A 139,625-nucleotide genomic window follows, 5' to 3' on the forward strand; every position below is an offset into this window, starting at 1 on the left:
AGAGGTCCGTGTGGGTTGGCACAGTGAACAGGGGCTTGGCTTCACCTTCTGGGCATCTGAGGCTAGCAGAGCTACAGGTGGTTGCTAAAGGATGCTTGGGAGGTTGTCAAGCGTTTGCAAAGAACCTGTCTGCTTTTCACTTGGTGCTGTGTATGCTTGCTTAATGGCAGCGTATACCAAGACACGTCATGCTATAAATTTAAAAAAAAAAAAAAGTTACACTAAGGATCTACCATCCTGTACCACAGCCTTCCACACATCAGAAAGTTGTTTTCAGGGTCTTGGGAGTCTCCACACTTAATTTAGACACCTAAAGAGAAGAAAGGAAGGTTCTTTCTTAGTGGCTGGACACATACTGTTAGCAGTTTGCAAAGCAGCTGAAATTTAGGTGGCAAATTGGTACTTTGCCCCAGAGCTCGACCTTGCAGCAGCTGCTTTCCTGGGTGTGCCTGTGTTTATTTGGATAGGAAGAAGAGCCCAAACCATCTGTCCCTGTGTGTTCCTGCAGCACTTAGTGCTGAGAGATGAAATGTGGTTGTAATGCCAAGAAAAATAATGTTCCAGGCTTCCTAACACATGATATATGAGGAAATCATGGCAAGAGCCCAGCAAGTGTCGCAGAGTAATGTGAGCTGCCTGGATCCCATCTGACCACACACATCTCCAGAGTGAATTTATATCTGGAAGCATTCAATGCAGCTGTCTTACCAGTATGTTGCAATACTTATTTAATTTACAGGTTGCTCCCACTGCAATATCCCAGTGGAGTTTAGATGAGGATTGCTGGTAGCACCTGATAATGGGTTTGCCCAGAGAGCAGCACGTGTCCTGCACAGGGATTGTGTTCCCCAGGGATGGGAGCAAGCCACTGTCACTGCTGGATCTGCCAGCCCTGGTGTGCTTGGCAGAGAGCAAGAAGGTGACAGCACCAGGCTGATGTGAGTTATTGAAAGGCCAGGGCTGCTGCTGTTTAGCTGTAGCAATGAAAGAAATCCAAGATCTTTTTAACAAAAATGAATCCTTACCCTGCTGCACCCAGCAGAGCCCCTTAATGAACTCTTGATAAATTCGTTATCTGAAGGTCTGAATCAGGCAGCCCAAGGTCAGCTTATCATCTTTGCAATTACCATTTTGGCAGAAAGTAGAGAAGGATTAAAAAATGAAGTAACCTCTCTGCATCTAGTATTTAACTGTCTTTATCGGTCTGGGTTGCACATCCCATGTGACCAGGTCTTTTCTTTACTCTCAAGTGTCTTAATATCTAGCAGAGGAAAGGTAACTGGCAGAAGAGACACCCTCAGAAATGGCATTCGGGAAAGATCTGGCACCAGGACCGCGTTGTCCCAGCAGCCTCAGCCTGAGTGTCCAGTTCCAAAGCAGTGCTGCCACTGAAGATGTGGGATGCAGGTTATGGGATGAGGGATGTGGGGTGCAGGACGGTGTGGGAAGCTGTAAAGGCCTTGGCTCTGTGCAAGCACTGCTCTGCTAAAACATCATTGTTTTATCAGCATTATTCTCATCCTAAATCCAACACACAGCACCATAGCAGCTACTAGGAGGAAAATTAACTCTAGCCCAGCTGAAACCAGGACACCATGCCAAGAAGCCATGGGCACAAGGCAGGGAGAAGGGTAGCAATGCTGCAGAATAACTTTCCTATTGCTCTTCAGATATAGAGAAGCAGATTTTTAGCAAGTCCTAAAAGTCCCGAGTGACTGAACAAGGCGAAGGCAGGAGCAGCCCAGCCACGAACATGTATGTCAGCTGAGAATGCAGCAGAGCAGCCTTTCCGCTACCCCCAGCCCATGCCCAAAAGACAGGCAGACCATAGCTGTCCTGCTGCGGCCCTACATCACACAGCACATCCATTGCTCTCTTTGGGCATTCAGATTCTGCTGCAAAAATGGTGACCTGCTCTTAAAAGCTCTGAAAATGGGGATTTCCAGGCAACCTACGTCAGTGCTCAAGAAACTTCACAGATTGCTTTGTCATATGTAATCTGTGTGTACACAAGTGCAATTTAGCAGAGGACATTTATTTATGTGAGGACCGTTGTGACAAGGTCCTGTGATCTGATCCCCATTTACCTACTCCCATTCAGCGGCTGCACTCTGAGTTCAGCCTCGTGCTCTTGCTAATCTGATGTTCTTGCTTTCATTTTTCACTTTTGCATGCCGAGGTTCACCCACATGATGGTATTTTTTTAAAATCTTATCATGAAACAAAACTGAATCCAATAAAGAGATGTATGTTGTTTGCTTCTGGTGACCAGCTATTTTGATTAAAAAAATCTCATATTACACGTGAGAATATGAAGGCAAGGTATATCTTGGAGTAAATGTAGTTGCCTTTATGCTTGAATATGGTTGAAGGGCAGTGTCTTTTTTCATCTAGTAAACGGAGATGGAAGGGAAAATTTTAGAGAAATATTATATAAGTATCCAAGTTTGGTGTCTGTGTTGATTACAACAGCTGGATATTATTGATTCATGTTACCTTTATAGTCCTCCATGTCTTCAAAATACCTTTTTGGGGAGGCTGCAGCCCCATCAGTCGTTTCCCTTCATAATTTTGTGCAGTACCTATGTCTGCTCTTCTGCTTTGTGTGTCCTTACAGAGCCACATCCTGATAATTTGATCAGTTTTTCCAACTTATCAAGGTGATTCTGAATCCTAATACCACATCTGTTTTCTGAACTACTGGGAGAAATCTTGTTTTAGTCACTTTGGCAGTTTTTGCAATGGAGGTGGTTTATTCTGTGGGGCCCATGGGAGGAGATTGTGGGGCGGCTGGTGTGACCGACCTGGTGAGCATCAGCAATACAAACCAAAGCAGTGGCTGGTACAGGAATTACTGGTTTATTAATGCAAAAATTACAGCATATTCTGCAGTTTGAGCAGAAGTTTGTGGCCCAAACTATAGTCAGTGCATTGAGTGTAATCAGGCATTGAGCAGGAAAAGAGAGGTGAGGTCTGCCCCAAGCTGACCTGCAGGCACTGGGGAGGTGCGGGCACCGAGGTGACCATGGGGACGCATTCAGCTGCTGGCAGCAGTGCAGGAACGAGGAATCCTCATCCCCAAAGCCTGCTGTGCACCTTTTGTCCCAAGGAAGCATTGTTTCCTTCTCCACTCGGTCCCTCCTGCTGCCTCTCGGGCCATTTCCCAGCATCAGTGGATTTTCTTTAAGTGCAGGTGAATGCCGTTCTTGGAGCGAAGGATGATCTGAGGTATCTTCAAGGGGGGATTGGCTGGGTCGGGGGACAGCTCAAAGCGGAGCAGGGTCAGGGCCAGGGCCACTTTCAACTCGTTCATGGCAAACTGCTGCCCGATGCAGTTCCTGGGATAAAGCAGCTCAGCTCAGCCTCCAGACACAGCAAGCACCCAGGGGATGTGAGCAGGGGGGACGGGGGAGAGGGTCCCCTGGCACAGGCTCCATTGGGCTGAGCCGTCCCCAGGGATACACGTTTCCTCTCCCCACTTCTCTTCCAAAGTCCAGTACTTTACCTGATTCCAGCAGCAAAAGGCAGAAAGGCGTGAGAGTGCCTGCCAGACGTGTTCTCCGGAGAAAACCGCAAAGGGTCGAACACCTGGATATGGAGTATTGACAGCAAGAAAAGAAGCGGTTATGTAAGGAGGAAAGGTACTGACTGGTATCCTCAGAAAGGCTACACCCCATAATTTCTGAACAACCCCATTGGAGAGGGGATGTATTTCAAGACGGACTGACACTCATCCACCAGACCCCCACGGTTTCCATGGAGCTGTGCAATGGTGTTGCCAAGACAAATCAGACACAGCAATGATTACAGCTGAATTCACCACCTATAAGCTGAGCAAAACCATCTTTTTGTCTGTTAATGCAAGAAGCTTTGTCTTGCTGGTGGTGCAGCACCCTGTGAAGAGGTGCTAATGCTGCCGTGCGACGACCACCAGCGCCTGAAACACCCGAAACACGGCAGCTGCTTCTCAGCATCCCAAAGATGCTGAGAAAAGATGTGCAGCAGCAAGAGGGCCCCACTGTCCTAACACACAGAGCAGGAGTTCAAAGAGGTGCAGCATAGGGTGGGAAAGTTATTAGAAAGGCACTCCAAGACTTACCAAAGGATCTTTCCATACCATGGGGTTTCGGTGAATGGCATAAATGCTAATCGCGACGATGCAGCCTGTAAAGCAGTCCAGGAGGAGAAAAACGGCTCAGAGGCAAAGGCCAAATGATTTTACTGCTGTGTTGTCAAGCGGACATGGGACACACAAACCTTCTGGCAGGGTGCGTCCATCATGGAAGGTGATGGGTTTGTTGAGCTGCCGGGACACGCCAGGGACTGGCGGGTAAAGGCGAAGGCTCTCCTTGATGCACATGGTGCTGTAAGTCATCTTCCCCAGGTCCTCCCTGCAGAGACAGGGAAATTAGAGCTGCTCGCTCCCTCCCACTGCCCCCTTGAAATGGATGGGGTGCACAGAGGGAGCCACAGCATCCAGCCATGGGATGCTGCAAGCTGGGAACTCCACCACCTCTGAACACCTTTATCCTTTCAGCAAGGTTAAGCACAATGTGACAGTGGGAAATGAAAAGCCATGACTACAACGTGCATTCAGCAACATGAAAAATCGGTCCTTTAACATTCCAGCTTTCAGGACATGAAGACAATGCTTGCTTAGGAATGACCATAATGGGGAAAAAGTCACCAGAGGGGGAAATGGTCAGCCTTACCACTGAAGCGTCTCCCGGTCGCCCAGGATGCCCTGGATCTCCTCCCTGCAGCGCGCCTGGTGCTCGGGGTGCAGTGCCAGGCAGTACAAGAGCCAGGAGATCCCGCTGGCCGTCGTGTCGTGCCCCTCGAACATGAACGTGTCCACCTCAGCGCGCAGGTCCTCATCGGACAGGCTAGCTCCATTCTCGTCCTAGCAGCCCAGAGAGAGCTTCAGTGGCCCCAAGTGACACATTGATGAGTGATGATGGCTTGGGATATGTATGCCCAAATAAATCTCTGTTTAGACTGAATCAGGGCCCCTTTTCATTTGTAAATCCCTTTGTCCCCTTTATATTAAGACTGTGAAATCCCTCTCGGTGTTGAGCTCCCCAGCAGGCACTGCCAACATCTCAGTGGCTGAGCGCCGGGTCACCTCAGCCCCTCCTCAGCTGGGCAGGACCAGGTATGGTGTTTTTGACTGATCTAATGGCTCGTGTGGCCCTGAGTACCTCTGGAGGTTTGTGGCACCCCCACAGGGGCTGGATTTTGCACTTTATGGCCTTGCCTGCTGCTGAGTGTTCTCCTTGGCCAAGATGAGCCATGCACCTGTCAGCACCCACCTTGGCACAGAGCAGAATGTCCAGGAAGTCCAAATGCCTCTTCTTCTGGATCTTCTCGAATTCCTGTTCATCTTTAAGGGACTCCTTCCGCTCATGGATCACCTTGTCTGAGCAAGGAAGAGTGTAAGGTTCAACAGGGACAGGAGATGCTGAGCCTGGAAATCACCTCCTGAATGCAAAGCTCGCCTGAGGGGATGTCTCCTACCAGTTCATGATGCATTTGGCACATGTATTTCTGCATCCCTGACAGTTTTATTTTTTTTTTAAGGAGCATGATAACAAGTGACATACGCCTTGCCATCAACCACAGTAGCAGATCCTTTTCTGCACAATTCTTTGCCCACGACAGACCCCCTGGTCTGTCCTACCCACCCCTCCCGCACTGAAATCATGGCTGGCCTGGAGAGGAAAATAATTCCTGCCAGCAGTGTTGCCCGCAGTGCTCATCCCTCCATCTCGCCAGTCTCTGGTCATGTAACAGGAGCGTTCCCAGAGGAGAATCCCTCTGAGCCCTCTGTTAACCCAGTTTAATAACCCAGGAGCTGTCAGACCCCTTGCTTCATGCCCAACACGAGCCATTGCTGCAAGCTGCTGCTCTCTGTGGATGCTCGCAGGATTGCTACACGGACAAGGAGGTAACTCACCCAGGCTCTCATAGGAGTACCTAATTCTCAGCTCTGGATGGGTTTCTTTGGGCCAGAGGCTGCAGCAGTGCCAGCTGATGTGGCAGATGCAGAGCCTGGATCATACCTGCTCCCTGGAAAGTTCTTCCAGCCACCACGAAAGCTTTGGGAGCTGATAAAGACAGGGCATACCTGTGTGGTCGTGAGCGAGCTGGCAGACCTTCCTGAACCGGAACCCGTGGGGGCTGAGCCAGTAAATGAAGTCGTTGTGGTAGGGGAAGATGCGGAGCCGCTGGTGCACCATCTGGCACAGGTCGTAGACAGCCTGGATGTAGGTGTTTTTCCTGGGGAGAGGGGAAGAGAATTACACCACTGCATGAGCTGGGACAGGCAATAACACCAGCCTGACGCCCTCGCCATCCACAGCCCACCTGGGGTTCCTGAGCAGTGACTAACCAAGCATTTAAGGCATAATGGCATCAGAAAGACTTCTTTAAGCCTAGAAGGCTGCTGCACTTCTACTTAGCAAGTGCTTGCCCAAGTGACTTGAGTCTGAGTGGTCAAAGTGGATCTGGGAGCATCACAGCAAGCTATTTGCCTGCTTCCCTTCTGAGCTGCTTTCTGCCAGGCCTTGTGGCAGCCAGCACTGACCTGTTGGTCTGGCAGTTGCTGTTATAGCTGAAGGCACATTTCATGATGCTGTCAAGAGTCATCAAGCTGACGTGCTCAAAGAGCTCCACTGGTTTCCCATCAGTGGCCAGCTTTTCCCATTTATCCTAGGGGGTAAAGGAGACAAGAATGAGAAGACAAGGGGCAGTCCTGCAAGGTCTGCACTCAGCTTCCCATTAGGCGAGTGCTTGGCCTTAGGTATGTCCCAGAGAAATGGAAAAGAGAAAAACTGCTGTCAGAATCCCAGCAAGAGGAAGCCAGCACCTGGCCTGATTTGTCTCAACAGCTACCCACGAAACTGGTGGACCCAAAAGCTGAGAAAAGGAGGAGAGAGGAGCACCCGAGCTCTCAGCATGAAACCAGGCTGGGAAATACGGCTTGGACATACAGCTTTATGTCTTTGGTAAAGATTGCCACCTTGTGGCATGGCCTGACACGGCACTTTGCACTGTCTGCAAGTGCGAAAACTGCACCAACTGCACCAATGTGCATTGCAAAAGCCTTCGTGGCTCTGCAGCCCCTGAGCCCTGGCTGCTCCCTGGGCTGGCAGGAGGGAGAACAGCAGGGAGCTGCAGGGAGCTGCTGGGGGAGAGCTGGGCAAAGCCCTTGAGCTGCTCTGGGGAGGCTGGGTGGAGGGGGACAAGAAGGAGCACCCGGAGCTGCACCAGATCCTGCCTGCCCAGGGGCAGCTGTGCACAAAGCCTCCAACCCCTCACCTCTAACTCACCCTGGTTTCTATCATGCCCAGCACTGAGGGGTGAAAGGACACTGCATCTCCGTGCATTGGGCAAGCCAGGGGCTGCAGTCCGGCTGAGGGTAGGATGACAAATGACAGCCTTTAACCTCAGGTCACGGTGTAGCTATGCCCCAACCATTATATTTTAGGGATTTGTTGTGAAATTTTATTTACTTTGGTTTTTCATTTACAAAAGTGCCTTCGACATCATCCCTACCAGCATCACGTTGGTAGACTCTGCCATCAGGGCTACGTAAGGCTTCAGCACGTCGTAATGAAACCCCGGCGTCAGGAGCTTTCGATGCTGGTGCCATTTTGGCCCGTGTAAGATCAGCAACCCTTTCCCTGGGGAAACACAGGCAGCGCATGTTTCCGTAGGCACAAGCAGAACGATTTCACCTGTCTATGGACACAGCCCAGATAAACATGCTAAAAAGTAATAATTTCAGAAAGCTTTTTGCCATAACTGCATCAAGGAACAAGTGCAATGCTGCTTGTTTATAATGTGTTCTTGGCTAACTTCAGGGTCATTCCTGGAAGGCAAAGTCCTGGGAATACTTACCAATCCACGGGATGAGGTGTTTATAGCTGATGTTATCCTTGGGATCTGTAAAAAAAAATAAAATAAAAATAAAATAAAATAAAATAAAATAAAATAAAATATAAAATAAAAGAGAAAGAAAAGAGAAAGAAAAGAAAGAAAGAGAAAATAAAATGGTAAACATTTCACCAGCATCAATCTACCAGTTCACACCTGAAGACTGGCCCTAGGGTATTACTTCGGGTTGGGTGTGAGACAGAAGTGGTGGCAGCCTTGCAGCACCGATCGCTATTCCACGCCAAAATAACACTGTTGGGCCCAGTTGTGAAAAACTGTATAAAAGCAGATGCTCGGAGTGGAATAAACAAGAATATTGGTCGTCCAAAGTCGAATGGATACGCTGTAGGATAAATGATTAACCCTCCCAGACAGCACTGTCTAGCACCTCTCCCTCTGGATGCACCAAACCAACAGCTCTGCACGGTGACCGTGGGTCTGAGCCAACACCAAAGCTCCGAGTTGTCCTCTCCTTGCCGTGATCAGGCACCAAGAAGATGACTTTTCAAGGAGCACTTGAGGAAGTAAGATTTGTTGGCATGTTTCAGGTGGTTTTGAGGGCCCCTGGTCCCTTCCAGCCCTTGGTGGGCCATGCGGCTGTGTGCCTGGACCATGCAGGACAGGGCACACAGAAGCCAAATATCTCCGTGCCTTTGGATGATTTCTGCAAGGCAACTTATTTGTGAAACCCTGCCTTGCTGTGAATTGTCATCATGGCAGGGGACAGCTGCAGTCCATGACTGCTCCCCACAAGGGGATGCATCGTCTCTTACCTCCTCTGGCAAACAGGGCCTTGGCATAGTCGGGGTCGGTGACAACCAGGAATGCCGAGAAGCTCCCAAACCAGAGAGGGTGGGCATACAGGTACTTCTGTGACCACACCTCTACTTTGTCCAGCGCCTCTTCCTCTTTGAGAAACTACAGTTGTGGAAAAGTGAAAAGAGAAAGAATGCTCAGATTCGGTGAAAAAAAATAAAATCTCCTAAGCGACTGTCTTAAAAAGCTCGTGGTTTCCCTGCACCACGAAACCATCACCAGCAAGGGGTGGTTCTCCCTCCAGGCTTCCCTAGCATGAGAAGCAGTCATGCTTGTTACTTTTGAACATCATATAAAGTAATTCTTCCTTATCAATTAATCCTAGCCATGGGCAGGTGTGTGCTGCCTATCTGTGCATGCGTGTTCGGTTCTCTTTTTTCACAGCCACTCCAAAGAACTCACATTTACCCCAGAAAAGACTCTGAGGAGCAACACGTGAACACCATCACCAATAGCAGTGGCACTGGATGGTTCATTCTTTCAAAGTGATCATTGTTTTATTGCTTTTACAGCTGGTCATGTTGTATATTAAACAGGCAATAACCAATGACCTGGTTAGATGGCTTGGTGGAAATGTCTGGAGTCGCAGGCAGGGAAGAAAAGATCGCAGAAGCAAAAACATGCCCAAGTTTCTTTAAACAAAAGCTGCTCTGACAATCTTGCCAGTCCACCCACAGACCTAGTCTGGCTGTGACACTACGCAGAGGGAAGGGTTTTGGTGAGCTAGGGCTGAACCAGCAGCTGCTGCGCTGACCAAGTTGAAAGTCTAATTACACTTGCCGTGCAATGAATTTGATATGGTGTAGCAATTAGCCACAATGTCACGTTATTTACTGAGTCGAGGGAATGTTTGCTCGATTACTTTAGTGCTGACTTATCTTGGCTTGGCTTTTCGTGCGTCGAGTGTTTCTCAGGCTGTGGTGGTTGGTGCTCAGTTAGCCACCCACCCAGCCTCACCCTCGGGAGACACAGCGGGTGTCTGCTCCATGGGGCCAGCCCCAGCTTAGGATTTAGGATTTACTAAAGAGAATCATACATTTCTCCAGTTTTAGGGGGCCAGTTTTCCTCCTAAAGGCAGCAGTCCTCCCCAGCACCCACCTGCCAGCCTATACCTTAGGAAACGTCAGCAGAAAGGGGACTTGGCAAGGTGCCTTCAGACACCTGAGCAAGTGACAGTCCCTTGGACACAGCTGCTTGGGTTTCCTCCTGTCGTGCAATCAGAGAAAGCATAAACATGCTGGCAGTAACTGGGACAGCAGTTAGCCTCGCTGTGCTCAGCTTTCCAAGGGTGGCAGAAGTCCTAACACCACAAGTCTTTGCACCTAGCCTTCTGTCCGGAGCATCGGCACCCAGTTTGATCCACGCTACTGAGACAAATCCTTGCGCTGGCAGAGAGCAGAGCGAGTTCTGTGAAAGGAGAGATTGCCCCCAAGGTGAACCACCTCTGCCTGCCGTGCAGAGGGGGTTAAAGTCCTGCATGTTGCAGAGGAACATCAACCATCAGCTCCTGCTTCCTAACCAGGGCTCCAGATATGAGGCATGCATTTAGTGCCTCAAAAAAACACACAACAACACTTCTATTTCTTCCTCCCTTGGGTGCTTTAAAAGACAAGTATAACCCCTGCTTGGTTCTAAGGAAGAAAGGTAATAGCCCGATCTCACGCCGAAATGCAAGACTTGGAATGGATCCAACCTTAAAAGCATCTGGGAAGAGGCGCCTAAAGGCATTTTTAATGACCACACACTGATAGCGAATGGAGCACAGGAAACGCAGGAGCTGAAATCTGACCACTGTGCTGCACTAACACAGCTTAGTCAAAAATAGGCTTGCTCTCCTCCATCGGGTGCTAAAACAGGCGAGATGCACACAGAAGGCTGCCGAGGGACTGACATCCTTCCTGGACCGTGGGCAGCTCCCCTGAGGTTCCCAAAAATTGTGACTGGAAGTGCAGCCAGGGCCTGGCACTCTGGGTTTTCACCAGGTCATGCCACTTCAGTGAGACAGAAGGGCTCTGCGCCACCTCTCCTGACACTAATTTCCACCAAGTGACTTGGACAAGCAGAGCCTAACACCTGAAAATGCTTTAAAACAACCAGTGATGTATTCCCAGGAGAACTACCTGAGGCACCACAAATATATTTGAGATACTGACCTGAACCAAAGCTGGCACTTCATTACTTTAAATCGATGGAATAGGAAATCTCGGTGTTCTCCCTGAATGCAGCTGCCAGACATCCTGTTAGCTCCTCCTCTAGGTGCACATGGATTTTGTACTCAGCATATGCCTAGGGCATTTACAGCTTCCTCGCTGGCTCAGTGAACTGTTGGTTTTTAGTGAATTTAGCAGCACTTAACCAGTAAAACTACCAGTAATTCTTCCTCAACAAAGCAGAAGCTTGTCAAAGGTAAAAGGTTACTTTAGTCCAAGGTAAAGTTGACCTGTGAACAACCTAGCAATGACGGGAGAGAGTGATCGGCACCAGGGAGTCAAGTCCCATCTCAGTATAAATTGGCACAGCTGAGAAACTGGTGAACACACTTCATTAACTGCAGTTTTAAAGTCTAATTGGCAGCACAACAAAACCCCGAACTGGCCTGTCTTCACATTCACATTGCCAAAAGCCGAACTGTCCTGTTCAGCACAGCAAAACTGGGGCTCTGTGGCGCGGACATGGTCTGTCGGAGGTCCTGCCTCCAGCTTAACTTCTCCACCCCTATTTTTGGGGTGTCAGTTATTTTTGGGGTGCCATAGGTTTGGTCAGGGTGGGGAATCAGCAGAAGCCAGGAGAGGTCAGGGTGATTTTCGAAATGCAGAATCGAAGAACGGGCCGGGGTGGAGGGGACCTTAAAGACCACCAGTTTCCAGCCCCCTGCCACGGGCAGGGATGCCACCCACCAGATCCATTTCCCCAAATCCCCATCCAGCCTGGCCCTGAAGACTTCCAGCGGGAATTAAAAAGCTCTTCCACCTCCTCGTGAATTAAAAACCTTTTCACACGAGGCAGCCCCCCTGCACCTGGCGGAGCTGCCGGGGAGCCGCACCACGCTCGCACGCTGATCCGTGCCAGCAAGCACGCATCTTGGGATTAGTCACGCAAGCCACAGGCGCTTATAACGGGACTTTTTGTGCCCACGGGCGTGTTCAGCCGTGGCTTTAACTCTTCCTTAGGAAGACACCTCGCATTACTGCCTCCTTCCCCCCCAGCCAGCCGCCGCCTGCATCCCCCCGCGTTTTGCAGGCACCGCAGCGTGCGGCTCTCCCCGGCGCCTCTCCCCACGCGTGTCCCCCCGTCCCCACGCGGGGTCACCTCCCTGCTGCCCCCCATTCCTCCCCTGTCACCCCTATTCCCCCCGGGAGACCGTCTCCCACCCGCATTTCCCCCCCCCCACACACACGCACCTCGTGGACGTGGCCGAGCAGCCAGTGCGTGGGGTGCCCGGGGAAGGCGGCCAGAGCCCGGAGCAGCTCCCTCCGCCGGTGGTAGAGCTGGATGGCCTTCAGCAGCACGCAGCTCAAGCAGAAAACCCCGGCCAAGTGCAGCACCCGGGCCACATCCACGCCCAGCCAGGTCGCCTTCATCACCCTCCGCCCCAAAAGCCGAGCTAGCCGCGGCTCCGGGCGGCTACCGGCGTCCTTGTCCCCACCGGCAGCCAATGCAGGGCGGGGAGGCAGGGCCGGGAGATCGAGTGGAGGCCAAATCACGGCACAGCTTGTTGGGAACGGAGCTGCCAGCCCCGGGAGATGCCGCCCGCCCCGGGAGATGCCGCCCGCCCCGAGTCTTCTCCCTCCCCCCGGTACCGGCGGCGAGCCCCGCGCTGGGCTGCGGGGCAGCGGGGCTGCGGGGGGCCCGCAGGTGCTGGGGGGCATAAAATAAAGGGATGCGGGGTTAATTGTCCAAGAGCAATCGGTTTTGTGCCAGGGGAATGCAGGGTGTGTGTCTGGGAAAAATTGGGGTTGGGGGGATTCAGGGTTTCGCTCCGCAGAGATGCTCTTAAGTGCTGTGTGAGCAGAGCACTTCACACTGTGAAGGTACAGCTTAAAGCTGGCTGGGACAAAATCTGAAGATGTGGCCACCACGGTGAGCTAGGAGTCCGGCCATGGGACTGGTACTGGGCATAAAACAGCCCCCAAAAGCCCCAAGCTGAGGGATGTGTGAGGCTGGGTGGCCGGGTGTCCCCCACAGCGAGGGGCTCAGGGACTGGTGTAGCCAGGTTGTGGGGACAGAAAGTGTGTCCCTTCATGGGAACAACCCCATGGCATCGGGTGCTGGCTGGAGGATGCACAGGAGGTGTTTGGGGAGCCCCAGGCTCTCCTGTGCCATGCACCACACAGTGTTGGGCATGGCAAAGACCATAGAGCTGCTCCTGAGGGCTTGTAGGGGCAGGCTCAAGGAAGCCAGCACACACTGAGGGGACATGAGGTCCTTCCTTGCTCTGCCCCAGGGCCCTCAGACATCTCGCTGCCTCCCTGCTGTGCGCGGATGAGGCTTAGGTTGGAAATGAGGAGACATTTCTCCTCACAAAGAGCAGTCAGGCACTGGGACGGGTTGCCCTTAGAAATGGTGGAGTCACCATCCCTGGGGGTGTTCAAGGAAAGGTTGGACATGGTGCTTAGGGACATGGTTTGGTGGGTGACTGGTGGTAGGGGATGGCTGGGCCAGGTGATCTTGGAGGGCTTTTCCAACCCTAATGGTTCTGTGGCAGGTGTCACTGTCGGACTGTGGCTGCAGATGGGTTTAATGCTTTGAAACTGGGGCTGAGGCCAGGTGCGGGCTGCAGAAGGAGCCATGGCAATGCCACGTGGTTTGTGCCCTTCGATTAAACCTCTTTTAATCATCTCCTCAACCGTGCCCTTGTCCTAAACCACTTTTATCCATCTCAGTTGTTTCTCAGACCCGCTCCTGCAGAGGGCAGCGGTTTTGCTTTCACCAGGCTGAACACTTCAGAGGGACCACAAGCCTCACTTACAGGGGAGATTACACACGTAGGGGAGGCTACACATACAGGGGAATCCCTCACTTATAGGAACACCCCACTTGTAGGGTAAAGAAGAGCCCCCCCTATCGCAGCACCGCCATCCCGTCAGAGGCGGGTCTCGAACCCGCGTCCCTCCCTCCCTCCCTCAGCGGGCTCCCCTGCGAGCGGCGGGCGGGGCGGCCCGGCGCCGCCCAATGGGAGCGCGTCTTGCTGGCGGGTGGGGGGCGCGGCGGGGCGGCAGAGCGAGCAGCCATGGCGCGGGCGGGGCGGGCGGCGGCGGCGCGGCGGGGCAGCCCCGGCGCCACCAGTACCACCAGTACCACCAGTAACATCGCCCCCAGCCGCCCCCAGCAGCTCCTGTAGCCGTCGGCGGAGCTGGCGAGCCGGGGCTCGGCGGCGGCAGGCGGCGGCGGCGGCGGGGGGGGGGCTCAGCAGGCGGTGTCCGCCCCGCCGCCCAAGAGGATGAAGAAGCGCAAGGAGCTGAACGCGCTGCTGGGGCTGGCCGCCGACGGGCGCCGCAAGAAGGCCGCCAAGAAGGGCTCCGGGCACCGGCTGCTGCGCACCGAGCCCCCCGCCTCCGACTCGGAGTCGAGCTCCCCCGAGGAGGAGGAGGAGGAGCTGGGGGGGGCGCGGGGCCGCTTCGCCAAGTGAGGGTTTGGGGTGTTGGGGGGTGTGGGGGCTCCCCTCGGCCTGCCCGAGTGGGATTGGGGTGTGTGGTGTGAGGGGTGGCAGTGGGGAGGGTGTTTTGGCTAGGGAAAGTGTCTGAAGTTGAATGTGAAGTTGGGGGTGCTACCTGTCTGCCGCTGCACCCTCGCTTAGAAAACCTCCCCCTGAACACTTGTTAAGCAAAGCCTGCATGCTCTTCCCTTCCTCTAACAGAGCATTTAAAGTAAAACTTTTCCACGTACTCTTGAATGCTCACTGTCTGCTTCATTTCTCTTACCCAGGGGAGACTATCTGCGATGCTGCAAGCTCTGTTACCCGTTATGTGCTTTTGTCATTCTTGCTGCCTGCGTGGTGGCTTGTGTTGGCTTGGTCTGGATGCAGGTAGCTCTCAAGGAGGATCTGGATGTGATAAAGGAGAAATTTCGAACTAGTAAGTATACCTTCCTATGCTATTTCACATTTGGCTTTGGGCACTGGGAAGAGCTTTAGTTGCCTACCTGCTTATTCAGAGTGGGAAGGCACTAAGACAAACCCTCTGTGACTTTGAAGAGTCCTCTGAACCAAAAATAACGAGGCTGAGCGAATCTAAGGCAGGCATTATGTATTCCTGCCTGTTCGCTACCTCCTGAGGAGCAGGAATGCTGGATTCAGTGAGACTTTGCTTGTACACACGTATGAAATTCCTGACTTTGGGCTTCGGAGAGCTCCCTTCCAAAGCCACTGTTTAAAAAGAAATACAAAGTTCTGAAAAGCCCTGTGAAAGTAGTCTGGGGTATTTTGATGCTTCTCTCCAAATAAAATTAATGGAAAGTGATGTTCTTGTCCTGAGCTTGTTAAAAGCCTCTAATGCTGGCAGTTGTGCTACTGCAATTGAAATGTTTTTTTAGGTATTATGTTTTTTCTTGTGTGTCTTTGGAATGTTTATCTGGCTTCCCTTGACTGAGTTTTGTTCAACTTTTTTGTCTTGTTGCCTGTGATGTTGGGGTTGTATCATGTTGAATACTTTGAAATACAGAGTTAGCGTGAAGCATTTTGCTGGGAGGTCTCAGGTTTCCTCTGTCCACGTAAGACTTTAGTCCTAAAACTGCTTCTGTAGTGCAGAGATAGGACAAATAATAGGACTCACGTGTAACATGCACTTGGGTCTCTATACCTTACCTCTGGATACAAGGTACATCTTGGTGCCTTATTTTAGTGGTGTTTAATATCCTATATATTGAAAAAGGCAAGGATAAGCTGAGGAGCTGTGTGATGATAGTGAAGCCTGAACTTCCTGTGGTCTGTGGATGCTTCAGGAGGGTTCAGTAGGTACGGTTTGCCTGAAGAGCATCATTATTGACTGCAGATTTTGACCTGTGGCTTTGGTCTTAATTTTGTATATAATATATATATATTATTATTTTTTTTTTTTTTGCTTAGGACATGAAAAAGACATTAAAAACAAGGCCAGAGAGTTCTTGAAATTGACTTGAAAAGTGGGAGGGTTCTAGGGCAGGAGATAAGCAGAGGGCTTGATCAGCTAATGGGGGAAGGAGATACTGAGGAAGTGTTTGCTGTTCTTTGAGGAGCTCTGTGCTGTTGGTGTCCTGGGCTTCCTGTTAGGGTGTGTAAGGTTGCTGCCAGGTGGGGAGTAGCTGCTAACCAGCTGTCTGCCAAGGTGAAATCTTCTGGCAGGCTAAAAGAAAGGCACTGCTTGTCAGGTGAACTTTTTATATTAACTGACACCGAACCCCTAAAACTAGGCTGAACTGGGGGACCCAGTTACAGGCACTGCAGTGCCTGTTTTTGTCACGTTCAGGGCAAGCCAACCACTGCTCTTCATGGACTGATCTAATTTAAGCAATAGAATCTGCTGGCACTGAGAAGCCGTGTGTGATGACACTTGTTGGCTTTGGTGCAGTTAAGTTTCATCATTCCTGTCCTGCAGACTTCTTTGTTAAGAGGTGTTTGCTTTGAGCACGCTGTCTGACGACCACAGATGTATCTGTTGTCTCCTTACTAGCTGTGAGAGAAAACCAGTGCGTCTGGTCCTCTGCGCGGTGATAAAATAGCCCCCTACTTCCTTGTTACTGCAACAGCAGGCCTAGGAGCTGGATGAGAGTCATGTTATGAGACACAGCTTTAAAAACAGTATCGACAACAACCAAAAATAGACAGCAAGAGTAACCTGGTCCCAAAAGGTAAATTCCGCTTTGGTGAAACAGGTGGGTGAACGGAGGAACAAATGTACACGAATCAGTCCTTTGGCTGCTCTGGAAAAAGTCTTCTTCCTCTGAGGGTTCATTGTTTTTTGTCTTTTTTTTCCCTGTAAGAGCAGATTCCCACGGCAGCACTTGTTCTGCCGTCCTTTGAACACACTGAGTATTGTATGAGAGCATTTTCAAAAATAAGACTTATTTGCATCTCTAGTGCGTTTGGGGTGGGGAGAAGTCATTGTAGTGTTGTTAGTAAGGGTGCTAAGAATGCATGCAGTATTTAACCCTCTAGCACTGTAGAAAACTCTTAAGTGGAGTCTTGCTGCACACCATGAGAGTGGCAAAACAGGGAGTAATCTGGCTGCAAGAGCCTCTGAAACCTGAGAAGGAGACATCAGGTTGAGTGCAAGCATGAAGGTATGCAAATGCGTGATCAGCTCTGAGCCTGTTTTGGCTGTGATGTGCCTTTTAGGATCTTATTCAACCAGAAGTGTTATTTGGGTCGTGAGTGATCGGTACAGATTACTGCATACCTATAAGGGACTTTCGAACTTGTTTTAAGTGAAGTGGCTTTTAGAAAACATGTGGGTTTCCAGTTCTGTCTGTTTAGTCAACTCCTGCATGGGCCAAAAGCACTTCTGAAGGGCAGCTCCTCTGGCCCTGTATGACCCACAGGGGAATTTATTGTCGGAGCTGCCAGATGCACACCGTATAGGTAGTGCTGCTCTCAGTAGTTATTCTGGGGTCTGAGAGATGGCAGCTTGTTGGGGAGCGCTGTGTCGCAGAGTGGAGGTGCAGGCTTTGGAGAGCTCTGTCATCTCCATCTCAAAACCTTTGCTCACTTGTTTCTCATACCTAGGGATTTAGGGTTGCTTAATAGTACTTGCAGCTAAACAGCTTAGTCACTGCAGACCTGGAAGAGCTGCATTTCTCAGGCTCACAAGAACTGGTGAGAGCCATGTTTTCCCCCTTCTGTAGTACCAAGTGCAGTAAGAACTGACTTTATTTCCAAGGCACTTGTTTATTGAGTTGTTTACCAACAGATGTTTTGCATTTTTTAAGTTGTCTTTCTGTCACATGGAAGAGCTGTAATCATGTTAATCTCTTTGGAATTCACTTCATCGTCAGCAACCCCTTTGTAGGCTTGAAAAGGGCATGGAGGTTTGTTTCACATGCCTGCTCTGCCCTGGTACTTCTGGCAGTTCTTGTTTACGTTTCTGTTACTATCTTGTGTCCCCCATGTGAAAGTAACGCAAAGTAACTGCACTAAAAAAAAGACCTGCTGAGGCGTGCTAGAGTGACAGTGCTGTTGCAAAGTGTTAAATTTAGTACGGTCTTTCTGGATTCTGTCTGCAGACGTTTGCACTCCTAAAACAAAAATGAGCTGTTCCAAACAAATGCTTAAATCCGAAGTGGCAGTAAGCTCCTGCAGAAACTGTTACTGCTGCCTTTGACTGTTGCAGACGTTGTTGCTTGCAATTTGTTTCTTGCTTATTCAACATTGTTTACCTGGACTTCTGTTGATTAAATTTATTTTTTTCCTTTGTTTAGTGGAATCTAATCAAAAGACGTCATTCCAAGAAATTCCTAAACTCAATGAAGATTTGGTGCAGAAGCAAAAGCAGCTAGAACAAATTGAGACTGGAGAGCTGGGGCTAAGTAAAATTTGGATAAATATCACGGAGATCAATAAACAGGTGAGAAGAATCACTTTATCTCTAAACCTGCTAGCAGAAAAAAAGCTTGGGTGTTTATGTAACTAAGAGCAGTGGTGAGCTGTTCTCCAAGGACTTCTGTGACCAGATGCCAAACTTTTATTTTTCAAGTTGAAATAACGTATTCTTCTTAAACAAAAGAAGGTAGAACATCCAGTTGGACTGGAGACTTGTTGCAAAAAGGAAGAATTATGCAACTGGTGGGAAGGCTTGAGGAGGAATTTCAGGAAACCTAAGAACTGTACAGTTCTTATTTTCTTGCCAAATAACCGTGATGTTTACAAAGAGAGATTTGACACTTCAAATTTAAGGAGAGTATCTGCAAACATTTCATGTGCATAGAGTGAAGTTAGCCTGAATCAGTGCTAGTTTCGTGCTGCTACAAAGGAAGTACTGATGTCTCGTGAATGTAAAATCTGCTAATACACACTTGGAACCTGAGCTGGTGTAAATCTTAGCCCTGTTTACTGTGATAGAACTAAGCCACTTAACAGAAGGCTGTTTCCTCAGCTGATGTATTAGCTCATGCTTCAAACAAAGCATCCAGCAAGGCTCTTACTGAAATTGTTGCCTTGGAGGGTAAAAGTTTGTAGCTGCTCACAGTTAGTGGTATCCAGAGGTGCGTGTGGGGTGGCCCTCTCTGATGCTGGGGCTTTGGGTTAAGTTTTAAAGACACTTGAGGTGCCTGCTTGGATTCGTTTATTTGCAGTCCTGTGCAGTGGTTGAGTGCTTATGGGGGGCTGTCCTGTTTTCAGTTAGCACAGAATTAATTTTCTTCCTAGTAGCTGGTGGAATGCTGTGTTTTGGCTTAGAATGGGAAGAGTGCTGATAACACCCCGATGCTTTAATTGTTGCAGAGCAGTGCTTATACTAAGCCAAGGACATCTCAGCCTTTGCTCTGTCCTGCCAACGGGCAGGCTGGGGGGTGCAGTAAGAGCTGGGAGGGGACAGACCCAGGACAGGTGACCCAAACTAGCCAAAGGGGTATTCCATACCATCTGACGTCATGCTAAACAATATATAGGGGTGGCTAGCCGGGGGGAGGGGGCCGGACTGCTCGGGGTTAGGCTGGGCATCGGTCAGCGGGTGGTGAGCAATTGCATTGTGCATCACTTGTTTGTACATACTATTATTACTTTCGTATTATCCCCATTGTATCATCATTATTATTATTGTTATTATTATTTTTGTTATTTTTTTTTTTTTTTTTTTTCTTTTCCTGTCTTATTAAACTGTCTTTATCTCAACTCACGGGCTTCACTTTCCATTTCTCTCCCCCGTCCCAGAGAGGGAGGGGGGAGGGTGAGCGAACGGCTGCGTGGTGTTTAGCTGCCGGTCGGGTTAAACCACGACAGGGGCATTTAAATACATTTGAAAACTTGACTCGCTTTCTTTAGCATCTGACAATATATGTTATCCACAGATGTTTGGGTGCCTCGTTGGACTTTTGAAAGGCAATTATTATCTGCACCTGGATGTTAAAGCCACCCGGGACATGGTTCCTGCTGGCCCTCAAGTTTCTTCAGGGTCTGGTTCCAGTCTCAGCCAGAACTCAGTTATTGTTTTTTCCGTGAATTGTTGGGATACACTGTTGGGAATTATTTCAGCCAACATTCACAGCTGTGGAGCTAGAGACTCTCTAGGCCAGCTGGTCAAGGTTGGCCTATTATAAAACTAGGGTCTTGCCCCTTTTCTCATCTTGCAAGACAACTTTAATTTTTAACTAGAAGAAAGTGTGTTTTATCTGTTCTTTCTCACTGTCAAGTATGAGAAAAATGATTCTTCGTTTGTTTCAACTACTTTTGGCTACAAACTGATGTTGAAGTGCTATTCATAATTAATGACCAGCTTGTAGGTGTTTGTAATTTGACAGCGTTTTGTGTGGGATGAAAAATTAACTTGAAGACTTGTAAAATCACTTGTAATCTGGGTAAGAGAATTGACAGAAACCACTTCTGCAGCAGAAGGTTTGAGTGATACGTGCAAATTCTTTGCCCAGCGCTCATTTAGAGAAGTTGCATGGCTTTACTGGGTTTTGCTGGGCAGGTTTATGATTGCTAAATGCAGAAGTAGGTGTCTGCTTCCTCTACGTGAAGGTTTCTTGTGCAAGATAAAAATAAAAAAAACTTTCTTGGGCAACAACCTGTCCCTAAGGGGCTGAGTATAAAATGGGCAGGCGGTACCATACGTTTTTCATTCAGTTCAAAATATTTTGCTTCTGTTGCAAGAGGCAGGAGACTTTTAATATAGCCTAAGCAGGACCTCTATCCTAGAGACCAGGGTGTTTTGTGTGTGTGTATGTACATATCTTTTTCTTGTGTCTTATGTTTTGGTATTACAACTTAAGCCATTAGTATTGGGAAAGGTCAGAATCAGGATTATGTTGGCTGATTGCAAATATTCCTCTTTGTTTTTAGATTTCCCTATTGACCTCAACAGTAAATCATCTCAAAACCAACATAAAGTCCGCTTCTGATCTGATTTATCTTCCAGTCACAGTAGAGAAACTTCAGAAGGCAAGTACTGTACATGTGGCTATCGCTGAATACGTTGTGCACTGCTGTGCTGCAGCAGGGCTGTTGGGGACAGCAGTAACAATGGGAGCTACAAGAATTGCTTGTGTGAAATAGTGGCTTCTCTGTTGTTTTTAAATTGTGGTTCACGTAGTTGATAGACTATGGTCCTAAGGTGATGTATGGCAGATTTTTTTTAATTTTTTTTAAATAAGGATTTGGTTCTCCCTTTTTGGAGATGTGTGTTTCTGGCTGTATTATGTGCTCACTTCTTTACCTTGGAGGTTGCTTTCCTTCAGGTTGCTAATCTTTCTAATCTTGTTTAAGACGCTTGCAAAAAGTCTGTCTGCAGCTTTACGATGGTGGTTGCAAGTAGGAAGGGAGTTTGACTTTTTTTTTTTTTTAATAAGAAATAGAAATTCATTGCTTTCTAGAAACAGTCCTGCTAATGAGCAATACAGTGCTACATCTGTCTCTGCGTTTGGTCTTGAGGCAGGCAGAAGGGAGCAGTGTGCCTGGAACAGTGGCGTGGGAGCTTTCTTGGTGTTCAGCAGTTCAGTACTTGCACAGTAAAACATACATTGTACTGAGATTTTTTTTGACAATTCCTTGAAAGGCGTGCCCAAATGGGTGACACAGGCTTACTTATGAAGTGACCTCTGTTAATACAGTGTCTTACTGTGTGCCTTAGCTGAGCCCTCTTTTCCAAAGAACTGGCTTGTTCGTTTTGGTAAAAAGAAAGGTTTGTTGAAACTTTCCCAGGTCTTCCGTGGCAGTTCTGTTATTTAGAAATAAGTATTTATATCGGGCTAACAGCTAATGTCAGTCCAGTTCTCGTTGTAGCTTTTATGGGTTTCCACTTCTCCTTATGTCCTATCCCTACAAAGTTCATGCATAATCAGCAAGCTGGTCATATGCAAAATAATTAGTGTGGTTTGGCTGCTCAGTTCTGCTAGGAGTTCTTTTTCCAGGGGGAATATAAAGCTGTTCCTAATCTGCTGGTAGGAGCACGCTGGATTTTCACGGCGTTATGTCAGAAGTCGTAAAGAAGTGTTTAGAGTGTAGAACCCACACCTAATTATGTAATAACCTTGGTGTGATCTTGCTGCCTTCACTGCAGTACTGTCAGGACAAACTGTTAGGGCCGGCAGGTCTCGGCTTGCAGCGAGCTGCTGAACAGCAGAGCTTCTTGTTGAAATAACCCCACGTTTGGTCACACTCCGTGGAAAATCAAAGACCTTGCATACGGTGCTGGGAACCGTCGGGGTTCATTTCAGTCTCTGCTGCTGAGTTGAGGTAAGGTGCTAGATCTGGCATCTGTTTTCTCTTCTCTCTTGGTGCCATCTTGCTTGCATGTACATTTCAGAAGGTTGATGTTATAAAAACCAAGCTGGAATCCTTCTAGAAAGTATGTTTTGAGCTTAGAAAACTATTCTGCGGTTTAAATACAACAATTTTAATGTTTTTTTTTTCCAGTGTCATGTTAATGAAGAGCAATGGTTTTCAAAACTCAGGTTTCTTTTAGACCTCTGGCTGTGTGCATGCTGCAGCACCTTCTGTCAGACAGGAGAACTTCAGTGGGTATAGGCGGGTGGCCTGGCTTTTGATAGGTCTAGAGAAAATGTCTTGCTCAACTGCCTGTTGCAATCCACTGTATTTGGAATCACCTGCCTTTTATCTTTTTTTTTTGAAGAAAGGGCTGCTATTGGAATTAAATTTATCTTTTTTAAGCCCTCTTTCATCAAATCATCCTGCAAACAGGGAGCTGCCTGCTGGTGTTAGTCCTGAAGGGTTGCTGAGGGAGTTGCTCTTGTGCAGAGGCTTGTGTTCAGACTGATGAAAGGTGCTAAGAGTGTTCTGAGGTCCTCCAGGGCAGGGAGATTGTTCAGACTTGAAAAAGAAAGAGGTGGAGGAAGGTTTGTGTGGATATCATTTGGATACACTCTGGGTAGCCACAGGGTCACACATGTGCCATAAGAACTTGTGAATGAAATGGGCTCATAGGGAAAGGGGATTTTAGATGGGTTTTATTTGTTTTGATCATTGAAGAAAGTATTCAAAATGGAACGAGAAGCACATGGGAGAGCTCTGTCCTATTAAATCTGTGTTCGTGTCTTACCTGAGACTTTGACTCCCGTAGCAGCAATGCCACCAGCTAGTAAAACACCAGTGCAGAAGCAGAGGTGGCTGTCACAGCACACTGGCTGTACCTGTTGAATTCATGGGGGCTTTCCTGATGCTTCAGAGCTGTTCTTTCATTTTAAAAAAAGCAATATTTGGAAATGTAGTCAGCAGCTTCTGGCAGACCAGTTTTGCAGCGCATGACGTGTCTGACAGGTAGGCCTGAAAGTCAATTAAGGCAGGGTAAACAGATGATGTCAGCATCCTTGTGTTTAATACAAATACTCCATGCAGAGAGGAAGACAGATTTCTTCATCTCAGGACTTTTTTAATGCCAGAACCTTTGCATTGTTCTGGGAGTAATAAGCCTGTAATTTTGGCCTTCTAGCTTAAGTCGTGGTATAGGGTGTGTGTGCATTTTACTGGCCTTGAGATGCCCTGGGTATGGTTTGCTGTTTTGCCTGCGAAGGAAGTTCTGCATCCTCCAAACTTGACTGCCTGTTTTTGTGGCAGCCTGCCTGCTATTTCATTAACAAACATTGTGTTTAGCAAATGGAAACGTTGGAACAATGCAGCTGAGGAAGGCTGAGATTTTTGTCTGCTCCTTTCTTCCAGACTGTGGCCAACATAGGTAGCACTCTTACCAGTGTTTCTCATGATGTTGAAAACATACAGACAGCTATTGAAGAGTACAAGAAATCCATAGAAATACTCCAGAATGATGTGGTAAGAAAATGCACTGATTTAACTCTGTGTAAAGATTACCTGCTTAATATAAAACACGCCTAAGAACTCCAAGTTCTTGTTCTACATCTTTGAAATGCTTTCTAGGTCTCGGTAGGTGCAGGTTGATACATTAATATACTGATCTTGTTATCCTGCGTAGCATCTCCTATATGGTCCCAAGTGTGTGTTTTCCTAGAGCCAGAATAGTTGCTTCCTACCTGTATTTTCTGTCCTGCAGATTTTTACTTGCTGCTACACACATGTGGAGCCTTGGGAATCTTTCCTGCTGTGTGATACAGAGTACTGCTCATGGTGTAACTCTCTGCACCATGTCTTAAGAATGGTATGGTGAAAGTGTTGAGACAGTTTGCTGGTTGAATTAAGGATGTGTGTGAGAATGAAATTACTGACCATCTTCACCAGAAACTGTTTGCTGTATTTATACTGACCTCTCTTGCTTGGGGTTAATCTAGTGGAAAGAGTCAACAAATATTTTTCCAGTTAGAATACAATACAGCATTGCTTTGAATAAGGTTTTTTTCCTCTAAATATTCTTATTAGACACCTTTTGAAACTTAATCTAGATAGTGGGTACTACAGAAACTTTATAGGTGTAGCCTGTGTAGAAGTGGTGAAATATGTATCATAATACTATGTTAAAGGAGAATACGTAATGTGTTTAATAACAAACAAACAAAAACCCCAAACCTATACTAGGATCCTCGGTATTTAAAAGAGAAAACTGTATTAGTCTGGTTAAGATACTGCTTGCATGAGTGACACTAATTATAAAAAAAAAAAAAACAAAACAAAACAAAAAACCAAACATCATTACCTACATTCTGCCAGTTCTTAAAAGCTTTGTGTTTTCTGTGAGCTTGTGGTAACATAATTTTCTGCTTTTTTTTTCCTTAGAAGGAATTGAAACAGATAACTTCATTTCCTTCCACTGCTCTGCCAAGGACTGAGAGAAATCAGACAGAAAATTGCAAACAGGTACTTTTCTCCCTTGCATTTTGAATATTGATACAAGTGGTACTTTTTTGTGTGTTTTACAATATCTTAGTGAAAAAAGTATGGTTTTATGAAGGCAAAATACAGATGGCATAATTCAAAACCAAGTATAAGATAACTTTACTGTAGTTTGTTCCTGTGCATGTGCAAACAGGAAAGTGTTCTAGCCTGAGAGTACCTTTTTTCTTTTTCTTTTGGTGTGTTTTAACTGGGTGAGGAGTAGAATGTCTGAAACGGAATATCAAACAAGTTACCGTGTACTTTGCTCATGTAAATTTAAATGATTTAAAGGCTTTTTATTGAATGGATTTTATGGCAGGTACTTGCCAATCTGAGCAAATCTGGGAGTGGCGTGTGTTGAGTCACCCTCAATGTAATGAAGTGTGGAAAGTGGGGATTAAAAAAAGAAAAAGGTGATTAGTTAAAATGGCCTCTAATGGAATTACTGCATTTATTTGTATTTAATATAATTATTATATTCCTCAAAACTGAATCTTATGTATAAATACCTGCTTCCTAGAGTGACCCTCTGGCTACCTAGAGTATATCCAAAAATAATTGGTGTAGTTACCAGGCTTGCTCTGGAAAACTGGATGAATAGGCTTTGTGTGTTTGCTGGCACAGCTGAATTGATTACATGAGCAACAAAGAGGTTAGCCCTGAGGAAAATCTCAGCTTCAAACTTTGAAAGCTGGAACAACTTTCTGGAAGCTTCCAGTTGAATGTTTTCAGCCTTTCTGTGGAGAGCCAGCCTGAAGTCTTCCCAGTTAAACTGGGTCAGTCACCGTGTTGTTAATAGCAGGAGTGCTGCAGAAGCGAAGTAAACTGACATGTTCTGGCTTTTTTATATTTCAGGAAAGCCAGCCACTCCATGCAGCTTTGGAGGAGCTAAATAATTCTGTAGTGGCGTACCAGAAGTTGAATGACATCAAGCTTCTAAATGTGGATTCAGCCATTGGTAACCTCAGCCGGAGGGTTACGCTGTTGGAAAACTCTCCCTTTGCTGTGAACAAACTGGACAAAAGAGACAACTTGTCTACCAGTGCGGTAAGTGCAACCATGGGTGTCTGTTAATTTCAGTTCTCTCTACATAGTGCATTTATAAATTTTTAAGGCCCAACTGAAGAAGTGAGAGTAATACTTGAGAGGCTTAGGATTTCATTTAAAAAAAAAAAAAAAAAGGAGTTTGATTATCTGATCATAAATATGTAACTTAATGACCACTTCGAAGAAACTCCTATCTTCTTTCCTTCATAATCTGCAGGAGAATGTCCTAAACATTCTGATGTTTAAGACTTAGAATCCCACCCATCCCATTAAGTAACTCAAACCTTTTTAACTATGTTAGGGCAAGCCTCTCCAATGCATAGAGCATCTGTCAAGACCACCAGGTAGTTAGGTGGGCTTCTGGATTGTTCAGCAGTACTTAAATGTGCTCAAAAAAGCATTTAAATATGTTCACAAATCTTTCCAGTCCTTTCTGAAGGCTGTGCCGAGTCCAGACTCTAAGAACATGTTTTGTATACTTAACAGCAAGAAACACGCTGACATTGCTGTGGTAAACTATATAATTCACTGTCTCGATATTTATTCTAGCTTGTACTTGTCCTGTTTTCATCCTGCTTTGTGCCTGGCATATTTGAAGGAAAGAAACTTTATTATAGAAAATTAATATTAATTAAGTAGTGCATATACTCAGCTCCCCTTCATTTTCACTCTAGGGAAATGATACAACTACCTCTCTAAAAGTGGAAAATGAAGATCAACTAGATAATGAAACACATTCAAATAAAGAACTGAAGGTAAAGTAAGGAAACGCAAACTATACTGGGTTAGTAGACCCTGTCATTGTTTTAAAATCATGTTTTAAATGAGACTTGAGAAAAGATCTGCAAGTAGGCTTATCTGATCCAGTTTCTTCTAAAAGTACAGTGTGGAAGGACAGTTTACACACCCCATTTTGGGGGTAGGAAGTGAATTAGGATGGAAGAAAAGTTGTGATAGTTTAAAGTTTTGTTGTTCTGACTATGGGATAACACAGCAGAACTGCTGTAATATCCTTTCGTGCAGCTGAAGTCTCTGGAAGTTCAGACCATGGTCCAGTGCAGTGAGGGATTTTTGGCAGCTGGCTCAGTTTGAGTTCCCATGGTCATGCCCTCAGGAAAGTTGTCCCAGCTATTCTGGGTTCACACTCTAAGTGGTGTTGTGACATTTTTCCATGTGTAAAAACTTGGGCTATGTTTATCCTCAATAAACATAGTGCATCATAGGGGAAATCATGAAAAGGTGAGAGGAGGGAATTCAAGAAGATAGTGCAGAGCTGCCCAGGCCTGCACAGTCCCTGTTTGTCTTCTAATTTCAGAGCTGCAGCCTCAGGAGCTAACAGCCAAAATTTGACTTAGAGGAACTTTGTACTAGTGAAGTTCACATACTGATGAAAGTCTTCTCTCAATAATGATCAAATAACTGACTGTGAGCAAGTTTAACAGACCTAACTGAATGGCCAAGTTGTGGGTTAGGGATGATGGATAGTGTTGAAGTTACTTTCCATGTTCTGGCAAGAAGGCAGATGAGTGAACTGACTACGCTGTCGTATCAGGCTTGGATTGCTGTGAACTCAACCTGTAATCAAGAATTTTATCATAAGAGATCCAAACTAAAAAACGTGATGGTTGACAGTGATATAGTAATTCCTACCCAACAGTAGTCAGTGCTGCAAACAAACATTTGAAACAACAATGTAATTCAATTAATGTATAAACGTTCATCCCAAGTACATTTGTTGACTTTCCATATTATCATTTGTGAGTATCTTACTCATTTGTATAAGAAATATAGAAATGTCACATTCTTTTGAAATTGGTGTCTGCAAAATACTTGCCTATGTTTTGGGTTGAGTTCCTGATTCTATTTCTCTTTATAGAACATGTAAATTTACTCCTTAAATCTTTCCATAGCTTTTTTTTTTTTTTTAATGATAGTGCTTTTCCAGGCTGATCAAGTTTTTAAATGATTAAGTCAATAAGTCATTCAAAAGTACTTGGATATTTTAAGTGAATTCTTGTTCTGATCTCCTGTCTATTGAAGGGGGTGCTTTTTAAGAAAATTATTTTCAACATGTGCAGGAACCAGGAACCAGAGATTCTCAGGTATTAAAACTAAGAGAGAAGCTTCAGATGATCAGTGCTCTCACAAACAAGCCAGAAAATGACCGTCCCAATGAGGCATCAAAAAATGGTAAGAATGTTGTACAAGAGTAATCCATAAAGGTTAAGGTTCCCTGTGTAATTAAAATAGTAAGTAATGAAGGTGAATAAGTTTCACAGCTTTCTAAAGATTTTTTGGTGAAGATGAGTTCAGTCGGGCAGAAAATAGCTCTAAGACGTAGAAAATGACACGTGAATACAAAAGTTTCCTTAGCAACTTTCCAACAATTGCTATTAGGGAAGTAGACAATGATACATCCCCAGAGAGGGGAGGAGATGGTAAAAGCAGCTCAGGTGGGCTGGTGCAGATTGAATTACAGAAGTTTCTTCATCGCTTTCAGAACAGGAATTAGAAAGCATTTGCCAGCCAGTCATTCTGTGTTTGAGGTTTACAAATACACATCCACAAGTACAGCGTGAAAGGTTAAGGCTGTATAACTGTTTAAAAATAAGCCTTCATTCCTTCTGTTCTTCTTTTGGTAAAAGTGGATAACACTACTATATCCTGAAATAATTTTGCACTATTCTTAGCCCATATTCTTAGCATCTGTGATGTAAAAAAAATCTTTGAATTGGTTCTACTGGATTTTTCCTGTTTTGTTTCTGCTGACTAAATCTGTGGAATTAGTAAGACTAACAGAAATTGTTTTGCAACAGTTGAAAGTAGTTTGAGTACTACGGCAAAGCCCACAGACCTTTCAAGGCTGGCTTCAAGGTCAGCTGATGACAACACAGAGAAGAACGGACAGCTGAGACATCTGTCCTTGCCAGGAATTTCCAGCATAGAAGGTGTGTCCTCTCTAGGCTGACCTTTTCTTTTTGTAAATATTTCATATGAATGTTCAGGAGACATTAGGTGTAGCTGGATTTATGTTAGTGTCTGGACAATCTGGGAGAAATTTGGTCAAGTTGAAAAGGTTGAAAACCACAAAGAGAAGATAATAGCATATTAAAAAAAAAATGGGGATTTAAGCAGGAGTGTGCATTAAGGTCAGTGATGTGTTCTGAGTGCCAAAGTACTGTGCCAAGTGCCCAACAGATTGGGAGAGCAGTCAAGGGCAGAGCTAGGGTGCTGAAGGAAAACGAAGTAGGTGTGAATGCGTATGTTGTTTTCTTTTCTTTTTCCTCTTCGATTCTTTTTTTTTTTTCCTTTAAGAGAATGCTGCCTGGTGGAATGAATGGCTTCTGGATCTCGCTGTTCAATCTCTTCAGCCACTGAAAGGGCATTGCTTTGCTTCAGGAAATGAATAGACACTTTTCCCTTTATATGATCTGTGCTGTTGGTATAGCAACAGTCATTCAGAGCTTGCTTTTGTGGGAGATAACTGCATCTCTGTGCAGTGGGTAATGGTAGAATGGGCTATTAGCTGAGGCTAGAAATAGGGATTTTTTTAAAAAGACTTACTGTAATTTAATTCAGAAATGTTGATGTTCATGCTTTTTTACTTCTGAACGGTTACTGACAGCTTATGACAATACAGAAGGCAAGCTGTGTATTTGGGGATGCTTTACTTAATTACTAGGTAGTAAAGCATAATGTAGTAAAACTGGACGAGTAACTTACACAGTATTTCCCTGTACTTCAAAGAATTACTTCTAAATCATTCTCTTTGCAGATCTTCAGAAATTGTTTGAAAAAGCACCTGAAGATGCTGACGGGAAACTGTCGTTCGAAGATCTTCAAAAGCTGCTTGGCTCTACAGCCCAAGAGTCAGAGATCTTTAAGAAATTTGACACAGATGGAGATGAGAAATACTCATTACAAGAACTGAGATTAGCTTTAGGTATATAGGAGAGAGAGAGATATATATATTTAGAAATGTGATATTGATGGACGCTACTGTAGCTAAAGGAAACTACGGGATATGAAAAAAACTGTCTGCACTTTCCCAGTGTTTTACTGATCTTTGGAGCGAAATTACTGTACACATTGCCACCTATTTTTTTTTTTTTTTTTTGCTTTCATTGAAAACAAATTACAAGTTTAGATGTCGACAGGACATAATATTGGGACTGTTAAAATCCAGAAAATTCCCACACTTGTTTAGAAGCATTTGTTGGTCATTCTTTCCGAGGGAGTTCTTGATTTTTAATTTAAAATACAAAAATAAAACTATGGTTTTATATTTCACTGAAATTTGCCTTAAATTAGAGAGTTGCACTTTATGTAAAGCAGAAAGAAATCTGTCTTGGAAAGATGGGCTTTCTCTCCTTGTAAATATTTGGAATAGAGTAAATTATGCATATTTAAGGGGAGGTTTGTGTCAGGGGCTGCGTTGGTAGTAAACTTTATAATGAGAGATTTGACTAAAAGGGGTGGTTGAGAACTTCAATTAAAATTCTAGTTTTGACTAAGTGTATCCATGAATGAGTTTGGACTCACGCAGAGGAAGGAAGGAGTGGTAACCTATGCCCATCTGTAGCAGGACTTATTTTCAGAGGGAAGAGTTGAATGTGTTTTTATATCATGAGCCTACAGGAGCAATTGCCTACCAAGTGCTTGGGTTTTCACTTCAGCATTCTTTTTAGCTTTGCTGTATTGCGTCCAGATTACACTTTGTGAGATGAGCCATCTTTTTTTTTGTTTTTTGTTTTTTTAAAAAAGCTACTGAATAACAGATACCTAAGAGGTAAAAATCTACAATGCAGCCTGCTGAGTAGCACCTGAATAGTTCATACTCCTGCACACTGTGCAGGGTGCAGTCAGAGGAGTGTTGAGTCTCGATGAGTGGTCACCAGAGATCTTGTGAATGAGGTTGCCTGTGCTGTGGCTTCTTTCACCTGCTGTTGGTGGGGTCACTGATGAAGAGCCCTGAGTGAGGCTCCTTGTCAGTAGGATTGTGAGTAGGTGGGAGTGGCCTGGAGGAGAACTTGTGGGTTGTTTTCTGTCTAATGTGCTTGTGATTGCTTCTTGGTACTTAACTTTTGTCTCTGTCAAAAAAGGATGCACGAGGCAGGAAAGGATTGTGTAATCACATCAATGCTCTCTACTGATGAGTGCTTTTTAAATGAGGTTTCACTAGATTAGAGGAATTTAAGGGTGTGTTTATACTAGTGGATCTAAACACTATAGTGGATCTAAACACTAAGTGTGTTTAAAACCTTCCTGAATGTAGAAAAAAAATAAAATAAATGCAGAAGGGATTCTTTTGCAGGCCAGGTCAGGGCCAAATCAGATGATTTTGCTGACAGTATCACTGATCTTGTTGGGAGTGTTTTTGCATGATTAGTGAATTGAAATTACCCACCTCACAGAAATATCAGTTTATGTGGAAGTCAGTTGATAACTGTTGAATTTTGTGCAACTTTGGATTGGATGTTTATAGTTTTATTAATAATTGTATTCTGGAAGTATGTATCAGTGAAGGAATGCGCAAAATGAAACCCTTTCATTCAGTGTTTAGGCTTCTTTCACTGTTGCTCTTCTGTCCTATTTGGGTAATGCAGATGTGACCTGCTAAGGAGATGCTTTTGATGTGACATTTTAAAACACAGTATTTAAAAACAGATTAAAACCAACCAACCTTGGCTTTAAGAGGACAAGAAGCTAATACCTGCTTCTTGCAGCTTCCCATACTCTTTTATACACTTATATATAATTCCTTAACCAAATAATAAAAGGAGCAATAAAATGTAACCATTCTGGTATTTTATTTGTACATAGTGTATCATAGCCATATGCCAGAGTTTGCAAAATATTTTTGGAAGTTTGATTTGTATGAAAACTACCTTAAAATATAAGGGATTATTGCACTGCCATGTGGATCTACCAGTGTTTTGTTTTGATACAGTCTGCTTTACTTTTGGAAGGCTTTTCAGCAGCAATAGTGAAATTTGTCAGCTGAGCTTGCCTTGAGAATAGCGTGTGCTGCTCCAGACACTGGTGTCTTGTGTCAGTGGCCAGGGAACTGAGTCGCAATTGATGAGCGATTGGTGTTCAGGCACAGCTGTTCAGTGGTGCTGCTTAACTTGCATGTCAAGAGCATGGTCAGTTGCTAATTGCTGTAGTCACTGCAGTGTGGGATGGACTTGTGCTTTGAGTTTAATGAACCATCATCATCTGGGAGTGCAGCAGTAGCTTTTGCTCGACCTTGCCTAGCCGGCAGCTCTTCGTTACAGCCTCAGAGCGTGGTGCCGTGATTCCTTCAGGTTTTCTGCCATGCCTTTGGTCTCTATCCCGCATGCTTCTCGCTGCAGGGTTCTCTGCTCTCATGTGTTTGTGCTGCAGAGGGCACAGAAGTCAGGGACAAAGAATATACCTGCCTGGATCCGTGCTGGCAGCGAGGAGCAGGTGGGATGTTTGTGGCTTTGTGTTGTGGTCCTAGGAGCCCCCAAACCTTTGCCCTGCAGCAAGTGCTGGAGGGACAAGGGCTGAAATCATGAGGTGATGTGATGGCAGTGGGCATGGTAGGAATAATTTAGGACTCTGGGGGGTGAGCAGGAGACGTGACCCTGTGTTGTATGGTCTTGAGAGGCTCGGGGTGCTGTGACAGGCATGTCCCCGTCCCTGGCACAGGGCTGCTGGGGGACAGGCTGCTCCCAGGTGAGACGCTCTGTGACACTCGTTCTCATTTCCAGCTTGTATTCCTTCTATATTTTCGGCGACTCCTGTGTCGGGACCACTTTGTACCTTCCCTTTGCCCAGTTTCCCTGCTGTCCTGTACCCCTGTCGGAACCATGTAGCGGCTTCACCGCTCCGCGCGCGAGCTGACTGGAACCCCACACCCGTTCCCGTGTGCCGCGGCTTTCCGATTTACCTCAATAAAAGCTCATTTTTTTCGTTTGTATTTTTTTTTTTTTTTTTTTTTAACCTGCGTGTCTCCTCTCCCGGCTTCGGCGGCGCTGCCCCTCAGCGGAACGCAGCGGCGCGGCATGGTGGGGCGGGCGGAGCCGTGTGGCGGGCGGGCCCGGGCAGCCATGGCGGGGCCGCTGCTGCAGGCCTGGGGGCTGGGAATGGTGTTGGGACGGGGGGCGACCCTGAGGAGCCGAGCTGCCCTCCGGCCCCTCGGGCTGCTGGCTCCCCCGAGCCGGGCCGTGGTGGGGACGGGGCCCCGGGATGGCCCCGGGGAGGCGGCGTTGGAGGAGAACCCCTTCTACGGGAAGTATCGCCACAAGATCCAGGAGCTGCGCAGGTGGCTGGGATGGGGGAGAAAAGGGGGAAAAAAGTGGGGCTCGGAGGGTTTGGGGTTGGGTTTGGGGGAGGTGGGGGGAGTCTGTGTCCGTGGTCTGAGGTGGGAGACACGAGGGAGGTCGTGGCTGTGGGAGGGTGCAGGGGGACACTGTCCTTAAGGGGCTCAGTGCCCTAAAAGCCAGATGAACTTAGAGCCTGCCATCCCCTTGCTATCTTTTTTGTGGGGCCGCACCATCCCTACATGTCTGGAGGTTGCTGTCTGTCTGCCTTGGGGCACCTTCGTGCCTGTAGGGCTAGGCTGAAAGTCCTTTAGTTTACCCTTGTGCCCCTCTAACCAAACAAAACCTCAGGCCAAATGCTGCCTTGAGATTCCTTTACGTCGTTGCCTCCAAATAAATGAGAGGGTCCTACCCCAACGTGATCAATTTGCTAAGAGATAATTTCGCTAACACAGCAGCAGAAGAAACTAAAACAGGTTAAGTGTATGGTCAGCACCACAGGAAACGCTTTAACGCCATTTGGCCTTTTAATCACTTGGCACCGTTAATAGTCTCTTCTCTGATTCAGGGCCAGCCCAGATGTGTTTGAATCCCGTATGGAAAAAAGAAATGAAGTGAAAAAGCAGCCAGTGGGACACTCCAAGCAAGCCGAGTTTGTCAGATGTATGGCAGAAAAGGCAAGGCCAATTTTTCTTTGTAATTTGCATGCAGTGAAGCTGTAATTCTGTCATTTACGTAATATCAGCATAGAGCTACAACCGTACAGCATTCTTGCTGCTAAGGAGCCCCAGAATTTTACTCTCTAGTGGCTAAGAACATAATTCTCTATTCCAACATGTTATTTAGCTATTTTCCTAGGCAGTAGGCTCTGAGCTTGAGGGCTTAGTTAAATATTTAATTCATTCCAGATTAGTTTGGCCAGATGGAGTGACATCAGCTTGCATTTATCATTCTGTAGTGAATTTAAAAAACAAAAGTTCAACAATACCAGATCCTAATTAAATAATATTTTCCTTTAACTAATCCTTTCTGACCTTGTAATTCATAATTTGCATGAAGTTACTGCTTACCTTTCTTTATCAATAACTTACTACAGTGCATTTTATTATAGTAATGTTTAAGTATCTTAAATTTGAGCTTATACTTGGAAGATTTTGTCAGCAGGCATGATATGCGTGCCAGGAAAGGCAAATAAATGTTACTAAAGCATCAGCTACAAAAATTAAAGAAGGATGTTTTCTTCTAGGCAGAAGGCTTGGGCATGAAGATGTCAAAGGGAGGATTCACACGGGATAAGGTGAGGGAGATGAACCAAAGCGTTAGAGGATGTGCCAGCAAATAAAGGATGGATGTTAATTTGTAGTGTTACCATCAGTACTTTGCCCAAGAGCTTTTTGAGGTACAAGTAATGTTTCTTATGCTGCACTTCATAATAAGATTTTCATTTACTATTGGGATTATGTTGAAGTCTTAAACCTCTTTGCTCTCTGGGTTTTTATTATCCAGTCCTTTCTCTCAGATATCCTGGAAGTTCCTGCTAGTTAGAGAATCTGAAAGCCTGCAGTAATACATCAAAATGGTTAAGCTGTCTCTGCAATGTTTAAATATATTTCCAGCATTCAGCCAGTAGAGGGACAAGAGGAAGGTTTTATTTTCTTCAACGTTCCTGTATTTTAGCTATCTTTGTAAAGCTGCCAACAGAACGTGTGTCTGGAGCAAAGTCTGTTCTGTGTCCTGACAGCATCTTTTATATTCTGCTTCAATGTATGAAACCACTTTTCATTGTGTCACTACTTAACTATTTACTAGTTTCTATGGCAATTAAGAGAACTAAGATGCATTGTAAATTGAATTAAGTTCCTCTAGCTTGATTTTGTTTTATGTAGTTGCATCCATCCATTCATTCTGGATTCTCACTTGAATCAGAGAACTGTTAACCGTGCCAGATTCCTTATGCTCTCTCTTGCAGACACTTGATTCGATTCTTAACGTGGAGATGGTGAAAGACAAATCAGCAGAGGAAATAAAACAGGTGATGGATTTAAATAGACTGAACTTTGTTCTACATCTGTGGTTAATAGTAATTTACGTGGGAGAATGGGAATTTTACTTGAAAATAAGACTGAAAGTAAAATGTGGCTGTGGCTGTATGTTTATTAAAAAAAAAAAAAAAAGTACATTCACATGTATATCAATAGTAGAAGGTATTTTTCTATGTATAGGGAAGTCCACCTAGAATGTACCCCCATGATAATAGTTTACATTTGGACTTGATCACTCAAAATCTCTCTGCTGTATCTTACCACTGCCATTTAATGTGTAGCTGTTTAACTGGCATCAGCAAGATCCTGCCAGGTTTGAAGACAGGTAGAGGGAAATCCTGGCAGTAGCTCATGTGGATTTTGCTGTGACTATTTTGCAGGAATTAAAGCTTTTGCCATCTTCTATCTTTGTTTGTATTATCTGTCGTTCAGGAGGCTTTGTACCCATACTAAAGATGGTTAGGGTTAGAAGGAGGCAGATGTGTTTGTTTCAAGGACAATGTGAATCAAGTTATTCTCCCTAATATCTTTTTGTTTTGTACTGCATTCCCTTTTATCTGGTTATAGGTAATTTCTATTCCATATTTCTGATGTTGCTTGAGTTGGGTCTGGTAGGTTTTTCCTAATCAAATTGTATGCCAAGAAACTTTATGTAGGCATGCTCATTAACGGGCAGCAACATATACAAAGGAGCCTTCTGGCAGGACTTAAAGCAGACACCTTGATGCTTTCCTGATAGCTTGAAAACATTATAGAAGCGATTTTGTTCTGCAGGGAATGACGTGGGACCAGTTGTAGCTGGGAGTGGATTCAATAATTTATTTCTTTTGAGTTTCCCCATTTCATTGTTTAAACATTTTACTGATAATTCTCATTAGTCACGTAGGACTAGTCGATTTATTAAGGACTTCATATGAGCTTTTATGCAGGTATTGCCATCAAGCTGTGTTTGAAAGATTGTCTGCTGTTGAAAATGCTTTCCTTGTTCTTTATTCAAAACAAAACCAAAAATCCTCCAGACATTGCTGGCGTGACTGTTGTAAAGAATATAAGAAACAATTCTTGTAGCTAGTAAATCTTGAGCTGCCTCTTGAGTGCGCTGCTTTTTTCTGTTATCTAATGGAAATCTGTCATTTGGTACAAGTACTCTGCAATGTTAGAAGTGTATTGCATTAGCAGGAGAGTCAGTTGGGCTTAACTGAAAAATGATCCCTCGAAGTGCGTACAAAGATTGTTTGCAAATGGAATTCTTTTTTAAGCATTTAATGTTACTGGTGGATGCTTGATTTTTAATGGTAGATTTCCTTTGTTTCCTGCAGATTTGGAATCAGTACTTTTCTGCAAAAGATACAGTTTATGCAGTTATTCCTGTAAGTAGTTCCTCTGTAGTTACACTCTCTGAACATCAGCGTGCAAAGCTTCCTTTTCTGCTGCGGTTTAACCCTGCAGGCAGCTCAGCACCACACAGCCCCCTCCCAGTGGGATGGGGGAGAGAATCAGGAAAAGAAAATAAAAGTAAAAGCTTATGGGTTGAGATAAAGGCCATTTAATAGGACAGAAAAGGAAGCAAAACCATAATGATATGTGCAAAGAAAGTGATGCACGATGCAATTGCTTACCACGCGATGCCCAGCCAGTCCCCAAGCAGCAGTTGTCCCCTCCCCAGCCAACCCTCCCCGTTTTTATTGTTCTGCATGGCATGCACACTATGGGACATCCCTCTGGCCAGCCTGTCCTGGCTGTGTCCCCTCCCAGCTCCTTGGGCACCCCCAGTCCCTCACTGGCAGGGCCATGTGAGAAGCTGAGAAGGCCTTGGCTCTGTGCAAGCACTGCTCTGCAACGACTGAAACATCAGTGTGGTATCAGCATTGTTCTCATCCTCAATCCAACACACAGCACCGTAGCAGCTACTAGGAGGAAATCTAACTCTAGCCCAGACAAAACCAGGACAATTTCTAGTTGTGATTGTGGTAACAATCATTGAATGAAGTAACCATTGAAGGAAAATGAGAGTTCAAGAAAAAACTGTCTTTCCAGGATGAGTGATCTTAGTGCCTGGAATAATGGCTTTTGTTTCCAAAAGTGTTTAACCTTTTCTCTGCGATCAGTTGGTCTCAAAGCTAGTGCTTCTTTCTGTACACCTGTTCTGAATTTCCAGACATATTTTATTTAAAGTATCCAAGCTGAAGTTGGTGGGAGGCTGTTCCGAACATACAAAGTGCTGTATGGTCTGTAAATCACATTCTGGGGTTTGAAATCAAGCGGCTTTGTGTTTCAGTGTGCCCATGCAAAGCAGCATTCAGCACTCACACATGGATGTTCTGAAAACAATTTCAATCTTACGTTTACTGTAGTGGAGGGACAAAGCAGGGACTTGAGTTAAGGTGGTGTAGGCCTTTCATTAGTGGGGCTGGCAGTGTTCTGTTGGTGTGCTGTTTTAGGAAAGCTTTGGAAGCTTTTTAAAGCTTTAATGCAGACCAGATTCTAGGCACACTGGGAGGTAGTTTGTGGTGTTATTGAGGGGGAAAAAAGCTGGCTTCTGCCAGAAGTTTTCTCTTGGCTGCAAGAAAGGCTTTGCATAATTCTCAAACGCTCGAAAGCATACATGAAGGAATTTTGTGTTGGTAAATGACGTATGCTTTATTTCCTGAACACCACAGAGTAGGTATTAATATATGGTGCTGGCAAGAAAAGACCAGGCAAGAGATTTAGGGGAACATGGAGAGGACATGTGAATGCGATTGCCAGCTTCCATCAGGGATGACTAAATATATTTGTGGTTTTCGTGTAAAACTGTTCAATAAGCGTGTTATTTATATATCCCATTGCATTTTAATACTGAAGAACAGATGACTGTGATGTAAAATCCATAATTTGGGGCCAAGGATGTGTCATCTCATTCAGCTGTTGATGCCAAATGATGCAGTAGAACTATTACTAAAAGAGGTTTTAATGTAAGCCTAAATTGTGGGACTCCGACGTCCAACAAGTAAAGCTTTGGATCCAAGGAGTTTCCTTCTGCCTCTTGGAGAAAGCATTGTTAAAATAGGACACCCATGACATTTAGGTAGCTGAGAACTAATATAATCTTCTGTGCCTTCATTGTTACCTGTTCCCTCGGTGAGACCTTCTGTAAGTAGAAGTTGTGCCCTGTAAAGGTTAATGAGACAGTTCTGAACAATTGTGCATCCACATTCGTGTTGTGAAACTTGAACTTCTTTCTCCTTTCCCAAAGGCAGAGAAGTTTGATTTGATGTGGAAGAGAGCCCAGAAATGTCCTTCGGTACGTATGGCAGAGGATCGTGGTGCCTTGATGTATAGCTGCAATACATTTCTCCTGTCTGAAGCCTAATTCATAAACTTTTGACCCTCCTGTGTTCAGATGTATTGTATCAGCTCAATTAGTAAAATCCAGGTGTTGGAATATTTGTCTTAGTGTTCAGATACAAGCAATGGCTGTTGGGGTATATCAAACAGATTGATCTAGAGATCAGGTATCTAGATATAAGAGGTGTGGGGTTCGGAAAGGTGAGCACAGAAATCTCCTAGGGAATGATTTAGCTACGTGCTTTCCATTAATTGATGTCTTGTGGTTAAATCTCTTCCGTGCAGTGTTGTGAAGAGCCAGACCTTTTAGGCCAGCTTCAGTAATGTTCCTGTATATTTTTCATTGTTGCTTAAAGCATCCTTGTTTTAACCTGGAGGAACTGTTGTGACCTATAAGCTATGTGTCACTGTTGTATTATGCGGAGAAAGTGAGTTCTCGTCTTAACAGTCGAAGTGCATAAAAATACTGAGGATCCCTAAGGCTGAGGTTCACAGTTTCTCATGGGGCTTGGGTGGATTTGTGGTAAACTTCAATTGGAAAATTGAATTTCAATTAGAAAATGTGTGAATGAGCATGCTGTTGCTTTGAAGAAGTTAAACTGCAAAAGACAAGAACAGCTAACAAGATAAAGAATACGTTTCTGCTGGTTTGTTCCACGTGCTGCTGGATTAGTATTGTTTTCTGTTGAAAGTAGCGTGCTTTTAGAGTAATTTGTGCACTGAAGCATGGACAGTGAAAATCGCACGTTGCTAAGTCAAATGAAATCCTTCACTGCTTTATAAAATCAGAAGGTAGCTAGACTTCACGGAGTTGAGTGCTTTTTTTTACATCTAAATGGGAAACTTCACCAGATTGACTTGATCCTGGGTATTCCATTTGCCACGCTCAAATATGTCTGACTTCCTCAGCTACTTGGAGCTTGGGAAGTTGTTTGTAGCTTTAAGTGCATTTCTGTAAAGCCCACTGGCTCTACAGTCAGGTATTCTGCTTGTTTTTCTGCTCCTGTGTTGTCCTCCTTCCTGGTGTGGGAAGATGGTATGTGAGCAAGTCCTGTACAGGACTGCAAACTGTGAATGTTCCTCATCTTACATTTGACCATTTCTGTTGTTAATTTATTTTAGAAGTGAGCTACCAGGTCAGAGTCTGAATATTCTCTACAGTCCTTTCATTTTTTTCATAAAATACTGATAAAAAAAAATACGTCTCAACATGGAGGATTTCATAATGAAATAGTACTGATAAGGTAATGCTGTTTTATTGCCTGCTCTGAAAATTAATGACCTCTGCTCATCCACCAAGCAGCAGCGCAGGCTTTTCTGTATTGGTCTGAGGTTAAATTTGAGCCTTGGGGCAGTGGTTATCAGACTGGAGTCACTCTCCTGGGTCATGAAGTCTGGTTCCTGCTGTCCTATCATTCTTAGTAAAGCAGAGAGACCCTTTTTTCTGTTGTGCTCCTCGCTAAGGAGTTTATGCTGGAGGCCAGTATGACATGGGTGTTCTTGTTCATTTTATTTTATGAAAAGGAGAATTATTTATCACTTCTCTGCAGTTCCTGTACGCTTTGCCAAGAAAAGAAGGCTATGAGTTCTTTGTGGGGCAGTGGTCAGGAACAGAATTGCACTTTACTTCTCTAATAAATGTCCAGGTAAGTAATTATCATAAAAAGTTGAAAAATGGATTACGATCCAAAAATGCAGAGTGTCAGAATATTACAATATACAATTGCTAAATAATTTAATGAATAGGTTTTCTAGCTTAACTTGAAAATAATTCTCAGTGAAAAACTGCCCTAAATTATCGGAATTCAGTAAGTTTATGAGTACTAAATGTCTCTTTAAAGAATAAGGTAAAGTCAAGCAGTCTCAAAATACAATAGCCAAAAGTGTTAGAGCTGTTTGCACAAACTACTTAGAGTACCAGTTGATGGTATGAAATGAAATCTCTTTCTAGAAGTTGTAGGTTATTTTAATGGTAAAATGGCTTCTAGTTAAGAACTCCAACCTGAGCTTGCAAATCACTTGTTTTCTGTAAATACCAGGAATAATGAACTATTAATTAGAACTGACTCTTAAGCACTGAAAAATAATTGTCTCCACAGCAGCTAATACTCAAAAGTTTTATAATTAAGCCTCAAAATCTGCAATAAAGCTGAAGTTCTTTATGGGATACGAACAGATTTGTTTACTTCCTTCAGACCCAAGGTGAATCTGCTCCGAGCCAGCTGGTCCTGTACCATTATCCTGAGTTGCAGAAGGAAAAAGGAATAGTACTAATGACAGCAGAAATGGACTCCAAGTTCTTGGTAAGAGAAATCTAATCATTGGCTCCCTTCATTTTATGCTGCCATTCCTCCTATAATTTTGAATTAAAAACTAAGTCTTGAAAAGACAATTTCCCAAATAGTGGTCGTGCTGGATTTCTTTAACTTATCTATTTAGTAAACTAGGGAAAGTTTGGAGGAAATCAGCATTTTGACCATCTGGTGTTTGCAGCTCGTACATACTTTTTTTTTCTTTTTCTTTGTATTTATTGTTGTAAAACATAAGCAAAATTTAGAAGTGCTTCTGGTCTTCTTGCTAGTGGAAGCAATTTTGAAAGTGGTTGCTACCTGCTAACAAGTTTGAAACAGTGTTTTGAAACTTAATACTGATGGACAAAGCAAGAGACACCCAGAGCTTTGTGTTAAGTTTCTGTGTCTTTGCTCTTTTCCCTGCGTGTGGGCGCACTGTTATTTGCATATCTGCAATAATGCAGTGCTAGGACTAATGGCACCAGGGATTATACCGGTGGAACAAGATGATAACTAAAGCATCCCACCTCTAATTGACCCGCTTACACCACTTCCCAAACTGTGTGGTAATGCATTTCCCTGTTGTACTTCAGAGTAGACAATCAGGATTTGCAATGTGGGTCAACCGTAGGAGGAGAAAGATGTGACTTTGGTAAATCTCCAGTGCCTTAGAGGGGTTAGGGATCATGACAGATAGGGTGCACCTCTGACCTCTGAGGTGTATGCTCAGCAGGAGACCAGTTTGTAGGCATGGTGCTCAGGTGCCTGAGTAGGTCAGGAACAAGAGGGAGATGGTTTTGGGAAGAGATCTGCAAAATGAGGATGACTTCAGATTGAGTCTTTTGAGCATAACTTTGAGTCCCTGAAGAGTCCTTTTCAGTGGGAAAGAACAAAACCCAATGTTAACAAATTCTCTGTTTAAACTTGCAGGTGGTCCACGAAGCCCAGTGCTTGGCGAATCAGGTGCAGCTTTTCTATGCAACGGATCGCTCTGAGACCTATGAATTAGTGGAGACCTTCAACCACAGATCTAATGAATTTAAATACATGTCAGTTATAGCAGAGCTTGAGCAAAGCGGACTTGGGAAAGCACTGAGACCTAGTCAGGTTTCTGACAAGTCATAGAGACTGACCTGCATGTGAAGCAAACCAGCAGCAGTCAAAGGGTTTCTTAGCTGGTTCCTGTCTCTTCCGTTCTGTGGAGTTGGACTGGCTACAGGAGGGATCTGGAGACATCCTGGGAGTGTGATTGTCCAGCCTGCCTGGCACTGATACAAGCTGAGGACATGGATCATTTGAGCAGTGGTAACGAATTGCCCAACTGGAGCACTGCTCTTCAGGGTAACGTTGTCAGAAGGAGCTGTTTTTCCTTCCTGTAACTTAACTGCTGCACGCTGTACTTCTGAGATCTGAAATAAAATGTCAGAGCAGGAGCTGTATCATGGAGTGTACTGACATCACCACAGAGATAACAATCGGTGTTTCTTCTCAATAAAGGCATTTTAAATGCCCTCTGCCATTATAATTGCATGGTCCAGTGCTTTTTAATTTGTGTGGAATTTATATAGCCTTGCCTGTCAAGAAAAGAGAATGGGTCTGATGGTCTAAAACAGATTCCTCTTTGTTACCTTGTGTGTGAGGTTCCTCATACAGATGTATAATGCGGCTTGCGTGGTTTTTCAGGACTAAAGAACAGAATGACTTAGATTTGTTCTGGGAATGTTGTGCTTCTTAATTGATATATCCATTTCATCCTGTTGCTGGGTTTCTATCTCAGAATTGTTTTTCTTGAGGAATAGGGTATTATAAACATGCTTTTATTTTTGTATATTTTTGAGTAGTGTAGAGGAATTATTGTGTGCTTTATAGCATGTTTTTTCTCAGACTGGCATCTACTCAGCCAGCTCTACAAACGGTATTTAAAGGGACAAAAATAGCTCCTGTTTCTGTATCAGGAACAGCACTACTTATAATAAAAGCAAGATGAAATGGTATAATAACAGAGCTAGAGCCACTGACCAGTTCTTCAATTGCTAAATGACAACTCATGGAAAAAATGCATTAGTGTGGATATGCACAGCCACTTTGGCATGTTTGTAGCAGTGTTTGCAGGAACCTGGCTTTACAGACTGCAGTGGGGTGGTGTTTTTTTTTTTTTTTTTTTTTAACCTGCTTTCAGCAGAAGAATCCCAAAGAGTTTGTGCTTTGAGCTCCTCGTTTTCTTTCCCAGCAGAGGCAGACAGGCCTCTGTGGGCAAGGGCAGGCTGTGCAGGGATCATCCATGCGCCACCACTGCACATGTTGGTAAGTAAACAGAAGACAACCAGGAGCAGCACTGAAATAAGTCCCCTGTCCACATCACATCACTGACACAAACTTGGCGTTAGAGCTAGTTATCCATCATGTCCAGCCCACGTTACACCTTCCCATCTGCTTGCTGAAGCTGGTAAACATTTCCTCCTTTGCCAAAGAAATAGGGAGGAGGAGAAGCAACTTCTCTGTCAGAAAAAGATCAATTTTGGGAGCAGGCCTGGTAACAGATTTTTTTATGCTACCCTTAACCATGACCTGATACAGGTTTGCTTAGTTACAAAGTGCCCTTACACAGTCTGTTAGTTAGTGTAATTGCAGGACCCTGTTGCTGTAATACTGTCACACCACACTTTGAGCCCCTTCCTTGGATGTGAACAGTGTTCAACTAAGCACTAAAGGCAAATAGTGAGGTTTTACTGATGAGATCTGGTTAACAGTGATTTTTGTGTGTTAGGCATGAACTCTTGTCCATTAAAATATGTTTCTAGGAGAGGTCCATCTCCTGGGGCTGTGCTGCAAGGAGATGGTTTTGTTCTCTGGTATTGCCATTGTTTCTGATTGGGTTGGGTCTGAGAAAGTGTGCACAGCAGGGGAGTAATCAGGGGAGGTGTGGATAGGGCTGTTATAATCTGAACAGCCCATCACCTTTATTAAAGAGCATTTTTCCTTCTGTTTTTCAGCATTCATGCTCCATTTATCATTTTCCCCTAGCTGAAATAAGAGCAGTTTTGATTCATTATTCACTCCGTGCTTTGAAGAAGTCAAAGTTGCTGTATTCATTTTTAATACAGCTATAATACAACATCCCTGGGTGAGTAATTGCTAACAGGAGTGAAATTCAAGGCCTCCAGATCCACACCTGAGCCTCTTTCTAAGCTTAAAAGACCAAAGTCTCCAGTATAAGGCTGTGAGCAGTCACTACCTGTAATTTGAGCAGGTTTTCTTCAAGCCATGGGGTGATTAGTCATAAGCTAAGAACTTCTCCAGGGGTTTAAGACAGAAAAAAATGGTACAATATAAAGGAGGAAACTTTTTTTGTGTTGCACACCCTGGATGTATTTTTGAGTAAGGCCCTACCTGAAAAAGCAAAGCTGATCATACCACTCACACCCATGTTACTAAGAGAAGGGGGTGACTACCTTTTCTGGCCCTAGAAGATGTGGGATCAACCGATGGAGAGAGCAAGTGCTTTTTTCTTCAGGTATTTTCATGTGCCGTAACATGTTTCCTCCTTGGGTCAGGGTGAGACCACTGGGCACGGGAATTCCTGACTGTGCTGATGACCTGGGGTTGCCTTGTGTCTATACAAACTAGAAGAGCCAAGAGCTTGCTAGGTTTGTGTGTGCACAGTGGTAGGAAGACTTGCTGAGGGCTTACAGAGCTGAAAGTTGCACAACCTGGGACCTATTCCCACCTCTTCCACTGATGCAGCCTTGGCATGGGCTGGCCACAGGCCCCCTGCCCCTCTGCAGCTCGGTGCACATCAGCAGCTACTCCAGGTCTAAGCCACTAAAAACTCACGTAGGGTTTGTCAGACACTTGTACTTGGGGTGTGTGACGAACCTAAGAGCTGCTGAAATAAACCTTTTGGTCGTAGCTTGGGTAACCGTGAGAGATGCTGTGCTGTGTGACCACTAGAGGGAAGATGTCCCTTCACTCTGAGCACAGTTTACACAGCCTGTCTGCTCAACTTTATTAACTCAGGGTGAGTTTTGTGCTCGAAAGGCATATAGCCATCCAGGCTGACCTGTGTGGGCAAGCAGCAACAGGAGGCAGTGGGGTGTAATGAGCCAAAGGGTCCCACTCCCCCTGGGAAGGATGCAAGGCCCCAGTAACTCCAGCAGCAGTTTTCCAAGTAGTTTTTGCTGATTTCCAGCCACTTGTGGGCCAGGGTCTTCCTGAGCTGGGTGCATCTCTCTTTAGTAGCCCTTAAGGGGGCATGTTCATGGAGGAGAAACCCAAACCTCCTCGGGGCCCTGTGTAGACCTCAGCCCCTGCAGCAGGGAGCTTGTGGCTGAGGCGGGTGCCACATGAACCGTGACCTCGGTGCCACCTGCATTCAGGATGTGACAGCAGCTCCTCTTAGAAGATAAGCCAGTTTTACAGCCAGAAGCTCTTGGTTATCAGCACCTCGAAACCAGGGCTTGCCCCCACCCCTGTCGCCCCAGGGAGATGTGCCTCACGTCACCAGGAAAGCCGGAGGCCGTCCCGCTCCCCGGGGACGCACCCTGCCTTGTCAAAGGCGACAGTCGAGGAAGTGCAGACTGAACAATGCTCGTGCCCTTGTTTAAAATGCTGAGCCCGGTGCTTTTTCATCTGTGTCTGTTTCTTCCTGTGCTTGGCGATCAAAGATTAGAGGCCTGGAGAACAGCGAGGCTGCGGTCCCTGCGCAGGAAGTCCCCGCGCGCTATCTCTGAGTGTCTGAAGGACTCCGGCGGGGCAGCTTGCTCTTCCTGGCGCTGCACGGCCCACGCAAACTTCTCTGGAGGAGTCCTCTGCCTCTGGAAAGAAACAGAGCAACCCCTGCTCCCTTTTGTGTTCACTGGGGTGTGCTGTGCCTTGAAACGTGTCAAGTCCCATGGTGGTGTTGGGCCTCTTCCCGTGAGCGCCTGCAAGGTCTGGCAGAGCCATCCAGCGCTCCAGGCCCGCTTCCTTCCCTGCTTCCTTCCCTCCCTGATAAATTCAGCCGTGCACCTGCCTTCACGAGCAGGACCAGAACACCCTCTTCCTTCCTCCAGGATGGACAAATGCCCTCCTCACAGCGACACAGCCCCCTCCTGCCCCAAACCCACAGCTGGGACCACGCATGGCTCCACTACCTCCCTGCTCTGGGGGGTTTCCGAAACCTGCAGCCTTGCGCGGGGTGGCTGCTTTCACCTGGCCATGAATTCCCTCCGGGATCTTTGCTGCCCATCCAAGCCTCCCAGCTTTGGATTTGAGCCTACTCGTTAGCGTTTTATTTGAAAGGTTCCTCCTGGCTGGGCACCAGCTGCTGGAGAGCTGCCCCAGCCTCTGTGTTATGAGGTCCCAGGACGTTTTGGGGTTTCCCGCATCATTTGGGGACAAGCATGGACTCGGTGCCTGTTGGGTTGCTAGGGAAGAAGAGAGCAGCATGGCATAAACCCTGATAAAGAGAAATAAAGAGAGCATGCGGTGCCGGGGATGTGTCCCCAGGTGCTGGTGGCTCTGTGGGGCAGGAGGATTTGTCCCTGCCGGCTCACCCCACCCCACTGGGGGAAACTGCACCCCACGGTGCTCAGCAAAAGGAAAAACTAAAAGATTTTGCTATTGCATGAACTCACTGAAGCAAGAGGCAGGGCTGGTTTGCCAGCTACCAGGAAGAGCCTGCCCAGCTGATTTTGATGGTGTTGCTTTAACCCGAAACCACTGGCCCTGACCACGAGAGCACTGGCCCTGCCTCCATAAAACATCCCGGGGCACTGGAGAGGGCACAAACGTGGAGCTGTTGTATTGGGTGAGCTGATGATCACAAGCAAGCTGGACAGATAGATCTGACAGCTCTCTTGTTTTACGTTTAATTATTCATGGTTATATTTTCCCCTTTGCAAGGCTGCGGTGCCCTGTGGTTCCCTCCAACCCCAGCTCTGAGCGTGCAGGTTGTTTCACCTCCTGATTTTATCTTTTCTGCAGAAACGTGCTGCAGCTGCAACACCTCAGCTGCCTCACATTGCGATGGGTGCCAGCTCCGTGGTCCTGCCTGGGGCCAGATCCCAAGCACAGGTGAGTCCTGCATGTCCTTGGTGTGTCCCCACCCCATCACCTGGCCACAATGTGCCCTTCAGCCACGTCCCTGCTGGCTGATCGGGGACATTTGTCATCACCAGGTAGGTGGCTTTATTTTTAAGGATTGTCTCTGAACCTCGTGGCTCCAGGGCAAACCCTGGCATCACCCACAGCTGTGAAGCCTCTGAATGAGGAAAAAAAAAAAAAAGCAAAAAAAGCAAAAAAAAAAAAAAAAAAAAAAAAAAAAGCTAAATCCTCAGGAGCAACAGGCAAAGCCCCCATCCTACACCCTCCCCCTTCATGCAAACATCCACAGCACCAGGGTTCTCCCATCCTATTGCAGCAGCAGCAGGAGCATCCCAGAGTGGGAAGAAACCCTATTAGTGCCACTTCCCCCCCAAAAAAAAGGAAAAAAAAAGAAAAAAGAAAAAAGAACAGCAAACAAACAAACAAACCAATTGCTGTAGTACGTTGAAAATGTAATTAAAAATACAACTTGGAAGCACCTGCAACTCAGCGGGGCCCCAGCGCTGCTCCCCGGGGAGGAGGAGGGGATCGGGGATGGGGATTTGGGACACCAGCACCGCTCAGCTGCCTCCTGTCCCCCTCAAACACCTGCCAGCTTCATGCCAGACCTGTGCTAGGTGTTTTATATCCCTGTTCAGGCAGCCGGAGCTGAAGCCAGCCGTGCTCCTCCTGCAGCCCTGGCCGTGCCAAACCGTCCCACGCCACTCCTGCCGTGCCCACCGCGCTGGCTCAAGCGGCACTGAAACATCTCAACACACTTCATAACTCTCCCCACCTCTCAGACTAACAAAAGTAAGTCCTGTCTGAAGCCGAAGGCTTTCTTGCCTTTTGTTCTTCTGCTTCTTTCTTCTCTCTTTTTTTTTTTTTTTTTTTTTTTTTTTTTTCCTTGGGAGGCGCCCAGCTCGTCCCGGCGCTTTCCCCCTTTGGCAGATTTTTGGGGTGCAAAGCGGGGAGGGATGCGCCTGCATTTGCCCAGACGTGCGTGTGGCTGTGTGTGCATGAGTGGGAGCTGCTGGTGGAGCCGGGGGGGCCGCGGGGCCCGGGGACAGCTGCGGCTCGGCAGGGTCAGGATGTGACATCAGCGGCGGCACAAAAACCCTCGGCCCCGCTTTCTGCGACGAGAGCCCGGCCAACATCGGCGTGCGGCCGCTCCTCCCGCCGTGGGGCATCCCGGCGGGCGCTGGGCTTTTGTTTTGAATCGGCTTATTTAATTATTTTTTATTATTTTTTTTATTATTATTTTTTTTTCCCTAGCAAGAGAGCAGCAAGCACAGCGGGATCGTGTGCTGGCGGCTGGGCGTGCCGGGGATGAGGTGAGTGCTGGGCTGGGGAGAGGAGCAGCACCAACGTCCCGGTGCTGTGTCCCCCACACCCCCAAGGATGCTCCTGGGGTGTTTCCAAGGCAGGGAGGGCAAACCCTGGGGAGAAACGAGCCCCCCCTACCCGGCTGAGACACGGGAGCCTGCGGAGACTCTTCCCCACACTGCCGGTGTCTCAGCTGGGCTGTGAGTGTGTGAAAACCGAGGGGTCCTGTGCCTGAGGTGTGGGATGGTGCTGGGCTGGGGAGCCTGGGGGTGTGTGGGGCATGGGGGGAGCCCACGGTGCGGGTGGACACCCCACAGCCCGGTGGGGACGGTCCTGGAAGTGGCTTTGTCCGTGTCCAAGGGAGGGCAGGGGGAGCTGGGGCAGGGCGAGCGGTGAGGATGTGCTTCCAGCCGCTGGCGTGTGTCCCGCCGGAGTTCCTGGCATTTGGGATTGTGGCTGTGATGGTGGGGGGATCACCCCATGGGACTGACCTCCCTGGGTGCCACAGGGCTCCGAGCAAGTCACTGGTGGCTGCAGCAAAATCCCAGCCCCAGGAGTGAGGTACCCCCAAACAGCATCACCCCAAAGCGAGCTGGATGTGCCACCTGCAGCACAGAGAGGTGGGGCTTGGTTTTCTGGGGTCGGGGACTCAGAGGGGACAGCGAGGCTGGTCTGGGGGTGAGCAGAGATGTGAGTGGTTCTGTTCCTGGAAACCACGTTGGTTTTCACCAAGTGGGGATTTCCGAGTGTCAGCAGAGCTGAGGGAAGTACCGGCACAGAGAGCAGAGCCCCGCTGCCTTTGGGAGATGGGGCCTTCAAAAATAGTTGCTGGGGACTGCCCTAAATGATGCTCGTGCCTCTCACAGGGCTCGGCAGCACCAGGAGCTGTGCCTGGCGTTTGGGGCTGGTGGGACCCTGCCTCCAGCCCCCGGCTCTCCACAGCCCTGCTGTCTGGCGTGCTGGCCCTCGATCCCCTTCCCGGCATCTTGTCTTGGCTCGTCTCCTGGAATTTTCCAGCGTTTGGGTTATATTTGGGATCGGCAGCCAATAACCCCGTTTCTCACGGACGGCCCAGCTGGGGCTTGGCTCCAGCAGGAAGCCCGGGGAGAGGGAGCGGGGCCAGAGGCCCGAGGCCGTGCCCCCAGCACCTTCCTCCGGCACTGCCCCTCCTTTAAAACCAGACGCGGCCATGGGGAGAGCTGCAAAACCTCCTTTGGGAGCACTGCCTGCCCACAGCCCCTGATGGGACGGGGTCTGAGCTGCTGATAGGGATGCTTAGGGGAGGCAGCTCAGCCTTCGGGGCCTTTTTGGTGCACCTCCAAGTTCCCCACAAAGAAACCCCAGCTGCAGGTGCTCCAGGACAGGTTGAGCTTTGCAACAGGGCTTCTCTGGTGCTCGTGGGGAGCTGTGGGGTCGGGATGCAGACCATAACACAGCCCTGAGCAGCAAAAAACACATCCGAGCCCCTTTGCCAGCAGGCAGCTGGTCAGGCCGGCCGTCTGGAGGCCATCTGGGGGCTCAGGCTGGTGTCTGGGCTAGCGCCGGCCCCGCCATGCAGGACAGTGGCAGGAGGGGAATTTTTGCCCTGACGGAGCGGCCTAAGGCCAAAATCCACCAGGGGAAGCAGAGGGGGGACACGTGGAGCCGGCAGGTTTCACGGGAGCCCTGCTACGTGGGGCTTGGTGGGCTCAGGGCCTCGCGGAGGCTGCTGCCGGGCGGTTTCGGATGCCTGTGTGCGTGTGTCAGCGTCTGGGGCCACGTCCAGGGCTGGCGCAGGCACCAGGCCCGCTGCCAGCTGGAGGTGCCGCTGCCGGCGCCTTCCTCCCCCTTGTTATTCCCGACCCCGGTCAAAAATAAGCACTGCTACGTCCCGGGGGCACTCGCAAAGAACTTTCCCCCCCCCCGAAGCCAAGTCATTGACTTTACAGCCCTAAATATAAAGGGAGAGGAGGGAGATGAGTTTTGAAAGTAGGGAAACTGAGGCAGGGAGCGCGGCACTGTCTCCACCAGAGCCCAGTCCTCATCTGTCAGCCCCTGCTGGTTTTGGGATTTGAGCTGGTTTGGGGTCAGAGATGCCGGCCTGCACTGGTGGCCTTGCTGGGAGCACGGGATTGTTTGCGGTGGGCAGAGGAAGCTCCCCTCCCTTCTGTTTTGCCTTTTTTTCCCCCTTTTGTTTTGCCAGTTTCTAAACAGCCCGTTTGGTGTTGTTCTTAATTTAAAACAAAGCCTTTGTCTGGCAGTGCTCTTCTGTGGTTTTCAAGTGATTTAAAGGAAAAAAAAAAGGAAAAGTATCCTCCCCAAATCCGAAACTAAGGGCTGATCCTGACCCTGAACTTGTTTCCCCCCATCCAGTTCATTTCCTTTCTCTCCTGGCCCTGCCAGCCCTCTAGGAAACCAGGATTTTGCACGTCCCAGCCTGCTGCAGCCCCACAGCCCTGCCGCACCCCTGCAGCTTCACCCTGCACCGACTTGGCTTTCACTAAACCCTACAAGTTTCTCTCCTGATCTGGTAAAATCAGGGGCACGGCTGAAACCAGCAGCCTTTGGAGCAGTGGAAGGGTTTCACTGGGTGTTAAACCAACCCCTGCAAAAAACGAGGCCATTTCGGGCAGGTGGATGGGGCAGGCACCGAGGATGTGAGCACGCAGCGGTGAGGATATGGGGGGCATGGGACCACCACCGAAACCCCGAACATCTCGCTCTGGAGGATTTGCAGGTGATTCAGGACGGGACATGCGGGGTGCCGGCACCACCCTGCTGTGGGAATCGCAGGGCAGCCGTGCCTGGAGAGCCCGGGGGCAAGCTTTGATTTCGCACGTGGGAACTGGGGGCTGCCCGGCACCACGCCAGGCCCCCTGGGCACCGACGGCAGCGGGACGTGCACCGTCACGTTGCTGCCTCAGCCTGCTGGGGCACGGCTTTAGGATCTCCCCAAATGGGCATCCCGTTAGCGCTGCCTCGTGCTCCGCTGCTCCAGGTTGAAGGCAGGGAGTGGGAAAAGCTGGTCCTGCAAGCAGCCCGAGGCTGGGGCCGCTTCCAACAGGCTGCTCTCTTGCCCAGTGTCCCCATTGAAGGGCTGCACTGGGTGTTTAAAGCCCCGGCCCTGGCCTCCCTGCTGCTCCTTCCCTGTGCCTCTCGAGTCTTTTCCTGCCCGCCGAGCAGGGGAAGCCTTGGAGCGAGGTTGGGAAAGAAGCCGGCTCTTGGCCCGGTGCCTCTCCCCGCTCCTTTCAGTCGTAAATCCCAGGATGTGCTGTTGGCTTTGTGTTAAATCGGATTTCTGGAGAAGAAGTTTTCTCCCCGATTCCGGTAAGGATTCACGAGGCCTTTGAGTGACTCGGTAATTCAGTAGCGATGCTGGCAGGGACCCCGAGAGCAAACCCACCCGCGTCACCCAGCTGTGCCCGGCTGCCTGCGAGCTCGGGAGGGGGCTGCTCCCAGCGCTTGGGCAGCGGCGCGTGGTGCTCCCTCATTGCTGCCCATCCCCAAAAGATGCAGGAAAACCTCCAGCAGGTGCTGAGCAGGGTTCTTCCCTTGTTTTTTGTTTTTTGTTTTTTTTTTAAATTGGGCATGGGGCCTGTGTGGGGGAAAATCACCTGCAGACACCGTAGTATTAAGCCATTGCATGATGGCATGGGGCAAAAATCACCTAAAAACACAAGTTTTGGGGCTGGGTACAGCAGGGTATGGCAGGGCGTGGTGCCAGCATGCCACAAGCTCTGTGATGGTGACAAAGCATTGCTGCATGTGTGGGAAAGGCTGCGGCTCGTCCCCACCAGCCTCTGGAGGCACCCACAGCAGGGCTTTCCCCTTGCAGCCGTGTGGCTGCGGTGTAGAAACCCCCTCAGGGCAGATCCTGCACCCAGGGATGCCCCTGGGGTGGGCTCTGGGGGAGCACAGGGCTTCCCTTGCCAGACAGATGGCTGATCTCTGCTGGGTTAAATAGGATTTGCCTGTGGCTTGGGACTGAGTTAACAAAACATTGAGTTTACACAGCAAGCTTTTGGCTAAAAGATGTCTTTTTAACGCTGAATGTGCACCCAAGCCTTGCTTGGCCACCATTCCCTCCTGCTCGTGACTCTGGGTAAGTCACTTCCCCTTTCCGTGAACAGATTGATATTTTTAACTCTTTCTCCACCTCCTCCTCTCTGGGGGAGGCCGTCTGGGGATTTTTTTTCCTCCCCAAGCCCCAGCAAAGCATTTGGCACACTGGGGCCTCCTGTTAACAACCCTGACGAGGCACACAGGGAACTCCAGGCAGACCCACGAGTGCTTCTCAGCCCGTCCAGGACACTCCGGAGCAGGCGGGATTTCCAGCGGAGCTTCAGGAAGGAAAAAAGGGAAACGCTGCAGACCTGCTCCGTGCTGGCCACCCCAGGCCGGCAGGAAGGGATGAGCTCAGAGTGGTGACTTCCAGACCTCGTCCCCTGTCCCCGGGGTGCTGCGAGGCTGGAGAAGCGTGGGGAGCTGTGGGAGCCCCAGCTCCCGTGCGCATTGTGCGTCGGCACGGCCGCATCCTGGCACCGGCGCGCTCGGCTGCTGTTTGTTTCCCTTCTTCGGATGCGGGTTTTGTTCTTCCGAACAAATACACGGGGCTGAACAACAACAAAAATCCCCCCTCTTCCCGTTGAGCCGGGCGCTGGGGCTGTGTGAACCAGCAGCCAGCTGCGGTCGCAGCGTTGTCCGCAGGGCTGGCTCGCAGCTATTTTTGGGAGCTGCGAAATCCCTGGGAAAGAGGCACGTCTCCTTTGCCAGGAGGGGATAAAAGACGCCAGGTTGGGGCTGCTGGGGTTGGTGAACACCACTGATATCACATTTTTTGTTTGATGGCAATATTTACAGATAAAGGCCCGGAGATAAGAGGCTGGCTGGCTCCTCACTGCTGCCGTTGTGGGGCCAGCAGCATCCCGGCGCTAGCTCGTCCCTGCGAGGCGCACGCACACAGCTCTGTGCATAACCAAAATCCGTGTCCTTCTCCTCCCAGAAACCTCCATCCCTGAAGATCCGTGGCTTTGACTCCGCTGCCCTCACCCTGGCCGGCCCAGCCCATGATGGCACTGTGTCTCAAGCAAGTCTTCAACAAAGACAAAACGTTTCGGCCCCGCAAGAAGTTCGAGCCCGGCACCCAGCGCTTCGAGCTCTACAAGAAAGCCCAGGCCTCCCTCAAATCCGGGCTGGACCTGAGGACGGTGGTGCAGCTGCCTCCCGGCGAGAGCATCAACGACTGGATCGCCGTGCACGTGGTGGACTTCTTCAACCGCATCAACCTCATCTACGGCACCATGTCGGAGTACTGCACCGAGAGGAGCTGCCCCATCATGTCGGGCGGGCTCAAGTACGAGTACCGCTGGCAGGACGATAGCAAGTACAAGAAGCCGACCAAGCTGTCGGCCCCGCAGTACATGTGCATGCTGATGGACTGGATCGAGATGCTCATCAACAACGAGGACATCTTCCCCACCAGGATAGGTGAGTGGGCCGTGGTTCCTCACAGCAGGGCTCTGCTTGTAACCAGTGCGGGTTCCCAAGCCATCACTGCAAACCTCCGGGTGGTGCTGAATTTAGCAATCCCAAGAGATTGGGGTTCCTCATTCTGTTTGCAGGAAAAAATATTCTCTTCTTCTGTGCTTTTGTTTTTTCCATCTATGCTGTGATTCTGAGAAACGAGGGCTGGTAGGCTGTCTGCTCACCCATCCTCGAGGAGCTGAGCAGCGAGGCTGTTTGGAGGTGGTCAGCCCACCCCCGCACCATCTTGTCCGTTTTGTCTTGATGGACCAGCTCCAATTCTTTCTGCTTTTCTAAGCAGGTTCACGCTCCCAAGGTCTGGCCTTTGTCCTGCCTTGCTGCGTCACTTCTCAGCTCCTTTCCACCCCTGCTAATTCATCCCAGCCCTGACGATACACCTCATCGTGCTGTTTAGCTAAGGCGTCTCCAGAGCAGAGGCCTGACCGGGGATCCGGCCTTTCCAGCTGCTCACCCCCTGCATATGATGCAACCTTGCAAAAAGTTTGGCCTTAAGAGCTTGCAGCGGCTGCCAAAGGCAAAAGCAGCACGCGAAATAACCCCTCTGCTGCTGACCTGCTGTGTTTGGCAGCTGATATTGGCTCTGCTGCTGAGCTGCTTTCTCATTTGGGGAGATGTGCAGGGGCTGGAGCTGGTGTGCTGGCTGCTGGGTGCTGGTGAAAGACATCTACCACCTCTTCCGTTTGCTGAGGGGCTGCTCTGGTTGTTTCCTGCCATCTTCATGGAGCAGAAAAGGTCTATAAATAAGCTCTCGCCCTGCCAGTGTTCAAGAGGCACTTGGATAATGTCTTTAATAACATGCTTCAGCTTTTGGTTAGCTCTGAAGTGGTCAGGCAGTTGGACGCGATGGTCTTTGTAGGTCCCTTCCCACTGAACTTTTCTGTTCTGCTCTGTCCCACGGGATCTCTTGTTTCCCTGGGTCATTTGCACCAGACCTGGCTGCCAGAGTCTCAGTTGCTGCCCGGGAGAGGTTGCTTTCCAGAAAAAAATCCAAAGCCACTTGAATGGAAAGGAAGCTTTAGGGATCTTAGGGCGAAATGCAGGGCTTTGCAAGTCTGTTTCCCCAAGCAGCACAGCCGACAGAGCTGGACGAAACCACTGCAGTTGTTCTTAGGATTTTTATTAATATGCTGAAAAAGCCTTGGAAACATCGAAGAAAATGGTCTGTGTGGGATTTCTGGCTGCCAGTAATTCTCACAGCCCCGTTTGGCTGTGCTGGAGCATCTAGGCACGTGCTGCTGCTTTTTTGGGGAAAGCCTCTGCCCCTCTGGGCTATGAGGCTTGCAGGGGTGACAGCTCTGTGCAAGCAGGAGAGAGGCAGCACATGGAGGCTTGGCTTGCCAAAATCTTAATTTCAGCCTTGTGGGATGGGGCGCCCGGTCTGACCCGGCTGCACGGGCTCTGCTTGCAGTTAGGAGAGAGGCTCCTCTGACTGGGGGGCTCCTTCATCCTGGGCTTGGAGGCTCAGCTGGAAATGAAAGGAGATGGTGAGGGTGGAGGAGATGCTGCATCTTCCCTGTCCACAGGGAAGTCTACTGCAGGGCTCAGTCCCACTGAAAGGCTTTGCTGTGTAAATCCTCCCTCTGGAAGGAAACCTGTCTGCCATGATGAGACAGTTTCCTGGCTGGGGTGAGCCTGGCTGCCATAAATCACCTCCAGCTCTCCCAGCCCACCCGGATCAGTTAACATGCGCTTAGCGCTCTGTTTCCGTTCTCCCAACCAACATAGCTGGCCTGAAAAAAAAAATAAAAAAAAAATTAAATGCAGAATAAGCATTGTTCCCATGCAGGGATTAGAATAAGTGATTCTACAGGCTTATTTTTACCAGCTGGTAAAGCTATGTCAGTAGATTTCTTCATGAGCGAGTTACCACTGGGAAAATATCGGCTCCTTCTGGTCATCGCCCTGCCCCATGGTGCCTGCTGATAGCTGGGTAAATCACATTTCATGTTCACCGAGAACCTGCCCATGGTGAAAACCCAAACTTGGAGGGTTTGCAGGGCCACCTGTCCCATGCCCACACTGCCCCGTGTGCCGAGACATCTCCGTTTTTAAAGCAGCATGGACGTGAGGCTTGGACCAAAAGCAGCGGCGGCAGCGCCTGCGCTCTCTGCCAGCCCTGCCCTTGGCTGCCAGGAGCATCGCTCACAGGAGGCTCTGGGGCTGTTCTTGGAAAGCTCTCCCAAGCCCAACCCTGCCATGCAAGCGTATTCCCAAAACAATGACAAAAAGCAGAGAAAACTTGATGCATAATTATCCCGTCCTTTCTCCCTGTAACAACAGGAGAAAAATGTTCAGAATTTGGCTAATTGTTGCATTTTTCTCAGCTAGCTATTTTTTACACAATTTGCCTTTTATTTTCTCCCTTCTTTCTTCCCGAATTAATGCCACAGCAGCTTGCAGCTGCCACCGTGCTGTTAGTTTCAAAGGAGCTTTAAAGACGTATTTTTAGGAAAAGATGAATCACCGAACCATCCAGCGGCCAAAATGGATTTTTAGCAATAATATTAACGACGATAATTCATCACGTCGTTCACTGAATTACTGCTCTTGGAGAGGAAAAAATACGACTGCCAAGAAGCAAAATAGTTTCACATTACTGATTCATCATGAAAAAATGGAATTGGCTGGTGCACAAGGGCTGAGGAAGGGAGAGATGGCAGGAAGGGTCCAAGACCCATCCGCCTTCCCTTCCTGTAAGCGCAGGCGCTTCGTTGCCTCTCATCCTCATTTCCTTTTCCTCGCGGTCCCACACGGCTTCCTTATGTTTTGAAGCAATCGGCGCAGAGGGTGGAAAACAGACTCCTCGGAGCATTAAATCACATCGTGGGGTTTCAAGGAAAACATCCAGGAATAACCGAAGCTGCTGATTCGTGTCAGGGCGGTGAGTCACGCTGCTGGCAGCGATGAAATCGTACCTGCTGCTGCGTTTACAGCCCTTGCCCTGCCTTCCAGCACGTCTGATGCTCTCCGTTTCCCCGCTCGGGTCCTGCTAGGGCCATTTCTGCAAGCGGAGAGATGCGGGGAGAAGGAGCCAGAACCCAACCCTCAAAATCCCTGGGCCCAAAGGACCGTAGCAGGTGGCGGTGTCACGACGAGGTGACCTGCTGAAGTCCATGGGTGACAGCCAGCCAGCACGGCAGCCTGGCGGTGCCCGGAGAGGACAGCCTGACACTGACACCTTGTGATGGACACAAGGAAGAGCAGCCCAGCTCGGGAGCTGATGGTGCTGCTGGGTTCATGGGAAGCCACAGTGGTGGGGTAGCCCAGGAGGGTACCTCGAGCTCTTGGCAGCCCGATGCTCTCTCTGCAGGCATCATTCGGAGTGTGATAGCTCAGCAGCTCCCACAGTGGCTGTCAGCCACAAGCTTTGTGCTAAATCTCTGTTCCCTGATGCAAGAGATGCTTTTGGAGAACCCAGGTTGGAGCTGGATGTGTCTGCCCCTCCAGCTCTCCAGCCTGTGCACGAAGATGTTGCTGGCAGCTGGTTTATAGGACAAGAGAGTTCCTGGCTAACCTCAGGACAAAGGCAGAGGAAAGCCACCTGGCAGCTCTGGAGGTGGATCCTCCAACAGCAGTATCAGGACCAGATGCCATCAGCCCTGGCAGTCTGAGCCCGTTCTGTTCAGAACAGCCTGTGTTTCCCAGCTGGCTTCTGGGAACCTGCGTTCATCCGAAATGACTCGCTCTGATGGATTTTTCTTTTTTAAAAGAAATATTTCTCGACTGGTTCCTCAAAGGTGTGCTCCGCAGGGGCCACCCTAATGGCTTGTCCCTGCCCCTATCCGGGTGATTAGGGCTTTTATTTGCTTAGCAAATTCTCACTCAGTGCAAAAAGCCCCAGTGAAGCCTTTGCTAAAGCACAATGCCCTTCCTGATGGCAGGGAAGCCCAGAGGTCTGCTCCATGCTCCCTGCCTCAGCACACAGCAGGCAGGGAGAGCTCCACGGTCAGGGGGTGAGGGCAGAAGCAGATCCCCACGAGAAGAGGGGCACGGCACTGCTGCTGGCAAACAAAACTGCCAGGAGCCAGTGGGAAAAAAACAAGTTAATTGCCTAGCGGGGCTGATGAGGAAGACTCAAATTACCATTTTTATTGTGTTTTTTTTTTTTTTAGCCGAGAGATTTGCTGATGCTTTCCGCAGCATCATGCGTGAGCTGGCCACAGTTGAGCGGAGATTATTTGGGAAGATTTTTAAGAGGTTAAGTGCTGTATTAGTAAGAAGCTCGGGGAGGAGGTAGGTACAGCTGCGGGAAGGGAGGATTTAATTTTCTTGTTGCAGATTTGCATTGAATTGCTCAGGGGAGAGGAAGAACCGTTAGGAAAACAAATCATAATTGTTTCATTTTCCACGTTCCAAAAAAAATATTTGCAGGGGTTTCAAAAGCCAGGCTTCCTTTAGAGATTTGCTTGCTGACACGGGCCCTGTTATACCTCTGAGATTTTCACTGTGATAGTAGTGTGTTTAGGCAAGGGTGGAAATGCAGAATAAGAAATTGTGTCCTTGTGCAGGACAAGGCCAGAAGTATAGAGTAAAGTGTGGTGGGCCCAGCTCCTGAACAACCTGGGAGGACGTTTCAGCAGGGAGCATCATACAGGCACAATGGCATGACTACGCAAGGATTGCCAAGCCAGGCGTCTCTGTTCCTGATTTAGTGACACAATTGTTTGAAACACGGCTCAGGAGGAAATCTGGAACCCCACCTGTTTCTGTGGATGCATCAGAAGTGATGTTTGAGGGCGTGTGGAGGAAGAAAGGTAGCACAACCCATGGTTTCGGTTCTGAGGAGCAGGGAAGGTTTCCGTCCTGCTGAGACAGGTTTTGTTCTGTCGTAGACTTGGGTAAAGACATTTGTGCTGCGCTGGGTCTGCACAGGTTTGTATGGAAAGGGCAGGACAGAGGGATCCAGACAGGGAAAGATGTGGCCTCCGACATTGGATGAGAAATTTTCTCTCCTAGGGAAACTCCCCAGATTGCCAGAATTGCAGAAAATTGCTGGTTGGGCGATGAGGAAATTGGGCAAGGGAGAAAGCTGGATGGCACAGTGCCCTGCTGGAGCTGTCACCTTGGCATTGGCCAAGGGAGTCTTTCACCCATGGCTCCCTGTTAAGCACAGCAGCAACATTTACACTCTGGCTGTTGTTTTGTTTTGTTTTCCTGGTGGTGGGGGGGGTTTATTTTCATTTTTTTCCAGAAATGGTGAAACGGTTTCCAACGTGCTTCTGCTTTGCAGGTGTCCCCTTCCCCAAGCAGTTCCAGCAGGTTTGCACTAAGATCCTCACCCGCCTCTTCCGTGTCTTCGTCCACGTCTACATCCATCACTTTGACAGCATCATCAACATGGGTGCCGAGGCTCACGTCAACACCTGCTACAAGCACTTTTACTACTTCATCAGGGAGTTCAGCCTGGTCGACCATCGGGAGCTGGAGCCTTTGGTAAGGATGCCCCAGGTGGGGCTGGGCTCTGCCCCCTGCAGTCACCCTCTGTGGGCTCTTTCAGCCACCCAGAAGCACACCCACGGTTTTTGTCTCTGCACCACAACAGGGTGTCCCTCTGAAATCTTGGCAGCTCTAACGAAATTTGCACACCAAAGTGTTGCCAGGCACTTGTGTGCACGCGGCTTTCTAGGGTCAGATCTGAGCCCAGATCTCCTCTTCAGGCTTGAGTGTTTCTATTATGGTCTAAGGTCCTGGCTTCAGCTCCAAATGCGAATTACAAGGAGGCTGGAGGAAGGCGAGCCCCAGCAGGGCACACAGCTCCAGACAGCAGCTATCCAGGCCAAATGAGAGAGGCCTTGCTGGAGCTCCAGGATCTGCTGCAGCCTCCCCCGGGAAGCAATTAGCCAGGCAGAGACCTTGGAAAAAGCAGGGCTGGGGGCACCAGAGGAAGAGCAAGACAGGCCCGGCACATAAACCAGAAAATGTGCATGTTTTTGTAACACAAGCAAAGGTGTCACAGGCAAAGTCATGTGTGGTCTGACCTAGAGAGGATGTGTCGCGATGGGGAGAAGAATTAATAGGGAGCCCAGCGTTGCTGCGTCCCGTGTCCTTCTTCCTCCCCAGCACCCCTCATGACAAACCTCGTTAGCATCAAAACACAGCCCGTGATGGTGTCATCTGCTTTGGCTGATGCTGGCTAATGTAAATAATTAGCACTAATAGCCAAAGCAGAGGCTGACATCGCTAAATAGCCTTTCAATGCCACTGACTCATGCAGCACGGGATCATTTATGGGTCTGGATGAATCGAAGATGAACACATTTTCCAGCATGATGCAACCAGGGTTAAACTACAAGGAAATGAGGTGTGTTTCTCTCTGGTCTGTCTTGTTTCTTGGTGTGCCCATTGCCTGGTTTGCACTGCTGGTATCCAAGCCCTGCGGGAGGCTCAGGCACCTCCTTTCCCCGGGCGATGCCTGGCTGTAGGTGTGAGCGAGTGACCTGCAGCCAGAGGGTGGCTGTGCCCTGGATGCAGTGCTGTGTTTGGGACAGGGAGACAAGTTCCTGCAGCTTATGGGCAACTTTTGAGGATTGAAAGCCATTCTGATCACCCTGTTACCCCAGGGAGGCTGAAACTGGGCATTGGGCCCAAACTCTGAGTGGGTTAGGACATTTCTCTCTGCTGCACACAGGGAAAGCTGCACTTACTGCTGCACTTGGACAGCCAGAAAACACCAGGAGACCAAAGGGGACAAAATCAGGCTTCTGTAACGATTCCTTCCCCCCAAGACACAATATCAGGCAGTCAGTGGCTTGCTTTGCTCCTCTCCTCACCGGGCTGTACCATGGCTGTTGCCCTGCCCCTGGGTGTTTTTCAGTCTTGAAGAACTCTTCAGCTGGTTTGACACACAGGTGAGGACAGACAGCGCGTTGCATCTGCCTTCATTATAAGTTAAGAGTGTAGGATCTTGTTTTTGCAAGTCCTCAAAGGTTGCAGAAAGCTGATCATCTCTCATTTGGGATGAGATGAACTGTCCTTGAGAAGCTGAGTTCCTCCTGACTGCCTCATGAGCCCGGAGGACTGACCTCACCTCGCACTTAGCTGGCCAGTTAGCCTGCACTAATCCCATGGGAGAGGAGAGTCCTGTTCCCTGTGCGTGGCTGTGGAGGGCCACCAAGCACATGGGGACTTGGCGGGAGCAGGACAGCAGGTCTGAGTGCTGTACTATGGCTGGAGCTGCCCAGATGTGGGCTTTATTCTGGGGAAGCCCCAGTTTGGAGATTTAGGATGGTGAGGAAAGAAAAATCAGCATCTCATCAGCCAGAGAATGTCCAGTTAGGCCCAAGTAGCTTGAAAAAAATACAGAGATTATGGGATGAAGGGGTTCTTGGTTTCAAAGACTGCCTCTGCCTGAATTTCCCTTTGCTGTCTCAATCAAACTTTTGTCAAACTTCTTTAGGAAGTGATTTCATAGCAGCGAATTGCAGGAGCCAAAAACGAGATAAGAGAGATCTTTTGCAAAGGCAGAACTGGTGACAGGCAGTGATTCACTCTTAGCAAAGGCCAAGTGCAGAAATGGGGGCTGAGGGGAGCTGTGCACTTGGGGGAAGAGGCAGCAGGTCGTGGCACTGGGCAGCAGCACTGGCAGAGCCCCAGCTGGTCTCGTACCAAGGCAGGGTGCTGGGGATTTCCAGGGGTGATGGCTGCAGAAAAGCTCTCTCTTTGCCGCTCCCGCTCAGTGGACTAAGTCGAGCTCCTTCAGGTGAGAATAACTATGGCCTTCCACCAGCTGAAAGGTGGGCACCTTCCCAATGCAGCCAGCACTGTATGATTCCATCCTGGCTAAAATCCCCATTTATGAGCCTAAACAGAGCTTGCTCTTGTCATCTTGTCCCTCCCTGTGTCCAGCGCCAATGGCTCAGGCCTAGGATTTGAAGGTGAAGCATTTGGCAAGCGACAAGAGCGGTGACAATGAGAGGAGGGGACTCTGGCTATGGACGCTTGGGCCCAAGTGGCTGATGGAGGAGCTGATGAAACCGGGGAGCCCTGCTTCTGTGCCTTAGGGGTCCCACAAAGCACTAGACCCCCTGAGAGGGACACGAAGCAAACAGCACTAAAGGCTTCCCGTGTCCCTCTGCTGTTAGAGGTCATTTGCATAACAGTGTGGGATCCCTTGCCAAGGCCACAGGTCCTTCGGTGAGCTGCTGGCACCTCCTGGAGCGAGAGCTCTGCGTCCTGAGGCTCTGGGAGCAGCACCGCCTGCTCGGCCTGCTCCCTTGGAGCCAGCAGCAGGCTACCTGCCAGGCTGCCCCGTGTGGCACTACGGTGTCAGCTGTCTCTGCACTTACTGGTTCTGTCTTTTCTTTCCCCTTTCTTCCAATGCAGAAGGAAATGACAGAACGGATTTGCCACTGAGCGATGTCGGCGGGCGCACTCAGCCAGCTCACTCGGCACCTGATGGGACAAGAGTGCTGGGGGACCCCTCCCGAGGACCTGCCCTGGGAGTCTCAACTGAACTATGAACGCTGCGGAAGAGCCTCTTCAGGCCAGAGCTGGATCCCAAGCTTGCTAAACATCTCTGAGCATACATATTTTAAAAATTTTAACAGATCCCAGTCTGTCATGTGGCTACTGTCTTAGAAAGCCACTGACTTCTGGAGAACGGGGCAAGCTGGGTTGACTGATACACACTCTGGTCTCTAAAAACCAATCCCATGTGTGATAACATTTCCTCAGCTAACTTGCCTCTTGTTTTGTCCTCAGCTACATTATCTTCAACTGCTTTGTTAGCGATACCTGCCCTGCAAGCAGGTATGACCTTGGCTGAATCATGCCTGTGGCCTTGCCCAGATGCGGGGGGTTTGTCGTAACATCTGAGGTCAGCTCTGCAAAGCTGCTGAGGTTTGATCCCAGCTGACTTCACGAGGTTAGCTGCCAATGTCCTGTTTTTAATCATGAGCTGTGAATGTCTCTCCTTCTGACCTAATCCATGCTTTACCAAAGGGACCTTTTTTATTTTTTTTTTCCTTTTTTTTTCCTTTTTTTTTTTTTTTCCCCAGGAACTTTTCACGCTTGGCAGCAGGGACTTCATGACTAATAGCAAGGTGGCCCGGGGACAAAAGGAAGTGAATTAGCGACTTTCCATTGTGATCACGCAGTCCACACAAGTATTTTCTAAACTCAGAAACTGTGATACAAAGAGAGGGAAATAAGCTTGCCAGAAAACAAACAGTGTTTCCTGACATGTTGTCTTGGCTCAGAGCAGCAGGTGCAGGCTAGAGAAATTGTTTTCTTTCCATCGTCCAACACTATAGCATAGAAAAACAGGTGGGGAAGGACTTTAAGAGACATCTCGTCTACCCTGATTGTCCAAAAATGCAAGATCGGTTCCCCTTAAGCCTTTCTGATCAGAGTTTCTCTAGCCCAAAAAAGAAGGCATACCATTGCTACCTGGTCTGTGCCCCTATTCCCCTGAAAGGCATCACATCCCAAAACTTCTTCCCCTTCTGCTTGCAGTGCCTGTTAACTAGTGTCCCATTCCCTGTGACATTTTCTTTTGACAAGAGTTGAAGTCTTTTTTTTAATTTTAAATTTATTTTTTTATTTTTTTTTTACAATTTTAAGGGAGTTAAATTGTCTGAGCCACGGCGTTTTTATGTTTGTCTTTCCTGGCCTTTTTCTGGGAAAGTTTTGTACACCAGACCCAGCTGATATTTATAACATTTGCCCATTTGGGGGGGAGGAAGGGGATGTGGCTAGAAAATGTAAATATTTAAGCCAACACTAAAGTGCACAAATGCATTTTTAGTGCTCAAAGCACTTATTTTGTTGTGAAAATCTATTTTTTTTAATCTTGTGTACCAGATGTATATTTTTACATGGAAATAAAACGAAGCAAAATGGACACGAAACGACCCGATAAATCATTGCAATATTTTCACTGTAAAATAATAATTGAAAGTCCAAACGTTTTTGTTCTGTTACTAATTAAAGAAACATGAACAAGCCTCGTGTGCTTCACTCTTCCCTAATTTCTCTGAGATATGACATCATGAAACAGCACCCAGGATAACTCGAAGAGTGGATTTCCCCCAGGACTTGCAGCACTGATGAAGCTCAGAGCCACATCGAGACCTCAGCAACTGGCAGCTTTGCAAAAAGTTGTGCATGATGGAGAAAACTCTGTAACTGGCTGCTGAATAGTGGTTTGGGGCTCAGCCACCAGCAGCAGAGCCTTAGTGCGTGCTGTAAATGCCATGAGGGGTCTGTGGAGAAAGGACTGAGGAAAGTTCTTAAGTATTTGAACATCTCTATAGTGGATCTGGCCACTGTTTTTCACTGATTGTGCAGAAAATTTCAGCTCTTGGTGTTTTCCCACAGCCTGCATCTCAGAAAGTGGCTGGTGTAGGCTCATGTTCCTGGTCTGCATCGTCCCCTTGCAGTTTTTTTTATCAGCATACCACCTGAAGGTATTTTTCCAGTGATGCACAGCAGTGAGTTTGGCTCACTGCGTCTTCCACAGGTATGCGGTTCCTGAGCCATAAGAACGGAAGAATTGGCCACCACTCCAGTGGGGTTGGGAAATGGGGTGGTGGTAGGGGGTTGCTGGACCCAGTGGCATCTCCAGCAAGGAGCTGGAAGGTCCTAGGGTGAATGGTCATAACAATCATGATGTGATCTGGTCTGAGGTACTTTTCCTCTCTTGGTGAAAGCTTGTAGTCTGTAAGAGAAGACTTGGGAAGAGAGAAAAAGGAGCCGAGGAGAAGCTGTTGTTTCAAAGGGTTAAAAATCTGTCCACACTGGGAGGTAACCATGAAGCCACTGGGGATTGAAAGGGGAAAGGAGGGTTAATGACACGAGATCCGTTCTTGGATTGCTTTCTTGGAGGAGGGAGAGATGCTGATTCCAGCAGAGAGTTCCACAGCTAGAGGCAAGAGTCTCTCTCTTGAATGCGTGCAGTTTTTCCCTTCTGGCAGCTGATGGCTTTGTTAGCACAGCCTGGTCAGTTGGATTCCCTCATGCGGGTCAGGGAAGGACAAATGACTCACAAGTGTCGCGAAAACCTTGAAGCCGGAGTGTGGCATTCAGCTCCCTGCTGAAAAGAGACCCTGAGTCACAGCTGAAATGCCAGCGGTGCGTGGGGGACTACTGCACGTCTGCGCTGATGTAGAACATCATAGCAACAGCAAATGAGGTCTCCTGCATGAGAGAGTCTCTTCCTGTAGAGGTGGCTGAAGGAAAAAAAAAATAAAATAAAAATAAATAAATAAAAAAGAAGGAAGCATGGTCTGGAGGGCAGAGGATCCCTGACTCCTCAGCATATATGATTACTCAGCCTGTGTTAGAAGGAGAAGCTTCACTGCCATATGGGTAACCCTCCAAAAGCTATTTTATTACTACCTTTAATGAAGCTGTCCCACCTGGGAATAGCCATACTGTCACAAACCCATCTTTTGCCATTTAATATTTTAAATCCACCGGGCCAGTTGCCAATTGCTTTGGGCTATGCCCTAATGACGGAGTGAGGGCAGCGTTTTGCTGTCGTGGCTGTCAGGTGAGTGTATGTAGGAGCTGGCAGTCTCAGGACAACTCACTGCAGGCATCCTGGGCTGGAGGCCAGGACCAGCACTGCACTCGTGGTCTTCGCCCCTTGGCTCTTACTGATCTTGCAGCTTCCCAGCAGTGCCGGGATTCTCCATGCTTACATGTGCTGGAGGGAATAAGAGCTGAGATGTTCGCAGGGTCTCAGTGTCTCCAGTGGCCGTCCAAGGGACTGGCATAAGGGATAGCACGTGGCTTGTGCTTCCCCGTGCTCCCCCAGGCTGCACAGCCTAGGAAATGGATGGAAGGATTTGTGAAAGGGATCTTTGCAAAGACTTCTTGCTGGGTCTGGCAGCAAGGCGAGGAGCTGCAGAGGATGAAAAGCACAGCGTGCAGCATGAAGCCAGGAGTACTGCCAGCCCAGTGCTACTGCTGGGGAGGCGACAACGTGAGTTTCCAGGGTATTTCTAGTCACTGTGTCTTTATTTTAGTCACCGTGTCTTTGCTTTTTTATTTATTTTATTAACAAACTGGTCACTTCATCGTCCGTCTCCAAAAGGTCTGCAAGGAGAGAGGTGACAGACCAGACCTGAGCGGCCACGTAAGCCCTTCCTGAGTGTCTAATACGCCTTCAGTGTTGCAAGCTTGCAGACACTGTAATTTGCTTGATATCTCCCTTCCCTTTTCATCTGGCAGCCCTATTTCCCTTCGGGCATCAGGCCGTGTGTGTCTCAAAAGCCACCGTGCAGTGCACAGCTGTATGGCCTGGGGGAGATAGGGAGTTTGGGGCTATGCAGTAACCATCTAATGATTGGCTTGTAGAGCAGAAACAAGCATTTTTCTCCTTGTTTCCAGCAAATTTGATTTGCTGGTGTCCAGCAGACCACAAATTTTCCAGATCCCATCTTACGTTGGCTTCCTATTAAATAGAGTCAGTTCAGGACCTCTGTCCCATCGGGCAGCGGACTGGCACCTTGTGAAGGTGTGAGAAGTCCTCATGGGGCTGGTTATAGGAAAAGCAAGTTTCACCCTGGCGTTCACAAACATCCATACCAACAATTTTAATTCACACCATCTACACCATGCTACACATGAATCATAAGGTTTCCTGAAAGAAACAGCACTTTTTTTTCTTTTCCCTGTAAAGAAGGGCTGTTCACCACAAAAGAGTGACACAGCAGTTTGATCCTGGCAAATGTGATTGCATAAGCCATTCTCTGGGTTTAATCGCCTAAATGAGAAGTATAATTTTCAGGGAAATGGAGCCTGTACGGCTTCCTTGAACAGCAGAGGGAATGGTACATGCTCCATGTCCTCAAAACCAGACTAGACTAGATTGAAGGTGCTTAAATATAGATTTAGGTGCTTGGCTGTGGGCAGATAAGAGAGGGATAATTCTAGTCAAGGCTTAAAATCATTTTTGCAGTAAAACATAGGCCAAAGTACCGTGATCCAAATGTAACAGGGCTAAATCAAAACTAGCTTTGGTAATTATTTCTTATTTGCCTTACAGCCAGCACAGATGTCTCCTTATCTTCTCTGCTGTGTGCTGCATGGGTAAAAAGCAGACGTAATTGAAAAGGTATTAAAAATAAAAGGAAAAGTCACGTGGAAGAGCTACTTATTTTACTGTGGTTAATACACGAATTACACTGCTTGAGAAGGTGCTTTCTACTTCACTTTTCACAGGACTTTGCCCTGAAATATAAGCATAACCATTTCTTAGAAATGCCATGCCTATTCTATTAAAAACAAGAAAAGGAGAACCCGAAGCCTTTTTTTACAGCTTTATACCAGGCCAGATTGAAACTTAAGACTTTTGCTCTGGTTAAGTGTGCTGTGCAGCTGGGTCACCTTGCAAGTAACAAAGGGGACGGAAAAACAAGGATTCAGAAAAATAAGGACTGCACGTATATCTTGCTTTGAGAATGGACGCCTACTTTTACAGACAGAAAAAGCTGTTCAATAGAGCCTTTTAACGCAGTGAAGAACGATGTGACAAGAAACAGATGGGAATTACAGTCCAGATGAATTATATGAAAATAAACTACATGTATTTGACATCTCCTCTGAGCATAGACAGTCCTCGATGCTGAGAGAGTGAATGTGCTTGCACCAACTCGAGCTACTCTTCCAGACTACCCTTCAATTCTGTTCAAGGAATACGCGGGGAGATGTTCAGCCATAACTTCTGAATCCCTCAAGGATAAAGGGTTTCTAAGTGTTGTGGAAATAAGTGATCAGCTAGTGGAGAGAGGACTACTAATGCCCTCCCGTAATGGAGGTGGTTGAGGAGCATTCTCAGCCAAGATGGGCCTCCAGAGATCCAGGTGGGGAATTGCTGCCAGGAGTGGTTTAGCTGTGGATAAATCTTCACCTGGATTTGCCTCTTTTTAGATATCAAAGCACTGCATAAGCACACACACGGCTGCATCCTTATGAAACCAAGCTTCAATACTTGTGCTGTTTGCAGGACAATGTGCTCTTTCATGCTGGTGTGGTGAGGAGAACAAAACACGCCTTCATCCTGTGAGAGGATACCACAAAGATGCCATTGAGCTTCATTACACTCCATCCTGTCCTGGGACCTTCAGGTTTCAGCTGTCTGAGGCACTGCTCTTTTGCTTCTCAGCTGTTTCTTCTGAACCCATGTGAGAAGCTTTCTAAAACCATGGTATACCCTCCTGGCCCCCTTGACAGAGAAGGCAGCATGAGCGTGGAGCGTGCCTTAACTTGCCTTACACTTGCTGAGCTGTGGCTTTGAGAGTTGTGGGTACTAAGCTGCATGAACAGCTTGAAACCACAGAGTGCTGGGATGCTCATAAAGCTGTAATTCACTGATTGAGATGAATTTGGTGTTTCTCTTCAGCCATTTTAGAACAGCCAACACTAGCAGGACTCAATAGCTTTGTGTGAAAAACGCTGTTAAAAACAAGTTATTGGTCCTGTATTTGGCAGCAGAGATGACAGTCTTGGGCCAGTATAACCAAAAGAGGTTGCTCTCCTCAGATGGCATCTTGGAGGTGGTTTCCCACCCTCTGGGGGTAGGAAGAGCTATATCTTTTTGCCATGCACTTTCCTACAAGCTCTTGCCATGTGGCAATTAGCATCCCACTTGAAATATGGTATCAGATTGTATGTGAGTTCCCAGTTCTTTGCAAATGCAAAATAAAATGGGATAGGTCTCCCAGTGAAGCTAGTATGTCTACTGGCCTTTGAAATTCTGTGGAGAAGATAGGATATTGCAAACGAGGTAGGGAGTAGTATCGCACAGGAGTTCATGTTGGACCTGATTTTATTTTATTTTTTTTTTAGTACAGACTCTACATTTCCAAGTTTACATCTTTTTATTTAGTTTATTACAATGAGTGGAGGATTGAAATGTCACCCAAATGGGGAATGACCTTTCAAAATGTCAGTCTGCATTGACATGGAAAAAATCTCTTCTTTGCCAGGGATACTTCTTAGCCTTACAGTGGAAAATAGCACTAAAAAAAAAAAGGCTCAGGAAGAGAGAGGTAACACCTGAGAAGCTGATCTGAGCTTCTCTTTGTAAAGCTGAAAGAAGGGCCAAAGCAAGATTGCTGCTATTAGAGAGCCTTTTTTTCTCTTGCTGCTCCTGTACAGAGCTAGTGCCTTGTGTTTCTGCTGAGAAGAAAACCTGATTGTTTTTCCAATCAAACATATTTAATGGCGATATAAATGCCAAATCTAAAAAGGGATAAAGCTGGCCAAATTAAAAACATCACTATGTAGTACTTATTTAAAAAGTAGGAAAACCATCTCAATAGCATTTTTTCTCTTTGCCCCATTGTTCTTGCACTGCTGCCCCTTTTCTGTAGTTGTATTTGCCACAAATGAGATTGATCTTTCACTGGCATAAAAAAAGAGAGGCAGCAGTTCTGGGGAGGTAAGGAAGTGGCTAGAGGAAATAGAGCTTCTGGCTAAATTTTTCAAGAGAATGTGAAAAAATGAAAAAATGCATCCTAACAATCCTGTTGTTTATCCCCAAAGGGGTATGAGCAAATGAAGCTAGAATATGGATAAAATTTTGAGGGGTGGTTTGTGTTTGGTATCTGCAGGGGCAGTTCAAGTGTACAGCATTGATTTCTCAAAGTCCTTTTGAAATTCTAGCCTACCGTAGAGCTTTCATTCTGTGCGTCCCAGAGTTATTAGGTTTATCCCTAGCTCTTGGTTGTTTTAACTGTGTTTTTTCCTTACGTTCCTCTTAGTCTGCTTCAAGGTGTATCTGGCTTACTGGGTGTCAGGAGGCACAACCCCAAACCCTCTGCTTTAGCCATGCTGTTCCAAAGGCAAACAAAGAACTTTGCTGCTTGTTGCCTGAGAGACTGCTGAGATGTGCAGGCCCCTAACTTGAACCTGAGGCTACACTGAAAACCTGTGAAAAATCAATGGCTTCTGTAATACGCTTGTGGAGAGCACAGGACAAAGGAAGTAGGCAAGGAAATGAACTTAAACAACAGTTTCAACCCTGTAGGAAAGCTGAAACAAAACAAAAAAATCCCAAATAAAGAAGTTTCTAGGAAGTTATTGTTTTCATCCCTCCTGTGCCCTAAGACTTCATAAGAGCAAATATTTGTTGGAGCCCTAACACATGAAGCCTCTCTGGCTTTCTTGAATTCACTAAAGTGTTTCCTGTCAAGGTACTGTCTTAGCAACATGCTGAATGTTGTTTCATTGCTCATTCCTGTTTTTCCACCACCAGTTCTTGGTATGACTGTCACACAGCACTGAGTGGTCCGCATCCATCTTGCGGTCGTACTGTAGGAGCTGTAACAGGGCTGTAGGACGGCTCTTCTCATTACTGAACACGCTTCAGGGAAGACATGTCTACCGTCCCAGCCATCTTCTCATGAAGATGTCTTGGGTGACTTGGCTGTAAAAGCACATGCTTGCCCAGAGATGAGACATGGAGAACAGCCAGCTTGCCCCTCAACTTGTGCCCTGACGAAATGGGCACTGCGGCCGCAGGGGGACGGACAGCAGGGATGTCACTGAGCGTCCCCCTCACCTCCAGGCCAGGTGAGCGGCCATGGCACAAGATGGCGCCCACCTCCCCCTCAGCCTACACCTGAGGGCCCCCCCCAAAACCCTCCTGACCCTGCAGGCGCCCTCCTGCCCCCATGAGGACACACTCAAGCGCACACCCTCCCTCAGCAAACCCCCTCAAGCCTCAAAATGACTGCGAGCACCCTATGAGGGGCACTACCCCCGCGGGCCAGCCCTGCGCCTGCGCCCGGCCCCTTCCCCTCAGCGGGCGGGCCGGTGGCTGCAGCACCGCCCCCGCCACGGGAGGCTGCGGGGCCGCCATGGAGGTGAGGGCGGTGGGGACGGGGCTGAGGGGACGGTGCGGGAGGGGAAGGCTGAGGGGACGAGTGGCCCCTGCCCGCCGGAGCCGGTGCGGTTCTCCGGTTCTCCTCCCTCAGGGCTCCGGGTTCTTTCTCTCCCCGGGAGTTGCTTGGGAGCGGGTTAGCTCGGAGATGCGCCTTCCCCAGGGGTTAAGCTGCTGTGTTCCCTGCGGAGGGCTTCTTCTAATAAAGTGTGGCAAGGCTGCGAGCTCCTGCGATGGCTGCTCGCTGGCAAGGATGTGTCTAGTATGGAGGGAGAAGGGATAAAGACAAATAAGCTGTTCTTAGATCGGGATGATCACACGGAGTCCTCTAGTTCTTGTATTTTCCCTGTGTCTTACAATGCCGAGAACTATGAGCTCCCAGGAACACTGAAAACCTCATTTTAGCATGAGTTTTACCGCTGTAATATCAGTTGTTCTTGTTGGGGTGACCTTGTGAAGCAGTTGGAGTGGTAACAGCAGGCAGGAATACGGCCCCGTGGAAACTCTGCTGCTGGCTTCAGCACTGTGCGTGATAGCCAAAAGTGCCCCTGATGGTGTTGGCACTTGTTTGCCAAGTGTCAGGTTTGTTTAAAGATAAACCGCCAATTGGGGTGTGCCCCTTCTTTTATGAGCTTGTTGCATGTAAAAAAAAAATATATATATATTTTTTTCCCATACAGAGTAGTGCTCCACGGCTTGCTTGGAAAGTCTGGTATATGCTCAGGTAACTGAAGTTGTGCGGTTTGGCTTCTGTTCAAAGCAAAGCTGCTCTCCATGCCTTCCAGATGCTGGATGGAAGCAAGGCAACATACAGCTGTGGAGCTGAACCTCTTCCACGGCGGTCCCAAAGGTAACTGTTTATGGTATTGGCAGCTTTCTGCTTAAAGTGAATTTGGGTGCCTTGGACACTCAAGTGTCCCTTAAAGTTGAGTATTGTCAACCATAATGTTATTTCATGATATGAATGTTGCAAAATTATTCTCCAATGCCTTCAAAAAATTAATTTAGTAATGTGGGGAATTTCCTTTCATTTTCTGGTACCTTTCCAGATAGGAAGATGTTAAAACAGACTAAAAATAATTAATTTGTGATATCCGATGTGAAAATTCAGTGAGTTCGATGACTATTAATTTTAGGTGAAAGTAGAGCGGAGGGGAACAGGAAGAAAAATCGCTCTTGTTCCAGACTTTAAAAACACTTTTTGGTTAATTATCCTCTCTAGAAAAGGCTGCTGGATAATAGGGGAGTGAGTATGTTGCGTAGTCTTTCTTCTAGTGCGAAAAGTCCTTATCTGATCAGTTGCAAGGTGTTGAGTAATAGCAGGAAATGCTTGCCTTGCATTTGTACAAAATGGAAAGCTGTCTTCTAAGAAGTTACTTTCTTTGGCTTACGCTTGAAAACCAGCAAGGGAGCTGAGTGGGGTTAGAGGAGCTAATTGGTGATGCAGAGAGAGTCTTCCGAGAGTTCTTGATGCCATCAGATGTGGAAGAGGGTAAGCAGCTTACTGTTTCGTAAGTGGCCCTCAGAACTTACTTGCCCTGTATATCTCCTTAATTTAAAACTGCTCTAGGGGTTAGAGAAGCTTTGAGTAGTTCAGTCAAAGTACTATTACAAGGACTTTTCTCATTTCGAATATGTATGATCTGGAGTTTAAAATAATTTTGCAGCTAAATTTCTACTGCACTGTGATAGAAGCTGTTAAATATGAATTGTCTGTCAGCCGTCAGTCGCATTAACTATCTTGTTTGGCTCTACTGCTGTATGTGAAAGGAAGGAAGATGGTCTTTAGTGCTCTAACCAGCGTGTATGCCATGCTGTCTCAGGCAAAGCTTACAATTTATGCTTACTTGTTAGTCTGATGAAATATTATGACCTATTATATCCTTTTATCTACGCGGCTGCCTCAGAGGCAGGTTATCCTAGAACAAGCAGCAGAAAAGATTACAGTGCATTTTTAAGCCAACTTAAGATTGATTTGCTGTCCTCCCCTATTAACTCATTGCAGGAGCAGCCTTCTTTGCCTTTGTATCTGTCCAGTTGGATAAGAAGTTTTTTCTGTTACTCTGACTGGTAACTAATGTTTTTAAAGAAATGCATCTGTCTCTATTGTAGACACAGACAGATCTCATCAGAAGACCTCTTTTCTACAGAATGAGTGCTAAAACATGTTATTTTCTCCCCACAGCAGGGGGAAAGGAATGCTCTCCATACCATTAAGGTTCTCTTTCCTCCCCCAGTAATGGTGAAATAATAAATTGGGGTAGAAGGAAACTATATGAAGTAACTTTGTGTCATCCTGCAAAGTGAGATCCAGCCATTGAGGGAGGGTTTCACTCAGAACCTTGGAAACCCCATGCGTAGTTGGCAAGGGAAGTGCCTAACTGAGAGCATGAAGTGCTCAATAATGTTCCTGTAACTGCCTCTGCTTTAGGTACCATCTCAGTGGTCTCAAGAAGGCTCTGCAACTTGCATGCACAGGAGATAAGGTGACTCTGCTCTTCTGAAAGCGAGGCAGAAGGGAATCACAAAGAGAAGGATGGAGACAGAGAAAAAGGTTGCTGTAACCTTCAGAGTGAAGGATTTTAGAAGGATAGTGTGAGCTGTAACTGTGTAGGTGGTGCAGTAATGCCTGCAGTAAGGCAAAACTTGGAAGTTTTCTCAGACTTGCTCTTTCATGAAATCAGATCACTCAGGCTTCCTGTGGACTTTAGGGTGCTCATTTTAAAATGTTAATGCTCCTGTGTGTTATTGAGAAGGCGTTGGAATGTTTTTAAGTTCCTCCTTCGTCATGGAGAATTCAGATTGATGACTTAAATTACATTAAAAGTTTTCTTGTGGGTGATATAAGAAGTTAACTTGGATAGCTAAGAATGAATTATGGCAAACCACCATAGAGATGAATGACTTGTAGGAATGCTTACTACTTACAGTTTGGAATGAATATCCTTTCTTGATGCAATCCAGAAAGAATATTAAAATAACCTGCCTCTTGATTTGACACAGGGCTGTCCTGAAGAATTGGGCATCCTTCCTCTTCAAACTGTACCTCTTGACCTGTAATGTTACAAGCACCATTAATCACCATGTAATCACTTTACAAAGGTGTCTTTTATTATTATTTTTTTTTTCTGAGCTTCCTGCAGCTGGCAGGTCTTGGCAGGATCAGCACCTGCTGAGTCAGACGTGCTTCATTATGAGCCACGTCTAGAGGAATCAGTGTTGCAGGGGAAGGGAATGTCCAAGAACGATGTGAGGAACTGAATTGGCAGGAAAATGAAACTGAAATCTGTTTCCATTCTGTTTCTTCGCCCAAAGTACTGGATGCTTGAAACTTTAAAGCGGATTAACTTTTTTTTTTTTTTTAAAGAGTTTTGAGTACACGCTTTACATTTGAAATCAGAGTGACAGGTGTGTCATGCTAGTGGAATCAAGGAACTTACTCATGACTGTTTTATTGAATCTGTCAGTAACAGGTTGAACGTGTAAGTATTGACTTTGGAAAGGAGTGTTTATTAACAGAGCAGCTGGATGATGTTCAGAAGGTGCTGATTTGTCTGTTATTCAATTAGTCAATGTAATATTTTCAAATCTCAATTGGAAAAGCTTCATCAGGGACCTCAGTAGGCTTTTATTTGGTCTGAATAAAAATTTTTTGTAGTATCTGTGGGACCATAATATTTCTGTAACTGTATCTGCTTTAGGTACCATCTCAGTGGTCTGAAAGCATCTTGAGCCAGCACATCAACTTTGAATTTTTGTTTGTTGAATTCAGGGCCTTGGCCATCCTCTGAATCCACAGAAGATCCCTGATTCTTTTCTTCAGATGGTGTTACTTGAACATCCCTGTCTTGCTTGCCGCTTCCTATGAGTGAAATCAGCGCTAGTGGTATCTGTTCACAGCATCTTGCACAGCTGAATGTCTTCTTACTTGTGTATCTGTTCTATTGGAGATCTAGTTATCTATTTGGCTGCCTTCACAAGACAAACTTTAAGATAGGTGTTACTACGGGACTCTTACAGCTGTAGCTGTGGTGCTGGGTCTTGAGAAACTGTTGACGTAGGTTAGGAGCGTGAGCCTTCTTGTTCGTTAAGAGCAATTCTGTATTTTATTCCTAAAACTGTTAGGGTTCTCCAAAGTTATAACAGCAAGAACTAATAAACACCACAAATCCCTCTACTGTTTTTTCAAGACTAACAATGGGGTCTGTTCTTCAGCCGAAATGCCTGGAACACTGGAAATAATTCTGTTTTGCATTCTGTACGTACGGCTTACACGTTTTGTAATGTGGGGGGTGTGCATTTGCTTTGTTCCCATGTAGCCCAGCACAATGGGTTCTTGCAATCTCCTGAGACTCGGGGCACTACCCTAATGTATAGAACAATATTTCTGTGATTTTTTGAATGTGTGATTGTGTTCCTTTTCAGCTACAGAACAGCCCGGCTCAAGCAAGACCCAGTTTTGAAGCAGGTGGTAGCACTTGGACTCTCTGCTTAAGCTGCTTCCTCTCTTTGAATTCAAAAGCCCAAACCAAGGTATCTGCTTCTTAATAGAATGAAGCATCCGCACTGTGTTCTTCAAATGCTTCCTGGACATGTGTGTGCTTGGTTTTAAAACCCACCCTTCCTTCCTTTGGGAAAGCAGATTAGAATGAGAGAGGGGTTACTTCTGGGTAGTGGATTTTGGCGTGTGTGTGTGTGGAGTTTTTGGAAGCAAGACGAAAGGTAATGGATGCAGTGAAACTTGTGATTTCTTTTTTGTTGTTCTTCACTTGTCGTTATTTGTGAACCTTCTTTATGGTAAGTGCTTTTGTTCCTCCTTTTGAACATAGCTGTAGACGCCACAATTGCGAAAGGAAAAGGCTGTAACTATCGCCTTCCCACACAAGCTCTGAATAATGCATATGTTAAATATTGCCTCAACACTGAATTATGATGATAACAACATGCAGGACTTCAACAAAGTTGCAGTTAAGACAAACTTACTCTTTTTCTTTTCCTCACAGTGTGGATTTTGCTGGGTTGTGTTATCCTGTGAGCAGTAATCCTGACCTGTCTGGAAGAGAAGGACAGATCAGAATTGGAACTGTTGCCTATTTCTTCAGCTTTTGTCAGGCTGTTAGTTGGACTGTAGTCTCTTAGAGAGCAGTTTGACTCTCTTACGGTTGAGAGGGACGTAAGAAGTGTTCTTTATCAAAGGTTCGACTAGTCTGCTCCAAACACCAAATGCTGTTCCACTCTCACCTGCCAGCACTCAGCCAGAATAGATTACAAGGTGGGTGGACAAGTTCATTTGTTGGAAGCAGGGGTTCAACGCTTCGGGCCACGTTGTAAAATGACCTTTAAATGACAGAGTGAAGTGTTCCTCTCGGACCTGATGTCTCTGTGGGCTGTTTCCCTCCAGAGCAGTTCATCCAGTCTGGGCTTTCTGTCTGGCAGGGTGAGTTTCCTGAGAGCACCAAGTGTCCTTGTCACAAGAGGTAGTCATGCAGTATGCAAAGCGCCCGAGCAGTGCTTGGATGGCTGAGGCACGCTGTCTTCCAGTGTCATCAGAAACTCCTCGGTATACGGTCACAGAAACACGTTGCTTTGAAAGCTTGAAGAACTCCTAAAGCATTTGCCTGATTTAAAAGGAATTTTATTGTCATTGCAGTCATTAAGCTTAGGACTAGTACCTCATAACACACTGAATAATGAGAATGAAGCTATGATATCTTAAAAGGAAAAGCTGTTTTGGCAGAGAAGGAAACTACACGATGATGTGAAATTGCAGAACGGAAGGGAAAAAAAAAATCTAATTAGCAAACATTTCATGCATGTCTGATAGCAAATTTGGTCTAGACTATAGGGTAAAAACATCAGCTTTTCAGTAATTTGGTTTCTGTAGAGATGACTATTGAACTTCCTGGTTTCAAGGAAGCGGTTCGCTGTAATTTAGGAATTGAGTCAGACTAAAGGGAATTGAAATAATGCAGTGAGCTATTAAACACTGGTGTAAATACCATAGCCAACTGGCAGGGTGCAGGAGATGGTCGTGAAGAAAGATGTCAGTTTTGCTAAGGTGCAGGATTTGTCTCCTGTTTTTTTCCTAGTTTTTAGTTTCCTTTAAAAGTTCTGAATCCACGTAAAATTTGAAACGCAATAGAACTCTCTGGGTATGACTAAATGACCAGACCCTTTGACAAGTCAATAAAATGACTTGTTTAACACTTTCTGGAAATCAAGCGCCTCCTTCAAAAAGACCAGCTCTTAACTCTGAGCGGCTTCACGTGCATTGTTTTAATCCCAACTCAGAATAATTTCTAATGCAGGATGAAGTGACAGCTGTCAAAGCCTAGCTTTAAAAAGTAAAGTTAAAGTGAAATTATATAAACATCAGTTTGAGTTAAAAAAAAATTGTTTCCTCAGAAGTAGGTAAAATGCATGCCTGTATATTTCTTATTGTGTTTCAGGACTTGCATTTGTCTTCCATTGTGATGATCTCTTCGTGCCTTCTGCTTAAGACTTGAAAATTAGGATTTACTGTTGTCATGATGAGATGATTGTGGCTTTGAGTGATGCATTTTTGAGTGGCTCAGTAAGAGAGAGGGCTTTCAAAATAGCATGGCTGTTTGAGACAAGGTGTAAGTTCTAAGTGACTTTCATAAGAGCTGTTACTGACAGATATTGACAAGAAAAGTCCCTTTGCTTTGCTGTATTGGTAGATTGTTGTGTAATATTTTCTGCCTCAGAATTTCTGTGTTGTAAGAGTACCTTGGAAACAGTGAAAGGCAGAAAAACAGTTAGGAAGTTTAAAAAACAACCTTCTGTTCAAAAAGGCTCTCTGTTAAAGGAGAATTGCCAGAAAAGTTGTTTTTAGGGCTTGCTCTAGTGTCATTGCCAGTGTTCTCAGAATTATACTATTTCTAGGGATCTAGTTTTTTTTCTGTAATACAAGATCTTTATTAGTGAATTTAGAAATCCCACTGGCTCTATAATGTTTTAGCAGTGCTTCGTTTCTGCCTTAAAGAATTTAAGCCATGATTTTCAACTGTTAGCACCAACGTGGCAGGATATTACTGAAGTTATGGAGAAATGCTCGTGTGAGTGCCCTGTGGAGTCATTTAAGCTTCTTGGAGACAGGTTAGCTGTATGAAGCAGCCTCTGTCAGAAAAGGCATATGGCACTGCTTTTGTTTAGACCTCCTGTAATTACAAGAGGCTGTTTTTTCTTTTTCTGCCCCATTATCTTGCATCAGTGAATTGTTACCTCTGACTAAGCTATTGTAATATCTGCAGCTGGTAATGCAGGAAAAAGAAAAATCTAAATGCCACAAACGCTGTTCACTTTGGAGCATAGGTTATCCACTGATCTCTGGTTTAGAAAGGGAAATCATGGCTCTATGAGAAATGTGTTGCTGGCCTGTTGTCAGCGTAAGCTGACCTAGATTGCTCCTCTGACCTGGAGAGTCCTGCGGTTGCTTCGTTTTGCTAGTTTGTTTGAGATGCAATTAAACAAAACCCTTCCCATTCCTCACCTTCCTTCTGCTTGGGAGCTCATTTTCTTAAGCTGACTTGAAAACGTCTGTGGAACAGTAGCATAGCATAGCCTGGCACCCTTAGGAAGGCTGAAAATCCTGTCTTCAGCCTTCCAACCTGAGCTGTTCTACAATTCACGGCATGTTTTATGTTGAGGGTAGCTCATGGTGGTTGCTGGTGAGGTTGTTCCTGTGCTTTGCTCTAGCTTGCTGCGAGAGGAAAATTAACAGATTCATAATTACTTTCTTCTGTTTTTACATTTTTTTTAATCAAGCTTCCCAAAAGCTGGTAATCAGAACTGAAATTGTCTTTTTAGCTTTCCTCTGTTGTTTTGGGGGAGAGATATCAGCCTGTGATGAAGAACCAGGGAGACTGTTGGATAGCTTAAGGACATAAATGGACGAGTGTGTGTTCATTTTTCTCCTGAAGTAATCAATTGTGTGTTAAGCACCTTTATGTTCTGCCACACAGAGATGGTCAGCAGTCAGCCTCTCCCCATAGCAGACAGTGGGAAAAGAAAAAAGAAAAAAAGAACCCGAGCCACAGATCATGTCCCTGGGAAATTTGAAGGTTGGTGCCAGTTTCTGAGCATTTAATTAGAATGGTTTGTTTTCTCTCTGTTGTTCACCATTTTAATAGCTAAACATTGCTTTTTGGCCAACATTATAAATCAACATTTCTGTATTACTTTGTCTGCAATGTTTCAGTCTTTGGTCACTTTTTTTTTCTGGTAGCTGTGAAAACTGTGCATCCAATTCATGCTTGATTTTTTTAATAGGAACAGTGTTTTGACTGACTAGATGTGAGCACAAATGCTGGTGTGTTGTCAGTAGAATACAGTTCAGTGAGACAAACCTTGGTCGGTACAAAACTTAGTGGGTAGGTAGCATTTAAGGTAGATGGCAAATTGAGATGGTAGCCATCCTCTGGAGTGAAGTCTTAAAATTTTAATTCTACTCAAAACACTATCTGCAAGTAAATCTGGTGTGGTAGGCATTTTCTGATCAAGGAGTGAAATGCCTCCTGCCTCAACAAAATTAGTTCCAAGTTTTAAATGAAGACAGGGAAGGTGGATGCGATCCTAGCAGTCGGTGAGATAAGATGTTGCCTGTATGAGCAAACTTGTAATTTTGCTGCTGGGATGAAGTAAATCTACTTTAAATTTGCTTGGAACTTGAGGAGGGGAAAAAAAGTGAAAAATGAAGCATAATTAAGTCTGGCATATCTACTTTCATACTGCATAAATCTATTTTCTGTCTTCATTGCCAAGGGAATTTTCTCAGTTGCTGTCATGTGACGGATGCTCATCAGATAAATAGCTCATCTTGATGGTATTCACTGAAATGCTTTGGCTAATGTGTCCTGTCTGCTGGATTTCTTTGGCAGATTTGTACAAGCTGACTGCTGAACGTCTTGGCGAGGGAGCATATGCAAAAGTTCAGGGTGCTGTCAGCCTCCAAACTGGGAAAGAATATGCAGTAAAAGTAAGTACAGATTAAAAGCAGTGTCACTTCCTCCTGTAACGTGTTTTCTCACTCCTAGAATCTCAGTGAAAACCTGTAATAGTGTGTAATAGCAAAAGCTTTTAGAAAATTCTTGATGCTTGAAATCAACCTGTTTTATAACCATTGATAGATCTGTCATTCTGAGTCTTGTGCCTCCGGAGTAAACCAGAATATCTGCTGCAGATAAAAGTCCCAGACAGTAAATGACGATGTAACAGTTTGATCTCGGGGCCTGCTTTTCTCTCCTGTTCTGATTTGATTGTAGTCCTACCTGTTTTTATCTTGTCTTGTGTTAGAAGAGGCAGTCATTATCTAGGATGGCCTACCAAGTAATGCAGGCTTTTGAGAATGATGCTCTCTGAACAGCAAATACAGACATTTTTCATGTAAAACTATTTTATTTTTTGATGGGGTGAATTTTCTGTAATGCTGTTATATTGGTTGTAAGGGCTCATTTACAGATTTGTGGTTGGCGTGAGTCTCCCCATTTAATTAACAGCACAAGTAGTAATAGAAAAACTTTATGCTTGATTCTTCTGCAAAAAATATAGTCACAAAATTTTAATCCTCTTCGAAAACCTCATCCTGAAGATGCTATAACTTTGTGAAACTGTTGAAATCTATGGTTAGAAATAAGCAGCTACTTTATGAGTTAGACGGGTTCAGATACTGGAGAGATCTGGCTGTAAAAAGGAGAAACCGATCCCAAATAGGGGTGGTGGGAGTACCTGCAGTAATGCCATGAGCTTTCAGTTCACGTAGCAGTCTTTCAGTCTCAGCCTCTGCGGAAAGCCCTTGTCCTTTGCTCTCTTCCAGTCTGAGGAGTGTGTGAAGGCAGGTGACTTCTGATGGCAGTGCAGAAGGGCTTTGAGATTCCATGTATGTCTGCTTTAATACCTTAGGTCCTGCTGCTGGGTCTCTGTGAAACTTGCAGCCTGAGCCAATGTCTCTTTCTGTGGCAAATTTACTACTTCTTAGTTAAATGCCTGTAATGATGAATGTCGCATTTTTCACTGTTCAGTGTCTGATATGACTCAAATCTATTTTTGCCAGAACTCAAAAGAATATCCTTCTGTGCACATCAGAGTTAAAAATGATGCAAGAAAAAGCTTCTGGTAACTGCTCAGTCACTGTGGTAACATGTGGATTTAGTTCCTTTCTTCTCTTCCTGTTCTCATTTCTCCTGGGCTTTGAATGCTTTCCAGAACTCTGCTGACACTGTCAGTAGATGACAGAGAAGTTCAACAGACAGATGTGGAGTATCTCTCTCTGGTGGACATGAATGAGATTCAGGTTCTAGATCAGTTATCCAATTCTAGACCCACATGCAGAATTCCTGCAGTCATTTTTCAAATACGAGCTCTGTCTCTTTCCACAGATCATTGAAAAAAATGCTGGCCACAGCCGGAGTCGGGTTTTTCGAGAAATAGAAACGCTGTACCAGTGCCAGGGTAACAAGTAAGTATAGAGTCTCGTGTTTATTTAAAGTATCTTGAGTTTTTATTTATTTATTTTTGATTTAAACCTCGTTATATGCGATCTGGTTAGGAGCTTTGTAGTAGTCTCCGTAAAACCAGTTGAAATTCAGACTTGACCTGCTCAAAATGAGAATTTCCTCTTACCTGGGAAGTTTAGGGAAATGTTTACAAATGAAGTCACGTAGCTTGATCAGCATCCAGGTCAGTGTAGTCTGACTGTGCTTCAGTGATATGTGGCTTTTGTCCAAATAAGGAATCAGCGTTTTGATACTTCCCTTGTGATTTCATCATTGGCAAAAGCCGATCTGGTTAAAGCTGCTGTTGAATGCAACAGTCTTGCCCTTCCTTTCTTAATGTGTGGTTTTTCCTCCTCTTTTGTGTCAGTCCTTCTGCTTTTGCACTGGAACTCTTAGATGAGCTAAAAGCTAATTTAGTTTTCATTTGAATGAGTGTGCTGACTTCACACAGCCACAGGATAAAGCAAATGTAAAGCTGCCAGTCATGTCTGACAAGGAGCGAGAGCCTGCGCTGCCAGTGGCAGCGTGCTCTGAGACCAGTTTAAGCCAATTCTGAAACTACTCCTTTAGATGTCTTTGTTCTGTAATTGTTAGACTGTATCCTGCAGCTGTTATCTGTAGTACAGTTGTGTAGCTCACATTAAACTTTTATTTTTTATTATGATGCTTAAAGATAATCTAAAACCAAGCTTGTTTACTGAAGTCGTGGGTTTAAGTTGTGCCATAGAAAAGCAGATTAATATTCGTTCTGTGTGCAGTTAAGAGCACACAAGGTCACCCAGTGCATAACTGATTTAAAAACTGCAGTTCTCATGAGCACATGCATAATTCAGATTTTGTATTTTCTATAAGTTTTGAAGAAATCTAACTTCAAGGTTGGACATTCTGAGGGCAACCTGGGATATATATGTTGCACTGCAAAGACTGTATGCTAGCTAAACAGAAGTTAGTCTAAAAATGGCAAGTTATGAACCAAACTTAATGTCATGCTGACAAATGCCTGTCTCCTCCAATCCCTGTGTGTTCTGCCTTGTGATTTCCAGAGAGAAAGAATGCCAATTTAATTATTTTTTTGCTCTTGCCTTCAGCACAAACGCGCTCTTCCAAATGATCGAATATAGCCTATTATTATCAGTTATCTTCCCCTCAATTGAGCAGTAGCAGAAGGCATTCACAATCCTGTCTGATGAAAATTTTGGTGTTTGGCCTGTTTACACTGCTTAAATCTCAGTGTGAATTGGAAATGTGATTTTAATGCTACAGGCAACCAAAGCAACTCGTGTAATTAATACTCTTATTTTTGGTTACTTCTGGCACTTCCTGATTATCCGTAGTGAAACTCTTCATTGCTCTCTTTATGCTGTGCTTCATTCTGGTATTTTTTTTAAAGGAACATTTTGGAATTAATAGAATTTTTTGAAGATGACGCAAGATACTACCTTGTCTTTGAGAAGCTGCGAGGAGGTACTGTCCAGTAACTGTGCCTTTGCTCGTTGAGTCATGTTGTCTTGTTTGTGTCAATGTTTTATAGGAAAATGAAGAGCTTGCTGTAAATGGTTGACAATTTTAAGACAAAGAAGCTGCAGAGTATATACAAAGCTTAAATTATGGCCATTCTTGAGAGATACCTGTGTTTGCAAAAAAGAAAATAGCATATGGATGAGTGTGATGGTGCTGTTGCAATCCCTCTCAATAGCTAAGTGATGGAAATACCAGCTCTACTAAAGCAGAGCTTTGCTCAGAGTACCTTCAGGCAAAGTACCATTTTGACAGCAAAAGTGCTAAAATTTAGCTTAGTATACTGAAGTTGCACGATTTAGTAGTCTTCCTCTTTTTTTCTCTGAAACGGATTTTGGAAGATACTGGATGACATTTTAGTTTCTGAGGAATGCTGAAGAGGTGGTACAACCATGGCAGGAGTGCCCTACTATTGTTTTTGTTTGTAGGATTTTTCTATGAGTGCTGAATATAAAGTCTGGAGAACATGTTTCCATTGACATAATTCTTACCTGAGAGAGTTTGGAATATCAGCTGTATTCAGGTTTATTCTGAAGTAAGCCTGCTTAGTGAAATGAGCACGTCAGGTGGCTCAGATCTGTTTTCTACAAAATCTGTGGGCTTTTCCTGAAGGATGGTGACATTCAGGAACTGTTACCACTTCCTAAAGCTGCAAAGAACAACTATACCAGGAAAATCCTTTGAACTCTGTGCCCTGAAGAAATCTCTGTTAAGCTCAAAAGTGGTGCCATCAGCAAGGGAAGCCTTGTGTCTTTGAGATCTGATAATCCAGTCCAGATTGGCCTTCCTCCAGGCATCTGAAATGCTATTTCAAAGCACATCTGAAGCGTTTCTTTGTCCATCCTTCTTTCTGACTGTCTCTGCCAGCAAACATCTTTCCTTTTTCCTGTCTGATTCCTCACTGTGGAGGAGTGGCGGCAGCATTGATGGTGTAAGAATAAGATATCTCACAACAGAGGATGGCAGGTTTCCTTCCACATCTAGAATTTAAGATTAAAAACAAAATCACCTGAGGTATAAAATGTTTACTGTATTCAGAGCTAATCACAAATGTCAGTTACTTCTTGAAATTTTCTGCCTGATTGCTGTAATAAACATAGCTCTCTGGGTAAGGAAATGGAAGACAGTAGTAAGGCTATTTAATGTGGTTGGATCTCTGGATTATGTGTAGTTAGTTTTTAAAGATTTATTTTTTAATGTTTTGAGAAGATTGATGAAATTCACTTAAATATAAGGGGAAAAAAAAGCCTTTATCCTTTCTTAAAGAGTTACCGATGGTGCTCTGAGCAAGCTACCAATCTTTCAGTATGCTCATAGCTGAGTTCTTTTCAGATGTCGCATCCCTGGGCAAATTTTGCCTCAACTCACTGTGTGAGCCTTACCTTGATGTCAGTGGGAATTGTGTATTTGCAGGTAGAATGTCTTTTCATTTTGATGATATTGAGACAAAAGTAACCTTTCTAAATGGTTTCTCTCTGGCCCTGTTCATACTGACGTCAGTTTTCCTTCTACGGCAGACCAGTAATGGCAATTGTATTTTAACCCTCTATTCACAGTATTTTCTCAGCGCAGGCAGCATTTGTACTAAGGTTTCCTCTTCCACCTGTTACTCTTGCAGGCTCCATCCTGGCCCATATCCAAAAGCGGAAGCACTTCAATGAACGAGAAGCTAGCAGGGTAGTGAGGGATATTGCCTCAGCTCTAGATTTCCTTCATACAAAAGGTAAGAGAAGGCTGTCTCCATCTTCACTAGTGGATATTGTGTATTAGGATATGAAACTCGTTTTTATCCGCAAGTGCCCAGCTTTAGCTTAGCTAGCATTTCCGTTTCCAGCCATGTCAGATGACTTGTGTTTTCCTCTATGATGATCTTTTCATAATGTGTTAAGATGGTATAGCCTTCTGAAGAATCAAAGATAAATAAGCAGCCAGGGAGAATTACCATTAGGGTTAAACTCTTTGCTTGTTCATGTTACCTAATTAACATGTAAAGATTGCTCAAAAGGGAGCTGATTTTCTTTTTAATTTCCTCCTCTTTCAGATCTACAAGGATGCTTTTCTTTGTGTTTACCTCAAGTTTCTGCTGGTTACAAGACCTCTGTATTAGCTTTTGGTCTCCACATTCAGGTCCCTACTGTTGAGTGAGAGACCTGCAAGTGAACCATTGTCCTTGTTTGGAGGTGTTCTCATTTCACGAGGGATATGCTCAGATTTAAAAGTAGTTTATGAAGAGTTCTTTTATTTTAAAATCTTTTCCTCCTGTTTTTTCTACCTTGGAGTACTCTTGGTTCATTTCAAAATGTCTGTATGCATCTTAGGGTATGTGTTCAAGTGGGATGTGGTAGATACGTGTCCAGATATCTGGTGCTGCATAGATTAAGCAGATTTACTTAATGTTTGCTTTCATTTCATTACAGTGACTACCTCTGAATAAAGTGACATATAATTGAAGGCTATGTTTATTGTTTATTTTTGTAAACTCTCTGCTCATTTTGACACTTTTATTAGACAGATTTTACAGGTCATCGGCAGGTCTGCTTGGTGTCGAAATTGTTGAGTGCTGGCTTCAGTTCAATAAAACATTTAGTTGTAGGCTTTACTTTAAAGTCGCAGGACTGCTCATGTGCTTGAGAAGTTGAAATTATGGTATTTCAACCTTGATAGGTTGAACCTGTCAAAAAGAGAGCGTAGCAATGCATAAGGAATAAATAAAGTGGTAAAACTGAGGAATATGGATCTTGTTGCATGTCGTGACTATAATATCAGAGGTTAATTTCAATGTGAGGAAAAAAAATAATTTGGATTAGGAAACTTGTTAATCTCCATAGCCTGGCCATACAATGACTCAGAGTTCTAAACCTGTAGAAAATGTGATCTTTGAACATCCATGTTTAGAAGATTTTGACTTTGAGTTATAAGGTGAATGAGAAACAGGAAACTTAGGTTGGACATGTGGAGAAACTAATATTCAGTGTTTTAGTGCTATAGGAGGTAGCGTAACAAATGAAAGTCCAGGAATGCTCTTCAAGCATACCTAACATCTACTCAGCTAGTATCTTCTTGCACTTCTCTCAGAGCATTTGGTTTTGATTCCCCATTCCCCCAAACAAAAGGGGTGTGATTCATTAAAATGGCTTTAGAGCAGCAATAGACTTTCCTTCTTGCCTGTTGCTGGGAATTGCTACAGTGGGGACGTCTTGCAGAATTGGCTGCTGCAACATGCCCTTTCATTTTATTGTTCTCTTTATGGTTCTTCCGTGTCACATTAAAATAATTAGTAAGTAGCATACAGAACGCTAAAGTAAACAGGAAATTAAAGCAGTTTTATTGCACAGCTTAGCAGTGAAGTGCTACAGCTAGATGCTTTAAAAAAATAATAAAAATTTGAATGAGGACAACTGATTTTTTTTTGCTAGTAGTAGTTTAAAACTCAGCTGGATGATCATACTGCCTTACACCCACTTGCGGTATGTGTGCTTTATTGCTAATAATCCACCGGAGGAGTGTTTAAAGGCAGTTGTTTTCTTTTCTCAGCGCTGTATGTGACTGCAAAATAAAACCTTATATAATCAGACATTTGAATTCAAGCTATAATACAAAAAAGCACTGTTAGGTTTCATATTGCAAGCTAAGCTAACTGCTGGGGGTTCTGTCAGCCTTGCTGTAAATGTCAGCATGGGCCATCCTGATGGATGTTGGTCGTGTTTCCCCTCTTCCATGCATAAACAATGTGAACTTTGTCATTCTGAAAGCTGATTCCTTTGATCAGTGCTATGCTATGATACCAGTGTTGTATTTTAAGTCATGTCTTGTGGTTTGTGCTGAAAAAGATTGGAACCTTAAGCAGAAGTTGGTGGGATACCTTGCTACAATACTTACCTCATGCTATGGAGTAGTAGCAAGCATGCTTGGAGTTGCAGGGTTTTTAAGCAAGACTGGAAGGTGGTTAACAGCCAAATTGCTCACTTGATTTTATTTTTGCTGCTTGTTTTCTGCCCTCCAGTCTTGTTTGATCATATGAAATGGAGAACTGCCAGCAATGTGTGTTTAGGCAATTGAAGAACCACTTTGACCACAAAGAACCACCATTGCCTGTGAATTGTGCAGATGAATACTTTGTGTTTCTCAACTGGGTCTGCCTTTTGTGGTAGCCATTGAGTGAATGAAGGAGCCCTCTGGTTGTTCTCCTTTACCCTTTTCTTCTGCATCTCGCACCAAAGCCTTTAGTTTTATTTTTGCCTCAGAAATTGATACGTAGCTGCATGTGGCTGTTAAAGGGGTTATATTTTCATCTGGGAGCTCAGTGTTTTCTTCTGGGAAGTGCGTCTTAGGTACTGTCTGTACTGGTAGGAGTTCAGTAAGTTACCAAATGATCCCTCTGGAAAGGAGGAGCTTCCTGTAGAAGGTACAAATATCCCTTGACTAAATTGTGCACACAAGAAAACTTTCCTACAGGTCAAGTCATCTTAATAAGCTATTTTTAATTAGCATATTTACTTTTAGGTAGGTCAAAATGTTCCAGTGTTAGCAGGTTCTTATTTGCTTGATTGACATTTATGTACATTTAAGGATGATAAAGGCATAGCGGGATGCAATGGTTTCTTTTTACAAATAAGCATTGCAGTTTGGTTATTTGCTCTATCATCACAGGATCTGTGTGTGTGAACTCAGGCCTAGAATATTTTCCACACCGCTTTCTAATGCAGAGGAGTAATGAGAAGTAAAACAGGAGAGTGTTTTCTGTAACAAACATTTGTGCTCTTGTGTAGGTATTGCTCACAGGGATCTGAAGCCTGAAAACATCCTGTGCGAATCTCCAGAAAAGGTGCTGCTCCAGTCTCTCAACTTACTGAAGTGTGTTTTTTTTTTTAACTTAGTTTCCAAAGCCAGTGCTTACATTCTATCTGTTCTCTTCTTGAAGATTTCTGAATCAATTAGTGAATCTCAACTAAATTTAACATAAATAAGCCTGAAAGATGTTAAATTCTTCTGTGAGCTGTAAAAATGCAAGCATCTGGCTAGATGATAAAAAGCCAGCTGCTTTCAGAGCGGGCATGACAATTACAACTTAGCATCATCTGTACTGAGGCAGTACCCAGATGGACAAATGACATCTGCAGTCCTGCTGGTCATGTTCTGTATAGTTCCCAAACTGCTCCAGTGTGGAGCCAACCAAGTAGAAAAATAAGGTGGTGGGATGTGGGAGCAGTTGGGGCAGATGAGGTAAATGCAAGGGGTAGAATATCCGTGTAAGAGTGGGTTTCACTAGGCCTGCTGCTGCAGAACAGCTTGTATTCTGTCCTGAATTTTTCCATATGATGCTGTGTTCACACATACTGCATTAGTCCTTGTCTTCTAAATCTCTTAATATTTTGTCTTCTTTTTAGGTATCACCAGTGAAAATATGTGACTTTGATCTTGGTAGTGGAGTGAAGCTGAATAGTGCATGTACTCCCATCACTACTCCAGAACTAACAACACCGGTAAGAGACCTATTTTGGCTTCATGTTTCTCCCATTCCACCATAAAACAAATTTTCGCGTCTCCAGAGGAAAGCTTCTAAAAGGCTTACTACATCAACACAGAGTGGTGTGGATAGTTCATTTAAAGCAGTCATATGTTAAAAAAAATAAAATAAAAAATAAAAAATAAGGAATAAAAAAACCACCACCAACAAAAACTACCTGTGAGTTTTGTCTTGATTTAGCCCTCCCTTTGAAAATTTGCTCAAATTTGGTTTTCTAGTGTGGATCAGCAGAGTACATGGCACCCGAAGTGGTTGAAGTCTTCACAGAGGAGGCCACGTTCTATGACAAGCGGTGTGATCTTTGGAGCCTGGGAGTGATTCTGTACATCATGCTCAGCGGTTACCCCCCTTTTGTGGGCAACTGTGGCACAGACTGTGGCTGGGACAGAGGAGAAGTCTGCAGAGTTTGCCAGGTGAGTGCATGTACGGGGCACGCTTGAGAGAATGCACTTAGCCTCATGAATGTAGGGTGTAAGAGTAGCCATAGTGCCAGTGCTGAAGAGTTGTGTGTGTAACAGAACCAGACATGTGGGAAGATAAGCCCACACTGAGAATTAAGGCTGGTGACATGGCTTTAAACTAAAGGAGGGGAGATTTAGATTAGAGGTTAGGAGGAAATTCTTCACTCAGAGGGTGGTGAGGCACTGGAGCAGGTTGCCCAGAGGTGGATGCTGAGCTCCAAGAGAGCAGGGCCTGAATTTTTTCGTTCTTAAAACTGAGTACGCTGACTTCACTGTTTCTGTGGGGAGAGAGAGTTGTCAGCAGCCAGTGTATCACGGCCATCTGAGGATGTGCTGAATCACTGTGGAGCTGCCTCTCACTCTCCATTGACTCAGGAAGGAGACCGCATGGTTTCAGCTATCACTCACCACGTTAGGTGGATAAATTTGAGTAAGAAGAAAGCCACCTGAGAAATCATCTGGTTGCATTCTAGTTGCCGTTTAAATTAATTTTTCTCTTTTCCCAGAACAAGCTTTTTGAGAGCATTCAGGAAGGCAAGTATGAATTTCCCGACAAGGACTGGTCACATATATCCTCTGAGGCCAAAGATCTCATCTCAAAGTTGCTGGTTCGTGATGCCAAAGAGCGGCTTAGTGCTGCTCAAGTTCTGCAGCATTCATGGGTTCAAGGAGTACGTATTCCCAGTTACCATTTTTAAGGGTTATCTTCTTCATGAGTCGTAAACAAGCTGCTTCCTCCTTCTAAACATTTAGTAAAGATACTGCATGCTTTAACACTAATATTTTGATTAAATTATTTCCAGTGGCTTTATTCTTCCTGAAGCTCTGTGCAGTAAATATTTTGATGACTCTGTCAAGCTTTAAGTATTTTTTTTTAATTATCTCTTTATGTGTTTTAAATGGCTGTCTTGTGGATACCGAGCACTGCAGCGCACGCGTTATGGTGTTACTTTTTAATACAGTAATGCAGAACACTAGTAGATTTTAAAAGTAGTTCTAAAAGAACATTAGTATCTCCTTTTTGCTTTAGTTTCCAGTTCAGGAAAGAACAGGTAGACCCTATGGAGAGCTTCCCAAGCAAATGGTGCAGTCTTCTTGTGAGGGGAAAGATGGCTTAGGAATATGTCAACAGTGATTTGTAAATCCAGAGCAAAGTAGTTAATATGCAATATCCATTTGTTGTAGGTCTGGGCAAGTTGCATGATTTTTAATCATTAGAAGCTTGGTTCCCAGCTACTAACACATAACTAACTTTTCTTAACTGCTTCTTCTAGGAGGCTCCTGAAAGGGGGTTACCTACCCCTCAAGTTCTTCAAAGGTAACCATTTTTTCTTTTTTTAATGTCTATTGATGTCTATAAAACTGGTCAAGAACTGTTACTGAAGGAATGGGGACAGATGAGAGGTGACAAATCAGGGATAAGATCCCTGGTTAATGGTGCTACTTCATAAATGTGACAGCACTCATTTTGTTAAGAGCATCAGAAATATTAAAGCTGTGATTTTTCTTTATAACCTAATCTTGCTTGTTCGTGGGAAAGGCGTTTCCTGTGGAGCATGGCTAATCTTAGACTCAAATAATGATGGTTTTGGCAGTTTGCTGCCCAGGAGGGGGAAAAAGGCATAAAGGCGTGTGTTATCCAAAGAGACTACGTTTTGATGGGTGAATAATCATCATATGTGCAGACTCGCATCTGACTTCCACTGGAGTTGGTGGTAATCACAGTAGCAATTTAACTGTGAGCAGGGCAGGATTCATTTAAAGAGGATGGCAGAGTTTGTATGCCAGAGGGTCTGAGTCACACATCTGTTTCCATTTCTACGTCTGCCACTGGTGACTCCAGGTTCTTCATGGCCTCAGAAATGCATTTCCTGAAGCCAGGTGTGCAATTTTAGTGGGATTGCAGATCTCTGAAGAAAGACAGCATTGCCCTGTGTGCTTGTCCTTTTTTAACATGTAGAAACTGAAGCACGGTGTCTCAAGTGGCTACCTGGCTTTACATGCGGAGCCCTTGGCAGACTGAGGACTAGAGCTGTAGCTGTTCGCAAAGCCTGTGTGTTTCTGTTACGTATTGCTGGTTGTCACAACGAGGAGAGATGCACGTAATAACTGGTCATTTTGCCTGCTCTGTCAATATTTTGATAAGAGAAAGAAAACTGTCTGGAAATGCATATTTTTATCTGAGGGTAACCAGCTCCAGTGACTCTTTGCGTGTGTTGTAACTGCTTTCTCCTTTCCCCCCGAAAGGAACAGTAGCACGAAAGACCTGACGCTTTTTGCTGCTGAGGCTATAGCCCTTAACCGCCAGTTGTCTCAACACGAGAACGAGCTCAGCGCAGAGCAGGAGAGTGTTGCCCACGCCGTGTGCTCCATGAAGCTTTCTCCTCCGTCCAAATCCCGCCTCGCCAAGCGCAGAGCAATGACACATGCCACCAAAAACAGTGACTTTCAGCCAGTTCCTCATAAAGCCTTTTAAACTTCTTTCCTGTTACGGGTTGGCAAGATCAGCCTGTTTTCTTATGTGGATTTTCGGTACTGATAAAAGCATCTCTGCTTCTGACTCTGATTAGAAGCTTGCTCTTGTGATGTGCTTTGTAACTTTAAGGGGATAGCTTTTTATGGGAGTGTTTTTGCCTGTCAGATTTGGTGCATTAAGATAATTTAACTGATCTTTTTAAGCTAGAGAAGATGGGTTTGCTGCTGTATTATCTGAGGTGATAAATCACAAACCTTTCATATTTTCTTCTTAGAAGAACACACTTTAAATTTCAAATTTGAAAACATCAGGGGGAGAAATACTTTCTTGCTCTGCCTGGCGGAGCATAAAGTTTACATATCTATGGCTGCACTCTTTGCTGGCAGATCTTGCAAGGTGCTGCTGTTGGTGTCAGCAGCGGGGACTGTTCTCAACCAACAGTGCCCTATTCTCCATCTGTAGACTCAAGAAGTGAAGGTGACTGGATGGATCTCTGTCTCCATACCTTCACTGGGCTTAAATTTTATGTGGATGATACTGCAAAGGTGCATGGGTCTCTTGGACTTTGTAGAGATGAGGAGGAATTTGTTGCTTTTTTATCCTGTTGGTAGTTTGTATCAGCATATGGGATAAATGTTGGGGGTATTTTATTATTTTTCTGATGTCTTGTTCTCAACTTCAGTGTACTTCATATCATCCCGTTTTTTTGTCCAGTGCCCCCTTCTCTTACAGTTATACACTCAAGTCTGATAACCAAAGTATAACAGATGAGTTCATATTTAATATCTGTTTTTTCTGTATTAATGCTATCCTCAGTTATATCTTCCTTTCTGGAAATTCATATTCCTTCAAGTCCTTTTGTATGCGTTACTTGGAGTTAACGTGAATGGACAAGCTTGAGTGACCTTTGGTGTGTGAATAATTCAGGGTTATCAAATGCAAAGGTACGTTTGTGCAAAAACAGTGCTGTAGCTGTGGCATTCTGCCTCCCGTAGTCACCTCTGGCTGGGTGGCTAGATTTCAGGTTCCAGCTTCAGCACTGTGATGCACCAGGGGTCGGGAGTAATTTGGGTGGCTACTGGCTGAAAAGCTGAAGATTTTGAGTGACCAAGGTGAGGTGTCCATTGAGAAGGACGTGGCTGTGGAGCACTTTCTGAAACATAAGCTGTGATAGTCGGGCTGGATGCTCGACGTGACGCACCTTAACCTTGCCAGCCATTTCTGAAAACATTTGCTGGGGCATCGTACGCAGGGTGGAGAGGGGTAGGAGGAGGGCCCCCAGTGCCAGCACAAAACACTCGCAAGGTGAATGAGAAGGAGTGAAGTGGCTGCTCCAACAAGTGCTTGGAAATAGAGAAGTCAAGGCTGAATGTCTCTGCATGGGCTGTTCAGAGCAGTTTTACATTATATTTTATCAGTGTGTGTGCAAGCTATTTTTATACAACATGCTGTATTTTGTGACTAATATTAAAGTTGTTCTTATTTAAAAAATTTTATACGTTGTGCTAGTGGATTATGAAATGTATTTTGCTTTGTTTTTATTAAAATATTTTAAGTTATGGATTTAACACATTTGAGAATTTGTGTGTTTTTTTTCTCGGGTTTTTTTTTTTTTGGTGACACAAATTAGGAATTACTTGCTTAATTCTCTGTGTTGCTAGGTTTAAGACATACTCTGAAGATTAAGTATACTCTTCACTTCTATGACTGTTGTTTTATTGGTCTCTGGAGCTCCTGTGATCTCAGCTTTGTTTGGCTGAGATCCTTCTGACCTTCATAAAATATCAGATAACTGAGGGCCTGTGAGCTTAGGAACTCGTCTGCCCAGTTACATTTTGTGTTCTTCCCTTTTGGTTTGTGTAAGCAAAAAGACTGAAGGTTGGCCGGGAGGGGTGGTGCGATGCAAAATACTCCTGGATGGAGCCCCCAAGCCTGTCAGACTCCTGAAGCTGAAGCAGGAGCATTAGCATGGAGCTGTGCAGTGGGGACATTAACTGTGCTGCTCGTCTGGAGCCAGAGGGGTCTGGTAGCTGTGGTAATGCCTTGGTAAGTGCTCCTCTGTGGGCTCTGCTCTGTGCCTGCTGCTACTCACTGCTGGTAGAGGTAGCCCCCGAGAGAGCAACTTGGTTCAAAGACCAAAGCTGCTGTTGCTGTGTTCCTGGGTGACCTGTTATCAACCCTTGTTCCCTTTTCTCTCTTTAAAAGCCAGCACGGAAAGTGAATCCCATGCATGTGAATGCACAAGGAGGAAAAAACTGGCTTGCTGGCCAGGTTTGCTTTCTTTTTACAAGAGAGCATGGGAGAAGAGGTTGAAATGTCCAGAGAACCTCAGTTTGGGGCTATTTTTGCCATTGCCTTTGGCTAGTGGCATTACCCTACAGAGACTCCTCATCCCTTCACAGCCGTAGCCAGGCAGGTCTGAGCGATGCCATTCCCAGGCAAGCAAGTGCTCCTCTGGGCTTGAAGCCTCCTGTGTGAAGGGAAAGCTTCAGCTGTTGATGTGTGCTGTGCAAAGGATTTTAAGCGCTGGTGTGTGAAATGCTGGAAGTACTGAGCAGGACTTGCACTGAATGGTTACACTTTGCCTGAAGGTTATGCCGAGCCTCTCGACTGATGGCTTGCGGCCCCATCTGGCTCTCGTGGTGCTCTCAGCTGCCTTGGATGCTGCCAGCAGCCGCCTCCACGTGTGACCTGTATTAGAGCATCCTTGCTCCCCACTGGTACGTACTTGCAAACTCATCTGTTCAGGGCTTGAAGGTAAAATATTGGGCTTCGTACTGAAGAGCTAGAATCTGGTCATGCTTTCCTTCAAGGCATTAATCTCTGGCAGAGAGGGAGGCTGACAGCTGGTAGCAGTACATGCCAGAGCTGGGTAATGGTAGGAGCTAAGAAAACCTCCCCAGACAGGGAAAAGGTGTTGATTTAAGCCAATTGTTCTATTGGCAGATGTAAACTAGTTCTGACTGCTTCTTGCTGAGCAGTTTTTGAGGTTCTTTGGAGGTTTATGGCTTGTAGTCCATACAAGTTTGCGTGGAGAAGGCTGTTTTGCCCTAAAGGTAGTCGGTGTGAGAGGTGGGATGCAGCGCTGCTGGTGTGTCCCTGCATGGCTCACCTGCAACAATCAGCTCAGTCTGTGTCAAGCACTGGGTTTTGTTTCCTTTTCCAGAAGTCTGAACAGAACAGGAATCCCAAACCCTACAGCAGACCCTGCATTTGTGCTCACCTTCCTTCCAAAGGCAGTCTTCCCACCATGTCCCGATCAGGTGCGTTAGTTCAGGGCTTTAAAACCACCTGCTTCTCGTCCCTTCTTCCCCTGGTAGGAGGGGTAGCACAGAGCACAGGAGGCCTTGTAGTGATACATGATACAAAAAAGACTCCTCAGTAGTACTGATTTCACAACTTTTTGCCTCAAACTGAGAATCGAACTCAGATTCAGCTGCTGGTCTAACAAGGCCCCCCTTGTCACAGAGGCCTCTTTCCCCTCTGATCTTTATCTTTCAATTACAGCTGAGTTTTCTTTAGGCTTTACATCCCCAGAAGGCCCAATTAGGTGCACTTTATGCTACTTTTTCCATTTCAGTGGGGGAATAGCACTTGTTTCTGGGTGGAAGTCACAAATTCACAGTCTCGGTGATCTGTCCTTTCGAAATAGTCTCTCAAATAGGTTTGCTATCGTCACCTGAACTTGCGTCCAGGCCTCCTATAGACAGGCCTGCATCTCGTCACTGAATTGCACCATCTCAGAAAGGGCTGAGTCTCTGTGCAACACTATTTTGGTTACTGGCAATAAAGCAGGCAGTTTGCATGGGCTACCTGGCTAAAGGGAAATGAAAGGGGCTGCAGAGACCTCTTCGGTGGGGAAATGGGGCAGATAAGGAAAAAGGAGACTTTTCAAGCATTCATAAGCCTGACCAGCAAGGAAAATAAGTGCTGCTGCTCTTTAATGTTGACTAAGAAGGCCCCCAGTAAAAAATCTTCCCTTTCCTCTATGTTTTACAGCGAGGTGGGTGAGCAAGCAGCTGGGGAGGTAGAAGCATGATTAAGGGGCTTCGCTTTGAACAAACAAATGGCAGCCCCACAGCACTAGTCTCAAGGTGCCCTCCTTTTGTCCCCTCAGCATCTGGTGGTACAGAACGCTTTGCAGGATTTTGTCGACCTTTGTGTGAAATATTTCATAAAGCACATTCAGCCCTGTGCTTGCCAGTGTGTTTTGGAAACCTTGCTGTATTGTTGGCTGCATAAAAGGAAGCTCCTGTTTGTCATTGTGTGGTATTTTCTCCTCCTCTCTCCTCCTTCCTCATGTGCTTATTGAATCTTTTATCAGAGATGGAAATTGCTGGTTTTTATATATGTGTATATATATTTTTTAGGGCTGTGGGTTGGCTGGCTCTCAAGGTAGAGAGCAGCTTGGTTAATTTTCAAGACTAATAATTTTTCTTTGGGCCACTCCAGTGGCAGCAACAGGCTTCAAATTTGGCTTCCATGGAAACATACTGCCATGGAAACTGAGAGGCCTGACAATCCTGTAGAAATATTTGCTTGTATCCTTCCTTCCCTCCTTGTTCCATTTCCCAGGCGATGTGTGTGTGTGTGTTTGGTTACTCCTGCCAGATTCGATCAGTGCATTCAAAATGCTCCGAGCACAGAAACGCAATTCTCTCAAACAAAAACAAAACAAAAAGTTGTAAAAGCAATGGTGGCATTTCACTGGCATTGTTTGCACAAAAAGCTATTGCGGGTCTGGAGGGAGACGTCACTGAGCCACGAATTCTCTTCCAGTGGGAAAAAGCCCTTCAAGAAATGCTTCAGTGCCTAGATTATTTAGTGGGGACTGGCTGGAATGGGCTGCTCAGGGAATCGGGCCCTGCACCCAGTCAAACATAAGGGGATGCTGAGGATGGTGAGAATTGACTCATGCAGTAGGTAAGAGAGAGCAGCAGTGCTTTGCTGGGTCCCTTCCAGCTGCTTAATTTGATGCTGCCTCTTCAGCTGCTGCCTGTCACAGCTGCTTTCACACCGCGATCAGTTAGCGAGGTTTGGCAGGGCGACAAGGAGCCACGGTTCATCAACTTTGCTTCAGGGTGGAGTGGGAGGGAAGGGGGAATGGGGCCTTCTGAAATGCTTTGCTAAGGGAGAAGTAGGGCAAGGGCTGCGTGTGGCAGACACCAAGCAAAGGAGCTGGGAGCCTGATGTTTTCTGTTTCATTGACAGCAAGCTCATAACCTAATTTGGTCCTCCTTCAGATCAAAATCCTATGGCAAATTATTAGACAACACTGTCACGGGGGAAGTAGGGTATAGATTGTGTCTCCCCCACCATTCCCTCACCCTAAATCACCCTGGACTTCATTCAGAGACTGCTTCTGGTCAGCTGCACTGAGAGCTGTGGCGTTTTCTTTAGCTCCAGGCTGCTTGTGGGGAAAGCAGAGTTGCTTCATATATTTCCTGCTCCTTTTTCTTTCTTTTTTTTTTTTTTCTCTCTTTTTTTTTTTTTTTTTTCCTTTAGCTCCCCCAGTTTCACTCGTTTGTTTCCAGGTGTTTGCCTTGCAGCAGGGGGGCTCCAGCAGAGTACCAGAGCTTCTCCAGGCTGTTGTGAAATGAAAAGGAGAGAACTCCTGGAGTTCTGTGCAGGAGGAGAGCAAAGACTAACGCAGGTTGGTGAATTGGGAACCTGGGGCCAAGTCCTGTGCTCCTTGGTCAGAGAACTGTTTTATAGGAACAATTTCAATGTGAACTGTTGCAGCCTTAAAGCACCTACAGTGGGCAATTACAGGTGTACCCATGGCTCCCTGCAGTAATGTTTGGCATGGTTTAATTGCAGCCTGCTTGACCAGTACACAAGGTGGTTGCTGTGCCTTTCATTCTGTATCAGGAATAATAATTACATAATAATTACATATTACAATAAGGAATAACAAAAGGCCACATTCAGCACTGTTCAGCTGTGAGGAGGCACTGTGGCACAATCCAGGAACTGGATTTCTATGTGTATGGATTTTTATGTGTGCATGTTTATGTTTTGTTTCTGTGACTTTATCCATGGAACATGCTGCTTTTGGAGAAAAACGCCTATCCCTGCCATGACTGGTACCAAATTTCCATCTGCCTTTGGCAAGGATTGGTCCCACAGTGGCTTTCTCCTGTACTACCCCTCCCTACAGACAATTCCTGTTATCTCCCACGTGTCCTCCTGTGAAACCAGCTGGATGAAGCTTTCCTAATGCCGTGTCTTAGAACTGTCTCACCATGATATAATGCTCTGTGTTGCCATTTCTCTGCTTTTTCACCAGAGCAAAGCGCTTTCCCTCATATCTCTACAGGTGTTGTCAGCTTTATTGCAATGCAGGAAGAGGCATCTATAAAACTTGCCCCTGTTCTGAGCAGTTTACTTCATCTCACTTGAACCTGGAAGAGGCTCCATCTCCTATGGGGGAATATCATGAGGGGCCCTCCAGAGTTTGGCTATCCCATTTCTCTTCATTTGAAGTCTAAACCACTTGGGCAGCTTTGCAAGCCATCATCCAGCTATTTATGCCAAAAAAAAACCTACGATAGCATCCAATTTCCCCATGCAGTCTCATCGCAGAAAACCAGCAGTGATCTCTGTTCTAGCAGCTTGAATACAGCCCTGGGGTTTGGGCTGAAAATGCAGAACAGTCTGATCCTGAACCTGGTGCACAGTCCCAGCTCCCAGCCCCGTCTGCAACCAGAAAGTTGTCCCTGTTACCTCTCCCTGAAATCTCAGCTACATTCCCGCAACTGTTTCTGTCTGAATTCTAGGGCTGACAAGAATTACGGCCTTGTAAAATTAATTGTTTACTAATATAACAGCCTGCAACTTTGGGGAAAAATCAATGGCAAAACAAAGGAACCCTTCAGAGTAGAGAAAAAGAAAGAAAAAAAGGCAAGAAATCATTTGCAAATATCCCATGTCCAGAATGGAGAGCGATATTACTTAAATTCTTCTTTATTATGTTTTTTATTATTATTATTTTAAATCATTGCCATTTGCCTCTTGCTATTTTTGGCAAATTAAATTTCTTAGCATTTTCCTTCTCTGCTGTCGTATTTTTCTTTCTCCTGGAACTGAGCATTTGGGGGAGGGAAGGAGGCAGCTTTGAGTTCTTTGCTTTGTGCCCAGCTTTTCTTCTGTCTTGCTTTGTCCCAGACACCTGTGAGTCTTTCAGAACTGGAATCCTCTTTGGCATATAAATAAGGTCTGCAGTGGTCAGGAGCTGCAGTTATGAATTTATAGGGGAAGTGATCGGATTAATTGAGCAGCAGTGGGAGTGTTCAATTACACTGACTTTGGATTAATTACCCTTTGTCAGACTATATCAGCACACTTCCCAGTGCTGAAAGCAATGTTTGAGATCTCTGGAGCAGTGAGTCCTTTGTCTTAACAAATGGCAAATCCAAACGTGCCTCAAGACTAATAGTTTTTTCCCTGCCTTCTTCTGTCATACAAGTATTTTAATCCATTTTAGAAAATATGTTTCTGATTCTGAAAATTTGACTTGGGGGCGGGGTTAGGAAATTGAATGGCAACTTGTATTGGTCCTTTCCATACAGATATATCAGCTATCCTCAGTATAGGCCAGTGCAGTCATTTGAAAGTGACCCATTTAGTATTTTCTTTCTTTGTTTTCTTTCCACACACACTGTCCCAAAGGATGATCAATCTAGAGGGTCTCTGGGGAAGACAGTAAGATGGCACTGAAGCTGCTCCAAGAAGACTTGTTTTATCTGTTCAGCCTGTGTCTCATGGCTTCCCTGGAGCACTTTGCAGGTCTGGAAGTAATGTTTGCTCTGTAGCTCAATTTGCCTGCTGGAAATCAGGGCTACTCGCCTTTCCCACTCTGAGTGCAATGTAAAGATACCATGAGAGGTCTGGGCTTTTGAGAGGAGAGGCTGAATGGAACATCTTCCCGTGTAAATAACTCTACCGTTTTCTAAACATTATCCCTGGTACTCGCATTCCTCCTCAGCCTTTGCATGTCCGGGTAAATACACTTAAGCTCTTTGGGTGGGAAAATCTCCTGACTCTAGCCACTGAGGCATGTTACTATTGTACATGCTAGCACCGGTGATTTCCTGTTCGCCAGAAAAGTTTCACCTGATAATATAAAGATTGCTCTGTTGTCTAGGTATTGCAGCCGCTAACTTGCTTCTGTATACCCAGTCCTTTCCTATCCTCTGGGAACGATAGATTGGAAGTCAAGTCTTTAGCACTTAGAGCAAAAATTATAATTGCTCCCTAATGCCATTTCTGCCTGCTATTGAATTTCAGCCCTGCAACCTTACTGAGGTTGTCATCATCCCACTTCTGATATTCTGGTCCTTTTCTGTTGATGACACTGAGCCATCACATAGATCTCACTGCCTGACTTCTCCTTCTGTCTTGGTCACCAAGTAAAAATATTGTAGCTGCTTAATGGATTTGATGGTTGCCACTTTCTCCTCATTTGTTAGATCCTCTTCTATCAGCACAACCGTGGCATAAGAATTTTTGGTCCTGTGCAAATTTAGTCCTACTGTGACTGAAGTTACTTTTCACAAGAGCTGTATAACTAATCTCTTCACAAAAATATGCAAAATCTACTTGGACAGTATTTCTGGGTGAAAGAACGATCGTGCCTGGGAACGGAGGAGTGGGTGGTAGCCTGCCACATGAGCTGCACTGCTTTCTCAGGCTCTGCAGCAGCTAAAGGACACGCTTCCCAGATCTCCAGAGTTAGGTTTTATCTTCCTAGTGCCACATGACAATTAAAATAAGCGGATACCTGCAGTTTATAAAGCTTCAAAATACTTGATGCCTTTTGCTTTAGCACAGCAACTCTATAGCTGTAAGTAAAAGTAAAGATCTCGTGTATGTGTTTCTCTTCTGTTTTCTTCCCCATTTCTGAGTAATGTTTGGCATAACTAAATTAATATCTAAATCCCCCAGACCCCGTTTGTGAACCCTTCAGGTAACACCCTGTCTCTCCCTGCCCATGCTGCTTCTGGAGTTTAGGCAAGTGAAGGGATCGTCCTGCTCTGCTCTAGCACTGTGTGCAGTTTTGGGCACCACTAAATAAATAAATAAAATCCATGAAACTACTGGTGAGCGCTATAAAGAGAGGAAGATGTACAAGGAATGGGTGAGGCCCCTTGGTTTGTTCAGCCCAGAGCAGAGCAGGCTGAGGGGAGGCCTCATGGCGGCCTGCAGCTCCCTCACGAGGGGAGCAGAGGGGCAGGCGCTGAGCTCTGCTGTCTGGGGACAGCGACAGGACCCGAGGGGACGACATGGAGCTGGGACAGGGGGGGGTCAGGCTGGGGGTTAGGGAAAGGTTCTACACCCAGAGAGGTGTCAGGCAATGGGACAGGCTGCCCAGGGCAGTGGTCATGGCACCGAACCTGCTGGAGTTGAAGATGAGTTTGGACAGCGCTCTCAGACATGCTCTGAGTTTTGGGCATTCTGTGTGGAGCCAGGAGTTGGACACAATGATCCTTGTGGCTCCCTTCCAACTCAGGATATTTTATGATTCTCTTCTCTGCAGTCCAGTCTGCATGTGGACGCCTCTAGCGAAGGACTTTGTTCTTGAGGTTTCTCCAAGATTTGAAATCTCTTTTACCTCACATTCGGGTGAAATCTCTTACCAGAGGCTGTGTCCTTAATCACTTCCCTTTGCTATTAAGATTCAGATACTGTTTTTCCCACTCCTAAGCAGTTCCCCAGAAATAGGGATTCCTAAAGGTTTTGCCTGAGGCCAATTTTGTGTCTGAATCAAGCGCTTCCCTTTTGCTTTTCAGGTTACATGAAAACAGAAACCAGACAATCCTGACTTTCCCATCAGGGTTTTGTTCCACTCTGTTTTGTTAAAGGAACAAACAGGCTGCCATATATCAACTCCTCTTGCCATTGGCATGTGCAAGGCAACTCACTCCTCTCTCGTGGGCAGTTAAGCTCTTCTGAATTACATGGTATTTATTGCGTGATAAGCGCGCGCACACAACCTGTTACTGGGGATCCTCATGGTGAGTTATTTGCATGCTTAAAGCCTGTGGCTGAATGTGGAAGTTCGCCAACACCACCAGTTATTCACAAGCTGCACATAAACAGATCCCTTAAATTACGGTTTTGGAAATACTCCCTGATTGAGCTTCTTCATCATCAGTTCCAAATTGCAACAATACAGTACAGTATCTGGGTTATGACTGCCAGATTCTGGCTGCTTTTGTGCTGCCTTTCCACCTCGCCTAAATTCCTTTAATGGGCTTAATTCTACAATTGAGCTTCAAGGGATGCTGCCAAACTTTCCCAACAGCACCAAAGTCAATAAGCTTCACTTTCTTCCCCATTCCTGTTGTAGCTTCTTGTCATGTATTTTTTTTTCTTCTGTTGAATAATTCAGCTAATAGGCTGGCGCTTGAGCGCTTTAGAGCTGTGTTCCCTAATGAGGGAAGTAGCTTGCCAACTTTTTATCTTTCCAGTCATTTGACTGCAAACCCAACATCGTTAACAAATCACCATGGAATAGCTGTGGAAATACAGAACAAAATGTTGTTGTCTTAGCTTAAGTGGGCAAGGAATTAAAAATAAACAGAATGAAAGAAACCCAAGCCCTGCACAGGAAAATATGGAAGTGAAGTGTGCATTGAAGGAAGGGATGATAATAGAAATCTCTTTCTAACCTCACTTTATTTCTTGCGATATCTGCAAACAGGAAAAGATGTATGGGAGAAAGGACGTTAACTCTCCCAAGAGACAGCTGCACTAATTCAGGAGATAGGTGTAGGTGTATCTGTTGGCAGCTCTGCTTCTTTCGATGTTTATGGGAATAAAAGTTTCTATACAGTGTTTTTTTCTTTACTAACTCTTTTTTTTTTTTTTTTTTTTTAAATAATGTTTTACAGCCCATATGATACAGACAGGATTTGAAAAATCAATATGATGCCTTTTTGCACATTGCTTAATCCCCTTTAAAATTGCATTAAGGTCATATTGTGTTTGTTCAGATCAAGATTCCTGCTGACATGTTTCAGATGAATGTTTAGTCCTTGGCCCTCCCTGCATTTTTTCTTTCCTGGATCCCTGTCTCTGCTTACTAGAGCAGAGATCAGCAACTCTTGGTGCCTGAATGGTCCCACCAGGTCTCCAGGCAGGTAAGGACATGTGCAAGGTCTCATGTCCTTTGCAGGATGACAGTGCTCTCATCTTGGGAATCAGACAGAAATGCAAGCTGGGTGAGAAGGAGGAACCTAGCTAAAATAATATGTCCCCACATGCACAAGGTAAGGGTGGTCAGATCATGTTCAGGGCCCACTCTACATTACCATAAATGATGCTCTGGGAGCAGGTCCGTAAACTCAGGATGAATCTCCTTTTGGTGGTAGATGCTAAATATGCAGCTGAAGTACTGCCAAAGAATAGTACGTGAGCATCGTGTCAGCAGCAAATGCTCTTTGCATTTATGTCAGATAAGTGCTAAAAGCTCTTATCACTCTAGGCAGAAGTGAAAATTTTAGCACAGTGTCCTATTACATGCAGAGAGCATAGGAGCCAGCAAAGCACAAACAGACATAAAGGTTTGGGAATAAACTATTTCCCCCAAAACAAAGAGAGATACCTACAAAGATGCTGGTCATCATGTCCAACAGACTTCTACCTCTTAAGGATTTGATAGTGAATTCCTTTCAGAACAGGCTGGATATCAAATAGTGTCTAGTTCTTAACATCTGTGCCTAAGGAATGGCTACTTTCTTGTTAAGCAGCAGTTTAGTTTTGGCAGAGTGCAAACAATGTCAACATCTCAGGTTTTGAAGCAATGTTCATAATGAGAACAGTCAAAATAATTACAATATTTATATACTATATTTATTATATATATAATAAATACAGTTTTTCACCCAGAGATATCAATGCCATTCACATTTCAGGGCTGAGGAAACGTACATGGGAAGCTTGCCCAAGACCAGGGCTCTCATCTTGAATCCCTGCCCAGTGAAATTCTGCAGCTGAACTAAAATTATGCCAAGTTCTGCATGAGTTTAACATCGCTATCTTAACTGTGTGACATCGTTTTCTACAACACAGGGAAGATGATCATCTTCAGTCTTGGAGGCCAAAATCTCAGTAGCAGATGTGAGATGGGATGCTTAATGCCCTAGAAAGTCATATCTCAAATATACTGACTTTAAAATGTGTGTCTAAAAGCCTTGCATATGGGAAGGGTCCCTGATGTGCTAGATGCTGTACAAAGATGGCTCCGAGAGATTGTCCTGATCCCAGAAAGTGTGTTTTCTGCTTTCTTTCCTGTTGTGTTGCCTGCATTTCCACAAAGCACAGAGCGCTGAACTGAATGGCAGATCTGGGCAAAATTTGGCAGTTCTGAATTGAGCTAAACGGGTTTAATTGGAAACTAAAATGCCACTCATCTGGCCTGTAATTGCTATTAAAGGATCCTTTGAAGATGGATGTTCAGGGAGCCACACCAAATTAGAGCAGTTAAAGATCTGACTTACTGTTTGCACTCAAAGCCTGGGGAAGTGCCGTTGAGATGAACACAAATGACGATGGTAGCAAAGACAAAATGAGCGATTGAGGTATCTCATAGAGCGTTGCTCAGAACGGGTCCTCGGGGAATGCTGATTTGCAACTGTTGCTTCTGAAAGGCAGATCCCCTTTGGTTTGCACAGAAGTATCACTGAACACCCTCTTTCTGTCTCCTGCTTGTTTATAATCGATCTTCTGTTTCCTATCAATCTTGCTTGTTTCTTAGTCCATCCTTCATCTACTGGTGGCAGGAGCTAAAATACCCTTCTGCTTTGCATAGCAGGGATGTGTGTGATACGAAGCCAGATGGCTGCTGAGATGAGCAATTGAGAGTGTCTGCACGTTATTAATTGCAGCTGCTGTTTTTGCAGTTGGAGGTGATGGTAAGGATCCCAACAGCAGCTGGGAACATATGGACAAAGGGATTTGGGGTGGTGGTATGTGATTAATACCCACTGGAGTGGGGTATGCTCAGCCCCACTCTGGGCTGAGGTCTTCTGCCAGACAATGGGATCATAGGAATGGGTTTATTTGAGCCTGCACTAAAAGGTGGTGGTCAGGAGCATATTTTGACGCACCAGTGTGATCCCGTTGTGCTTGGTTGGAGCTGAATTCATTTTCATTGTTTCTTGCTCTTCCTCCTTTGTTTTCCTCTTACAGCTGCATTGCATTACTAAAAATACTTAAAAACATATCATTTACTGAGCTGCTTCCTCTGCTTGTTCTGTTCCAGGCACAAACATCCATCTCGCTCTGAATACCTACCTCATCTGCCTAAATTAAGTCACTGCTTCAAAGCAGAACTTCACCTTTAGGGAACAGCTTCTGTAATTCTAGCTTGTCTCCTCCTGTGCTAACGAGAGATCTGGCACTCAAGTTGAGGGCCTGGTTTGGTAATTGCTGAAGGGAAGGGTTGCTAATCCCATCATCCCCTAAATTGGAGGTTGGAGCACCTTGGCTTCTTGCTGAGAATTAAAAGGGCTGTTTTGGGTCAGGCTAAATCTTGTCTAACTCTGCATCCTGTTTCTGTCAGTGGCCAGAAGGAGATGCAGAAGAAAAATATGTAATTAGTAAACTTTCCCTGCCTGTAACCCCCCAGCCTCCGGCAATCAGCAGCTTAGGGACTTCATGAAGTGGAGGTGTGTTATGCAGTCAGCAAAAGGCAGAGAGATATCCTTTTATGAAGCTTGAGTAAGACTTGCTATTCCTTGTTTTCTGCCTGATTTACTCATGACACAATACTCCTACAGCCTCATGGCTCAGGAGATGGGCTGAACTTTGGATGAAGTTGTTCTTAATTCAGGATCTCGTCCTGTAGGTGATGAGTTTTGCTTTGTGGTATCTCCTGAAGATGCTAGTTTTCAAGCTGTCTTCTGGTTTTTCCTTCTGGAAAGCAGCAGTACCAGAATTTGGTGACCTCTGCATGGAAAATGTGGCTCTCCTAGTAGAAGGAACCAGAAATAAACCCCCCAAAAGGAATCCCTGTAAAAGGACCCTTTGAAGAAGCAAAGTTGACATAAAACAGTTCAGCTCTGTTGATGATGCCATGAAAACTGTCCCACTTCAGAGCCAGAGAAGGGCTGGCTTGTTATATTTGGAAGCCTGCGGTGATGACAGTGGCCTAAGGCAGGAACCTGACTGGTGGCCATGCAGGTAGTTGAATCCCTAGGGAACACATTTGAGATTTTCCATCTGCCCATATCTGGCATTAAGGAATTTCTGCCACAGCAGCTCTGTCTGTGAGGGATTTTGTGCCTAAGGCAGTGCACACCTCTCTGCTCAGAGCCTCAGGCATTTTGATATCTGCAGTTCAAGGGTTTTCAAACAGGGAGGGCATTGGGTTGTCCTGATTTTGGCCTGTTTGTGCTTTCTGCTTGGCTTCCTGCCCTGAGGATGGGAAGCAGTGGTTGCCAGCCACATGGTGAACTGAGGAAGGGAGATCTCATGAGTTTCTTTTCCTGTGGTGTGTGACTTTGACATGGTGATGTTACTGCATCAAGATCACGTTGTTGCCTGATCTATGGTTTTTATGATGTTATCAAGGCTTTTGTATTTGGCCACAATTTTTGTATCTCCCTGTACTTCTCCTCCAGAGAAGCCTTCTTCAGCTCTCAGGAGAAGGAGACTGATGTGACTTGCAATTTGGGATGGGATAAATTCCTCCTCCAAATGCAAGGTAAAGAAGCTATACATTTTCCCTTCCCATAGGGCAGTGATAGGTGAGTAAAACCCAACAAGATGCCTCAGTTGCACTCAACGTGATGGTTGTGCACAGTGGTCTCTATGTTCTTTGTATGTCTGAAATCGAGTTCAGTTTGATTCTACTTCTTTAAAAAATTATATTCCCACATAAAAAAAATTTATTTATTTTTCACACATTTAGCCACAGCCACGTATGCAATTACGTATATTTGCTGTGCATGTGTTCGCACATACAATTGCTCTAATTCTGAGCATGGCTATTTCCTATCTGATGTGATCTGACTACAGCAAAAATTAAAATAAAGATTAGATTAGTTGCCATGGTAACAGCTACCCCTGCCTCATATGACGCACAGATTCTGTGAAGCGAAGGAGTACATATCAATTTACACTCTTAATTTTTGGGGACACACAGGGTTCAGCTCTTCCCAGGAGGTCCTCTGATGACACCAAGTGATATCTCAGTTTCCATTCAGCAGGCTGATCCTCTTCTACTTTCTCTAATTCACAAGAGCTTCAGAGCTGTTGCCACCATCTCTTGGTAGAAGCAATCTCATCTTCATATTAGTTTCTTTCTTAAGCAAATGAGCAGAAAAACAATGGAAAGAAGTCTGGTATGGGGGATACGGAGGCTGTGAGAGATGTACTAGCTAAACATGCAAAAGAGAGTAACTGTCAGATTTTCTGGGCTGTCTTGGCTCATTTGTTTTCATGAAGTACATCAAGGTTTTTAATGTTTCCGCCTTGTATTGAAGAAAAAGAAACAGTCTTGAGTTGCTGTAGGCAATCTAACGATGTCTTGTGGTGTAAGATCTCACTCATTACATCTCCCAGCTATCAGATCTTTTAAGGTGTAGGATGAGACAAATTATCAGGTCTGCAGGAACAGAGCACATGAAGAGATAATGCACTTGACTGCAGTTAATGATTACTACTATGTGTCTGTGTACATTGCAGGGATAATATGTCTTTCTGATTCTTGCCCATTAGGCACACATCCATGTTGTCTTGCAAACTACCTCCTTGGTCCCTTCTCAGTATTTATTCCACAGCTATCACCAGTCTCAAAGTTGCATCTGACAGTACAACATCTCATGTCATTACTTAATCACTCCGTTCCCTGCCACTTTTTGTTTAGTTCTCCCAAAGAAGTGTATTAAAGGTCCCCAGCTCCAGAAGAACCTGCTTACCTCAAGTACATTGAATACCTAGCTCAGCTATAGACTAAACAAACAGTAGACTTTGGAACTGGAAAATAAAATTTTATCTTTTAAATATATTTTTTAAAGTTTCTTTATTTCCTTTTCCCTCTGTGTCTAACTTGCTTGTAAAAATCAGTCTCTGTCCTCCGCCCATGACAGAGAGATCTCCATGCTGATCTGTGCAGCAGTTCATGAGCCTGCCTGACAGCAAACCCCAGACCTCACAGCTGGAAGCACAGCTCGGGGTTTCTTGCTTTCTTCTCCAGCAGTGTGCACTTCAGTGTATGCTTGTCCAGTTCAGGGAGCTTCAACCAGCTTGGAGCTTCTCACCAGTGCCATCAGGACTGGATTCACTGGATCTAATTAGACTCTTTCTAAAGCTGGGACAAAAAGCCACAGGCTCTCATCAAACACCAAATCCTATGAAGTCTTTAGTTTCTTATGGCCAACCTGTCAGGAAAAGCTTGCTTTGTGGCAGCGGTTTAATGTGCTGGAAGAGGACAGACATCCCAGCTCACGCTGGAGAGACACTGGTGTAGTGTGAGGCATAAGTGCTGTCACAGCTGTAAGAACAAATATATTATGACTGCTAATTATATTAATTAAAGTAGTGCTGCTGTTTGTGTGAATGTTTATGGAGAGGAATACAGATTTTTTTCCCCCATTGTTTTGCTTCCAGATAGAAGCTGGAGGTCTGAAAGGGGCCAAGTCTGCAATACGTGATCATGCATGCTGTGATTCCTGAAATATAACTATATATAATATGTAAAAATATTATTTAAAAATGTATTCATTGAAAGAAATATTCCTCCTTTTCAGACTAATTCTCTACAGATTTTGACCTTTGAAATACGTTTGCTTTCTCTAGCATCCCTAACTTGAACCATGACAACAGACACGCGTCCTGGAACCTCTCTCTGCCTCAGTTTACCTCCAGTTTCAAGGAAGAAAATAAAATAACTGTTTTTCCTGTGTCCTTGCTTTTTTGTGGTACATCCAGTATTCAGGATCTTAGCTTTTGTTTTCACGTAGCCTAACACTATGGGATTGTCACTATTCCAGCCTGACTGTAACAAATCACTGTCAGTAATGAAGATGTGCTCCCCTGTGCGGTTCTGGAAGTCTTGGACTGCAGAGAACCTTTCTAGCTCCAAGGATGAACAGGGCTGTTCATCGAGCTCGCTCAGTCCCTGCTGCTTGCCTCAAACCCACATGCAGTTCCTGGGGAGCCCTGCGGTGCGTTTCCTGGCTCTCAGCTTTCTGGTGCTTTCCTAAAGCTCTCACTCTGCTGTTTCGTTCTCGCTTCCTCCTTTCCAGTCTCCAGGGCCCCACTGCTAGCAGCTAACACGAGGCACCAGCTCTGAAGGGGCAAGGTCCTTTCTTCTGCAGAGCTCTTGCTGTGGCTAGGAGAGGGCAGCTGCTGGCGGCGTAAGTGGGAGGGACGGGCTGTCTCTCAACACAAGTGCTCTATTTCTGGGCTGTTAAGGACTCCTGCAATAATGCAGAGTTCTGGATGTCTCCTTGTGGGGGCTGCAGAAAGCATTGTCTTTCCTGCTTTATGGTTTGTGACCAAAGCAGCTGTCATGGGATGGCGATGGTAAGAAATGCAGGAGTACCTGTGCCAGCTTTTGTCTTGTATTAATGCAGTCACCTTGGTTGTGTTAGCAGTGAGCACTCGCAGAACAGTCCCGGTCTGGCCTCGCTAAACATTCTCATTTTCTATCTAGATTCACTTGACAGTAGCCAAGTGTTGCCCTTCCTTCAGCAAACTAATTTCTTCCTCTCTGCTTAGCAGCCTGCTTCTTCAAAAACTCCTATAACCACAGCCTCCCTCCCAAACTGCCCGTGAGGCCCATGAGCAGTTACAGAGCCACAGCCCCTCCTGCTCTGAGCATCCTGAAACTTAAGGCAAAAGGGGTGGAACAAATACAGGACCTTTCTAGCAAGCCCTGAAATAAAACGCCTCTTCATTAAAAAGTCAGTGCCCACCCCAGTGGGTCTGCAAGTCCTAAATGTGGGATGCAGACATTCGCCATGCTCAAACAAAGCAAAGGAGCAGATGGCAAAAGATTTTAGTTATCCTACATGTTATTTTACCCTGCCCATTGCTACGTTTCCTACAGCAGGAGTGGTTTTGCAGTGTCTGGAGGACAGTGCAGCCCCACCGCCTGTCTCAGTGCCTAATCTTGCCTGATTTGAACAGCATTCAGCTTTCCCTTTGTGTGGTGCTCTTCAGTGGCCCAAAGATTTGAGCCTCTCCATCTCTCTGCCTGATACTTTTCCAAGCAAATGTAATCTAATGCTTACAGTGGGCTTTCTCAGGCACAATGTGTTGTGCTTCCTTCCTAGTACAAGCTGTCTCTGTTGGCTCTGAACTGCAATAACAACCATCTTTAATCATCTCTCTCATTCAGCACATAATAGGCAGCTTAACCACAGAAGATGAACTTGAGAATTTTCCTAGCCCACGTCTGGTATGATCCCAGGCTGGTTTCTATTTCCTATCCCTTTGTAATAATTAGTTGGTGGTGAAACCCGAGGAGAAGTTGTCTGGCCTCAGAGAGCTGATGTTTGCTTCCTCCGACAGATGAAAACAGGAGGAGAGTGGGAGAAAAACACCGGGTCGCACTGCTCTCACAAGACTGTGCAGAGAAGGGCGACGAAGCTGGTGAGGGGCCTGGAGAACAAGTCCTACGAGGAGCGGCTGAGGGAGCTGGGCTTGTTCAGCCTGGAGAAGAGGAGGCTCAGGGGCGACCTTATCGCTCTTTTTAGGTACCTCAAGGGAGGCTGTAGCGAGGTGGGGGTTGGCCTGTTCTCCCACGTGCCTGGTGACAGGACGAGGGGGAATGGGCTTAAGTTGAGCCAGGGGAGTTTTAGGTTAGATGTTAGGAAGAACTTCTTCACTGAAAGGGTTGTTAGGCACTGGAACAGGCTGCCCAGGGAAGTGGTGGAGTCACCATCCCTGGAAGTCTTCAAAAGACGTTTAGATGTAGAGCTTAGGGATATGGTTTAGTGGGGACTGTTAGCGTTAGGTTGGAGGTTGGACTCGATGACCTTGAGGTCTCTTCCAACCTAGAAATTCTGTGATTCTGTGATTCTGTGACTTACAGAGAGAACCAGCAGCTAATCTTCATCCTGAAATAATCACTTGGAAAGTCTGAGCTCCCTGGGGGGATGCATCAGCTACAATCCTGGGAAGAGCTCCTGTCTAATGTATCAGTGACCAAACAGTCCAGCCGGCGATGATTATCCATTTCCATCATCTTCTGCTTTCTAGTGCAAGGTCTTCCCCAAAAAATGTCATGAAGTCTTCCTCTCCCAAGTGGTACATGTCCCCAGACAGCCTTGCTGTGCTCTTGCAGCCCAGAAGATGTGGGATGGTGGTGACTACATGTGGAGTGGAGGAAGGAGCCCCGTGCTGGGTTAAAGAAGGCTGTAGGTGTGAAGGCTGTTGGTGTAAAGGGCTTGCATGCAGGCCATGTGTTTCCTTTCCTGCTTGTTTTCTGTGGGTACACCTCTGGGTGAGCTGAGCAGCGTGGTGTTTGACAGAAATTGCTTCTGGAACTGGCGTTTGTCCTCGGCCGGACCCAGAAGACCTGTGTGAGTGCCTCACGCAGCAGGGCTGGGTACATTAACTCGGCGGGCGGTGGGGCCCTGCAGTTTTGGCACCACAGGGCTCGGCTCCAAACAGAAGCAAAAAGAGCCACCGAGAGCATTTTGAGAAGGGCCTAAAATACAGCTTGCCTGGCAGTAATGCTGCCTACCCAAGCAAATTTTGCTGAAAGCAAAGGAAGACCGGAGAAAGTGGGAGCTTGGGGTGATTTTACAAACTGAAGTCATCCTCCTGTGCTTCCTCACTGAATGAGCCACCCTCAGGTGTTTAACTCCTAACATTTCTAGGTGTCCACAGCTGCTCTGCAGGGCAAATAAGGCTTTAGCAGGTGTTAGAAGCTGATACCTCATTGTGGATTCCTCTTCTAAATAAACTGAAAGCTGTTCTGCTCTAAGTCTTGGCGCTTTCCTTCTGTAACAAAACATTTAAGTATGCAAATATCCTTTGTGATTTATGTTTGGGGATTGTAGGTGTCCTTAAGTATGTTAACAGGCTAAAAATTGTTTTTTTTCTGTGGGATGTAGTTGTGTTTTTGTGTGAGCTAGGTGCTGTCAGGCCAGCTGCTCTGGGATGTCAGTGTGTTTTGCAGTGACTCCAGTTTCTTCCAGTCGCTGCAGCAGGCTTTGGGGATCTGTGGCTCTGGCCTGGCACACTGCATAGGCCCCAGGCTCTGTGGGATCTCTGTAGCAGCCCCAAGGCATCAAGGTCTCTGCTGGGAGCTCAGCCCTGCTTAATCCATATGTTAGCAGGCTATGGGACCTGGTGCCAGTCCCTGGTCAATCTAGGAGCAAAGCAGGCATCAAAGCTTTTGCAAGAAAATCAGATTAGATTCATGGAACCTGAGATGTTTTGGATGAAATTCTGTATGCCTTTCTTGGTGAACCAAGGCTTTGGAAGATTTCTGACCAGCTCTGCTGCTCACATCTCCACTCAAAGAATGGAAATATCCATTGCCGCGCTGCAAACACAGCACAGAGAGACAGCTCCCTGCCTCGAAATGTGGACTCTCCAGTGTGGGTTGGTTTTTCTGGCTTCCTTTGTGAGTTCCAGTATGATCTGTGCCTGTATTATTCCTGGAGACTTTCATCTTTAGTCCACATAATGTCCTCATTACACTGTGATTTTTTTTTCTTTTAATGCTTTTGTTGTAAGGAGCTTAAAGTGTTACAGGACAGACGCAGGACACAATTTATGTTTAGTATTTTCTTAGTGAAATCAGCAGCTTTCCTGGCTGCGTCCCCAGTCTTGATGTTGATATGTTTCTCTCTGCTCCAGGATAAAAGCAGCACCTGCATAATAACCAGCTCTGAGATGGTATCTTCTGGGCAGCCCGTTTAACAAATTATACGTTGAGCAAATTAAAAGCAAATGGGAAAGGAACAATAACAAGCAGAAGATGTGTTTGCTGGCACTTTCACTAAGAGGTCAGGGCATTTAATTCTTGAGTAGCTCTACAAGAAGCTGCCAACTATTTTTCTCCATCCTTTACAACGACTTTCTTTCCGTCATTTCGGCTGGATGCTTCGCAGGGCTGGATGAAGCCGCGGTGTGGGCAGGCACTGTGAGGAGGAGGCTCGGAGCATCTCCCCATCACAAACCAGCACAGCAAACCTAACCCTGGCAATTCCCTCTGCCTCGGGGGCACCAGAAACCAATTCAGATGCTCTGATAACCTACTGGCATAGACCAAAATCCTACAGAGATTTCTGACACCCTAAAAGATTCTTCTCTTCCCCAGTTTTTCCCCTCCTGCCTGCTCTGGAGAGCAGGGAGAGCTTCCAGTCCACCCCAGATCCTGTCTTCTGGAAGTGAGCCTCAGCATTGAGAGAATAAAACTTTGCAGCAGACCCATCAATTCCTGTGTAATGATTCCTCTGAATCCTCCTGGATTATACAGCAGGTTTTATTAATGCTTTCTAACAAAAATGTCACTTGTGATATAACCAGATAGCCAAGCGCTATCTGGGGGAATTTAATTGCATTAAATTTTTTATTTTTATTTCTCCCGCAGACAAGTCCTGCTTCCTTCTGCTACTCCCTCCTGACACAAACACTTCTGCCACATGAGTATTGGAGACAGCTTTATGTTGCCTATAAAATGGGCTTGATGTCAGCTCAGTCCCTCGGCTGCCTTTTCTGTTTCTCTGGTCATTCAGATGACGGGAAGCTTGAAGCAAGGTGCAGAGCAGGAGAGTTTATGGCTGAGCAGATGAGCTAAAGAGGCTCAAAATGTAATTAATTGTGTTTTGTGGAAGGGGTGAGCAAGGTGCGGGGGGCTGTGTCATATGTAAGGTGCTACGTGACACCCAAACCATCAATAACACCTAACACGAGTTACTGAAGGTTAAAGAGCTCCAGGCTGGGACAGCACAATCCAGCCCTGCTGGGTGATCTCTGGAGGACACAAATGAATAAACTGGATGTGAAAGACCAGAAAAAAAGCACTCGGGCTGTTTCTTTAGTCACAAGGCTATAGCTGTGCCCAGAGGACAAATGGCCACACCTGAAATAGTCATGGATTTCCAGGCATTGATCCAGAGTGCTTGTGGATCTCAAGCCAGGAAAATAGGCTTGAATGGTTAAAAGGTATAAATTACTTTAAATTAATCATTGATTTACTCCACCTCCCCAGAAGCTGGATTCTATATCACTGAATGAGGAATAAGCTCCTGTTGCACACAGAACTGTAAGAGAAATGCTCGCATTCAGCATTTTGGCCTCTTGTTCTTTCTGTGAGGCATCAACCACTTCCCGCTGAGATGAGTAGGTGTTGTGCAGTCCCCAGCAGCGAGCAGAAAATCTCCAGGGCCAGTACAAGCACATTTTCAACCCTCCCAGCATTGATTACACCCATTCAGAAAAGCAGAGGAGCCAGCAGGTTTCTCCCAGGTGAGATAGGGATGGGGGGAGTGTTTCCCTCCGATCTTTACAAAATGGGGTTAAACGTGACAAACACTCAGCTGAGCCTGCCACCCTCATGCACCCAGGGGTGCTGAGAGCAGAGGGACAGGGCTCGCCCTGCAGCTGGTTTCAGTGGCACTCCCTGGGAGGGAAATTCACTGCAAAAGCATAAATTACAGATCAGCTCCTCCTGGGTGAGCTGATGGTGAAAGCCTGGAGACAGAGAAGATGTGGAGCTTGTAAGGAGGAGAGAGGCTCTAGAGAAGATGCTCCAGCTGGCTGATGAGCTGTTTCCCTGGTGCTGGTTTCTGTTGTAGCAGCCCAACTGCTGGGTAGGAGAGGGGGCAGGCTGTGGGCACTTACAGGAGGCACCCCCAATAATTTAATTGGAGGAAATATCAGAGAAAGATAACAGCAAGGTGATGGCTAGAAACCTTGCTAAGGGAGAGGTAAGGGGCACTCTTAATGACTTAAATGCTGACAGATGCAGCAAGTCATCAAGTCGCTGCATGTAATGGGTCGTGGTTGTGAGTGGGCTCCTTCCAGCAGTGGCTGTGAAGGGAAAACACAATAGCTGGAACCTCTCCCCGAGGTATCCCTCATTAGCTGGATCTGGAGAGCTGGCTCTGCGCATGTACCCAGCCTGCTGCAGTTGTAGTGAAATGATGTGGGGCTGCTGACACAGCCCAGTTCCTAACTGGAAGGGGCTGTGAGCGTGTGTGTAGTTAGTGGCTGCGGCTTAGCCGAGGGCTGCTGAGAGGTGATGCTGTCTGTTGGTCACTTGTGAACAACTTTCCCAGATCCTGAGAAGAGCTGAGAAATCCAGATCTGCAGGGACGGCTGTTAAGAAATGGGTTGCTTTGGTGGAGTTACACTCCCTGCTGGCTGGGCAGAGGCTGCGTGGCCAGGCTGCAATTAGCAGCAGTGTAAATGAGCAGTAAGTAGAACCCCTGGTGCCCAATCCCTCTCTCTGAGGTAGGGAAAATCCAATTCTCATCTGATCAGGCAGCAGGGGAAATGCTTCCATACTCCCTGCAACCACCTATCCTTTTAAAATTAAATAGATGAGCATATGTGAGAGCATGGGGGGGAACCTTGTGGTTAGAGGTGACCATTTTCCTCCTTTCAGACCACCACAGAAACGCCAGTCCAAGCTGTCTCTGGTTGTTGGGTTTATTTGTCTTTCCCTTCCTTAATCATGTTGTCTGCATCACAGGCTTTTCAGAAAACAGCTGGTGAATTCGGCCTACATCCAGCATGCTGTGGCATCTTCGGGGCAGTCTCTCTCTTGCTGGGCCACGGAAAATTGTTGCAGCTCAGCCCTGGCTTTATTAGTCCTGCAGATCCTTGCCCAGCACCTTGCTGCATTGCTAACCACCTCCTCCAGCCCCAGCAGAGCCAGCTGCTGCTCTGCTTACGGCACAGTTTGGTCCTCAAGGTGTTGGATACACATGCTGTTTTTTCCTATTTGCTTATAAAAGCGGTGAATAATTCTAGGCACTGCTTCTATTGCCTGAGGGATAGGCAAACCGTGACTCCTCACACAGACAGGTTAAGTGTCCTCATTCATTTTTTTACAAATGATTTACTGAGGAGAACAGTGAAGCCCTTATCTTCTGTAGACCACTGAGGGATTGAGAGCTCAGCTGGTGGCTGTGGGTCCCCTGGGCGGTGGGGTGGGATGCTCACAGCAGCCATGTGGTTGTGCTGTGTCTCTGGGTGACACAAACCCCCAGAATACCTCTGCCTGTGAATCCCAGACTGTGTGGCAGCAAGAAGGTAGGGGAGGCAGGTCGTGATTGTCATCTTGGGATGAGCCTCAGCTGATTTAGTCTACGTGCCTCAGTTTTCTGCTCTGCCAAATGTGCACATTGCTATCCTTCTGTCCCTCTTTGAGGTAACATCTGTGATATATTGGTATTAGATTACATCAGTGATATGTTATTTGAGATAATATCCATAATTTGAGCTATGTCTGTAACATCCCTTCGAGATAATGTCCCTGTGTTTAGGCATCACCTCACGCTTTCAGTCCTTGATCCCTGTAGAAGGAGTATGGTGAAATATAAGCAACTCTTACAGAAAGTGTGTTGATGTGGTGGTGGATAGGGTGATGAAGAAGGGGTGTCCAGCTCTGCCCCAACCTTTGTTACTGGAGGGTCCACCAGGAAAATGCTCCTCTAAACCAATATCACTTATAATGACACTTGAGTTTCTCAGCTCCACAAGTCTTGTTAAAAGACTATGTGAAATTTAATCAGAATTTCACATTATCATGGTGTTGATGACAGGTGAATCCTGTGCTTAATTTCTTACTTGGTCTTATTCAGTCTGCTGGGTGGAGGGGGAGTTAGCAGGGTCTTGATGACGGTTGGTTTTCCCTACTTGAGCGCTGTCTGTGTGTGGGATGGGGAAAAGGAAACAGCACAATTTCAGTGGCTCTTAAAACTAATTAACATTAAAACCTGTCTACAGAAGGATGCCTTCCTGTAGCTGCTGTCCTACCCAGCTATAGTGGGTGAGTAATGCCTCCCCTTATCTGCTGGCAGAGCTACAGGCTGCTGGTGCTCCTCTGGGTGTTACTGCTCTGGATTCGCCTACTCCCCCACCTGCTGACTTGGCATGTCCCCGCAGCATTGCGTGCTCCAGAAGGGAGGTATGTCTCCAAATTCACTGATTTATGGATTGCATCAGTCTGTGGACAGTATGGTGGAGCAGAAGCATCTGTTGCATGCTAGTTTCTTAAAAGAAAACATTGGGTTGTGTGGAGGGCAAACACTGGTGACTGCTCTTGGCAGGAGATGAAACTTGCTTGTCTTGGGGTTCTTCACCTCTCCCTTTGAGAGGGATTTGTTTTTCCTTTGGATCATGCTCTTGAAGGCAAAGAGATATCTATCACATGCACCTAATCTCAAACCTGTGAGAAGCAGTTGCTCTGTATAAACCAGTGGGTAGTTACGGGATTTGATGTGGGGTGTGTGCGTGCCTACATGTGCCATAAGCAAGCACAGAACTTCTGATCTGTTATGTCTGGGACCTGGATGTGTCCAGACAGCAGATACTTTGAGGGAGAGGAGAGCCTCTTCTCTGTGGCTTCTCTTCACTGGGTGCTGTAGGAGCTGAGAGGCAAAAAGATTGAGTGTGTTATGAGACAGGCTCTGCGGCTGAGCTAATGGGTTGGAGTCAAGTGTTTTGACCAGATGCTTCCCCAGGCTCTATGTAAGATAAAACTTGTGCAGACACCATGATGCTAGGAAATGTTTGACGTGATGACCTTATAATCACTTCATTTAAGGATGTGATTAATGATCTGTGCTGTGCCATGTTGTAATGTGATATCCCATATGGAGTCTGCGGACATCTGCTCTCTACCAGAGGGTAAATATTCACGAGGCAGCATCCTACAGACCTTGTTAAAGCTCGCTGCAGTCACTGCAGCAGCTTTCATGAAGTGATGCAGGTTCTGCCTAAAGTACAAAAGGAAAGGATCCAAATGGCCAATTTCTTAATGCACTCTGCTGTTAAGGAGACAGGACACACACTGAAAAGGTTTCCAGACTTTCACACAAGACAAATAAGGACTACCAACTGTGACCTTTAATTTTCACAGAAGTCTTGTTTATTCTGCCGCTCTGAAGAGTTAAGGGCTCACCTTGTGAACCTTTCTGTTGTTGTGCAGCAGATTGAGCTGTGAGGGACCCAAGAATTTTTGCAAACTAGAAAAACTTACAAGAGATCATACCTGTGTCCAAGGTGTAACACATTTTGAAGGGACATCAACTGCTTTTCAGCACTGGCTGTGTTTCCAGCTCTTAATCATCGCTGTGTTGCTGTGGAAAGACTCAGCCCTTGGGTGAAGAACATGGGGTGAAAAACAAGAGCAGTAGCACCTTAAGCAGCGATGGACTGATCAAGGACATGTCTTCTTCAGAGAGACACACCATCTGGTGATAATGCTGAGTCTGACATTCCTCAAAGCTAGATTTTCCAGGAATCGAAACTGGCTGGAGTATTGCGATTCATGCTGCTGGTAATTAGTGGCTCTTGTGCTCTGGCATGCTGCAAGTTGACCATCCGGTGGATGTAACAGGCACAAATTAAATCTCCTCTTGTTGGCCCACAGAGCTACATTAAATCTGTTTCGAAGGGGATTTGGGCCCCATATACAGGGACAGCTTGAACAGGAAAACCATTGAAAATAATAAAATTGTTAAGGTGTGGAAAGCTATAATCCATCATTTTACCCGCAGTAACTAGCTCAGCCTGCCTTCACTGGGAAATAGATTATGATGGTTTAAATCAGCAGGTGGGTGCTTTTCCCTGTAAGGACAAGTGAAATGAACATATTTGCACCTTGTGCAGGCTGAGAGCATGCTTGCGGTCAGCTCTGGTGTTGCCTGAGTTTCAACCAGGCACTGGTATCTGCTCAGAAGAGGAAACTTTTCTTCATGATCAAAAGCCCAGTTCACCACTGCTGATTTGTGGCATCAGCTAAATCCCATGCTTGGAAACACCCTTACATTCACATAAGGCATATTCTCAACAGAAAAGCGTAATGCTTGTGGAAGGGCAGGTCATTGTTTATGTGATGTTTAAGGCTTGTGGGAAGTCACACTGAAATCAACAAGCCAATGTAGATACAAAAATAAATAAATAAATAAACAACAACTAAACAAACAAAAAACCCACCACCTCTAAGTGCTTTGTTGGATCAGGACCTCATTATCACGACTCCTACTCCCTCAAGGCTGTTAACTATCCTAGTAGCCCAAATGCTAATTAAATGTATTTGTGTCTTCTTGGAGATGAAGGGGAAGATAAAACCAAATATAATATGTAATATATAATGTATAATATATAACGTATCCTCTGCTTCCAGTTTGAGGAGCCAACAGCCCTTCTACCAGCATTTCTTGTGAAGAAGCCCTAACACTGAGGTCTCTGATGGACTGTGGGGTAGAGCTGCTGCTGGGCGTGTTGTGCATTTTTGTGTTTTCCAGATCAACTCTCCTTTGGCCTGATCTGGCTGGCAGAGAGGACCGTGACATGACAGAGGAGAATGAACTGTGTGCCTGTGAGCTGGGAGAATAAAGCCACATAACTTCAGGCCTGCTCTTCAAATGAAGCTCCTTGCTAATTAGTTTGTCAGTGGGAGCCTTTGAGAATTAAACACAGGAGACATAATCTCTCTGCAAGGTAATTAAAATTATTTGCCCCTTGCTGATAACTGACCTGCTAATTTCCTCCTGTTTGAGAAGGCTTCATGAAAAATTACTGTACTGTTTGTGTAACAGGGCGACTGCTTGCACAGATGTTTCCCCAACAAATAGGGACACAAGGACACTGTCTGCTAATTTGCTTCAGCTCTTGGTATTTTCAGAGGGCTTCTTAGGAAGGAGAAACTTGTTTGAATATCTGGAAGCCTTTCATTTGTTTATATGGTGAGGAATAGTGTTCTCTAGATTGTTTAAAAAAATGCAGTGGAAGTAGGTCATCTGAGCAGAGGATAGATGTGAAGCTTTAATGAGACTGGAAGTCGGGCTGGTGGTACCAGCTGACTGTCTAGCTGAGATGCCAGGGCCCAGCCTGAAGAGAAATAAAGGTATTTTTATGCTACAGTCTCCAGATGGACAAACCACTGCTAAACCATGAGTCTGTAGCAGAGCAGGAATTTGAATCCTAAATGAAGCCCTTAGATTGCATCAGCATTCAAGAGCTTGGGATGAGGGTCCCACACTGTCCAGCGCCTCACAAAGGCAAACGAGAGGTCCCTCCTCTGAAGGGCTGTGGGCAAGCATAGAGATAGGAGTATCTGGGAACAGTGGGCCTAGATGCTTTAGGTCATGAAGACATGATGAGAGAGCTCCTGGGAGAGCAGAGTAGAAGTATGAACTATCCCTGCTGAGATGCAGCGAGCACAGTGGATATTGCTGGTGCCCTGGGGGAAACTGCATCAGGTGTGGCTGCTGAGGCTCTCCTCTAAGAAAAGCCAGTTTGGGTCCACATTCAGAAGTAACAAAATCTTCATCCCTGACACAAGAACAGTCATATGGGACCAGACCCCAAAATCTACCTTACTTGTTATTCTGCCACAGCAGCTGCTGATAGCAGAGGGTTAGAGCACAAGGACCAAGCTGAGGGCGAGCTCTGCCCTCTGGGGCATTCCCAGTGGTCAGAAAGGTGGGGACCTTGTGAGCCAGAGGGTACAGCTGGTCCATTGTGTTTGACAGGTCCAGTTGTGGCTGCCTACAGGGTCTGAGCACATTAATGTTGTTGTACTCCGTGGCAGAGTCCTGCGATTTTTAATTACACGCTGTACAAGGAGCTGTCTCCTTTGTGGGCTTAAATCTCCCGCACAGTAATTTCACAGCTGTCTCTGAAAATGACAAATACTAATTTCTTTTTTGCCGCCTCCTTTCTGTACATGATGTTATAGATAGGTAAACACTGCTGCAGAAATTGGCCTTGCCCTCTTCTGGATTGCCAGAGCACCAGGCCATTAGGCAGAGCCAGATCCTGCTATCGTGCAAACCTTCAGACGGATGTAGTGGCATTTACAATTGGTGTGGAGCAACAGCAGATTCAGCCTGGTGCTTCCTTCCCTTAAGAGGCAATTAAAATGTGAATGCACAGAGAGGTGCCTGTTTCGGAGACCTCATGAAAACCTGCAGGGGAGTGTTTCCGAGGTGACCTTTGTCTAATGATCTTGCTGGACCATAAACTTCCAGGCTTTCTCAGGCTCTCATAAATTCTTCTTGTGTGGTGGGCATGGGTTAGGAGACAGCACTGAAGGCTGCTGCTTTTTGCTCCTGTTGTGCTCAGGAATCGGGCTGTTGGCACAGGGCTGGTCTCATAGGGTCAGATGCTGTCCATGCACTTTCCTTCCACTGTTAGCCTCTGCTAAAATTCCCTATGAAACCATAGATCCCTTATCCCTTCCATCTGTTTTCAGTTAAAAGCAGGCAAATTTTGCCTCTTATTTGGACATTTCTGACTTAAGCTAATTTTTGAATTCAGCATCAAATGGGAATGAGCAGCTTCTCCAGAGGAAAGTGCCTGCTGTCAGCGGAGGGTTGGGATTTTGTCTCTGAGGATAGCAGAGCTTCCTCGTTTCTGGTAAGTTTGAAGTGAGGAGCCACCAGTCTGGCAAAGCCCTCTTGGCAAAACATGAATGCTCATGAGCTATCAAAGCTCTGCAAGGCAGTGAATCTATTCTGAATTATACCAGTGGGAAATCTAGCCTTTAATTTTAGTTCTTGAATTAGCAGTTGTTTTAATCACATGAATGCAGCCTGCCAGGTTGTCAGGGCCACATATGCGGAATTCAGAACTGTTGCTTCAGTGGAGCCCTAAATATGTAACGTTTCAGCAAAGCCTTCCCCTTTTTATTGGGTTTATGGACCATTAAGCTGAAAGTGTGATGGAGAGTGATGCGACAGCCAATGGTGAGCTGGAGCAGGAGCAGCCTGCTTCATCACTGCCTTGTGCAATTAGGGAGCAGCTCACAGGTCATTTGGTATTAATTGACCCCATTAGGAGCTTGAGCACTTTATGAATGCTGTTATACAACATGATAGCAGGGGACTCAAATCAATGACCCTGGCGGTCCCTTTCCATCTGACAGCCTCTCTTGAACAGATCTGGCTTAGAGGGCTGATCCCGTTGAGCACCGTGGAGCCACACCAGTTTCAGCCACTCCAGTTTCTACCCAGCAACAGTCAGCAAACACCAAATGCCAGTTCTGCTGCACATGGGACTCTCTCTCAGGTGTGCTATGTGGAGATTTTCCCCGGAAAGCCCAACCAATGGTGTACTCTTCTACCACTTTTCTGATACGGATGAGCATGCCGAGCCATTTTGAACCTCTTATTACAGGGCCAGAGAATCCTTAGAGGAGACACTGGATCTCTGGAAGGGTTTGAAATGAGATTTGCCTGTTCTTTCTTTCCAGAAGCTTTTCTGATACCCTCCTGCCCTCTTGCCCATGTTCTAGTTTGCTGTAGCTAAGGAGGAAGCTTGGTTTTTGCCTGAGTTTTTATGCTGACCTGCGAGGTGAAATGCAATATGTTGCAGCAGAAGATGCTGCTGTATTGAGTGCTCGGGCTGGAGTAGTGCCTGGAGAATAGAGAGGAGAAGTAAGTGTTCATTCCTCTTCAGAGATTTCTCCTTTGACCTTTGTTTTTCTCCATCTCTGTGCTACCTTTTTTCCCTCTCTCTCTAGAGAGCATGAAAGAAATCATTTTAAAAAGGGGCGAATGATTCATGTTCGATCAGCTCCAGCCTGCTCCGGATAGGATTCTTCTGCAGTGAGCCAGAGAAGAGCCTCTGTTGAGTTGTTGCTGGCAACATCCCGGCTGGTTACAGCCGTGTGGCCATGGAGAGCAGATGAGGGCATGCGAGCGTCTGCGCTGCCTAAGCCGAGGAAGGATGACCTATACTCTGTTCGGCACACAGCTCGCAGCTTGTCTCCTTTCCTCCGGGCACCAGCTCTGCTGTCAGACAGCGGCTGATGCTCAGTGTGGGAGCGAAGAGCTTGGCTGTGCTTGCATCGGGGTCTGGCATCAGGGAAAATTTTCATAGGGATGCCAGCAGCACCTTTGAGCGTACCTGGGATCTGATTGCTGGGGTAGCTTTACATCTAAGTTTTTTTTTTATTATTATTATTTTTTTTTCTTTTTTTCTGAACTCTCCAGCTCTAACACCCTGAGCACGTCCACCCCTCGGAGGTCCTGTCTCAGCACCCCCCAGTTACTCCAGCATCCCTCGGGGCGCTGTTTTCTCCTTCCATTTCCAACTCTCTCCCCCAGCCCCTCACTACCCTGCCAGCAGAGCCCCCTGCCCCCGTGCTCCTCACCCCCGGAGGCCAATTCCCGGCCGGGGGTGTCCCCCTTTTTTGTCCCCCCACCCCCGGTACCGCGGCTTTGTTCTGCGCAGCGGTCTGGGGGGGGGGGCTCGGGGCTGCCCCTAGCGGAGGCCGCCCGGGGGCTTCCTCTGCCGGGGAAGGGGCTGCTGAGCCTCGGGCACCCCAGGGGGCGGGAGCTGCAGCCTGGAAGTAGAAAAGGAGGACTTAAAAAAGAAGGCGGGGGGAGAGGCTGCGAGCCTGCCGGGCGGCGCTGCCCGCCGCAGGGAGGAAGAGGAGGCAGGGGAGGATGCGATGCTGCGGCTGAGCCCCGCCGGAGGAGGAGGAGGAGGAGGACAGCATCCTCCGAGGGGAAGGAGGGAAAAGGGGAGGAGGTGTCTGAGCTCGCCCGGAGCCTGCTGAGCCCTCCGGGGGACTCTGCTGGCACCCGAGGAAAGTTTGCCGAGGAGAGAGAAGGAGGCAAGTGAGAGCCTCGGGCACCGCAGAGCCGCCGCTGCAGGGGACACCCGAGGCACCCGCTCCCTCCGGCTCCAACCCAGGTAAGCATCCAAGCTCCCCCTGGCCCTGCCGGGGACTTTCCCGGAGCTCTGCCCGGGGAAAAGTCCGGTGTTTCTCCCCCAAAAACTGCCTGCGGCTCTGTATGAGAGGCTGTCTGGGCGCTGGGGTGGTGGGAGCTGTCTGGCTGCAGTTGCTGCTTGCTGCTCGCTGGGGTTTTTCCGTGGTGCCGTCGCACCCCTGGGAAGGAGGCTTGCTGATGGGCTTCAAATATTTCGGTGGTTCTACCCTGGTGAGGTGGTGTGGATGGGTGACAGCTCGATCCCCCTCTCTGCAACTACGAGGGAAGCGTGGTTAGCGGTGGGTGATCCTGGTGCTGCTGGCATGGCTTTAAGGGATGCTCCTAAAATGCTGGCCGAGTCTGTCAGCACGTCCTTGGAGCTCTAGGAACTCTCAGAGCTAGAAATAAAAGTCTCTGTTTGGCCCCTGAGAATACAGAGAGGGGTGAATATTCCCCTGGAAAGAATCGCTGTGTCCTCTGGATTTCCATTACTCAGGCTTGGATATGCAGCTTTTTTTCCTTTTTCTTTTTCTTTTTTTCTTTTTTCTTTTTTTTTTTTTTCCCTTGACACTAATGCATTTCGAGCTGAAACATTTGGAGAAAAAAACCCTAGATTCTAGCTGATAAGAAAAGAACCTGTTTGACGCAGCTCAAAGAAAACTTTCCCCTCTCTTAATGGAAAGGAGACTTGTCATTCTGGACAGGATAATTTGGCTGGAAAGAAAGTTGCTCATTTTTGAGCTGGTTAACTTGGTAAAAGTGGAAGCAGGAAGGTAAAAACTGCCCGATATCAGCAGTGGGAACAGCCCCCCACTCATGAATTCCTGTGACTGCAGGGGGATGGAGAGGGACCCCTCTCCCCACAGCATCAGTGCGTGCTCTAGGAGATGACAGGCTTCAGGAGAGTTAAGATGCTTCTGTTGTATGTGGCCATCAGTACAAGGATGGGCTTTGTGTTGCAGGGTCTTATTGCTTAGAGGACGGTGTAAGGCATTCTGTGACTTTAGTTGGTTTTTGCTTCATCCTCTACTGCTCTGCTGGCTTTCTCATCCCCTTTTCCTCTGGTTTCCCAGAGTTTTGGAATACCTTCCATGTACAAGCCCTAGCACTGCTTGCACAGTCTGAGATCTCAGCCCCTGCCTCTATTTCTGACCACTCCAACTAGCTCTGTGTGATGGTTCTGGGTATGTTTCCATACAAATAACACCAATGAGTGGGATTGGGCTCCCTGTGCTTTTCTTTCATGCCATCCAGTGTGCCTGGTGGCTTGGTCCCTCAGTCACCCCCATGTGCTTTTATTCCTCACCCAAGTGTGTATGGTACAAGTGCTTGGATTCACGTTTTTACAGCTCTGCTCTGGACTGTCATGGCTCTTGTGTTAGGACTGGCTCTTTGAACTTACAGAATCCAGGTTTGACAACCACAAATGCAACTCCAGAAGCCCAGATTTTTATTTATATATATTTTTTTTCTTTTTATTTTTTTTTCCCACACTGCCTGCTCTGGTCTCTGACCTTTTGTGCAGGCTGCTACTGACGTGTTCCCAGACGCCCATCCCAATGGGCCTCCTAGAGCGATGGCTTCTGGCAAGCTACCCATCCCTGCTTCCACTGCAGCAGTTTATCTCCAAACTTTCCTTCTTCCCTCATCCCCTGCCAGCAGGCAGGTAGTTGCCAGTGCCTGGCCAACCCCTTGGCACAGCCCCAGAGCTCTCTGCCTGTCCTAGGCTGACCCGAGGAGGGAACACTGCCTGTGCCAGCCCAGCTGTGGGGTGAAGGGTCTCCATCCTTCTCCAGCATGTGCAACGGCCCTATTTCTGTAGATAGGATCCCCTCCCTCCTTCTGGGAAATGTTCACGAATGTCTGGGAAAAGCTGATGGTAGCAGCACCCACCCGGAGCCCTGCTGTATAACGTCATTTATCCTTCCAGAGTGGATATGTGGTTTTCTTTTACCTGCTGGAGTGAGTTGTCCTTGGGACAGGCTGCCCTGATTTGTTATCACTAACGGTGCCTGAACAAGCCTCCTTGTCCTCCCCTGTTACATCCTGGTATGGAAGGATTTTACACCAGCTTAACCCCCTGCCCTCCTGGTGATAACCATGAGTGGTGTCAGGCAGGAAAAAAAAGCTACCAGGGTCTGTGCTAGCTGTTATCACTGCAGCCTTGAAAGCATCCGGAACCCAGCACGGTCCCCTTGGAGTAATTGCAGGTGACAGATGTGATGGGTGCCGGGTAGAATCTCCTCTGGAAAATCTCAGAGGGAACGTGCCCTCTGGTCTCTGGCTTGCCTAGGAGCAGAGGCAGCCGGTGTGTTTGTTCATCCTGTTAGGGCTTGGCACACAATAGCTGCCTGGCTCCCCAGGAGTGGGGATTCTTGCAGGGTGGAAGCTGAGGAGGGAGCAAACTTTACAAAAAAAAATCTGTGATGTGATTTAACGTGTGTGTGTTTAACCAGGAGCTGTCTTGCTGCTGTTCCAGGGCTGGTGGAAGAAGCGGAATCAGGGCTCCAGCTCACATCAGCGTGCCAAGGTTCCCAGGCAGAATAAAAGGACACTGCTGGAAAAACATCCATATTGTTAGCCCGGCTAATGGAGAAAATGCCCTTTCTCTCCTGCACATTGTCTGTTCTGAAAAAATCTTTGCCTGCAGAAAGGCTTCCCTAGACAGACATCCCCAGATGAGGAAGAATTGAATCCTTCAGTGCATCCGTGCCTGTCAGCTCCAGCTGATGTCTCACTCAACAGAAACTTCACTGGAAGTTCACTGCTGCACTTCATTCAGGTCTGAACAAAAGCCCGAGCAAAGGCAATGAGACGTGACACTGGAGAGAGCAGCAGAGAGAGCTTTGCCTCAGCTGGAGGTATGGGAAAATTTTATACCCTGGGAAGCATGTTGGAAACGGCCGGCTGATCCCACTGGCGTGTTTCAGGGTGATGGGTGAGGGATGTTAATTTAGTTGCTGCAGTGTTAATAGCACAACAGTGATTTTTGGCTCTTTCAGTAGAAATCTGCATGGTATCCGTTTTTCCCTTATGAAATATTTGACAACAGAAGCGGGAAGAAGCTAGGGAGCCAGGCAGGGGAGTACGAGAGAGCAGACTGCTGCTGTTTGCAGTCAGGCTGGGGAGAGAATTGCTCTCCTGCCTGTAAAATCAAAGGCATCACCAGCAAACTGCTGGCAATTTGGCTTCTGGCAATTTGGCTTCCCAGTGAAGTTCAGTGAACAAAAAGCCAGCTCCTATCATGTCCAATAACCTCAGCCATGGACAAGCTGCTCTGGTCGGCCAGGGCTGTGTGTCATAGGAAAGGGTAGGTCCCCACACAGGATCTCTCCCAGCTCTGTCTGCTTGTGCAGGAGCTTTGCACAAGTTTGGGTTTACACCTGCTGAGGCAGACAGGCTTCCTTGCCCCTTCTGCGTGGTCTCCTGTGATCACACTCATCGTGGTGTGATGTATGAGATCCATATTGTCTGGGCCATGACTAGCGCTGTGAGACCAGCTGCCGCCCGAATGGACAACAAATACAGCTGATGAAGCTGCGTTTTAAGGGAAGAGTGGGTGGAGAGGAGTCAAGAGAAGTAGGCAGCAGGTCCCAGGCCTGTGTGAACCTCGTCTGAGCTGATGATGTGGGTCTGTCCGCTCAGCCACACAGCTGCACTGCTCTGCTGGGGCTCAGGCTGGAGGCAGAGCCAAGGTCTAGGCCCCTGGGCATTGCATGTTCGGATTCAGTCATGCTGCATCCATCTGGATGGCTGAAGGCATTGAACGCACTGACCTCAGTGCTCCAGCCTGAGCTGGCTGTGTATGAACAAGGCCTGGGAGAGCCCAGACTTGAGAGCAGGCCTGGATTTTTGCTTAGCTGTTGGTACCAGCGGACTTGGAGGCAATGCTGGTCACCTTGGGTGGTGGCGGAAAGTTGCCTTTGGTTTGTTGCTCTTTGCATGCTCAGCCGCATGCTCTTCTCTTCTCCAGGGATTTCAAGGTAGCAGGAGACCAGCAGCAGCCTTCTCAGCACAGAGTGTGCCCTGCGAGGACTGAAGTGACCTCTGAGACTCGCCTCAACATGTTCAGCGAAAAGAGCAGCGCCTCTTTGACCCAAAAACCCATCCAGAAGAAGACACGACCTCAGGGCCTCCCCTCCCCTGCTCTCTGCTGCGCGTGTGGACTTTGCATCATGCTGGCAGGGATCAACATCACGTTAGTGGGAGCGTTCGCGTTCGGGACCTTCCTCCCCGTGAACAACCCCCCCATCATCATCGGGCCCATCTTGCTGGTGGTGGCCTTCACCTTCTTCGGGGCCTGCTGCATCTGCAGCCGGAGGCCACCGGCTCACGGGGCCAGAAAATCCAAGCCGGGATCCAACATTGGTCTCATCAAACCCGGCAACACAGCCTTTGAAATTGAAACGAGCGAGCACACAGTGCAGGACACCACCGCTGTCCAGCTGAGCCCCACCAACTCCCCCATCTCCTCCAAGAAGTCCACGCCGGTGCACGAGAGCACGAAGACTTGCAAGCTCTTCACCATGGAGGGCAACGGGCCGGTGGCCAAGTACACGACAGGAGGAGAGGCGATACAGCTCAACTTGCCCAGGGACCTGGCCGCATCCTAAACCTGGGCAGAGCTTTTACCAGCAGCCAGCCAGACGCTGCAACGGGTGAGCTGGAGTCTGAGGCTGAGGTGCTTGTGGAAAGCCAGCAGGCAGGCTTCTCTGAACCAATTTAAGGAAGAGGGATGCCACAGCAGGAAAACTCCGGATTTTTGCTGAAAGGAGCGTGCCCGTTACTTGGCTTCACAAAGAAAATTGCTAATGATGTTGCTGTGAAAGGACGAATTGAAAAGTTCTTGGGGAAAAAAACAGCTTTTTGGGGAGCAGAGAGGATGAGGAGAATGAATTAATTTGTCTAGCAGAAGGTAGAAACGTGATGGCTGAAGGAGGGGCTACACAGGGTGCTGAAAAATGACAGCTCTTTTTTCCTTTTTTTTTTTTTTCCTGAAGTGAAGCAATTCTTGAATGTAATGGAAGCAGGAATGCAGTAAATTACAGCGTGCTGCCACTCAGTCACAAGAAGATTTCAGCATTTTAGAGCCAGGCTTTTTGGCAGTAGGGACAAAATATCTGTGTTTACTGTTGAAAAAAGCAGTGTGGAACAATCTCCCCTCCTCTGAAAATCCTTGCCCCATTTCTCCTTGAGTTGGGTGACTTTACCATCCATGATAAGAGACGATGAATCACAGGGATCACAATTAGCACTGGCATTTTCCTCTAGTTTTAGTCGTGCTGGGCTGCAGTGGTGCTGCTCAGTGCAGTGTGTATACTGGGAGGTCAGCAGGGCCAAATTCTTGGGGACAAGCTCCCGGGGTAACTGGAGGCTGGGAGAGTCTGAAAATGAAATCTTTGGGCAATTATTATATCCTGAGTGCTGTGGGGAGGCATTTTCCTTTCCATCATCTTATGGAAGGCTGGCCTGGGACACATCAGCTTGGGGCAGGGGACTAATAATTGTATGGGCTTCAGTATATCTGTGCTGGAAGGTGTTGATTATCTCTTTCCTGACATGCTTGCTGGACCCACTGCACAGTGGGCAGTCAGTATGGAACTCCTTGCTGTAGGAAACCAGCTGCTAAGGGTGCTCCTGGGCTTGCGGAGCAATGGGATGAGTGTGAAGAAGAGAATTCCTAAAGAGCTGTTCAAGGCAAAGGCACCAGAATAAAACACAGATATTGCTTGTCCAGACTGCCCTCCCAGCCTCCAACCAAGGCACTCGGAAGCTTCCTGAGCTGGAAGTGGTGCCTGTGTTTAGTAGCCCTGAATTGATTTTTTTTTTTCTTCTTTTACTTCTTGAGTGTCTGTCAGCTTTTATCATTTGTGCTCCTGCAGCATGGAGTTGTACAGCTTAATGAGAGGCCGTAAACGTCTCTGCCCTTGTTTTATTTTCAGCCTGCACCCTACTAATTCTCCTCGATACCCCAAAGCTCCCAAATTAGAAAGGCCAGCAAACAGCCCGTGCCTCCCCACACCACTCAGGTTTTCTGGGGTCTTTGTCACGTTTCTTTCTGTCATCTATTTCCTGTGGTACTTCACATCTCCTGTAGACAGAGGGAGGTAATGCTTCCCAGCTTGGCCAGCACCCCATTCAGCCCTGAGGCTTTAACCAGCAGGTATATGGAGAAGTGTGAGGGATGAAGGGGAGATGGCTGATGTGTGGGATTAAGGGATGGCACCTGGGGACATGGAGGGGATGGCCAGAAGAGCCACGCTGCTGTACAGGCCATGCACGGGGTGTCCTCGTTGTCTGGGGAGCTGATGTCCCCTTCATGGGCTTGGGGAGGATGAGGTTGAATTTCATGCCTTGATGAGAGGGAAGAAAAACTCTGGCTTGAATGCTGCAACAGTTTGCTGCCTTGAGCAGCTGCTTCGGTACCGGAGACTGACTTGTGACACCAGAGTGATTTTAGCAGGGCTGCCCTGCTGGCTAGAAGGGGCAGGAGCAAGCCCAGGAGAGGGACTTGTCTCTGGAAGATGTGGGTTCACATCTATGCTACAGCCTCCAGGTCCTGGGCAAGTGGTTTAATCGTACTGCTGCTCAGCTGCCTGCCTGTGCAGGAGGGAAAATAACTGCTCCCAGCTCCACAGAGCTGCTTTGAAGCTGAGCACATTGCCAAGCAGCAGGGCTCGTATCAGCACACCTGAATTTGGAGGCTGCTTGGAGGTGGACAGGTCTGTCTGATCTGATCTCTTTGTGATCCCCTTTAGAGCTCATTTTCATGGGCGATCTCCGCTTCCAGCACCAGCTCCCCTTTGGCACGTGGGAACTGCTGTACTGAACAAAAGGCTCCCGTGATTTTTGCCTGCTGGTGATTGTGCTAGCAATTAAACGGAACAGGTTGCTGCTCTGTGTTTGGCTCCCAGCTGCTGGCTCACCGGCCTTTTGGAATAGCTCGCAACACTGTGGAAGTCCTTTGGAGGCATTGCCTGTGTGAATACAGGTGTTGCAGCACTTTTCTTTGAGCACTTGGAGGCAAAAAAATAGTAAAATCGAGTGGTAACCGTACAAATTAACCGTCTGCTCACCAAAGGCTTGAAAACCAAGTCTGGAGTATACGTGCTGGAGTGACTCCTTGTGACAACTGCACCATGAAACGCTACCAGTGATGGATCATGCAATGACAATACAACACAAGGCTCCTTTGGCAGGAACAGGGGCAGATGCAGGACACGGAGGGCCAGCTAGGAGCTGAGAGCGATTCTCCCTTGCACTGTGGCATCAGACAGCCCTGGGACCTGGCACATGCCATGCTGCACATGCAGGCCTCCTTAATTCTGGTGTTGCGCTGGGACCTGACACCCTTGGGACCCAGGGGACACCAAGAAGCAGGGACAGCGCCCGGGCGAGCAGAGGCATAGGACCAGCAGGACGGTGATGCCCTGGTGTGGTGGGTCTCTATGCCGAGCTGTGACCCTGACCGGTGCAGGAACATCTGCTACCTTCCTCCTGAAGCATAACTGCCCTGCTTTTTCCTTTTTCTGTCTTTTGGGATTTCCATGTCTGTCTGTCTGTCTGCCTCCGTGATGGGCTGTGACTGATGTTATTGTGAATCTCGTGCCTTCTTCTTGTGTCTTGAAACGAGGAGCATTTCTTGTGCTCCGAGTCAGTTTCTGGTGTGTGAGTCTTTTTCTCTCTTTTTTTTTTTTTTTTAAAATCAGTATTTATGTGTGTGCAATGTGGAATTTAGAAAAGGCAGACCCATTAAAAGAATTGCACTCAGTGAGCATTGGGCCTGGCTGCTCTTTTAGTCTACCACTGCATCCTCCCTTTCCCCAGGACTGTGTGTGTGTTCCCCACAACCGGATGCATTCATTTGGCCTCATGCTCCACACTCACCTGCTTGGTTTTCTAGCCAGCACAATTACCTTCAAGGAAAAAGTATCCCTAAAAGTTCATGTTACCTGTTCTGAATTCAGCTTCTCTGGCTGTGGAAAAGGGGCCAGGTTATTTGAGCTGATCCTCTCCCATTCTGTATACGGGAGGTGTTTTGTTTGCGGTGTGGGAAGGGGTGGAAGCTGCATCTGTGCACGTCTGGGTGTAGGGCTGGTGCCATCACCTTTCTGGGCTCCTTCTGGGCTTAGCCCAGCGTGGTCTTTTGGAGATGAGGCAAGGAGAGAGCACAGCAAGAATAAAGAGGATTTGAGAGCCTTGCAAATGCGCCCTGTCAAAGGGCTTCTCTCCAATGTGCAGCCAAGTGATCTGAAATGAGAGGGAATCTCTCCATGCCAGGCAGGCTGGCTGGTTAAAGACCTGAGAAATGAACTGGCTAAGAAGGCTGCACTGCCAGCGTCTGTAAAATGAGAACCCACTCCCTTCAGGAAGGATTTCTTTTGGCCTTTGGAAAGAACTTCCCAGGGCTTTTCTCTTTTACAAGTAGGAGCAGAGAGAAAAGCACAGAGGGGGGTTTGCTGACCTGCTGCTGCTGCTCTCCTGAACCTGCCCCCAGCCTGTTCCTGCTGCAGCACCTGCCCAGCAGCAACCCCAACTGTGAGCTTCTCTCTCCACCTGGAAGAATAAAGCAGAAATGCAACATGGAATCTAACTAGCTTTTCTGGTTCTCAGCCCAAATTTATAGAATCACAGAATATCCTGAGTTGGAAGGGACCCACAAGAATCATTGAGTCCAACTCCAATTTATTCATGACTAGTTTATTCCCTGTTATCCTTGTGCCAGTGATGTCTTCACACTGAGATACCTCCAGACAATTTCTACCCCCAAAATATTTTATATTTGTAGCAGATTTCTAGGAGCCCACAGAAAACTTACAAACCTGCCAGATCCCTCTTGGGCAAGAAGTAGGACATTTTTCCCTGGGAAAGAATTGGAAGAGGGAAGAAAACTCCATGAAAATGCAGAAATATCCATAAAAATGCGAAGCCTCCATGTGCAAAGTCCCTCTTAAATACGTAACTGAGCTTTTATGCCATTAGTCCTCGGTGAGCCCATAGCAAATGTGCTCAACTTAGAGGCTGAAAGGCTGCTTTTCTCCAGCTGCCAGAAGCTGTCAGCATCCACGGGAGGGACCCTAAGACACAGGCAACTGCCCCACTGCCACCCCTGCAGAGCCTCAATGAGGAGGGGACCAGGGCTCAGGCTGCAGAAGGCAGCTGGGCCATCGGGGTTAGTCGGTGGGGATTGTTCCTTACAGGCTTGTTTCCACGGCTCTGTTCAGTCTAATTTATGATGTCTGTGGAGAGGAGATTTTGCCGTTTCCATCAGCAGATCTCCTGCTACTTGCAATCACAGTCAGCCTCTCGCCGTGGGACCCGCACACGCTGACATGGCTTTGAATTCTCAGAGCACAGAAGGTGCCAGGGCTGGCAGGGCAGATTACATTTTTTAAGGGCATCCTTGAATATAAAGAGTCCCCAGGAGTTTTTCCAGGGAGCAAATTTTCATCAGAAAAAAAAAAATGATTTCTTGAAATTGGCCTGCCCTGAGAAGACACTGGCTTGTGATGCTTTTGCCAGGCAAAAAATAGCCAAGGTTCCAGAAGAAATTTCTGATCCAGACACTTGAGAATTTCTCTGCTACCCAATCCTCTAGGCAATACCTAAAATAAGATAGTGCTGGGCTCTGCCTCCACGTGGAGACCAAACTTCTAGGCCAGCTTTAGGGCTGTGGTCCCTTCCCAGACCCCCTGCTCCCATCAGGTTCCAAGAGCCAGACCTCTCTCTACCAGGACTTTTAATAACCTGTGCCTCCAGGGACCTGTACACGCTTACAAAGCCATCACAGGGGGTCTCTCCTGCTGAAACCTTTGCCTGGGTTTCTGGCGTTAACCTGCTGTGCCGGAGAACAGAGCTTTGCATGCAGCTCTCTGGCCTGGTGCCAGAAGCATATCTGACGAAGTTTGCTATGAAGTCAGGGAAATTATTTCTCTTGCTGGCACATGAGGCAGAAAAGGCACTTCTCTTGGAGACAAATCCTCCTCCTTTGTTATCTCGGTATGAGAAATCGGGATGATCTGTGGTTTATCTCCTTATCGCCAGCTGAGCCGGGCAAACATGATGCTGGAGCTGTTCCCCCCTCTCCCTCCTCCAGCAGCCGGTGCTTTATCCAGTTGGGGAGCCACATCCAACCCTCAATCAAAGCCTGCGGAGCCCCTCGTTCAGGTCAGCGGTCCCTGAGGTGCTGGGAAGGGAAGCAGGGACGAGCTCTCTCTGCAGGAGACTGAGAAACAATCGTGCTCGTTTTGTTTTCCTGGCGTGATGCATTTCTCCGACACAACACTGAATTTCCCCAGAGCTCCGAGCCACGTATATTTTCATGCAGCCTCATTAAAAACATGACTTTGAGTCTTAAACTTGCATTTGTTCTAAAGAGGAGCTGTCTGCTGGGAGAATTAATTCCTCTGACTGAAGTCACCTCCCTGGAAGTGCTGCTGTTGTCTTCGATTTCATGGCTGAGATGATTACTCTCTTCCAACACCCAAGAATAACAAGATTAGGGAATCTGTGGCAATGAAGGCAAGGAGGAGGGATTGGCTAAAAAAAAAAAGAGAAGATAAATTGAATTTCCCTTTTAAAAGAAAAAGAAATGGCTATTTCGGGGAAAGTTTGGCTTTGGGGAGATAATAGCAGGGATAGCTATGCCGAACCCAAGTCAGGTGAAAGCTATCAGGTGCTTTGTGGCGTTCTGTTCATCTACATTGCTTCATGACTCTTAGGTATGTTGTTTATAGCTAATTTATGAAATATTAAACCCAGTCCCAAGAACTAAAAATCAGTGAAAAAATGAGCATAAATTGGCAGAAATTCATGTGAAATACCTTGCTGGTGGAATTTTGGTGTGCTGCAGTTGAATGACAGCCAAACGCTGCTCATCAGGTCTGGCCACGGATTTTTGGTGGGGAGAAGATCTGGCCAGAGATTTTTGGGGCAAAACTCTGCCACCTGGAAGGTGAGTGCAACCACCGGGGAAAACCAATTCAAAGGGTTTGGGCCATGCTTGAACATGACTGTGCTGGAGACAGCAGCACTCAGAGGGGGCAGTTGGCATCCATCGTCAGCGAGGGGCTGGGCATCCCTCTGGCACTGCGCAAGAGCAAAGGAAACCCAGGGAAGTGGGTCAAAAATGAGACATTTCTGGATGATTCAGGAAAGTTAGAGGAGGAGGCTGGGAGGAAGACAGCAACTTTCTGGTGTGGGGCTGCAGGAGCATGCTGAAGCCATGGATACTGAGGGTTTGCAAATCTGGAATGGGGATATTCTGAAACGTGGGTGATTTGCTGCACAGGTGGCACACAGAGAAGTGTGTGTGCATCACACCAGAGCTGTCACATCCCAAAGAAACCCCAGGCTCCCTTTGCCCTGCGGGGCAGGGCAAGAGATGCCCCCCGGGAGGGACAACTGCCAAAGAGAAAGGCTCCTCTCCCTTGACACCAGCAGCACTTGAGCAGGGCTAAGGCTCGCGCCGTCATTAGGCTTAATGCTTCTGTTATTTGTGCTGTCAATTCCCTTAATGGCGCTCCAGCAGCATGGAGCAGGGTGAGTCACGGCCGTAATTATTAACCAGGCTCTGGCGCTGAGCAGGCAGCCGAGGAGCAGCTCCGCAGCAGCCCAGGTCGATGCGGACGGAGCATGTTCGCTAATGAGCAGGTGCAAAGTGCATTCACCGGGAGAGAAAGGGAGAAAGAGTGGCTGGGGTGAGGTATTTTGCCTCGTTATCCCCCTGAAATACCTAAGTGCAAGTGGAGGAAGAGTGCCAGGGGCTCACTTCGTCCTCCCCACATCCCCGTGGTTTTAAGAGCCCTCCGGATGTAGGCCCCTGGGGTTTTGTGACATGGGAAAAGGGCAGGGAGCTGGGGCCTGAGAGCCTGAGCAGTAATAAGCAGCAATGGGGTGGGAGAAGGGAGTCAGTGCTCCCATCTTAGGGCAGCAGCTGCCTGGAACAGCAATTACAGGCCCTGCAGAGCCAGCGCGGCTCTGGGCGGGCCAGGGGACCTGACGCGACCGCTTGGCATTTTGCAGGCACGGATCTCTGTCGGTAAAAGAGCAGAGCCTGCAGTGATAAGGGCAGAGATTCCTCTTCTTTTACGCTCCGTGAGGCAGCACTGGAGGAGGGCGGCGGTGACGGGATCGAGGTTCATCTGTACCCTGCCAGGACTGATAGCACGACAGATGGAAGCGATGCCCATCCCATGGGAGCAGAGGTGGCAGGCAGCACCCCGACGGGTGACACAGCCCTCCAGCCCTCCCCAAGCCTGCTTTGTGGGGCCAGGAGGCAAAATCAGGGGGAGCTTCTGCTGCCGGACAGGTGGAAGGAGGAGGCTTAAGGGCTCTGCCTGCCATTTGCAGCCTTCCACCCTTAAACAAAGTCACGCAAAGCCCTCTAATAGCCTTCAATCATTTTCCAATTAATTCCCCTCGCTCCAGAACCTTGTTTAAAGCTTATGGGCTTGAATCTATTTCCACAAAGACCGTTCGCTGCTCCAGAAGGTGGAAATTAGGAGGTAGCAATGAGAAAAAAAGAGCAGTCTTGAGGGTGCACTGCTCACTTTGGCTGCTGTACTAAGCAGGGGGGGTAAAGCACCCTTAAGGTCTGTATAGCTCTGTCCCTGTGGGACACAGCTATCATTTAGTGTCTGCCTATCTCTGAGATTCAGCTTGTCCCTTTATTCACAGATGGGCTAACCTGGGGCTGATCATACCCCGGCTGCACCAACAAATAAAAAAAGAAGAAACTCAGAGGCTGACTTCAAAATAACAAAGGTTAGCAGTCCGTGAGTAGGAAGAGATACAGGTTTGCTTCTTTGGTCTGCTAATTTCAAGATCCTTTGCTCCCAGCTTCCAGGGGATGTGTATATTCCCTGTGATGGACTCTTGTAGTTTCTTCTGCCTCTTCAGCCCTTGCTGAAAAAAACACCACTGAAACTCTTGCAGGAAAAAAAAAAAAAAAAAAAAAAAAAAAAAAAAAAAAAAGTTGAAACCATGAACTTCTGCCAAAATATTAGTGCCAAGGAGCCAACATACTCTAACAGGGCCAGCTTAAGTGAAAATTTCTGGACAGGCTCTGAATTGGGCTTCCCATTTCAGCTTCACAGCTTATTGGTACTGCATTAGTAACTGTACTCCTAAAGGGCAACAGATCTGTACAGGCTCCTGGGGTTGTTTCTGCTCAGACTGATGCCTCCAGCTCCCCCAGAAGGCAAGTTCCACAGCAGCAATAAATAAATAAATAAAAAATAAAAATAAAAAATCTCTATATTCTTGGCTCTAATTAACTCCCTGCAGCAAGAGCCACTTGGGTCGTAATGGGCGAGTGGCTTTCAGCCACGCTGTTTATCAGCTCCCTGGATGTAATCAGAGGCAGCTTGATCCTATTAGATGGCAGCAGCACAGGGCAGTGCCATACATCCTGCGGGCAGCAGCACACGGGAGGAGGAGGAGATGTATGCTGAGAAAGTGCTACCTTCCCCTTGGGATATAATGTCATCCTCCCTTCAGTTCCCATGACTAAGGGGAAAGATCTTGATGCCTCAGAAAGCTCTTCAGTGGCTACCAAGGGCTGAGCCTCTAACTCATGGGGGCTTTCCTGACATCTCTTCCAGCCTGCTTTAAGGTACTGAGGTACCCTAATGTACCCATCCATGCTGCTCCTGTCCTCTCTGACTCTTGGAGACTTACCTGGGGGCAGCAGCCCCTCTGTCCCTTTGGCCTCTTCTGGTATTTCTGCTCCATGCACACGTGGAAGGATGCTGGTGGTTTCACTTCTTACAAAGAAGTAGAAGATGCCTGTGATTTGCTGCGAACAGCTATTAAAAGAGAGGAAGACTTGCACGGCCTCAGCTATACTTGTGTAACTTCTCCTCTTCTGGCAAAATAAATAAATGAATAAATAAATTGGCCACCTTCCTGTATATCCAGTATATCCTGTATATCCTGTATATCCAGTTTTGGCTTGGAGGGGCTATCTCCATCCTACCTCATGCCGTTGGGCCCTGTGCAAGCATGTCCCCGTGCAGACAGGCTGGCCCTCCCCAGAGCTGCCTGGTTAATAAAGGATCCATCTACTTCTTTTTTATGAATTTGTGTATCCTTCAGCAGACAGGCTGTGAGTTACTGCCTGATCTGTTTTTTTCTGTTCAGCAGGTTACAATGGCCTGGTTAAACAGAAAAGAATATGCAGAATGAAAGGTGACTTTCCACTCGGGCACTGATGGAGATTGGAAATGCCAGGCAGAAAGACAAGAGCTTTTACATCAGTGCGTGTAGAGCTTTATGCCCCAAGCTATATGTTTGTATAAAATCGTCATCAAGCCATAAATGTAACTGAAAGCTGACAGTCTGCATCACAGACTTCCCAGCAAGGACCCACTGCCCAGGTGAATCCCAGCTTTGTGTTAGGAGGTGGGCTTTATCCAGAACACCACGATGACTGATGGAGGTGTGCAAACATCAGGAGTGCAGTCTGCCTGAGTGAGGAGGGGCCTGAAACAAGCAGTTTGTGCTTGATGGGTGCCAGAGATCCGACCCTGAGCAAACAGGAGCTGCCACGTGGGACCGGGACAAGGAGATACTGGGTGCTGCTGGAGGTGTGCTGGGGAAGAGGCAGTGGGCACAGGAGAGGGGTTGGGGTCAGGATCAAGGCTGGGGATTTCCAGAAGCCTGGAAATAAGGTGACTGAGGGACTGTCATGCTGATGGCTTCTCTGGAGTGTTTTCCACTGCCTTTGATAGGTCAGGTGGACAGGGTACACAGAGAGGACTGGATGGATGGATGAACAGATGGACAGAAGGATGGATGCTCTGATGCTGCTGTGGCTGCTCTCCCAATGAGGGCAAAGCAGCAAAATGTTGGTGTTTGACAGGAAGAGCCAGCACTGAACACAGGGCTAATTTCCCACCAAATTGCTGCTTTTCCCCTGAAAAGCCCAAATTTTTGCCACCAGCTGTGCTTGGGCATGTCCCCAGGTGTCCCCTTCTGTCCTCTGTATCTGCCTCCTTCTCCCCTGCCCAGAGCTCTGGGGACCAGCAGCAAGCCAGAGCTGCTCTCTCACACACTTATTATTATTATTTTTTCCTTTTTCTCTTTCAGCTGGATCAGCCAGTCTAATAAAAGATATTGCCTCTCCCTATAAACCTTTCCTCTAGAGACTTAACCACGCCGAGGTTGCTATAACAACTCCCGAGCCCTTACCAGCGAGGAGTGGAGGGAAGAGGTGCTGGGAAGACTGGGAGGGAGCTCAGCAGAGAGCCCCCAACACGTTATCCCTACGAGGGGCAGGGATACAGCTGTGAAACAGCAGAGAACCACGGCCAAGGAGCATTTCTGGGAGAGGAGGAGAGCTGCCTCCAAGCCCTGCTCCTGCTAGGGGTTTGCCACAGGACCCTCCCCACTGTGCACACAGGGCAGGTCTCCTGGGTGGAAATTTGCCTCATTTGGGTGAAAAATCACATGTGGGTTCTGCACAGAGCTGCACAGGCAATGTGCCACGTGCCCCTCTGTCAGCAGCTGGATGGGGAAGGTCCCACCCTGCCCACTGAAGCAGCAGGTGAGGGCAGCTGTGCCTTATTTTGGGCTGAAAAGAGCCAAGAAAGGCTCAGGTGAGAAGGAAGAGGGGGAAAATGCCAGTGGGAGCATGCTCGTGCTAGGAAATAGTAAAGTATAAGCAGGCAAAAAGTGGCAGGGAGCTTATCCGGGGTAGCTATAGATACCTCCAGGCAGAGCACTCGTCTCCAGCCTTTTCTGTTCTTTTCAGCTGATTGCAAATGCCACAGTGAAGCTCTTCTAACTCTATCAGCTAGGGGTTTATTCGAACCAAATCTTCATTTTTCCCTCCCAAGTTATGGATTAGAGGCTCTGAATTGTTAAACAGCTGAGGATTGCCAAGAATAGGGGGTTTGTTAAGCGTTCTGAGAGCTGCGCATTAGAGAAAGTTAAATTATTATTCTCGGATCCACTGCAGAGCTGAATATTTATGGCTCAATCTCGTTTTCCAGAGTCTCATCATTTCTTATGTCAACTGTACTTTATAGAAATGTCCACAGGGAAGGAATTGACTTTTGTCTCGGGCCCAAACTAAACAAGCTCAGGCAGTGATTATTTGGGGTTTGAAACAGTCGGATAATTTAATCTCAACATCTATTGATCCCCTTCTGCACTGGAATCCTATGGCTAAACATCTGCAAGGCAATTAATAGCCTCGAGTACAAATTCATTACCGATTTATCAATAGCTGCTAAGTTTTAGACTGAGAAAAAAATTGTCTTTTAATCTGCTTACTTTGAGGTAAGAAAAAAATAATAATAATGCAGTTTTGCACAGATGGGGGTAAGTCTGAGGCCATGAGAAAGCTGCTCCCTGCTGCTGGCATGCTGGAAAGCCAACCCATTTCAACCCAAGTGGTGCCAGACTGGGGTTAGAAAGAGGAAAAATCTTTTAACAGAAATACTGACACTTCCCTCAAAAAAAAAAAAAACAAAAAAAAAAAACCACAAAATATTACAAATTGAAAAGTTTCACCCCAAAAGCCACCAGCAATGTCCAGCACTGCCGCCCCTGGCCCCTGCTCTGCTCTGCAGGCAGCTGCTCTCAGCAGCCACAGAAGTGATTCCCGGACCAGGTAATTAATTGACACAATCTGTTAATGAGGTTTCCAGTGTACTCTGTGGGCCATCTGGACAAAAGATGATTTGCGAGGATGACTGCAATGTGTCCCTGCCTTTTATATTTGACAATGATTAAATATGGACTAATTACTTGGGGGAACAACCTGGTTACAAAGAGCCGGGGCTCGCAGTGATGGATTTAGCATCAGTCAGTAGGAAAATCTGTGTCTGTATGG

The 139,625-nt window shown here is 46.6% G+C and overlaps 6 protein-coding genes across 13 annotated transcripts; 5 read left to right on the top strand and 1 right to left on the bottom strand.

The window, feature by feature from the left end:
• Positions 1-2,849: 2,849 nt before the first annotated feature.
• CYP4B1 (cytochrome P450 family 4 subfamily B member 1) lies at positions 2,850-12,381 on the bottom strand. Its single transcript, XM_084290728.1, has 12 exons — positions 12,156-12,381; positions 8,712-8,856; positions 7,903-7,947; positions 7,558-7,685; positions 6,587-6,711; positions 6,128-6,279; positions 5,313-5,419; positions 4,713-4,903; positions 4,258-4,391; positions 4,100-4,164; positions 3,506-3,588; positions 2,850-3,338 (listed from the first exon to the last, which is right to left on the bottom strand). Exons 1-12 carry the CDS (start codon positions 12,333-12,335, stop codon positions 3,170-3,172), a joined length of 1,524 nt encoding a protein of 507 aa, XP_084146854.1. The 5' UTR covers positions 12,336-12,381; the 3' UTR covers positions 2,850-3,169.
• Positions 12,382-13,964: 1,583 nt separating this feature from the next.
• Positions 13,965-32,675, top strand: EFCAB14 (EF-hand calcium binding domain 14). Of its 5 annotated transcripts, none has more exons than XM_084291019.1 (12): positions 13,965-14,379; positions 14,680-14,828; positions 18,145-18,290; positions 20,726-20,824; positions 23,558-23,668; positions 23,907-24,011; positions 24,584-24,664; positions 25,538-25,729; positions 26,404-26,484; positions 27,808-27,919; positions 28,546-28,677; positions 29,505-32,675. In XM_084291019.1, the coding sequence occupies exons 1-12, from the start codon at positions 14,195-14,197 to the stop codon at positions 29,678-29,680; spliced, it is 1,569 nt and encodes a 522-aa protein (XP_084147145.1). In that variant the 5' UTR covers positions 13,965-14,194; the 3' UTR covers positions 29,681-32,675. The 5 variants fall into 5 exon arrangements, with proteins under 5 accessions (XP_084147145.1, XP_084147146.1, XP_084147149.1 ...); XM_084291020.1 differs by having other exon boundaries at positions 24,587-24,664; XM_084291023.1 differs by lacking the exon at positions 28,546-28,677.
• A 93-nt stretch (positions 32,676-32,768) lies between these two features.
• On the top strand, positions 32,769-42,597 carry ATPAF1 (ATP synthase mitochondrial F1 complex assembly factor 1). Its single transcript, XM_084290809.1, has 9 exons — positions 32,769-33,020; positions 33,587-33,695; positions 34,265-34,315; positions 34,988-35,050; positions 36,380-36,430; positions 38,296-38,343; positions 39,938-40,033; positions 40,583-40,690; positions 41,609-42,597. The coding sequence occupies exons 1-9, from the start codon at positions 32,806-32,808 to the stop codon at positions 41,801-41,803; spliced, it is 936 nt and encodes a 311-aa protein (XP_084146935.1). The 5' UTR covers positions 32,769-32,805; the 3' UTR covers positions 41,804-42,597.
• A 10,491-nt stretch (positions 42,598-53,088) lies between these two features.
• Positions 53,089-62,025, top strand: MOB3C (MOB kinase activator 3C). Its single transcript, XM_084290956.1, has 3 exons — positions 53,089-53,533; positions 58,821-59,023; positions 61,913-62,025. The coding sequence occupies exons 1-3, from the start codon at positions 53,113-53,115 to the stop codon at positions 61,940-61,942; spliced, it is 654 nt and encodes a 217-aa protein (XP_084147082.1). The 5' UTR covers positions 53,089-53,112; the 3' UTR covers positions 61,943-62,025.
• An 8,326-nt stretch (positions 62,026-70,351) lies between these two features.
• Positions 70,352-92,479, top strand: MKNK1 (MAPK interacting serine/threonine kinase 1; the record flags this gene model as incomplete). 4 transcript variants are annotated; one of them, XM_084291436.1, is made up of 15 exons in its annotated part: positions 70,352-70,404; positions 71,102-71,271; positions 74,847-74,954; positions 75,425-75,693; positions 78,407-78,505; positions 79,322-79,419; positions 80,819-80,898; positions 82,326-82,399; positions 84,072-84,176; positions 87,223-87,278; positions 87,841-87,936; positions 88,199-88,393; positions 88,948-89,112; positions 89,716-89,759; positions 90,689-92,479. In XM_084291436.1, 12 exons carry the CDS (start codon positions 75,645-75,647, stop codon positions 90,915-90,917), a joined length of 1,290 nt encoding a protein of 429 aa, XP_084147562.1. In that variant the 3' UTR covers positions 90,918-92,479. The 4 variants fall into 4 exon arrangements, with proteins under 4 accessions (XP_084147562.1, XP_084147564.1, XP_084147565.1 ...); XM_084291438.1 differs by lacking the exon at positions 75,425-75,693; XM_084291439.1 differs by lacking the exons at positions 70,352-70,404; positions 71,102-71,271; positions 74,847-74,954; positions 75,425-75,693 and adding an exon at positions 75,808-75,858.
• Positions 92,480-126,849: 34,370 nt separating this feature from the next.
• TMEM275 (transmembrane protein 275) lies at positions 126,850-127,398 on the top strand (the record flags this gene model as incomplete). The annotated part of the gene is made up of 1 exon (XM_084291488.1): positions 126,850-127,398. One exon carries the CDS (start codon positions 126,850-126,852, stop codon positions 127,396-127,398), a length of 549 nt encoding a protein of 182 aa, XP_084147614.1.
• Between the last annotated feature and the right edge of the window lie 12,227 nt (positions 127,399-139,625).

This window comes from Netta rufina (assembly GCF_964035555.1).
Source record: "Netta rufina genome assembly, chromosome: 8".
Classification (NCBI taxonomy): Eukaryota; Metazoa; Chordata; class Aves; order Anseriformes; family Anatidae; genus Netta; species Netta rufina.

Excerpts from the sequence above, each read along its gene's own strand:
- CYP4B1 (XM_084290728.1), bottom strand. The coding sequence starts at position 12,335 with ATGAAGGCGACCTGGCTGGGCGTGGATGTGGCCCGGGTGCTGCACTTG. Across the intron at positions 6,712-7,557 it reads AGTCTACCAACGTGATGCTG|GATAAATGGGAAAAGCTGGC; the intron begins GTAGGGATGATG and ends TTTACCCCCTAG. Across the intron at positions 4,165-4,257 it reads TGGACGCACCCTGCCAGAAG|GCTGCATCGTCGCGATTAGC; the intron begins GTTTGTGTGTCC and ends ACTGCTTTACAG.
- EFCAB14 (XM_084291019.1), top strand. The coding sequence starts at position 14,195 with ATGAAGAAGCGCAAGGAGCTGAACGCGCTGCTGGGGCTGGCCGCCGAC. Across the intron at positions 14,829-18,144 it reads AAAGGAGAAATTTCGAACTA|TGGAATCTAATCAAAAGACG; the intron begins GTAAGTATACCT and ends TCCTTTGTTTAG. Across the intron at positions 24,012-24,583 it reads TGCACCATGTCTTAAGAATG|AAGGAATTGAAACAGATAAC; the intron begins GTATGGTGAAAG and ends TTTTTTCCTTAG.
- ATPAF1 (XM_084290809.1), top strand. The coding sequence starts at position 32,806 with ATGGCGGGGCCGCTGCTGCAGGCCTGGGGGCTGGGAATGGTGTTGGGA. Across the intron at positions 35,051-36,379 it reads CAGCAGAGGAAATAAAACAG|ATTTGGAATCAGTACTTTTC; the intron begins GTGATGGATTTA and ends TGTTTCCTGCAG. Across the intron at positions 38,344-39,937 it reads GAGCCCAGAAATGTCCTTCG|TTCCTGTACGCTTTGCCAAG; the intron begins GTACGTATGGCA and ends ACTTCTCTGCAG.
- MOB3C (XM_084290956.1), top strand. The coding sequence starts at position 53,113 with ATGATGGCACTGTGTCTCAAGCAAGTCTTCAACAAAGACAAAACGTTT. Across the intron at positions 53,534-58,820 it reads CATCTTCCCCACCAGGATAG|GTGTCCCCTTCCCCAAGCAG; the intron begins GTGAGTGGGCCG and ends TCTGCTTTGCAG. Across the intron at positions 59,024-61,912 it reads ATCGGGAGCTGGAGCCTTTG|AAGGAAATGACAGAACGGAT; the intron begins GTAAGGATGCCC and ends CTTCCAATGCAG.